Source organism: Colletotrichum chrysophilum (genome assembly GCF_026319265.1).
Source record: "Colletotrichum chrysophilum strain AFK26 chromosome Unknown scaffold_32, whole genome shotgun sequence".
NCBI classification, from domain to species: Eukaryota; Fungi; Ascomycota; class Sordariomycetes; order Glomerellales; family Glomerellaceae; genus Colletotrichum; species Colletotrichum chrysophilum.
Genome location: NW_026517319.1, coordinates 15,900 through 137,795, shown reverse-complemented (window position 1 = coordinate 137,795; position 121,896 = coordinate 15,900). Strand labels below are relative to the sequence as shown.

The following is a 121,896-nucleotide window of genomic DNA, read 5'->3' as shown; positions in this document are numbered from 1 at the left end:
ATGGGTTGTCCATTGTGAATTACATCATCACATCCAAGATACTTGAAAGCGCATCTCTCGAGATATCTGCGAGCTGTGGCTTCTCCGCCGAACACGGAAGAAATCCCTGGTGCCAGCGCCGCAGGGCCTGCAGTATCTTGTGAAAGATTATAAGCTTTGTTGTCGGATATAGACAAGATCTGATGCAGCACTTTGAGGCCGTCGTCGATAGTTGCGATGGAGCGTTTGTCTTCTGTAGTTCCCGGTGCGGGGGGTTGCAAGTCTGAAGCTATCATCTCAATATCATGGCGGATTGAGGCTGCGTTGGCGGGTTGTTCTACCAGAAGAAAAGTAGCAAGAACAATGGCGGCTGAAATAACGTGATACGCCTGGATTCGCAACTTATCTGATCGTCGGAAACGTGCCTCGTCGGGGGAGCGAAGGGCCTTGTACAGCGTCAATGTCGACGACCCCGCCGCGACACAGCGTTGGAACATTTCGCCGGCCTTGAGCTGAAGGAATGGTCGGTACATCCGTACTCTCTGAACTGCTATGCAACTGTCTAGTAGATGGTGACCCCACAGAACAAAGCCAAAGTTTGGTGGAAGTGCCGGAGCCTTGCTTTCCACACTCCGTGCTGGGTCTTTGAAATACCACGGAAACTGGTCGGTGATAGCCGTAAGCTCAGCATCGATGCTTGACACAAAATCATGAGAACCGAGGTTTGCACCGTTGTCCAACCACAGCTTGTTGAAGACCTTGAAGATTCGACCGCGAAAGTGGTGCATGCTCATCTCGGTCGGCTCGTTCAGAGGCTTGACTTGAGCACAGACAGAGTTGATGTCGACATCGTTACAGTTGGAAGGGAATGGGACATTGGAGAGATGCGATTGCAGCAAAGGAGGTCTTCCTAGACAGAGTGATTGGAACCTGCGTCATGTTAGAGAACCGTTTTCCGCACCTCAGCAAGCAACAATGAACGTACGTATCTGCCCCAGCCAGATCCCACCAAACTCTGTGCCGTAATTCCCTCTCAAGGCAATCCGAGATGGATGGTGGACTTTCCCGGTCAAGACCAAGAGCTTGCCCTTGGCGGATAGCTTGTGCTAGGTGCCTATTGGTGAAGATCTTATTAGTTCTATCGACGCATGAGGTACCCAGACGAAGTTTCGCTGAGACTTACGTATTGAGAGCCTCGATGTCCTTAGTTCCGTACCAGTACAGCTGGGTAACAATGAAAACCTGGAGCTGTATCAAGGTCGGCTTGGACTCATACCCGCCCGATTGCAAAGATTGGCGGGAAGCAGAGTACCATCGATGTGACAGGGCGGCAAGGTCTGAGACCTCAAATCCTGCTGCTTCAGCCATTGGGGCCGGTATATAGAGCGAACTGAGCGAAAACATGATGAACAATAGTGAAAGCCATATTAGGTCGACGTCCTCAACACTTTTTGACCATAACATGGAGTATTGGGCTCGAAACGATGGGGCATGGATAGCATGATAGATCCAGTTAATGTTCTCAAAGAAGTAAGTGACCAGTAAATCGGCTTGGGTCTGAGCAGGAAGCAAGCTTAGCAGATACCGTTTCCAGAACAATTGAGGCTCGTCAAACAGGGTTGGTGTCTTGGATGAGAATGGATTTTGTAAGGCCAAAGACGCTACTGAAAGGTTGGCCTCTTTGACATGAGGAGGTGCGGTATTCGGCGAGTATTGATGTGATGGAGGGGACCCTCTTGCATATTGCATCGGCCTCAGTCGCGTTTCAATGATCGACTGAAGGTCCGAGTCTAAGGTCGTTGGTGCCGTTCGAACTTGATCACTTGACACATTCGTCTGGGAGTTCGTGAAACCATAATCATCCTCCGAGGTGTTGGTGATCGCTGCGACACTCAAAGGCGTTGACGGAAGTGTGCTCGCGGGCAGTACCATGTTGGTGATACTTGATTGTGTTATAAGGGCCGACGTAGCTTTCTTCCCAGACATCTGAGGAAGCGAGGGGGCTAGGCCACGCTTGATCACGCTTTCAGGTGCCGGGTGCAGACGGCATTGATCCTGTCGGTTATATTGACGGCATGTGTGACACGGTATGGTCCTATCGCATTCTTGTTCAGTCAGTCTCAGTGAGAAGCTCTTCGTCGCTCGGTATCGCGCAAGGTTGCCCCAGGAAAGCGTGGAGGGGTTTTCTCTTACTGAGCTTATGTAGTCGACACGGAAGGCAACTCAGAATCCTGCGGTTTCTAGTTTTTTTTGGCTTCGATTTGGGCTCCTGTTCTTGACTTAACCGACCCAAGCCGGCTTCCGAAAGGGGCAGCCCCGGTCTTAATGGTTGAGGCATGTTGCTTCAACTATGAGCGTGCGTACGGTGGCTTAACGAGATATGCTCATCTGCTATCGTTAGCACAACGAGGGGTGTAGAGCATGTCGTAAGTCACTGATATGTTGCACCTGAGAGATCTGTAGCGCTCCTATTGCCGTACGCCGAGCACCGGAAGCCCGACGCTCAGTACCGGTTGATGATTCACGGCGCCGATGTGGATGCTACTTTCGGCGCTTCTACCGTTGAGCCTACTGTCAATCGTGCGGTCAGAGGGCAAGTCGAGGGTACCCACACAGGGACAGTGCGTAGTCGAATCGAATGATGCAGTCGGAGATACCAAGCCGGCTGAATGCGTCGACCGGGGGTCTGCAGGACTTGAACGAGGCAAGGTGTTCGTCAGGTCTTGCCGGCCACGGGGATATGTGTGATGAAGATTGTTAGTACCTAAAAATGGCAAAGTAGCTGCCTGAATCAGGATGAAATGACAAGCATACGAGCGAGACGGACGGGCGCACCACGGAGGTTCCGCGGCGCGAAGCGCTAGCTGACGCCACCGAGTCCGTCATTCTTTGAGATCTTCTTTGAGCTCAAAGTGGGACTCTTTGTCGGCGAAGCGCGAATATTATTCAGTTTTTTTCGTGACCAGAAGGCTAGAAGAAAGTATTTGATGTGTGCCGGAATTCGTCTACTGCCAAGATGATGACTGAAGCTTGAAAGTTGGCTTTGATGCTGACTGTAGCCGTGCTGAAAAGTCACCCTTTCTTCATGGCTTTGACGGAGTTTTGTGCATCTAGCTCGCCTAGAGACGTATAGTATGGTCCGCATCGCACGCTGGGTCTGCATTTTCTGGCATTTGGAAGTTTTCCAATGGTTTGCGATTATTCTGCTTGGAATGTTTGGCAAATTGAAGTTCTCACGTCAACAGATACTAGCCCCAGAGACTTCAAATAAACACTTAATTACTGGCGATACAAAACCCTCCAATTGATAAGACAGATATGTGTATGGTGGTTTGTCGATGCTTGCGTGTGTTAGAGAGCAAGTATGTATTCGCAGACGACATGGACTCTACGCTTCCAGCCCCCTATCACTTTAGCTTTTAGCAAAATGACTAGACCACCCAGCAATTACCGAGATATGTTCCATAAGGGCGAGTAAATCAAAATTTCGGTGTCAAGTCCACTTGTGATACCGACCCCGGAATTGGCGGAGCGTAGCAAGTCGGCGCCGACGTTGTTGCAGTTTCGCGGCGGTGTTATCCCCTGTTTCAGAATTTCGTGGCGATGCCGACATGGTGGCCATCGGCTGCGAGAGGTAACTTCCAAGAAACAAGGTAGTCTATATTTTCAAGCCGGTCGAAGACATCATACGCGTCCTAAGGATGGCGGAGTGCCGGAACTGTGCCGAACCGGTCGCCAATTGAACAATCACCGCCATTTGTTCACTTTCTCGACTTTGGTGAGCCGATATCTACACACGACTTAATGGACGGAATCTTCTTGATTGTTTCCATGAGATCATGGCCAACGAGCTTATGACGCGAATAGACCGTACTATTGGGCTACTCAATTGATACGCAAAGAAACCATTTGAGTTGGCCAGATACCGGTAGAAATGTTGTGAAACAGGTCAAATCATTTAAGTAATTGTACAGAGCGCTCTTAGGATCACACATATTCTGCTAGACATCCATTAAGTCGATAAAAACATCCCAATCCAGAGCTCTTCACTTCCGTCACTTGTCGACGAAAGTCAACTCGGAAGCTAATAATGCTGCAGCCTACGGAACAAACTAATCTAGAATCATGCTTCTGTTCGCACGATACTTTCGAGATAGCTGGTTCCATCTCATCTGATGTCTAAGTTATTCCGAGGGACAAGCAACCACTTCGGTCGGCCTTCAGATTACGCCGATGGCCTCCATGAAGTGATCACATGCGCATCACCAACTGTGCAGCCAGCTACGACAACTTGGATTCATATCTTACGCTCTTACAATGAAATTTCCTTCGAAGATGAGTTAAACACACTGTTTGAAACAAATATTGCCGGAAAGGCTGAACTTCGAACTGTACACGGCAAAACCAATCCCGTCAGTCCGAAAAAGTAACAACGACTAGGCAATTATCAGCGAATTTTGGAGCACTCTAGTTGTATTCCTACACCTATCCTAAATGGCTCGTTGCCTAGTCTTCATATCTATGATTGATACTCTATCTTTGCCTCGTGATAGTTCTCGACGAAACGCTTTTTGTGGTGAACCCGGACGAGAAGTGGCCACCCTTCCGCTAGGAATGTCGTCTTACGCGCTTTGCTAAACAGTGAATAAGGAGAAGGGAAATTGCGACAGAGGCAAGCCGCGAGAATAGAGACGGAAAATAGTGCGTGGAAACCGCATAAACATCATAATCTTAGTGGTTCCGCAAGCACTGATACGCTGAAATCTGGTGAAGAGTTCGCGGGATGTGGGGGTTCGCGTTCATGAAGTTGGAAAACAAGTTGAGTTATGAGATCTGAGAGCGACAGTTGCCGACTAGGCTCTTGCGTTGGTCTTGAAAGAATGAAAGGGCGGACTTCAGCCAGGGCAAACTGTCCGCTTTTGCGCCTTTGCGCTTTGGCGTTTCTCGGCCCGCTAGCCTGCTAAGCAGACTAGACTTGCGATGCTCCTTCCACGCATGCGATAGATTGAACCGAACTACTGGGTTTTCAAGGGTCGAGCCTGTTATTATTTTACTGTCGTGAGACTTCCCCCAGTTAAATTGTCCACTAACGACATGATTTAGGGTTTGGGGAGCATCAGATGAACGAGCCTGACAAGCACTGTTTATCATGCAAGACACCTTGTGAGTTGCCGGAGTAACCCAGCTCGGAAAACTTGCTTTGACCATTTTCTGTACTGCAAGGTCGGCACGCCGCCGGCGCAGAGGTTTGGACCAGAGAAATGGCTGAAACCTGCTGCTATGTAAGACGCTTAGCGAGAAATCCATCAGCGAGTTTAAAGTTAAGCTGAACCCCTCTTATCCACACGACTCCATGCATTTAGGAGTATTTCATTCTTATCAGGTGGAAACAATGGAGCGCCAAGACTGTCTCCTCCCTATTTGTCTCTCGGTGCTGGTCATCTGTCATATAGGGTCATTCAAGCTATTCTGGGTTGGAGTTCGAAGACTTACGTAGGTGCCATCAAAGCGTTTAGCCAAATAGAAGCCAGTGAAGCTTCAAACAGTGACGTATGTTTTGCTCACTGTTTCTGAGCATGAGATCCCCAAGCGCTGACCGGGACGGGTCGATTACTGAGCTGCGTATGAATTAGCTCACCTTTGATACAGAGGCTGTCTCTGGAAGATTATGTGCGAAAATAATGGCGTCGGAACGACCTCGTTCCCGAACGGCCAAGCCCGTCCAAGAGGAATAGCCTCGACCAAAATGATGACAACTGTAGACGTCGTAGAATTATTCCAATGCTACGGTAGGCGGTTCTCGTCTACCAGAATGCAACCCTCTCTCTCAAGCCCTGCCATTTTTGAGAGAGAGGGTTGCATGCAGGAAGGAGATCTTCCCGGGAAGTGGCCCCCGAACGAGCACAGCGGGGTGAGCGATATTGGGTGCCACAAGTCCCGAAGGTAGTGTTGGTCCAAATTCGTAGCTGTCATGCTGCCGACGGTCCATCGGCTTGTCTACACTGCGCTACACGACTGTGTCTATTTACTGCGTACTTGTTCGTAACACTTGAGCGTCTTCTCATATGTCTTTCCACTATTGGTGTTCTGTGGGACCGAGGTTTCCGAAAAGAATCATGTAAATACCGTGTGAGAGGAAAGCGCCTTTTCAGCTAACTTCAAGATGGAGATGGTTCGACATAGCCTCCTGCAATGCCGTTTGAAAAGACAAGCAGAGCGCTGGCCTCCGCACCGGGAGCCGCGCGCTACGGCTTCGTGATCGACACCGGAAATCCAATTTGTCAAAAACGCATCGAGTTGCGATGAGATTTGCTCAACGCTCGTGGTTTGTTTTGAACGTGTTGCCTGCCGGCGCGCTCTTTTGACACCATTGCAGTTCCATCAAAGAAGTCAAACCCCAATTCCATGTTCTTCGTGTACCTTATCCAATGTACAGAACCCAGCGAACCAGACAAATGTCGAAGTTTCCAGCCTGTCCGTAGCATGGTGCCAAACAAGCAGGTTGTCAGAGGGGCCGAGGACCAACTGCAGCCGCACCGGCCGGCAGGGTGCCGACTTGGGGAGAAAATCGTGGAGGAGCAGGATGCAGGAAGCAACCGGGATTAAGTGGGGGGTTCCTTGTCAATGAGTCGCGGACCCGGGGTACTTGGGATGCCGCACTCTTTTTCAGGGACGTTTTTCGGCGATGGGACGAAATCTGGCTATCGGCGATGATCCTCGATCGCCATGTGTCACTGCAGATGAGGGTGCACGATGATTCCGTACTATGCAGTAACACTCTACATGTCTTGGCCACGGGAACTCAAAAGACTATTCGCGGCAACTTGGAGCTCAGCTGGACAGTTTGTCAGCATCTTAGCGGGTGAGTTATCGCGGGGCGAAGCTCTTCCTCTTGGCTAACGCGCCGTTTCAACCAGCATGAACCTAAATGATTCAATATCCTTGCCTTTCGGCAAATCGTTCCCAGTCGACTGCAGGCGCAATCTCCGGGCGACCATTCCCAGAAACCGGCTTACAATCCACTTGGCTTGTCAACCACGTGTGGCAGTTACAGTTGTCTTCGCTGACCGAGCCATCGCTAACACAGCATTGCGCCACCCCAAGACCTTCTGAACTGCCAATACCAAGCTTCGGCTGATGTTCGTAAGGGACTTTCACCCGTCCGATTGCAGGTTCCTCCTTGCCTTCCTTGCGGGTCTCCGTGCTACCCAATATGTCGTTCTTACCCGTTCTGTTGGCATCGTCGCACTATGTCACGTAATTCTCTCAGTACCAATATGTCGGCGTCCCAGGCCTACAGCGCGCTGTTGTCTCGCTTGTCGTGCTTCCCACCCCCTGACTCTGGTGGAGAAGAAAGCTGACAGTCGGCAAGTAGGAGCGGCAGCATCAACAAGACAGGCAGGTAGGTCGGCTGCAAGCGCGCATGTAGTTTATTATCAGATGGTCCAGTCCCATCTTCAGGGGCAGGACCAGATCGTATACATATCGGGTCGTCCCGAGTCGATACACATCTGCAACTCTTTGCGTCTCTACTCACTCGTTGTCGTACCCCTGTACATACGCACAAACATTCATTCTTTTTTGTCTTTTAAGAGTTGAATCGGCAGAAAACAGTCACCATGGCATTCGTCGTGAAGATGGCTGTAGCTGTGGCAGCAATGCCGCTCTACGGAGCGCTTGCTCGTCCGTCCTCTCCTTGTATTAAGCGCGCAAACGAGTCCAACCTGCTGCCGAGTTATGATTATATCGTCGTTGGAGCCGGTGCGAGTGGTTTGACGGTTGCCAACCGACTTTCCGAGGATTCGAGTACGTCATTCTGGAAAATGTGGCTGAATTGCACCAACTGACTCGAAACAGATGTGTCCGTTCTGATCATCGAGGCCGGCGAACTGTTAGTTGAACATAATTCGTATCTTAACAGCGATACTGACAGTCAGCCTACAGTGACGCGGGAGAAGATTTTGTGAAGATTCCGGGTCTGGCAGGAGGCGCTATTGGAACGAAGTATGACTGGAACACGACTTACATCGCCAACGATGCGCTCGGAGGCCGTACCGTTTCTATTCCCCAAGGAAGGGTTGTTGGAGGCTCAACGAAACTCAACCGAATGGTCTTCGACAGAGGTTCCAAATCCGACTATGACCGCTGGGAGGCGCTTGGAAACACTGGCTGGAACTGGGACTCTCTTCTGCCGTATTTCAAGAAGGTGTGCCAACTTAACCGACAACGCGATTGACCGGAGGGGATGGCTAACTTGGCTAGAATGAAATCTTCACCCCTCCCAAGGCAGACATTGTCTCCGAATGGGGTGTCGAGGTTGACGACTCTGCTCACGGCAAGGACGGTTTGATGCAAGTCACGTACTCTCCATTCTTCTGGCCCACTACCAGTACGTTATTGCTGAGAGAAACTGTTTGCGGTTATTTTGGAAGCTTACAATATTACAGAGTACATGATTGATGCCGTTAAGGAGCTCGGCATCACTGTTGCCAAGGATCAAGCCAATGGAAGCCCCATCGGTGGTTACTTCTGCCCTCACAACCAGGACCCCACGACAAACACTCGTTCTTCCGCCAGAGAGGCTTACTACGACAACTTCACCACCAGAAAGAACCTGCACCTTCTTACCGGACAACAGGTTACCAAGGTTTTGACTACTGGTTCTGGCGACTCAGTCACTGCGACCGGCGTGGAGGTATGACTCCTGTCTTGCCTGACGGGGCTCTCTGAGACTAACGGATTCGCAGTTCGCCGCCAGCAAGGGTGCCAATGTCCAGACTGCCACCGCTAGCAAGGAGGTCATTCTTGCTGCTGGTTCCTTCCACACCCCTCAAATCCTCCAGGTTTCTGGTATCGGTGACTCTGCCCTCCACCAGAGCATTGGTGTTTCCACTGTTGTCGATCTCCCTGCTGTCGGCCAGAACTTGCATGATCATGTTCTTCTGACTGTAGTTAACACCAGTAGGACTTCCCTTCCAATCGTGCGTGCGTACAAAGAGCCGGCGAAGCTAACATGATGATTTAGTCAACACGACTCTGCCCGTGAGCAGCCTCCTGACGAGCAATGAGACCTTCGCCGCCGCCGCCCGAGCCGAGTACGACAGCCAGCACACTGGTCCCTTCGCATCCCCCACCGGCGACTTTTTGGCTTTCCTCCCTCTGTCCACCTACTCCCAGGCTGGCCAGTCTCTGAACACCCAGGCCACCTCTCAGGACGGCACGACCTTCCTTCCTACTGGTACTCCGGCCGAGGTTGTGAAGGGTTACCAGGCCCAGCAGAAGGTGCTCAATGAGCGTCTTCTGGCCACTGACTCCGCCCTTCTTGAGGTTATCTGGTCCGACGGTGCCATGGTGCTTGGTCTTCAGCACCCTTACTCTCGTGGCAGTGTGAAGGCCTCCTCCAGCAGCACATTCGACGCCCCCGTCGCCGACGCCGGCTTCCTCCGCAACCCTCTGGACGTCTCCCTTTTGACCGAGGGCGTTAAGTTCACTCGTACCCTCACTGCCACCTCCGCCATCAAGCAGCTGTCTCCCGTCGAGGTCGTTCCCGGTGTCAACGTTACCAGCGATGAGGCCATTGGCGACTTCATTCGTCAGCAGGCTTCAACTCTGTACCACCCTGTCGGCACCTGCAAGATGGGCGCCAAGGAGGAGGGCGGTGTCGTGGATGGAAACCTGAAGGTCTACGGCGTCAAGGGTCTGCGTGTTGTCGATGCCTCTATCATGCCTTTGGTTCCTGCCACCCACATCATGACAACTGTTTACGCTGTCGCTGAGAGAGTAAGTTGCGCTCCAGTGTTCTCTAGTATTGAATCCCACTAACAGTGACTCCTTTGCAGGCTGCCGATATCATCCGTGGCAAGACTTCTGCCTGAGTATCTTCGATGAGACTCGACGAAGCTACGTGATGGAGCGCGTTCGTGCACCAATTCTTTTCTGGTCATACTTCAGGGATAGAAAGTACATATCAATTCGCCCTCACCTCGGCAACAAATGCATTGTATTGAAAGCGTCGACAGCTGGTAGTAAAGATTTTCGGTGACTGAACATCCGTGTGGTACCCGATATGAACCATTTGATTCTGGTGAAAATATGCCGTAGTAGTTCTCTTCACGCACCCTGTTGATCATCGGCGATGGCTTCGTGAACACGATCTCACCATGATAACTCAAGACACCAACTGGTATGGAGTTTCTCAGAATGGTAATATGCATGCTTCAAATATGTGCGCTGCATGAACTTGGGCACATTGTCTCGAGCGAAAGCCTCCCTTTGACGCAAAGAGAATAACAAGATTCAAGACACTTTTCCCAATGGCAAAGTACCTCGAGCCTAACGCCGTACTCGGGCGCAGTGCATGTTCTCCAATCAGGAATTTTTCACTTATATTTCCAGTGGTGCTTGTGTCTCGCTTGATATATAGAAGGCTGGGTAGACACCGTTGCCTGCGTGGCTCACTGCGCGCCTCTCACTTGGGGGCTGTCCGAGGCACCAGCTGAAATGCAAGACATCAGACACCCGTCTTCCCCTCCGTTTAAGCTTGGGTATCCTGGATTCCATGCAAAGGCGGCAAGGTTCATCTTCCCCGCACCGGACTAACATCCGCACATCTCCAAGAAGAATGACGTCCAAGACAATTGATCCCAGGGCTGCTCGGACATGTAAGATCAGACCATTGTGCAATTAAATCCCCGACCAGGAATTTGTTCTTCATGAACGTGAGAAGTTGTAGAGGTGGTCGACTTGGAGAGAGGATCTCATTACATTGACAGATTTTAATAGAAAGCCGCCAGGGGCGCGCATCGCTCAACGTCTTCTTGCGCAAGCCATTTTGGTCACGAGCACAGAGCAGCCTTCCTCGGACCACCGTATTGAAAATTCACCACCTCAAACTTTGAGATACTCCGCATCGCGGGTGCACATTTTGCCATCATGCTCAAAGTTCTGTTTTCTTTCGCGGTTCTAGCGTTGTGCGCCGTTGCCAGGACCGAGCATGACCTTCCGCAGCTGAAGCTTCCGTGGGGTACTTGGGAAGCTGCCCGATTTCCAGGAGACGAGGATGTGAGCAAAGAAAAACATTATATGTGTTTGACCTGTGATATCTAATCAGTTCATACAGATATACGTGTTTAGAAACGTGCGCTTTGGCGCAAAGCCAGAACGCTTCGGCGCTCCATCATTCCCCGACTGGGAAGACGACAGCATTCAAGACAGCAGAGGCGGCCGGAGTTGCATCCAGATCAACCCGAACGGACTCAAAAATCCACCTGGTGGGAGAAATCTGATTTACGAAGAACCCGACACCAGCATCATCGAGGATGAAGACTGCCTCTTCCTTGATATCTACGTACCAGTCAAAGCTTTTGACAAGGATTCCACGCGCCTCCCCGTCGTCGTTTGGCTCTATGGTGGTGCGTACGCCTTCGGCAGCAAGGATCAATTCAGTCCTCTTTACACAGGCCAGTCTCTTCTTGAGGCGTCAAGATATGGTACCATTTTCATCACTGGCAACTATCGTCTAGGTGCATTCGGATGGCTCGCAGGCTCCTACATGGAGGACAGCGGGCTGCCGAATGCCGCTCTTTATGACCAGGCCCTCCTTTTTGAGTGGGTTCAGGAATACATTGATCAAGTTCAAGGCGACCGATACAGCGTCAGCGCCTGGGGCGAGTCGGCCGGGGCTGGTTCTATCATGCATCATTTGATCCGGGAAGACGGCGAGAAAGACCCCAACTTCAACACGTTCCTAGTCCAGAGCCCCGCATTTGAGTGGCAATGGGATAACTCCAAAGACGGGGCGCTCGATAAGGCCTACCGGATGTTCTCTGAACTGGCTGGCTGCGGAGACAAGTACGACATTGACTGCTTGCGCAACGCCAGATCGGCCAAATTGATTGAAGCAAATCAGCAGTTCTTTGGCAAGGTCAAGCAGACTGGCATGGCACCTGTCGGGCCTTCTGTTGATGGCAAATGGATAAGGACTCTACCGACAATCGCGTTTTCTCGAGGTATGTCTCTGTGATCATACTCCATCACTTTTTGTAGGAGAGAAGACTCTAATTTGACAAAATAGGTAACTATTGGGATAACATCTGGTCCACTGTCGTCTCTCACTGCGCCAACGAGGCCCAGTCATTCATACCCGCAGGCATGGACTCACAGGCAAAGTTCAACTCTTACCTGGCCATGATGTTCCCCGGGGAGAAACTTTCGCACATTAGAGATCAGATACGTCAACAGTACAAATGCTCGGCTTTTCATCATGACAACTACACCACATGTTTGAAGGAGGTGATTCAGGATTCTACTTTCACCTGCAACACCCGAGACCTTTACGATGCCTACTCCGACAGGTCATATATGATGGAGTATGCATACCCTTTCAGAGTTCTGGCTTACCATGCCAGCGACTTGATCCCTCTCTTCTCAAACAACGTCCAGCAAGTTGTGGGCCTCCTCTCCAAGTTTTTGAGGAGCAGATTGCTGGCCAAGATCTACGCCAAAGTACTTGAGGGCCTGGTAGCGACGCGGTACAAGGCATATCTCGCATCCTTTGCTATGAATGGAGACCCGAATAACCTACCAAGAACTACGCGACTATACTGGCCTGTGGCGGATGGTAACCACGATAGGCTGCGAAGTGTCCTCCAAGTCCGCGCCCCGGGGTTTCTCCACTCGGCGTTCCGTCTGACATCCGATGACCAGAATTCGAGGAATAGATGCGAGTTCTGGAACGATATCGCTCAGCAAATCGTAGGACTGAAAGACGGCAAGGTTACTGTTGAGAACGAAGAGCAGCTGGTGATTCATAAGCTCCCTTCAATATTTGAGGAGCTCTGAGGATGATGTCCACCGAGTCGCCCTTCATGGATTTTGCATGATGATAAGCTTTGCTGAGTGGGAAGGTAGACATCAATTTGACTTATTTTGCTGTTCGTCACTCGCCTGGAGAATTTCTCCAGGTTTCTCTGTGGTTATCAGAGGTCGTTCTCATAGCAGCTAAACCTTCCCTGTGGGAACACCGATACCGACAACTCTAAGTACGTTTCTAACATCAGCTACCTCAAGAGTTGTAGCTCAATGCATTATGTGAGAGTCCGTTGTTGGCAACTTCCTTTACATCATGTCATGCTTATACAGAGAATGTTGCTTCGGGGCCAACAGGACTTTTCAGCCGCTTCGCACCTTTTGCCAATCGAATTTATATTCGTTACTCGTCACCGCGAATACTGCCTCTGTGCACGAGAGATGAACCATGACCACCAATATATCCGACAGCAATTCCAATAGAAAGAAAAATCATTGCCGCAAAAACTTGTAATAAATAGTGGCTTTTATGCCGGTTTTTTGGATCTGAAGCCCTGGGGTCAGCAAAGAATTTGAAACACGGTATCATGATCCGGGTACATACTGCTCATCGTAATGACGACTCCCTTTCTCTTAAGTGCTCTGACGATACAATCATACAATTTCTGGTCTGTATCGAGGCTGACACCTATTCCGTCCTGGGGCAGAATATGCATGTATGTCAAACTTCGAGTTCTCGCCCGCGGGTGTGGAAGTCCCAAGTTGATGGTTGCCAGTTCCAATGGTGTAATACCGAAACCACATTGCCGGTTCACATCTGCCCCGGCCTCAATCAACATCTCTAGTGCCCTAAGCTCCCCTAAGTCGACGGCATATATAACAGCACTGATACCAAGGCAATCTTCGCATTCGAGAGCAAGGCCGGCATCTAATAGCTGTTTAAGGTAAGGTTTCCTATTCTTCGTTGCATCTACCACCTCCGAGCCGCACCTTTGGCCGTGGTCTGTTTTGGCGGGTTGTCCATCCCTCCGACCATACCCATACTCTAGGAGGGGCGCGATTACAGGAGGAAGATGTGCTTCCCATCCCATTGCGGCGTACAAAGCGTTGTGACTCTCGTGATTCGGCTGTCTCAGTAGCCACGGCAGTACCCAAAGTTCTGGGTCTGGGGAAGATCTCTGGATGCCGGGAATAGGCTTTCGTTGAGTGATGAAAGCCCAGCGCTCGAGCAAATCCTCCAAAACCGAGGCACAAAGATTGGTGCTCTTAGATACCCATTCCACCTGCTCCAAGCTAGCTCCTGCCTGAGCAAGAGCCATAACCACTTCCAGGTTTCCTTTTCTGGCCGCATGACGAATGTATGTTTTGCCATCCGACATCTCCGTTTCGTTGACGTCAATGCCACATTTGAGGAAGGGCTCAATCATGTCTACGGTACCAAAAGAGCACATTGTTCTCAGAAAAGTGACTCTGTCAAGGCTGGACGCACTCTTTACCCATGATGCTTGCTTTTGAGGATCCAGCTCGGGCAGATGTTCGATGCGGGGACGGATACTAGATGAGATCCCGATAGGTGTTCGTATCCCTTGAAACTCAGCTTCGAGCTTGCTCTTAAAGGAAGGGATTGATCGTGCTAAAGACGCCACGAGCCACAGGTCTGTCGGGCGAAGATTCTGAAGCATGTCGAGGTCGATGAACTTATACAGAACCTCATCGAAGTAATCGAATCCTTGAGGCATCTGGAACATCAGAAGACATGATGACTGTCCAACTTTGTCGCAAATGGAGAGATCGGCACCATTCTCTATGAGAATACTTGCCATCGGCTGCATCCTCTCATAAGATTTGCTGCTTTCTAGCATGAATTGACAACACTGCATGAGTGGAGTTCTAAGTATACGTTAGTGAGCCATTCCTATCGTAATGCGCCCGGTGATTCGTCTTCTTCGTAAGCGTCATACTTTCCACTTTGATTCAGAAAGTCCACGTCAAATGCTTTAGTTGAGCCTAGAATGATTCGGCAAAGCCCAAGCATGTCAATGCCCATGCCGTGTCTGACAACAATCTCCTGGTTGCTTGTCAATATCGCCGTTTTCTTTCATCTCTTCTGAATACTTACATGAAGAAGGGAATTTCCTGAGGGAGCAAGAATATCGGTTGGGTGGGCTCGCCCTTCCGTAAACATCTCAAGAATGGCCGAAAGATTCCCAGCATTTAGGTGTCGGCGAAGATCTGGGTCCTGGTTGTAACCATACGTTTTCGGTACGAATTTGAACTCGCCGGAGCAGGATTTCTGAAAGTATAACCGGGAGACTGACTTGGTCCAAAAGCCGCACGGGTAAAGAAACACATCGAGGCACCAACTCTTCTGTTCACGTAAGGCCTTCCCTCTCCGGGATGTGGTGGTTGATGTCATACGACGAGCGGAAATAATTCCGATTGGTATGCGAATCGAATAAATGCAGCATGTCAGTTCGTGGGCTAACAATTCAACTTTGCCCAGAAGACTGTGGTTGTAGTCCCAGCCTTGGACGCGACCTGGCTCCGAGTTGACGACACTAGCGTCCCACTTTGGCTCTGCGAGAATCGATCCGCGATGACTGATGGTGGATTTAACGACGCTTCTTGCTTGCCACTCTTCGGGCTCTATGCATGGTAAATGATCGATTCCTTTGGCTACAATACCCCGGAGCCCGATGTCCAGATCTTCGTCTTGTACAAGGAAAACACTGCCAATGGGAGAGGCTTGCGGCAATCGATGTTTTTGAGATTTCAGCTCAGACAACAACTCTCTCTGACGTTTCCTAAAAATAAAAAGGTTAGTTTTTGGTCATCGAATACTAGCAGAAACCTATATTAAGTTGACGAACTCTTGTACAACGCTGAGCATGAACGTGAAGAAAGATTGATGATCAAAAAGTCTCTTTTCGAAATTCTCTATATCCTGGTTGGAAAAGACCTTTTTAAATCGTGCCCGTATCGATTTGGAAGTCTTTGTGGGCTTGTTGAATTCTTTTTCGAGTTTTTGCAGCGCCTGCAGCAGGCTCTCTAAATCAGCTTTCACAGCGGCAGTTTGGTCTTCCCAGGGGACTCCAGTATCTGGCTTCTTGCTGATGAGCTCTTTTTCTGGTGCACCCAAGGCCTGTATCTCATCCAGCACATGCTTCAGGCGATGCATGGCCCCGGAAATGCGCCTGATCTCATCTGACGCTTCCGATAATTGTGTTTGCAGACGATGTAGGGCGCTGAAACTTTTCAGCAGAAGCTCCCCGAAGCTGCCAACACTTGCGACAAACGCGAAAACCTCCATCTCGTCGATGCGTTGTTTAGATAGCTGATGACGAGTGTTTCTGTGATACTGTTACTTGTTGTTGTTGTTGTTGTGTGTCGAATGCTGAGCGTTCTTGTAGGTTGCGCGCCAAGTGCCCGTGATGCTCTTTGGCTAGAAATGGGAGGATAGTGACACCGTTTGGTTGCGATTGGTTGCGGGACAGAAATATTTAGAAAGTATTTGCTTTTGGCCCTCGGGTGACGGGTCAGAAAGATCGGAACGTAGAGCCTTCTTCGCATGCCAAGACAATATAAGCATCCAACATGTCATTTTTGGGGAGAGACCCAGTTGCCCCCAATATCTAATAGGCCACCGCCATCTCGACGTGCCGCATTGTTTCCTCATTTGAATCTTGGGCGCATGGACAACTCATAACGTGTGACAAGAACGAACGAATAAAAACGCTCCATCTCTTATGTGCCTCAACTTCGCATGCCATGCGGGCGCCTCACGCCTGATTTGAAGAGTGTTTCGGTGTGAATTATGGGCGGCACCTCATCTAATAGGCCTCCCTTTTGCAGGCGGCCTCCGCCAAATTGATGATGGCCGGGGGTGCCCGTTCCAGATGCCCCTCATCCAGTTTTGATTTGCTGTGGAAGCTGTACCCGAAAGCCCGAGAGCCCGAGAAACGAAGCCTTGGCTACTACAAATGATGGTCGGATCCTGTCTCTCCTACAGAGTTTTCACGACTGTGAAGCCTTGTCTAGCACCGCTTTTTCCAACTCAGTAAAATGGAAACGCCTTCAATTTTAGCAAGATGGTGTTGGCCAATGTCCCTCTTGTTCAGTATTGCCATCATCAATGGATTAGTTTTGCTTTCCCGGCGCTTTTCTACGAAGCCTCGAGGGCCAATCTCTCTGAACTCCCCTGACTTCCAAGGGGTGCCTGAAAAGAACGTTTCAACAGAGATACCAGCCTACATCTGCTCTTCGGATAATGACAAGATTCGTCGAGACCAATGGGTTGGCCGACTTGCAGAATACGCCTTTCGAGAACGACATCGGGGTCGCTACAACGTGCTAGTGATCCATGACAGTCTCGAGTACTACTTCAACAGTAATTCGATAGAAGAGGACAAGATTATTCACTACTCGGACCCCCGCAATGGCGCACTCCCTTACCGTCTCCTCGTATTTCATGATGGAGAAGTGGTAAACTTTGGGGACGGTGGCTACATCAATTGGACATTTTGGGGAGACTTTACTCGACACGGTGTTTCTTCAGTCACATTTCATCCGAAGAAGAAGGACGTCGAGTCTTAAGACGACCATGGTTTTGTAAGGCCGATGCGGCCGGGGGTAATGTCAGCTCTTCTTCACGAGTGAGAGAGTAAATACGCATATATTCAGAGGAAATCAGTGGTACATCACAAGATTTGTTCAATTTGCCAACAATCAATCAAATTAACAGCCGCTAATTCACTTGGTTGAAATATTCGCTGTTGAAAAGGAATATCTTAGAAAATCCAATACAGCACCAGCTTTCATTTAAGCTCCTCACAAACCATGGTCATGGGCCTATGATCAAAAGATATACCAATGAAGAAGAGAAAACCCCAGCCATCGGGAACACATGCCTTGGACGTCTAGTTCTGGGCGCTAAAGTTGCCGGAAGCTAGGTTGCGGCTACCTAGGTTGCGGCAACCTGTAAAGCATGGTGGTTCGTCTGTCGCTTGAGCCTGAACTTGCTTTGAGTTCTGTCAGTTCTCGACTCTTCAGGAGCCAGGCATAACCAGCACATCCAAACGGTAGACATAGTATCCAGAGCATCAAAGATGAATTTCACAGCCTAATGCAGGCCGAAAAAGGTGCTAGGCTTCTGAACTAACCTACTAGCTCGCTTAAATGTGTCACGCTATCTTCATAATCCACTTGAGCTTCGGTGGTCCCCAACCATCAAACAAGCTGGGTTCAGTCGCCCGGCTAGCTCAATCGGTAGAGCGTGAGACTCTTAATCTCAAGGTTGTGGGTTCGACCCCCACGTCGGGCTCAATTCCCGTCAGCGATTGGCATCCAGTTTCATTTTTTGTGTTTTGTTAATTTTGGGAAGTTTCCTTTCCTCATGATTGGGAGGTTTCAGAGACGTCACGGTGCCACGCCCTGTTTGTGTGAGAAACTTTCGACCTACCCCGGGCGGGTGGCCGACAAGCGAGAGCGTTAGTGGTGGGGCCGTGGCGGCCCCATACAATCGTTAACGATTCCGGGGCTACGGTAGCTCCTAGTCGCTCCAGGACTAGGGAAATCATTGATGCCGGCATTGCGGCGTCGTATTTACGCACCTTGCTTCTCTGGCATCACGATGGCAGCAGTGTGAGAGTAAACCTCATAGTGCCTAGAAATAGATGCCTCCAGGCCTCGCTATGGAGATTGTTCTTATAACTAACTCACTTGTATCCCGCTGAACCCCAGAACGCCGTGCTATGCAAGCTTGAAAGAAGGTGTACCGCCAAAAGTATACTTTAGAAGAGGTTTGTGTGTTCGTGTTACCAGTCCACCGCCCAGCCATTCTTTTCCAAGAACATCTCACACGCCTGCCTGAGTCCAAGATTGGGCCTCAGCTCGGATGGCAAAAGAGGTTCCCTAGTCAGAGGGTCGCTGGGGTGCCTCCTGAGGTGTTCCATGATCGAAGCCCTTTCGTAAGACTTTCCAGTCTTGGTCTATAGAAACCAGTCAGCGATGGTTGAGGATCCATGATGGCAATCAAACTTACGATGACGGGGTCGACCATGATGCCGAAGCTAATATCGTCAATCGCCCAATCCGGAACCTCGCCTCTCTGTTCCTCCACCGGTCGGCTCTTCTCAAACGTCTCTCTCAAAAGCTGAATCTTCTTGTCCCACTCCGCCTCAATCTCCTTCTTCTCGCTGTCGTCCATGGCGTCATCAATGGCTTGCTTGCGCTCCCTTTCCATCATCTCGACGATCTCGTTCTCCATCTGATGTGCTTCGCGGAGGCGGTGCCTCTCCTTCCAATCCCACCGCTCCTTCTTCGAGCGGAGGACTTGTGCTGTGATCGCCGCAAGAGACTTATCTCCAGTCTGGACGCACAGTTGATGGGCACGTAGGGCATTTGTAAGGGCCGATTCGTAGTCCTTCAGCGCAAGCTGGGCCTGGGACAGATAATAATGGGCTTTCAGGTTATCAGGGGCAAGGCCCAGGCAGGACTCGCAATCGGAGACGACCGAGTCCCATATTTCGAGCTTTAGACGGGCCATGGCGCGGTTCGTGTAAAGGGCTGGATTCTTAGGGTCGGCGATGATTCTGTTCGATGTCCTTGTCAGCAACTTGTCTCTACGTACTAAGCTCGCCTGGCATGCTGGACAGGGTCAAGTTGGAGAAGATGAGTGCTTACGCCTTAGAATACAATGCCTCTGCCCCGGCATAATCGCCTGACTGGAAGTGGCGGTTACCCTCCTCCTTAAGCTGGATTGATCTCGACATCGTGAATCCTATCCTGTCGGCAGTGAGGCCTACGCACTGGCGTGGGAAATTGATACGATGGGTGGATTTGTCTAGGTTCGTGTCGATTGGTAGTCGTGAATCAAGACTTTGAACTGGAAGGACGGAATGCAGTGCGAAGATGACTGGCCAAGTGCAGTATTAAGTGGCCGTCGGCAGGTGTCGTCGGGAAGACCAGTGCATGGAACGAGCAAGAACGGAAAGAAGGACTGCTGCTGCCAGAGAAACCCGGAGATTATTCGACTCCAGCGCAGAGCATGTAGGTGTGTGTTTCGATCGGTCGGCGGGGTGGATCGGGATGTCGAGATCGGGAAGTTGTATGAGGTACGGGAACTAAAGTAACGCCCAGCAGGAGGAATTGGGCATGCCGACCGATGCTCCGACTCAGCCTCGTGGAGTCAGAACCTATATGAGGTGTGGTGTGGTATTTGCTGCTGCAACCACCGAAGCTGGTAACTACTGATGCTGCTGCTGCTGCTGGATGGCAACCGGGTGCTTGCTACCTACGAGGTCGACACCTTCAGGCGGGACCCCGCCAACAGCTGCGTCCTTCCGCGTGGTCGGATTGGATTCTAGGGGTCTTTGCTCCTCCCCCGACCCCACTTTCGCCCGGGAAGCGCGGGTGAATGCTGCGTTCTGGAATCTTCCGCTTAGAAACACATGAGTGGCTTGCGCGCTCGGTAGAATGATGTCCGATCACGTGCTGTGGCTGAGGTCGGCCGACTCGCCGACTGTGGGTCAACGACGGCGCCGGCGGAGTGGGTTCCGGTCCGGTGCCTGCGCCGGCTCGCGGTTCCAGTCAAGGGTTCAACCTGAAGGTCGTGGTGCCCAAATTCAATTGACTCAATGCATCGTGCATCACTTGACACAAAGTTTGGGTTCCATAATCAAGAGAACCCCTTCGGTCTCGAGCCGCGTGAAAACTCAACTTCAGCATCCATCAGGGTCGGAACCAGCAAAGTATTTAAAGCAGCAATCTCTGTTAGAATTTCAGATCGGCACACATAGCAAACCCCACAAACACATCAAGCACTTCAAGATTCGAAAACCATGTTGAAGACAATACTCATTGCTGCTCTCGCAGTTTTTGCAAGAGCTGAGCTAGTAATCGACCCTAGCTCGATTGCAGCATCCCACCAAAGCTTAGCCAGTTGCATGGACTCGCTTCCTTCAACAAACAAAACAGTTCTCAACATTTTCAAGGGCCGATGTCTGTCTGCTCGTGTCAACGACGACAACGTGCTAGAAGCATGTTGCGTAAGTCGAGAGGGGTGGGAAAGGGCGGCATTGCCTCTGGCAAAGTGCACAGCTTTTGTTGGCGAAATCGGAGAGCAGAAGCTTATGTGGGGAAGCAGCTCTTCAGAACCGTAAGTCGCGTCTAGGCTCTTGCCGGTTGAGTTGCAGAGTGATACTGATAGCGTGACTCTAGGAGCCTGTCTGAGCACTTCCAGATAGGGCATTGCACATGCGACCTCCTCCAACTCCAAGAACGAGAACTGGCACCAGAGGCAGTCAAGTGCAAATGCTTCAGCTATCAACCTAAGAACAGCAGACTTTTGTTGGGTTATGGAGATATCGACAAGTCCTCTGATAATTACATGACGCATTTTTCGGGTCCCCTGCCTTGGGTTACCGCAGACGGGTCTATGGACTGTGCAATGTCAAAGGCCTATATCCACAAATTCTTCAAATACTCCCGTGAGGAAAACTAAAGAGATATCGAAAGTTCGCCATGTCAGAGCTAGGCTAGGTGGCATGTGGCATGGAACATCTCAATGCGGTATCGGTGTTTAGTAATTAGCGAGGGGCGGATTTGGAAGAAGATTTCTACGAAATTTCCACTTTTTAGCTCACAGTCATACTGCGAGATCCTACTTGCACATGCAATTCTATGATTCCATTTGAGAGAACTTATTAGAGATCTAGCCTTCGAGCTCAGTCCAAGTCACGTAGACGAAATGACGAGTAATCATGTCCTGAGGGTTGGGTCTTGTCTCTGCAATTCATCTTAACCCGTCCAATGGTGAGGTTTGGCAGCGAGGTTGATCATACCTTCGCCAATGAATCGCGGTCTTCAGGCGGTTTTCAATTAGTTGTCTCGTTGTCTCTGTGTGAGAAACTTGAATAAACCGCGTCGTTCCATACCGAGGCAGAACGTGACAGTAGCTCAGGCTAAGTCGGAATGCAAATTCCATTTTCTTCTGAGTTGTTTCATATCGTATTTTTAGCCAGGTAGTCATGGATATGCCCTTGCAGGCTGGGGCTACCTTAATACACTACGACCGGGCACCGGATATGACACCGCAGCGGGGCTATCAAACCTAGTCTACTTTATCCGAGCCGGCCTATGGGACGTGGCAAGAAACCAAGTAAATCGCTGCCTGCGCTAGTTGCTCGCAATCAGCGGGGTGAAGTTCGTCTCTCATTCCTCTGCCCGAGATATTCGTTTCCCATGCCGAGAATAGCCAAGCCTGCTACCTGGACGCAATGCAACCCGGAGCCGCTGAGTCTAGCCAACATCCATCCGTCGCGGCCGGCTGCGTGTGGATGTGACGCGGAGCTTTTTAGATTGTCTTATGGGGTACAATCACTGAAGAAATTGGGACTTTTCCACGTACAAAGCGTGCAGCAAGATCGAACTTTCAACCAGTCGCCTTGTGATGTTGCCTCGGCTCCGTTGTAAGGATTCAGTTCCTGGCTTGGGGAATTGCTAACGGTGGATGCTTGAGCTTGGCAATATGTAAATAGCAAACGAGCTGTTGTACAGCATACACGTCTTACAACCATTCTAAGAAGAAAAGTGGCCTTGAGTGGCCTAACAGCCACATAAATTTGCCTATAAAGCCTTTCGTCGCTCTACACCTTTCGTCTGGTTCTCCTTCAAACCAGCAAGTCATATTCTAGTCCCTTACTTCAACTTCAAGTTCTCCTTCAACATCGACCATACTCCAAAATGGTCAACTTCATGCGCGCCGCCGGCCTTCTGGCAATCACCCCTCTTATTGCAGCAGCCCCAACTGTTACGGATGCTGGTATTGACGTAAGAGCCGTCGATGTGGCAGTGCCCTTCTCTTTTGAGAAGTGGGCTGAGGATATCATTGCCAACCCCAACGGAAACCACCCCTCGCCGGAGGAGGCTATCGCCCTCGCGTTCAACCAGACTTCAACCGGTTAGGAGAACTGATCCCGGCCGTAGAAGCATGTGAAAGAGGCTGACATACTCGAATCTGTAGATGGTCTCGAGAAGCGTCAGGCTGATGTTAGTTGCACCTTCGACAAGCCTGGCGGCGCTGCTTCGGTCAGTACCACTGTCCCCACCTCCCTGTCGTGAAGTCTTCACGACGACCCTCGGGGAGTATGTGTGGGCTCACTAATATCTCGAATTCAGGTCGCTGATGCGGTTTGGTGCATTGATTTCATCGCTGCCCGCGCCAATGTCGCATGCAATGCTGTCGTCAGCGGTACCTCCTTTTGCAGCCGCGGCCAAGCTCGGATCACCGGTGTGCCCATCGGTGGAAACCCCCCCAGGGATACATCCAGCCCTTGTGGCAACGTTGCCCGCTCTGCTGGGCAGATCATGGATGCCTGCACCCGCAACGGCCTCGTATATGGACAGAACAATGCTTGGGGCAACGGCAACATGAGAGTTCACATCCGCGCTGCTTTCTAAGTTAGCAGTGGTCTGTAGCGGGGGTCAGAATAGTTTTACGGAGGCATAGAGCTTGACAAGCGTTGAGTGAGAACTAGAGACCTAGAAGGAGAGAATCCGGACGTAAAATATGAAGAGTGGCAAAAGTTCGTGGTCCATTTTGCTTTGACTTCCCAAAGCGTCGAAGACACCTCGAGAAAACATATTGGGTAAACAGGGCATCAGAAGTCACGTCATAACCATGGTCTCCGTTGAAACTACCAATGTTCTATGGGCTGGCCACGATATCAACGTAACAATGTGTTATTAAACTAACTCAATGAGATGCAAGCTTTTAAGCGGTGGGCCTCTGAGGCTTCTGGGTAAAGCGTAACAATGATGAGCAAACAAAAAGGAAATCGGAACATGAACCCCCGTTCACGGGCTGTCTAGTAAGTTGTCACCTCCACGCTGGATCCATAGCTCCAGCACCTCCATCTCTCCTTCGCAGACGCAATTGTAGGCCTCTTGAGCCCTGCACCTGCCATGTCGGCACCTTCAAGCTTCCATTCCATAGGCCAGGTAAAAGCCTGGTTGGCCTCCCTCTTCTCATCTGCAGCACTCAGTGTAGTCCACTGTTCAACCGCAGGTGTGTTCAGCTTGCCGTACCCCTTGACGAGGCGGCCATACACCTCCTTCGTATTCCTCAAACCGTCGCCACGAGAAGCCCAGTTGCACTTGCGCATGCCGTCGAGATGGATGTCAGCAGCGTTTCGGAGACGCTCGTCCTTGTCGGCACCGCTGGTGGCAAGTAGATGCTCTTCGAGATCGCACACGACGTCCTGATGGACGTGGGCGGCGTCGCGAAGACGGTCGCCACGGCGGAGAAGCTGTGTAAGGCGGTTGGCAAAGTCCAGAGCTTGGATGTCCAGACCGCCACGGGATTGGCGGACGTTGTAGTAGAGAGTGTCGCAGAGGTTGATTGCCTGGTCAATATGTCCCGCAGAGATGTGAGCGTTGACGAGGAGAGAGCCAATGTTGAGGACCATATCGGCTCGCCACATGCGTTGCACCTCCCTGGACTGCCAGAGAATGGTAAGAAGGTTCTGTGAAATGGTTGTTAGCTCAATCTGGTTCACAGTTGTCATACAGTAACGTACCTCGAGCTCGATGTAGTTCTTCTGTTCGCCAAGGAGGTAAACCAGACTCTTGACATCTCTGGGCTCAAGGCCAGCGAAGTCGAACCTGCGCTCCTTCATGGCGGTGAACACCATCTGCATCACATGTCTGCTTGTAGCAATAGAGGATTCCTTAGCGTTGTCATTGGCAGACTTCCAGGTGCTCACGCCAATGCCAGCAAGAAGCTCAGCCAAGCGGAAGCCCCAAACAAAGTTATTGCCCATGTGGTAAAAGCGTTGAGAGTTGGCAAAGCTGAAACCGACCTTGGCCACTTCGTGGGCTCTGTTGATGTCTTTCTCCTTCTCCATGAACCTCTTGGTAACCGTGTAAGCGGCCCTGCATGAGACGAGGCCGAAGTCGATGGAGTCTCTGTCGGCAGCAATGCCCTCGCCGATCTCGCTGAGCAGGCCGACGTAGAAGTCGGAGCCAGCTTGGTTAGTTGCGGCGGGTCCGAGATACTTGGAGTACTTGGATGTGAACAGCGAGAAGAGCTTCTTGTCGAGGACAGCCACGAAGCCGGAGCGGCCACGAGACTCCCAGACAAAACGAAGACGAGCAGCGTGTTCGATGACGACCTCAATGTTGTTGGTCTCTGTGAACTTGGACATGACAGTCATGTACTGCTCGTACAAGATCGTCTCCAAGAGCACGTCCGCCATGATCTCAGAGAAGCTGTACGACACCTTGGAGTCGACGTTCAAGGCCTGCTCAAAAGAGATGAGGAAGACTAAGGACACCTTAGAGACCTTGCGATTGACCTTGATGCTAACATCCTTCTCTCCACCCTCGAAGCCGGGGAAGAGGAGAACGTAGCGCAGCTGGCGAAGGAGATCGTGACCGTGTCGCACCATGCCGCAGGCGATGTAGATCTGGGCCAAGGAGGAGGCGGCGGTGTGCAGGGTCGTGGAGATGGTGACGGTCGTGATGATCTCCATGACGGACGCCTGTAGCATCTGCACGATGGCCATGTGGGACTCCTTAGTGCCGAGCTTCTTGTACAGAAGGGTGATCTCCCGGAGTTTGGCGAGAGTAGTTTCGTGCCACCAGCCGAACTCGATTCTGAGCTGCTCGTAGATCTCGACGTTGACAGAAATGGCGCGCTCGACGGTGGTCGTAGTTGAAACTTGGCCTGTGGTAATGACGGTGACGTAGAGGTGGGACAGACGCTTCTTCATCGTGCGAACTGTCGTCTCGGTGACCACGTTCGTGGTCTTCGTCCTGGTAATGACTTCCTCATAGACCCTAACCGACTCCTGGTAGTGCTCCGAGGAACCCTCGCACACCTCTGCAAGTGCGATCATGGCCTTGATAACGATGCCGGCGGAAGCACCAAAGACCTTGGTCACTGTCTCGCGGTACTCGATGGTAAGCTTGTACCGGACAGAGAACTCGACCTTGGCGTGGTGCTCCAGGACGTAGCGGTAGCGCTCGTAGATGACCTCGACCATCTCCTCGGTGAACTGGATCTCCTTGTTGTGGTGAACGAAAGTCTTCCAGAGAACAGTACAAATCTTCTGAAGCTCGCTGTAGCGCTTCTCAAGGTGGTAGTGGTTGAGAACGATGATGGCGGCATCAAGGCCAGCAGCATGACAGCAGCCGTCGTGGGTGTAGATAGTGACAATCTCGTTGTAGCAGTCGTAGGCCTCCTTGCGACCGAGCTTGAGGTAGACAGCAGCCAGCTTGTAGAGGGTCTGAACTGTCAACTGGTGGTCGCGCTTGAGGTTCTTGCGGTAGTTCTGAAGAAGCTTGTTGTAGATATCGATGACCTTCTCATGGCGGTGGTACTCCTCGTAGAACTCGACCAGAGCGACGCCGGCCTCGAGTACGCAGTGGTCTTCGACGCGAAGGGAGTGGAAACAGGCGTGGAAGATGCGGAGGTAGATCTCCTCGGCCTTGTCGAACTGCCTCTGCTTGTGGTAGCAGCGAGCGAGACCCCTTGCGACGGAGACGCGCTCCTGCACGAACTCGCCTTCGATGGTCAATTTGGTGGTAGCAGTCAGAACACCACCCCAGGTAACCTCCAGAGACTTGCGAATGATGACCTCTGCCTCAGCCCAGTTCTCCTGCCTGAGGTAGAGGTTAACGAGGGCCATGCAGGAACTGAAGAATCCCTTATTGACCTTGCCACCCTTGCAGCGGTTGTAGGTCGTCTCCCAGACCTCCCTGGTGACGGTTTCGACCACAGTGGTGGTCGTTTTGGTCTCGACGGTGGTCTCAATAATCTCCTCGACAACCTCGGTGATGATTGTAGCGGTCGAGAGTGCCTCCTTGTGTTCAATGGTCTTCTTAGACTTGAAGTAGCCCCAGACCCTGCTGAGCATCGACATGGAGATATTGATGATGCCAAACGACTTGGCGATGACGGCCAGCTCCTTGAAGCGGATGACCATGACCTCAGACTCGAAGTTGTGGTGCTCGTACTCAGCCCAGAGGCACACCAAAATGTTGCAAGCCTCCTCGGTTCGCTTGATGCGCTGAAGGAAATGGATGTATTCGATGGCGATGTTGAGTTTCTGGAGGTGGAGCTCGGCGCTGCCCTTGAGGCGGCAAGCCTCCAAGATGGAGCGCCAAAGGCTGACGTACAACCTCTCCGTCATGAGATACTGCTTGTTGAACTCGTAGGTACGAGCGAGGCTGAACATAATCTCGATGCGACGGACGTCTGTGTATGAAAGCTCCTCGGCAGCGTCAAAGAGAAGCGTGGTGTGGCGGGAGATGGTTCTGGGGTCATGGCCTTCTCTTCCTTGGAGGACAATACTCATGGAACCAGCTAGCTCAGACTCCTCCTTGGAACCCTTACCAAAACGGGCGGTGACGATGAGATGGAGTTCTCGGTATATTTCCAACGACCTCTCCTCCTCCTTGACGTCGACGTAAAGCTTGGCCAGCAACTTGGTCCACCTGATAACCTCGTCACTGTGCTTACCGCTCTTGCCTCGGTGCATCTCAATCATGTACTTGATCATCTCCTCACGGTAGGTGACGGTCGTGGTTCGCGTGGTGATCGTGATCTTCTCAGTGCAGGTAAGGAACAAGTTGGTGCAGGAGATGACGATAGGGCTGAACTTGTACAGCACGACCTGGCCAATGCTTGAAGCCTTGTAAAAGTACTCGGCAGCGGAGGTCTGGTCGGTGGTGCGTCTTCGAAGGCTTCCCAGAACGATAAGGTTCTGGAGATACGAGCGGTGCCTCTCGCCGAAGCACGTAGACCGGATGCGAAGAGTGAGATCGTGCATCTCGATAGTGTCCTTGAGCGAGAATTGCGTCTGCCAGTGGGACCACTCGAGCAGGGAGAAGAAGGTGGTCTCGGGGAAGACCTCCTTGAACTCAGTAGTAAGGGTGAGTTTGCCCTTTTGTCCAACCAAAGATGATGAGCGGAAGTGGTAGACCCAGTGCTGCATCATATACGGCACGATGTGATGCGAGTGAAAGCAATCGTCTATGAGGTCTTGAGGAAGCCCCTCCAGAGACGGCTCGTAGGTGTAGGTGAACTTCGTCTTAGCGAAGAGCATCAGAGCCAACGTCAGGTGGCGGTGAGCATCCTCAATACTCATGAGGGTGTTGCCACAGAGGCTGTGGACGTACTTCCTCACGACGGAATGCTTGAAGCGCAGGGTTCCCCGGTGCACATTGACGAGGCCCTGGGTGTTGTTGATGGGGGCCCAAATGTCGGCAGAAGGAGAGACGGTACGCTTCGACAAGGAAACGCCCATGAGATTGGTCATCTCGCCAGTGGTGAGGGGGCGCTGAGCGGCGAGCATGAAGATGAAGAGGTTGTAGGTCTTGCTCTCGCCGTACTCTTCCTTGATGTTGACCTTCTTCATGAGCTCTCCAATAACAGCCTTCACGTCAGAATTGCAACGGGAGATTGTGTCTCTGAATGAGCCGATATTTAGGCCTGTAGACAGGAGCTGGATGGAAAGGTAGGCGAAGAGGAAGGAGCCCTTGGCTTGATCGGCAAGCTGATTGACAAGGTTGCGCTTGGAGTTGTCATTCTCTTCAGCGAAGGCGCGAATGCGTCCGAGCCTGTTGGCGAGGAAGAGTTCGATATCGTCGCGCACGTGGTCAGGCGTTATGACCAGATGCTTGCTGCCACTGCCGCCAAGGTGGGAAATCGGGCGGGAGAAGGTGACGGCCTGAATGTTGGGGTGCTTCTTGAGAGCGGAGTGAAGGCGCTTGTGCAGGTCACTAGCCTTCTGAGTCCCGCCCGTGATCTCATCGAGGCCGTCAATGACCAAGACCAGGTGCGCCTTCTTGTTGATGGCAGCAAGACTCAGCTCAAGACACTCCCAAAGATCGGTCTCGAGCTTGTGGCTGTGCTCTCCCGGCGGGGTGCTGCCGAAGATAACTCCCAGCTTCTCAAAGAGTGCAACGTCACCGACGTTAGACTCCAAGAGTTGAGAAAGCAAACTCTTTAGAAGAGCAAGAGGCGAAGACTCCTCGGGAATATCGCTCGCTGGTCACAATGTTAGCACGGAACGTCTAGAATGCGACTAGATAACTTACAAAAGGTATAAGAGATGGTCTCGAAGTGAGTTCCGTGGATGGGCCTCTCGAGCCTTTGCCTCACCCAAGCAGCAAGCATACTTTTGCCGCATCCCTCATTTCCAGTGATGGTAAAGATATCATCCTGGCTGCCGAGGAACTCGTGCAGGTCGTGCTGAATCCACGTACACGTGCCGTCGACGCGGAGCTTGCGGTCGGCAACACGGCCGTAGACAAAAGACTTGACAGACTCCTTGGACGGCAACAGATGCTGTCGCATGGTGGCGATATCAAGCGATTGCTGCTTCTCACGGAGCTTGTAGGCCCACATGTGGTTGAAGAGGTGCTCCTTCAAAGACCAAATCTCAGAAACCTGAGCACCAAACTCGGCATCGAAATCAATCGTCACCGAGCCGCTGAAGATGCGGTTGATACGCTGTCTGTAGAAGATGGCGATGCTTCCAACGAGGTGAACGAGGCTGGAGAAGACACGGTCAAGGTCAGACCTGATAGCCTCACTAGCCGAGAACATGTCATGCAGCCTGATGACATGAGAAAGCAGCAGACCAAGCTCATAGAGGGCGTTGAACGTAGGCTCCAGAGCCTCGGCTTGATCACAGCCAAGCTGTATAATAGGTTAATAACCAATAACCATAAGTGATGGGCAAACGACATCTTACCTCGAGAAGCAAGTAGCAGCTTGCTAAAGCAGTATCCCGGGCGCGGTAAGAGTCGGGAATGACCTTCTTGAGGTTCTCTGCGAAGCCATCCAGCTGGATAGCAAAGAACTCGGCCTCCTTCAAAACCCGGTCCCACTGGCTGCCCTTGGCAGGCATGTGGATCAAACGCTCGTTGCCGATGTACTCCAGGTACCCTTCGAGGCCCATCCTCTCAAAGTGATCGTGGCTGACATCCTCGATCTCTCGGACGATCTTACCTTTGATAGTCTTGACAACCTCAGAGACACTCAGCATCTTCCACGAGAATGAAGATGAAGATGTAAGCTGGGATGAAGACTGGGTCCTGGTTGACGACTGGGTCTGGATCTGAGAAGAAGAGGTCGTCCGCGTTTGAAACGAGGTGTGCCTTGTGACGGCCTCATTGCCAGACTCAGAGGCAGAGTCGCTGCTCGAGGCGCCGTTCATCCTTCTGGACTCCTCCCTGATGATGTGCTTGTTGACCGATGACTGACTGCTGGTGGTTGCCATGATGGATGGTCGTGACTCTGAGATAGGAGTGCCGGTGGGTGTGATGTCGTCGATAGATCTTTCTGAACTGAAGGATTGCTCGGAAGAAACAGACTTCTTCCGTCGGCCTATGAAGATCGAAATATCAGTTGCGGCTCATAAAAAGGTATGGGAAGGAAGAATAAAGTTTTGGCTGGGCGTACTCAATGGGTTTCTGCGGAATCCAAGCATTGTCGTGGAGCTTGACTGCTGATTCCTTCATCATAAACTCGGGGAATACAAGCTGGCTTTTAAACAACGACGACCCGGGTCGGATAGCTGCCCTGCCTCGGCACCTCGGATGGCCTGTTCAGGTATCTTCGGCCTCCCATGAACCAGCACGCAGGACGCCGACGACCATGAGACGCCATTGATCGTGATCACACTATTCCCTGAGACATCAAAACGACTTGCTCTTCAGCTTGACCCCGGCGAGTGGGTGTTAGCGTCCGGTTGCGCGCTTTCCCGATGATTGCTCGCGTCTGAGAATGGCATTGCGAGCATGGGAAAGCTCACAGGGGCCCGGTCAGAGCTCGTTCTCCGGGCCAATCCCAGCGTGTTGTCGTCGATATCACTGGAAAAGAGGGGTTCGGAATGCTAAGTTTTGCCTGGGAAGAAAGAATGGAGGGTTTGATATTCTGGATCATGTCTTGATCAATCACCAGCCCTGAAGACCCAACTAGCCATACGAAGGTGTTCAGAATGCCCATCCTCCAAGAGTATGTTCACGAACAGCGTGAAGAGCCACGAAATTTGTATCCAAAACCAATCGAAGAGAGCTGTGGCTGAATATTGAATAACATCGAACGACAAGCTCACATTTTACCCCGCAAATTGGACGAAGGCCGATGAAAACAGCCGAACCCGTTCGAAAGCATCGCCTCAGTCATCGCCAACATCGTACAACACGCATGGATTATGAGCGGGCACGGCGGGATATCCGTTCCCCGCTTCCAAGGGAAGCCGCTTGAGCCGCCGTACCGTGGGCTTGGTAGATCGCAGGTGGAGTACGCGTACATCAAGGGAATGGACGTTTAGAAGCCAGTCCAGAGGAGGAAGTATTATTCAGTGATGGCCGGCTCAAAGAGGCAATGGGGCGCCCACGAACGGGCTGAACCGGCCTAACCGGGGCACCGGCGCTAGACTATCTCGGGTCCGGGGTTGTTGATCGACCGCCCGGGTGAAACCCGAGCATACGAAAGTGTTGATGAATCAGCTCCTGCAAGGGATAGGCGACTACTGAAAAGTGGCTTGAGCTTGGCAACTACCCCGTGAGGACGCGCGACGAACGCAAACATGATGGAAACAGCAGCGCGTGCCGATCATACCTCCCGAGAGGATGGGACACTCATGTTTGCTAGCCTCTTAGCTTGTAGCCAAGCCACGAGACTGGCGTTGTTGTCTTATCTCAATTCTCAAAATCGCAGGTCAGATCTCAAATGAAATGCTTGCTTTTCATTCTTCCATAGCTTGGCCGATCACATCCGCTTTTGTACACGATGGAACCCAACGAAGGACGCCTCGGAGCCGAAATGAAATCAGCCATGCACACGCCAACCGAACCGAGCTGAGTCGTCACATTTCCAGTGTGAATACCATACATTCCAGGTGGCATTTCTTCTGCCAGCCACTAAACATGGAGGTTTTAGATGCTCCGGCCCGTGTCACGTCCAACCTCCTCCTGGAAGCCCATGCCATTGCGGATGCGTGCTTCAACTTCGACGACTCGCTTGGGAAGCATGAAACCCAAACCGAAGAAGACGAAGAAGGCCCATTTCCATCGGAAGGGATTAAAGGTGACGCTGAAGGCGAACCACCATAGAAGCTCGAGGTAGGTGAAGAAGTCGAAAGCGCCAGTGGGCGAAAAGTATTTCAGGAGCTTTGTCATCTCGATCCACGACTTCATCCAGAATGGATGCGGTCTCGTCAACGGGTCGATCAGGAACATGAGGAGAATTCTCGTGTAGATACCGATATGCCAGTTGCCTACGGTTCCGATAGCGGCAACATAGGTGCTGCAGAGTGAGTCAGTTACATGTGAGTTTGCATGTGTCAAGCCAAGACTTACCAGTTGATCGCAGAGATGGACGGATGGTTGGGTGGGAACGTCTGGATGTACCAGTTGGGAGGGCTGTACGGCTCGGTGAAACAGTCCTCGGGTAGGAAGTCGAGCGAGGGACGCTTATAACCAGTAGCCATGACAATGATATCCGCGGGAACCACCTCTCTCCTTCCTGGGCCATCCTTGGGAACACCTTGAGCACGTCGGTTGACGATGACACCATCAGCGGTAAAGCCCTCGATATCGCAACGAATCCACTCAGCATGGCCCGAGCGAATGGTTTCCATGACGTGGCTGTTGACCATCGGCGTGTCCATGTAGATGCCTTTGTTGTAAGGAGCGATATCTTGCAAGTCGCGATAGAACAACTTGCGGAGCAGGGTCTCGGGGATCCATGAGAATCTCGTCTCTTGGCCAAGAATGTTCATTGCCAGCAACATGTTCACGATTGGATTGCGAGGAATGATCCATTTGTCGCTGCGAGACAGGATCGAGGTCTTTTCGGCTTCTTCGTCTACGGCAAACTCCAATGCCTCAACAGCGCTGGCACCACCACCAATGACGACCATCTTCTTGCCCTTGGCGTTCTTTCTATAAAGTCATTAGTCCTGCAGCGCACCAGAGAGTACCTAGGGGTTGGAGATTCATACCCGGTGAGTTGACTGGAGTGGTACACATGACCCTTGAAGTTCTCCATTCCGGGGATATGGGGCATTTTGGGCTTGCCGCATGTGCCAACAGCAGCGATAACGCCCTCGAAGTGACCATTTGCGGTGTTGTTGACAACCCAGCGACCCTTTTCGTCCTGGTAGACTTTGTCCACGGGGGTGTTGAACTTGGTGCGAGTCTCCAGTCCATATTTCTCCCAAACCTGCTTAACTTGGCTGAGGATTTGCTGTCTGTCGGGGTAGCCGCGCTCCCATTTCACGGAGGGATGGAAGCGGAACATCATGGAGTGAATCTGTAAGCTGGAAGAATTGTTGACTTTCTGTATCTGACGTTAGTGCTACTCCAAATTGGGTTGCCAGGGGTTGTCGTACACTCCAGATACCTCCCAAATTCTCGCGACCGCCCGCCTCGAATATGACGACGTCGAATCCATGACCGATACAATGCGCTGCAGACGTGACACCGGTGATACCAGCTCCAATGACCGCCACCTTGGGACGGCTCAGGCGGGTGCTCGGCTCGGGAGGAGTGGGCGAAAAGATCTTATCCGCGAACCATTGGAACACCTGGAAGAGGAAAAGGAAGGGATGGAAGAGGGGATTCTCTACGCGAGATTCGGACGGCATCGTGGCAGACAGGCCTCAAGCCCAGACGTGTTCGGTGGTTGTTTGAGTAGCAGAGCAGTCGATGTTTTGTCCAGCGGAGTGTAGGAGGACAAGACAAAGCAACGAAAGGGGGTATGAAACTCTATAAAACCAATTGAGGAAAAAAAAGGCTAAGGGAGCTCAACAGAACGAGGCGAACGTGGCAGACGGCAAGCCTAGGAAGCTCCAGGAGCTCTGGGCAGCTCACTGGCATGTGAGCTTCCCTTAACGTTGAGGTCAGGTCCGCCTCAAACCCCCCGCGGCTGGCAGACTGAGACGGCCGGCGAACAGGCCCACTGGTTATGAACGATTGACGTCACCAAGAACGCTAGGGGAGTCAATTGAAACGCCACAGGGAAGCATGTGAAATACGGGGTTAGCCCGGCCCAGCCCACTGTTCTGTGCCTGTCTTGACCTGACGCCAGGGAACTGCTGGGGGGCATGGGCCGCCGTTTGATCCAGCCCGCCTTCAAAAACCCCATTGGAAAAGTCTTTCGAAGGTGGCTGTCATCACTTGGGAAGACATGCGAAATCAAGGCCGAATGGTCGACTGTGGCAGGGCTATGCATAGTCCGAGGACCAAGACACTGCCGAGGCCACCTGCTGTTGGCTGCTACGCTGAAATGGTTGGGTGATCTAAACCAGGTTGGATCGCGAATTCGGAAGATTATCGCTGGCTGGCCGATCGGATTAGCTGCCGGTATGGTACTTCCCAGTCACTGAGCATGGCACCAGACGAATTTCCATGGGCACACAACCAGGCCACACATTGTCACAAACACAATTGCAACTCTAAAACGTCGACTGAACTGGTCTAACCCAGTCCAAGAACCTCGGCAAAAACTCCTTTCTTTTTGATGCTGAATACCTTTCGACGCACTGTTGGGGTATCTCCGTCCGTCTATCGCTTGCCTCTGTCGCGTCTGCCCGCCTCCAGGGTCTTGACACGCTTCTGGAAACGCTCTCCCATCTCGGCTCTTTGGCCGCTGCCCCTCGGCCCGTCTGTCGTCTCTCTCCCGCGCTTCCGGCTCTTGTCGAGGAGATCGCGGGTACCGCCGCTCTTCTTGCGTGCAGTGAGTCTGTTGATGCGGTCCACGCCCTCTCCCAAGTCTCTCCATTCCTCTCCGCCAAATTGCATGCGACCACTGCGGCCGGTTCTCGCGTTCTCCTTAGCCTGCTCCTTCTTGCTCTTGGGAGCGAGACGGACAAAGTTGGTTTCTTCGTACTCGCGGCGTTCGTCCTCGTCCTTGCGCTCCGCCGCCGTCTTCATCCTGCGACCTCCAGACACAATGGTTGTACCAATACTTGGCTCTGCGAGGGGAGCGGTGGACATTTCGGTCTCGATAAACTCGTCCATGACAGCAGACTTGTGGGGGCGACGGTCGGTCTTCTCGCGGCGCTCCGAAGGCATGACTGTAGGGGCGATCCTTGGCGGACGGTAGACTCCATCCTTTTTGGCGGCTGCGACAGCGGCAGAGGCCGCGGCGGGACGGACGAAGGCGTCTGGTCGCGCTTGCATGGCGGAAGCCTTGAGGTCTTCCTCATCGTCGGACTCCTCCTCGCTGCCTGATTCGTCGTCGGACGCAGATTCGGAGTTGTCGCCGTTGCCTCCCTCCGCTGCCTCGGCGGCTTTGGCGTTTCTCTCGGCATCGTCCGCAGCGCGCAGGATCTTTTCAATCTGGTAGCGCAACTTGTCTTCGAGAGGGCGAACACCCTTCTCCAGGTAAAGTCTCAGTTCCACCAACTTCTTGACGACTGCCTGCGTAGTGTCGTCGGCGTTCCCATCGTCGCTAGATTGCTTCTTAGCGTTGCGAAGCTTGAGCAAGATCAGGAAAACCAGATTTTGGAGGTAGGAAAGAAGAAGCTCGTTCTTGACGTCGAGGAGCGAGATGCCATTCTGAGGTGGCGCAATTGAATTCTTGGGTGCTGCGTCCAGCGAAGTCGCCAATGACTGTGTCAAAGAGTCCAGCAGAGCTGGCAGACTGCTTGGTGCAGCCATTTTGACCTGGCGAGAGTGGCTGCGACTGGTGAAGATTTTTGAAGCAGCAGCGTGAACAGGAACGCGACCAAGGAATTTTTTTTTTTGCAACCGCAAAACCGATCTGCAGGTGCGGGACCCGGACCTGCGGGCGTGTGGATCCCCGACTGTCGGACCCCACCACCAGTGTTTCCTTCCCCTGTGCCACGGGCGGGACGCCGGGGAGATAATGTTCCGATAGGGAGCTCGGACAAAGGTGACTAAGCCGCATTTGGGACAGTTGTTCGAGACGGGAGGCAGGCGACAGCAAGCAGCTGGAGCTCCTGTGGACGAAGCTCCCAAACCTGACACAACAAAAAAGCAATTGGCCATCTGTCCACCTTGGGAGCTCTGTGCTTCTACACCCACGATCGCAGGCTCTTCCGTCTTTTCTTTCGAGTCATTTTTTTCAACGCATCTCGCCTGGAGCTGAACAAACCCGGACGATCCACCGGCTGTAAGCCGCTTCGCGTACATATATCCAAGGGTACGTAATCGCGATCTATGGAGCTATTCCCATCGGTTTCATGTTTCACGCTACTGTTCTCTTGAACAGCGCAAACGCATCGCAATTCGCCGAGGCTGACGGCGAATATTGAACAGAGCTCTAGTATCTCCCCATAATGCAATTGCGAGATATGGTGCCTTCATCGGCGCTAGTCGCCTCGCTGCTGGCGATCCCGCAGCTGGCGTCCGCATTCTACCTGCCAGGTGTTGCGCCCACGTCCTACAAGAAGGGCGACGTCGTTCCCCTGTATGTCAACAGCATCAAGCCTGTCGCCGCTCCCTCCGACTCGCGACTACATTCGATCGTATCCTACGACTATTACCATCCCGGATTCAAGTTCTGCGAGCCGTCCCCCGCGCCCGAATATGTGTCCGAAAGTCTCGGCAGTATCCTTTTCGGAGACCGCATTATGACCTCGCCCTTCGAGCTGCGCATGAAAAACGACGAGGTTTGCAAGCCGCTCTGCATCCAGAAATATCCTCCGGCTGCTGTTGGCTTTGTTCGGCGCCGTATCGAGCAGGGCTACAGCTTGAACTGGCTCGTGGACGGCTTGCCCGCGGGACAGGAGATCTACGACGACTTCACGAACACAACGTTCTACAACCCCGGCTTTCTGATGGGAGGCGCCGACGAGCAGGGAAACATCATCTTCAACAACCACTATGACATCAACATCGAGTACCACCCGGTCAACGGCGACGAGACCCAACTCCGTGTTGTCGGCGTTGTGGTGGAGCCCAGCTCCCGTGCTTACCCTGGTCTGCTGGACTGCAACAACCAGATGGAGCCTATTATCTTCAACGAGGACAGCGGCGAGAAGGAGGTCAAGTTCTCTTACTCGGTCTACTGGAAGGAGTCCAAGACAGCCTGGGCAACTCGCTGGGACAAGTACTTGCATGTCTTTGACCCCAAGATCCACTGGTTCTGGCTCATTGACACTGCTATCATCGTGATTATCCTGATCCTCACAGTCATGTCCATCTTGGTCAGGGCCTTGAAGAAGGATATTGCTCGATACAATCGTCTGGATCAGATCAACCTGGACGATCTGTCGGGTACCTCGGTCATCGAGGATGGCGTGCAGGAAGACTCCGGGTGGAAGTTAGTCCACGGGGACGTATTCCGCAACCCATCCCACCCTCTCCTCCTTTCCGTTCTGCTCGGAAATGGTGTGCAGTTGTTCGTCATGGCCGGCTTCACGATCTGCTTCGCTCTTCTCGGTTTCCTGTCGCCGTCTAACCGTGGCTCGCTCGGTACTATTATTCTCCTCCTCTACACCATTCTGGGTTTCGTCGGCGGCTATGTCTCCTCGAGGACTTACAAGTCGATGCAGGGTGAGAAGTGGAAGATGAACATTGCGCTCACCCCGATCTTGGTCCCCAGCATCGTCTTTGGCGCGTTCTTCTTCCTTGATCTGTTCTTGTGGGCCAAGCAGTCTTCAGGTGCTGTTCCTTTCACCACTATGCTCGTCATTATCGCCATCTGGTTCGTCCTGTCGGTCCCTCTGTCTTTTGCTGGATCGTGGATGGGATTCCGTGCTTCCGTCCTTGAGCCCCCCGTCCGAACCAACCAGATCCCCCGCCAGGTCCCGCCCGTCACGACCTACCTGAGGCCGATCCCCAGCATGCTGATCGTCGGTCTACTGCCGTTCGGTGCCATCTTCGTTGAGCTGTACTTCATCATGAGTTCGGTCTGGTTCAGCCGGATTTATTACATGTTTGGCTTCCTCTTCCTCTCCTACGGCCTTATGATCGTCACCACTGCCGCAGTCACGATCCTCATGGTCTACTTCCTTCTGTGCGCCGAGAATTACAACTGGCAATGGCGCTCTTTCCTCGCTGCCGGTATGAGCGGTGGCTACATCTTTGCCAACTGCCTGTTGTACCTCATCACTAAGCTGAACCTGAGTAACCTGGCCGGAACTGTGCTATACATCGGATACAGCGCCCTCATTTCCTTCCTCTTCTTCATTCTGACCGGTAAGAGTACCCACCACACAAGCACACCCGTCCGGACACGACGCTAACTTCGCACAGGCTCGATTGGTTACTTTGCTAGCTGGTGGTTCGTCAGGAAGATTTATGCCTCCATCAAGATCGATTAAGTGGCATGGTGTGGAGGCGTTGGCATGTGACGAACGAATCATGTTGCTGTATGATTACTTTATTTGTACGAATACTTGCTAAGCGTTGCATTGGTGTTGATGAGCAGCGCATATGCAGCGCTTTTGATCATGGGATTTCAAAATGCTCTCTTCCATTTAGATGTTTTAGACGGATGAAAGGTAGACGAAAAATGGATGCCACCATGTCCCGAAACGCCTGCTGTGATGCTTTTACTACTCCCGGGAGGTTGTACACTGTAAGGTCCAAACTGAAGACTATTCGTCATCATCATCGTCGTCCATGATGCTCGTGAACTGGAACTGCTTGTTCTTTCCAGCGGATGAGGCACCAGCGCCGACGGCCATGCTGTCGCGTCTGTAAGCCTCCTGCTGCTCGCGGCGGATCCTCTCCATCTTCTCCTGGTACTCGCGGTTCTTCCTCTCCAGCTCGGCCTTCTCCTGCTCCTCGCGCGCCTTGCGCTCCTCCTCTTCCTTGCGCTTCGCCTCGGCGATCTGCGCTGGATCGTAGCCACGCGGTTCAATGCCTTGGTCCTGCAGTTCTTGGAACACCGCCATCGCACCGCTGCGGATCTGGAACTCGTTCGGCCACGGGATGAAGCTCGCGTTGAAGTGCGGGTCGAGGTGGTTGCGAAGACCATCGGGGAGAGATGTCGCGCCACTCGTCGTGGTTTGCTGCGTCGCAGCCAGGTCCCCTGAGCTGGTGCCACCGTTGATAGCACCTGACGGGTCGGGTGTCTGGGTCTGGCTGGGTGTTGGAGCAGCGCTGACGGGCTGGCTTTGCATACCGTTTGCGCCGGGGGTCGTGGCTGCGGTCATGCTCGTGTTGGGTTCTGGGGCGGGCGTGCTGCCTTCCGTCGGTACGCCGTTTGTGATGGCTGCCGGGGGCATGGTGGTCTTGCTGATGCGGCGGGCGTAGTTGAGGAGCTCATCGTACTTGACGGGGTACTTTGGTCCGTTGGTGTACATCGTGATTTGGGTGGTGGTGATGTCCTTGCGGGTCGTTGCGAGACTCTGGAGTGTCTCCCGGATCTGGGAGTCAAGGGACGAAGTTGTCGCACGAAGCTGCTGCAGCCGCAGGTGGTTGTTCTGGTGAACTTGTACTGATTTTGAGGGTTAGCAGTGAGTTGTGAATAGCTTCATTCGAGAAGACTGTACCCTCATCGAGGCCTCTCGCGAGATCGTTGTCAGCTTCATGAAGGTCCAGTGCCTGTTTGGCATTCGGATGATATTTCGAAACCGACTCGATCAGACTGGCAAGAGCCTTCTCAACGCGCTCGAAGCGCGCATCGATGACTTTGTCCATGTTGGCGTGCCGAGCTCCTCGATCGCCGACGTCGGTTGAGCTGTGCTTGTGGAGGAAAGGATCGTTGCATTCGAGAAGCGCAAGGCTGAGCCGATTCAGGGCGAGCTGAGTGGGTCCTGCCGAAAACCAGCGCCGATTGGCTCCAGCTCCCTCAGCCAGTAGCCTGAGGCGCAATGGAAATCCGGCTTTTCCCGCTAAGAATCTCGCGCAACATCATCACTCTTTCACGATTCCCTTTTGCATCTGCAATTGAATATCCCAATTCGTCTGCACGACGCACACAGTCAAGATGGTCACTCCTGTAAGTCCGATGTCCGCCCAGAGGCTTTTCTCTTCGCTCAGAGCCTTTTTGAGCCACTGCGCAACCTACCATTTGCTGATCACTGCTTTCTCTGCAGCCCCGTGTTGGTACTCTGTACCCTACCTACCGCAGCAAGTTCGGCCCCAAGTACGTTCCTCGATAGCCCTACGATTCCGAAGCACGTCACTCCTTCGATTCTCGGCCCGTCAGCGTCATGAACGAGCGATGCAATGCCTCCAGAACCTACGACATGAAATCAGAGCAGTGGACTGACTGGTTGGATTTAGGTACAACACGGTCCCCAACGTCGCTGGCTGGACTGTTAGCCAGGTTATCAAGCTGTGAGTGTTCCCCGAACATCTGCGCCCTTCGCGGAAGCCCCCATAGCGCCCTCAAGAAACCTCAACACCCTCTTCCGTTCGGCCGGACACCCGAGATCAAGGCCGAAGGCAGGAGCAGGACACGGGTTCCGGTTCTAGGGAGCAACACGCCGCTGGAAGACCACGTATTTGGAGAGCCAAGTGCTGACTTGCTATTTCAGTGGTGTCCGTGCTGGTGGCTTCGGTGCCGCTGCTGGTATTGCTGCTCTGTTCTACACCTCTGGCATTCCCAGAATACAGAAGGACATCCTCCAAGTAAGCCAAGCCAACTGCGTAGAACAACTGCAGAAGGAGAGATGACTGACACCCGCACAGAAGATCCCCATCCTCGGCAACCAGTTTGTCAAGGAGGTCCACCCTGCCGACAACGTAAGTTCCCTCCAAATGTTAGAGCATACGTGAACAGCTTGCTGACTTTTGGCCCAGCCTTTCTAAACAACTTCCTGTCACAACTATGTTTTCCTGGATAGACAAAGGGAAAGCATTGTGAGCTGGAGTTATGAGACCATGGAGAGTTCTCCCTCTGAGGAGTGTATAAAAGATGCAATAGACTCTTAAACTTTACTTTGTTTGACTTTGGACCAACTGCTCGGTTACATGGGATTTGAACCTTGACCAACTATTCAATCTCAATACTGTGATAATATCCAGGTGTTTTGCTGCAAACATGTCACTGATCTTACCTGTGTGGCTGATTTACCAACTTCAATATGCACCGTGCACATACAGTGCGAAGACGCGTAACCTCCCCCATTTGAGCGTTTGGCGAACTGTTCACTTTCATCTCACTTCCACAGTCAGGAGGCCCAACTTTGGTAGCAGACCAGCTTTCGTATTGAGTCAGAAACGCCTCAGGTTTATTTTTCTCTTGACTTCAGATTCTCTTCCGCTTCCTTTGCTCACCTGGGTTCTCATGCGGCCTTCATAATTATTTTCATCAACCAGCCTGTCCTTTCCGCACCAACGGCACCTCAGGGTGTCTTACAACCATCATGAAGGCCATCGAAGCCTACGTCGATGGGCTCAACCTCCTCTCAATCATTGTGCTCTACACTCTTCTGTGGTTGATTACTCCGAGACTCCGTAACCCGACACCATCGGGTCCCAAGACCAACAAGCTTTACGATGGCTTGATGCGCGTCTCCTACAGCATCATCTTCATTGTTGGATGGGCTTGGTGCAGCAATGTCATGTCGCATGTGGAGGAGCCGTACCTGGTCGGTCAGAAATGTTCAATTTGATGTGGCTGCACTCGTTGACACTGCCTAGGATGAAGTCTTTCATATTCCACAGGCTCAAAAATTCTGCCAGGGAAGGTGGACGGAATGGGACGACAAGATCACGACTCCTCCCGGCTTGTAAGTTGCCCTTCTTGGCCAGCATCTATGCCCAGCACCCGTCGCTCACATTCTCAGGTACGTCCTTTCGAAGTACTATCTCGCCATGATGCTGCGTCCCGAGTGCTCCGTCTTGGACCTGCGAGGCGTCAACATCATCGCCATCATCGGCCTCGGCATCCTGGCCACGCACTGCCGTCACCTCATTGAGACCCGTCGTAACGACGCCAAGTCTCCAGCGCCGCCCGTCGTGCTGTCCTTCTACTCGATCCACACAGGCTGGAACATCGCCTTGTTCCCCGTCCTGTTCTTCTTCTCCGGCCTCTACTACACCGACGTCGTCTCGACCTTGTCCGTCCTGGTTGCCTATTACCACCATCTGCGCCGCGTCCGCGAGGAGAGAAGCTCGTTCCTCAGTGACCTGACTACGATCATTCTCGGAGTAGTGACCCTGACGATGAGACAGACGAACGTGTTCTGGGTAGTCGTGTACATGGGCGGTCTCGAAGCTGTATCGGCGGTCAAATCCCTCCGTCCCGCCCCTGCTAAGAAGCCTGAGTTCGGAACTCTGTTGGATTGTGCCAAGTACCACGGATGGAGGTACTCCCTAGGAGACATTCACGATCCTCCCCTGAATACTGCCTGGCCAGATGGTACGTCTCCTACATTTCAATACCATGTCCTTCGCTAACCAGTCAGATCTCGTTGTCTCCGCGCTCAGTATCGGCGTCGCCGCCATCTTCAACCCCTTCCGCGTGTTGAAGAAAGTCTGGCCGCACATCACCATCATGGGTCTCTTTGCTGGGTTCGTGGCGTGGAACGGCGGTGTCGTACTCGGTATGCCACATCGCTTCCCATTGGCTTGTTGATCTAACAACTTGCAGGTGACAAATCCAACCATGTCGCAACGATCCACCTCGCCCAGATGCTCTACATCTGGCCAATGTTTGCCTTCTTCTCCTTCCCGCTGTTCCTCCCCTCGGTCATCTCTGTCCTTCGCTTTGGCCATGGTCTTTCCACCTCCGTCTTTGGCACGGTTGCCACCAAGGAGACATCAAAGGCATCGACCAAGAATCCCAAGGCGGGAACTGACAAGGACGAGCCGACGCAGAAGCCACCGCAAGTCTCTGCCGCATACGCTCTCCTGCAGACCATCGTCGGGAACAAGCTCTACCAACTCGCCCTCACGCTCTTCCTCGTCGCCCTCACCTTGCTCGTCGTCAAATTCAACACAATCATCCATCCCTTTACTCTGGCAGACAACAGACACTACATGTTCTACGTCTTCCGCTATACGATCCGAAGGCCCGGCCTCTTCCGCTACTACCTCATCGTCCCTTACACCGTCGCCCGCTGGCTGTGCTGGGACGCCCTCAGCGGCTGCGGACAGGGCGGCTTCCTCTCAGACCACACGCAGGACTGCTCAGGACAGTATACCCACCTCCGCCCCGGTCCATTCGAGAACAGCCCCTTCAGCGCCGGGAGCTCGCAGCCCCGTCCGGAGAAGCCGCCTTCCACCGATGCTCTCGAAAGCGAAGTCGTGGGCGAGAAGCAGGGCGGAGACGCCAAGTACCACCCCTACGCCCTCATCAAGCTCGACGAGCCGACCTCAAACAGCACGGAGCCCACGTCGTCGTCGACGGCGATCCTGCTGCTATTAGCGACCACTCTGTCCTTGGTCACGGCGCCCCTCGTCGAGCCGCGGTACTTCATCCTCCCCTGGGTCTTCTGGCGGCTCCTCACCCCGGCGTGGAAGGTCCACGAGCACGCGGTCACCCACCCTGTCCTCACAAAGCTCGAGGGTCTTCCGATCGTCGGTGCGCCAGTTCGGTTCAGCAAGAAATTCGATGTCAGGCTGGTATTGGAGACGTCGTGGTTCATCTTGGTCAACTTGGTGACCATGTACATCTTCATCGCCAAGCCATACAAGTGGAGAGACGAGAATGGGCGGGTTCTCGATGGCGGCCGGATGCAGCGTTTCATGTGGTAGAGCACCGCCGCCTTACCTTTCCCGTGGCACATGTACAAAGAACGCGTAAATAAAGAGACGAGTGGTGAGGTGAAAATTGTATTGTAATCTGTTCAGTGGTCTTGCCCAACTTGATGCTTTTCTCTTTTTGCGTAGCAATGTTTGCACTTTCATGTGTGCTCTAACCCTACGACGTAGGATTTGTTCGTCGTCGAAAACAACAAGAAATCATTAGCCCATCCGTAAACGCCGTCCCGAGGTCCCGAAATCCTCGGGGTGTTCAATGTCCCGAACTTTGTCGGTTTTGTTCGTTTAATGATGCCCTTGTCCCATGTCCGCCTATGTACCTAATGTCATGCCCACTTCGTCGTGTCCCTGTCATTCTCTTGATGTATTTTCGTCATCGTCATCATCCTCTTGTCGGTTCTATAAGCTCAGTCGATCGAGACTCAAGCCATCGTTGCTGCGCACCCTCCGTACGACGCCGAGCTTGAAGAACTTTTCCTCGCCGCCCGCTGTCCGCCCGCCGATGTACCACTTGTCGGCACCCAGAACGTCACGGAACCCCTCGCTGCTGCTGTCACTTCCTCGTCGTCGGTTCGGGTGGCTTCCGGGAATCGGGATGCCGCCGCGGGGCGAGTGTAGCGGATACTGGTTCACGACACCTGATGTTGAACGCGTCGTGGAGTTGGCGGCTGCGTTGGCGTTGGCGCTACTTGATGATGCGGCATTTGAGGATATCGCACGCGGTGCCGAGGCGGCGGACTGTGTTGCGTAGGATGCTGAGGATGACGTCTGCGTGGAGTGCTTGTTCGGTTGCTGCGCGGACAGAGCGGTGGATTGGCGGAAGGAGGAGAAGAAGGTAGAGAGGAAGAAGGGGCGTTGGGAGGGCATCGTGGCTATAGTTGACTGTTCGCCCAGCCAAATGTCGATGATGGAGGAGGTGAGATGCGTGGTTGCTTAGCCCGGCTCCCCGTGCGTGCGTTGGTGCGCCGCGAGAAAAATCGGTCGAGGGGGGGATTGAGGGGATGGCACAAGGACGTTATTGTATTTTGACGTAAGTGTCTGGACGGGGAGGTTTACGGTTCCAAACGATAAAATCAAAAACTCGATCGGGGGACCCCTATTCTTTCTTTCCCTTCTTGTTTTTGGCTCTGGAGCGTGTAGTGGTCGTCCGGGTTGCTGGGGGTTATGCTTTCATCCGTGCCCGTGCCGGGTTGGTCCTGGAGTAGAAAGTCCAAGCTTGCGCTCCAAGACGGTTTCGCACGGGAAAAGAAATGAGCAGCCGCGGGGAAGCCGTTATTTGCGTGTTCAGTCGTCTGTCGAAGGGGTCGTGTTCTCCGAAGAATGTCAGTCCGGGGATGGCTGGCTGTCGTCGGTGATGTATGGCGGAGGTAGAAGTGGAAGAGGGAGCGAGTCGGTCGGTACTCGATCCCGTGGGCGGGATTTCGATCGCGGAGGAGTGTGGAAGCGAGTGATCGGCGGCAGAGAGTTGGCAGGCCGCAGATAGAGCGTAGGGCTTTTTTGGGGGGGAGCGTGTGCGTGGGAGAGCGCAGCAGTTGTGCGGCGTGGTGTTTGGTGAGGTCGTGTCGTTCCGGCGTGAAGATCCGGGGAGGTGTGTGTGGTTATCGGATGCAAGTTGGGTGAATAAATCCTGACGTCGACTCACTTGTGGCCCGCCAAACTGGATGATGGAGGGGGAGGCCCGGCTGGATGAGGAATGGCGATGGAAGGGCTGGCAAGGGGGTGGGAGGGCTTCCAAGTTCCAGCGGTCAGCGACAGGAGTCTCTCAGTGGTCGGTCGCGCAGGAGACACCGGAGTCTGGCTGTACTCTGCATGCCCAGCGCACTCTTTGCTCCACGGCTTCCACGCAGCGCAGCTGTTGGCACGCAGTTGTTGGCGCCTCCCCCTTCCCTTTCCCCCTCCATTCGGCCAATCCCGGAAGCGGACGAGACTGGCCAGTGCACCGTCTGGGGGCTCCGCAGTGAGTAATGACCAGGTCGCGATAGGTCAGGGCGGAGATTGGGGGAGGGGCGGTGGATATCCAGGTCACGTTGCCTGGTTTTGTGGGCACGTACCTCGCTAGCCCCGACGGAAAGGGCGCCCCTCGGTCGGTCTTTCCTTCGTCCTGGCCTGGCGTGACATTCACAAGCACCAATACCTCCCTCAGCTGCTTATCTTATCCGTCTTATCCTTATCCGAGGTCCATCGATCGATGCAGATGCACCCCAATGATGCCCAGCGCCCAGTGACAGAATGGAAGCCAGTGACATGATAACGATGCACACCAAGACACAACCACCTGTGGGCTGCACTGCAACTGCAACCGCAACAAGAAACGTCTCCTCGTGCGTCTTCCCCAGATTCTTGGAATTTGCCTTTCTGCGGCTTGTGTCAGTCACTCATATCGGTCCAACCTTCCGTCTTGTCTAAAAGTCAGTCAAGTGTCTAGGCGTCTGCCTTCTTGACTTCGACTTTCTTTCATCTCCCGCATCTGCGCCATCCCACACCACCTTCATCCACCACGAACATGCCTGGTCCCTGCCATCAACCATGATCTGATAATTCTCAGTCCTCTTGAATCATCTCGTATTCTATTGGCCACCCCGAGTAAGGCCCAGCAGCGCAGCGCAGATCTGGAACCGAAACGCCAGGAAGATGCGGCGGCACAGCTGTGCAACAAACCGTAGGATTGCAGCTGGCCTAGATATGCAGCCACCTACGATAGTCAACCTCGTTTAACACGGTTGGTTGGTCGGGTGCCTTCTAGGTCCCGTTGGTTCGCATTGTCAACTCGACTGACAGCTCGCCCCTGTTTGCTCCGTCCACAAGCCATCCGCCCAGCCTCTGGCGCTACCCGAGATGCGAGGTCATCACTGATCAAGGCTCGGCGGCACACCCAACATCATCCTTCTGCCGCGGCCCTTTGCGGCATTCGTGAACACAACCTGTGCATCGCGGCTCCGCTTCGCATTCCAACAAGACGCTGCCTACTTACACCCACATCCTTGAACTAAACCGACGTCAGAACGACTTGCATCCCTCTGATACAGTCCTTCATTTAGTCCACATTGTGTTTGAAAGGATACCTTGCCCTACTACCTCGGCCTTCATTGGTCTCCTCGTCCGAAGTCACCCCTTATGTGAGAGCCTTAACCTCCTTAGCCCGCAGCTCCTCCCGCTTCCTCCGCAAGCTCGCAGGCGTTCCTCGGGCATTCCTTCTCCACACTCAGGTACCACCAGATCGTTCCAACGTTGCGATTTGTCCCGATGACATTAAAGGATTGCCCGCGAACCACCATCGTATGACTTACTTCCACCCAAGGCTTTCGACAGAACCCTCATGTTGTCAGGTCCCGTTTAAACACCTTCCTTCAAGGCCGAGCAGCAGTCGGCCAACCGGGTCTCCTCCATTACAGACTTTGCGTCTGTATCGCCCGGTCCCTCCCCCTCGATCCCATCTCGACCTTGGGTGGTTTGGAAACTTGCGGGGTTTTGCGGGGTTGGCTTGCGTCTGGAGCAAGCCACCATGCCGTCCGAGACTCCAGCACCCAGCGCCGAAAGACTCTCCGTTTGCCCGCCTCTTGGCGTTTCGCTTTGCCGTCTGAGATTACCGGCTGTCCGCGTCGAGTGAGGACTGCTGCCCGGCAAGTGCTTTTCGACGGCACAGGTCACTGACTGACGCCGACATGCTATTTCTGGCTTCAGATGATTTGCTCGAAGCCGCGCAAATCAATTGAGGGTCATCTTCGTCGGCTACATTCGGCAGGTATGAATTTCATTTACAACGTTCAACTCACTCGTTTCGTGGTCTCTCAAACGACGACATAAATGAAGGGAGTTGCTTAAACATAGTACCAAGACATTTCACAATATGATTGGTGAGGGACCGATAACTATGCTTAAGGCAAGTCTATGTTTGTAGAAGACAATTCGACAGTCTTCTTGAGTGTTCATGGACTGATTCAATTTGCATTTCTACGAAGGGTCTCGAGTAGGTAATCTCAATCCGTGTCGACTCTTAGCGTAGATGTCAAGCTGAAGAACGAGCTATCGCCTGGGTGCCAGTCCTTGATGGTCATGAATGATCTCATCAAGTTCAAGCTTTTATCCGGCCAGGCAGGCAATCTCGACCTACGGCGAAGCACACCATTTCAGATCTTCCTCTACGGTGAAGGGGCAGGCAGCAGTGCGTCTTGACACCTTCTTGAATCAGAATAGGTCAAGCTACTGGGTTGGTGGTCAGCAAGCATCTAGAGAGCTCAACCCAATCCTACACGGCTCAGTAAGACACCACGTACATATGAAATTTCGGTGAAGTGCCACATTGCCAGACGTCACTTCTGACTTCAGCTGATGAGAGCCTTGTGAGCCGTCCTGTGATGTCAACGAAACTAGCGCTTTACGTAGGGCAGGATATCTGCTGAGACACCATCATCAATCGCCACGAGCCTCATTAACCTCACGGCTCTCATTGTCTGACTCTCAGCCTCACCTTCCTGCACACAATTTCTCGGGGGCTCTATAAGGAATGTCTCGCTACATCGGCTCTTAACAGCTGAAGATTTTGTTTTCAAAGTTTCCCCCCAGCCCTACCTAGACGCTTGTTGTTTTCATCACCAGCAAATCTCATCTCAGTGCGACGCAAGACGCCATGGGAACTCAGCCTCAATCAAGATTGGCCATTGCCGTCATTCTTTTGTCGTTCCAAGCGCTCCTGGGTGTATCTCAGTATCTCCTGAGTATTCAATATCACCGGAATCAGAGATTTCTCCTTGGGCCTGCTTTCCTCCAGTCGCTGGGATTTCCGATATTCGTTGCCGTCTTGGGGATTGTCCTCATAGCTGTCATGTTTAACGGCGAAGATCCTGAGAAATGCGATCCTGAGAAATGCATGGCCAAGGCTAACAAGACGTGCATTGACGATGACATCGGCGGACTTGGCATTCGTCTTGCTGCCTGGGCACAACTTGGAGTCTTACTCTTCCTGGCACTGATTGGAACCTTCCACACCAAAACGACGGGAATCAAGGAGGTTGCCGCTAGCCTCACCATTACACATCTCTCACTGGTCATCGCGCTTCTCGTCAACCTAGAGGGCCTCGAGGCGACTGATGCCATCCTTGGCTCCATGATACTTGACTCCCAGAATAGCGCACTTTCCATTCCATTAGTAACAAAGACAACCTTAGCAGCCCGGTGGCAGGTGTGGACTATTGTGCCCTGCCAAGCATTTGGGTTGGCAGTCATTGGCTTTTTGGTTCACAGATTCCACCAGAAGCAGTTCAATGTCTGTTGCCAGTCAGAGTGTGTATTAGTTGTATGGTGGGGCCGACTTAGAAGAACAAAAGAAGAAGGCACTTCAGGCTGGGAGCAGGCGGCTTTCTGGATATACTACGCCTGTAGAGTTTTGAGCGTCGCCCAGAGTGCTTACCAAGCTCTCGTGGACACTTATGCGTTCCATGACGCGGAAAACAACGACGACCCGGTGGCAAGCAAAACTTTTCATCCACTATCTAATAGTTATTCACGTCATACGAGGTTCTTTCGCAAACTTTTAAGAATACACGGGCATACATGGAAGTTTGTCGATTACCCGACGACTTTATCGCTTACGTTTCTCGTGAAAGGAGTTTTTGCAGTGGCATCCATGGCTGCAGCGGAGGCTGCGTTGAAGAAAGGCAGTCTTGGTACGCAGAGCAATGAATTCAAGACCGGTCAAATCATCGCCATGGTGGTTGCCGTCACCGGTATCATAGTAGGAGTTTGGAGGTTCGTCCGTCTGTTGCCGAGGTCTGACCAAACCGGTAGACGGCATGAAGGGGCGTGGAGATGTTGGCCCCTCCCTACGTAATTCGTAATACTATTACATTTCAGGGCGTTTTTCGGAAGATCCATTCATAATATACAAGTTGCAACGTTGAATCTTCCGTGATCTTTAGGAGCTGCTGCATGCTGGGCCGTATAGTGAAATTTCTCATACAGTCAACAAGAAGCGGCAAACGAGCTATATCACCACGGTGTGAAGTGCTGTACATAATAATACATTAACTCATGTAAGCTGGCCGAGAGCAATGATGTTGTATATTGAGTGGTCGTGATGACACAGGCTAGTTAGCAAATTGAAGTTTTGAGCATCGAGATGATGCATTCGAGGTTCCGCTCTCGGATAATGAAACGATGTGAATGATAGCCCTTGCAGGCCTGTACAACTCATTTTTCAAACTTGCCAAAAGCTGGTGAGATCATGAGAGAGCAAGGGCTTTCGGGGAGTAGCAAGAGTATCAGCTGCTAAGACTCACCTCCAGCGTCTTACCCAAGTTAACAGCCCATGTTCCCCCTACTTACGCCCTCTCAAGTTCGGCGTTTAATATTTCCAGCTATTCTCCCAACCAATTTGTGCGCAACAGACATAGATAGTCATTTCAACCAGGCTTGCACAACAACACTATTCAAGACTTTCGCCTAACTTATTAGTTCAACTTACAAAAGACGCCATTTTGGGCCGGTGTAAGCTTTGTGCAGGCAGGCTCTTGTAATTCCGAAGTGAGACTGTTACGAGGTCCGTTGAGTTGATACCGTGGAAAGGACCAAGGGGCCTTGAACGGCGGATCAGGGAGGTCATAGACTCCAGTCACCGTCTGTTTCTGAAACTTTTGCCCATTAAGTTGCCCATTAACAGACCAGACAACCCACCCGGGCGGCTAGCCTCTCCAAAGAAAATTATTATTTCTCAAAAGGTGGCTATAGTGTAAATCTCCGTAAGACTGCACAAGGGCCAGTTCCTAATGGTGTTGGCAGAGAATCTTGGTATCTCGGTGGACAATTCCAACTAGCTATGGAGCTACCCATATTACGGTCCAGAAATGTTGTCGTTTTCCAGAAGACAAAGAAAAAAAGAACATTCAATGTTATGTCTTGTTATCACCTCTCTTCGTCGCCTCTATTTTCGCCGCCGTCGTATATCATTACTATCCGTCTAGATACTTAATAAAAGTCTAATAAAAACGCCAAACTAGCTAGAAAAGAGCCTCTCAGCAAACATTCGCCACCCTTGATTGGTGTTTTGGGATTGCCACAATCTGTCAGAGGTGTCGAGAGATCAGGTCTACTTCCCCTGTGGCGATCCGTTCGTATCCTTCTAGATGGAACCTCACCAGTGGTCGGCCGGTCGATTCGTAGCGTTTCACAAGTACACTTTTATATTCTAGTACAACTGGTATGCCATTAGACTGCGAGTGGAAAGATTGAGGACTCCTGAGTGCACCTTGGCAAAGATTCGAAACGAACCCAAATGGGGGCCCACATGCTCTCCAAACTCGCCCGGGGCTCACAAGGGTACATGGAGTAATGGTTTTTGATTTCAAAGCACACAGCTACGTGTTTCTAGCACGCAGGGTACATAGGTGACATTCCTCACTAAGGTTCTCCTCAAGATCACCTTGCGAAGCCACCTTTCGGGGTCGAGTTATACCCTTCATTCAAAGCAAGAATCTGGAGATGCCGTCATCGGAGCGGTCTTGAGGGCGGAATTATCGTAATCACGAAGCCCGTCGTGGTTATGCAATGAGGGAAACAACCTACTTCATCATGCGAGAATCGGTCGTCAAAGGGCAAAGATCAAAACCTTGATTGGAGAAGTGATACCGCGGAGAAAACCTTTCACAAGCCCCGGGGGGGGGGGGGGGGGGGGGGGGGGAGATTGCAGTCACGAGAGGGTCATGATGCGGTTATAGCTTAAATGTAACGCATATTTGGGCTGCGTACCAACACTGATCGCTCCGACTTCGCGGAGCCAAATGCCGGTCCTGGATGTCAGGTACCGAAAGGGGCATGCCATATCCCCATACATAATGTACTGACAATCCTCTTTGCATCAAGATCCGCCGCTGCAGATCTCTTGGTCGCTCATGATTTCTTTCATAATATCTGGTCTGCCTTGAAATCGGATGGAGAATCTTGGAATGAACCGTTAGGTAAGGAACTCAGTCACATAGTCTGGACATCAGATGATATCATTATCATCGACGGTTTGCAACATCATAATATGGACGGGTCTTGCAACCCTTCCCCAACCTTTGAAATTCGTCAAGGCATTGCATCGGACAGATAATACCAAACAATCCACATGACTTGTAACAACGCCATACACCCAGAGGCACCATGCGGCCCTCTAGCCGGCGGGAGACTCGGGACGTCCGGAGACAGGGGAAGGCACTAGATGGTGAATCTGAGGGAGCGATGTGAACAATATGCGTAGGGCGGACCATAAAATAGACTAATCGTCCGAAAATCCCGAGTCCGAACCAGTGGAACCATGTCCCCATACATTTTTAAGACGGAGGCTATGAGCAGCGAAACTCGAACTTCTTGGCCAAAACTCCCTCGAGCGACTCGAGTACGTCGTCATTGAACCCCTGACAAGCTAGACCCTTGTTCATCGCCGTGCCAAACAGCCCCCAAAGTCCGAACTCCTGGGTCGCAACGGCCTTTTTTAACTTTTTACTCTCCGTCTCCTGCGAACCCCCTCAAGACACCACACCATCTTTTTTCTCTTGGGGGTGTCAGCTTTGTTGCACTGCGCCGCCCGCCTTTAGACTTTAGTCCCTAAAACATCAGACTGCGATCATGCCAAACACGACAACGAGTCAGAAATGGGAGCAGAAATCGTCGCAAGTGTACGGACAGATGCAGTCTGAAGTTTTGAACTCTATCTTCAGATGGCATGGGATAAGGCACGACACTATCGGAGGCTTCCGTCGGGTTGACATATATCTTGGCCGCAAGGCCGCGATGATAATCATGGCTTGAACAGTTCATCACTTCCACTCTGACAACACGGTCTCAACTCTCTTTTTCGCTTCTTCCTTGCACATTCCTTTCTATTGCGCAGTGCCGGCCACTTGCTCTTTCTGCATCCGTTCGTTTCAAGGCCAAGAGTCTTTAATCAATCTACATTCTCTAGAATTTCCCGAGACCTATAAAGAAACAAAATGAAGCCCACTTTCATTACCCTCGTTGGCCTGTTGGCCTCATCTGTTGCTGCTGGACCAGTTCCCGCCGAATTTGGCTCTGGCTTGTCGGTCAGAGGTAACGGTGGAAATGGAAACACTGGCAAGCAGTCTGGGGCCAAAGGTGGCAACAAAGGCGGCAACCAGGCCGGCGGTGCCAACAACAGCACGGCTAACGCTGGCGGTGCTACTGGTGGTGCTACTGGCGGCGCCGCGAAGGCGGGCAACACTACAGCGCTCGTCTTGCCTGATGGTCGTATCAAGCAAGATGCCACGCCTGAAAACTTCAACGTACTGGAGAGCGTTTTCAAGAGTGCCGTCGTCAAAGGAGATGGTAAGAGATGCAAATGAAATTTCAGAGCTGGGAGCTCATACGTGCAATAGGCCTTGTTTTCAGCGACGTCATCACTTTCCCTCAAGTAGAACCGTCTTTGGTAAGCCCTCGGATCTGGAGTCGCCCGGGAATCGTACTCACACTTTCTAGTTTGACAAGTCAACCAACACCAAGGCCTTTGCCATTAACATCGACGACAAATCCGTCTTCATCCCGAAGGGCGGCGAGGCACAGTCCAACATCCGCCGCGCCGATCTCCTGCCCAGTATCCGTTCGCAGTTGAACGATGTGGCTGTTACCGGTGTCCGCACTATGCATTTCTCTATCCAGCGCGATGCGACCAAGCCTCTCAACGTGACTCACGACTATCAAGTAATGAACTTGGAGTCCAAGGACTTTAGCTTCCACCAGTTTGATGTCCGCACCGGAGCTGAGAACGGTAACGATATCGCCATCTTCGGCAACTCCAAGGCCACTGCCAAACCTCAGAAGATCTTCTCTACACCTTTCGGCGAGGGAAAGTTTGAGAACTTTGCTATCAAGATGGATTTCACTGCCAAGTATGTTTCATTTAAGTTTACTGCGGTATGGGCATGAGGGCTAACTCATTTGTATCAGCACCATGCAAGTCTTCCACAGCACCGGCACCGACCCCCTCAAGCAGGTTACGGAGCCTGTTCAGAACGGTTAGTAGCTTTGTGTTAGAGAGGATTGGCACCAAGCTGACTTCAATAGACATGGCCGGCCTCGGAGAGTACCACTTTTCTCTGCAGAAGAACCCTGTTGGAACGGCTGCTCAGCCGACCGGTATCAAGGAAGCAATCATTTTTGGTGGTATCTTCATGGAAGACTCTACCAATGGCCAGGTCACTCTTCAGTAGATGCAGCTAGTGTAAGATTCTGTGATGGAACATCGACCAAGGCACATGTGGCAAGCTTCTATTTCGGAATTGGTTGTATGAGATACTCACTGGTGGTACTGCTAAGACATAATACAGCCATTTCTGGAATTATGTCCTCGGCACTGAACACGCAGTTGCAATTAAGTAAGGTACAGTGTGTTACTCAGACAGCCCACTTGTCATCATCATCATCATTCTTCTCCCAGGAGTCCCAGTCCCAGTCGTTGTCCAAGTCCCAGTCGTTGTCCAAGTCGCAGTCGTTGTCCAAGTCTCAGTCGTTGTCATTTGACTCCTTTCCACCTCCACATTGGAGCTTGCCTTCGTCATCGACCCAGAAACTGTCTTCACCGAAGGTCGCCGTGCCAAGAATTATTTTGGACTCTGCGTCCTTTCCGTCGTCGCCCTTGCAGTGACACTTCAGGAAAGGCGTGAGCGAGGTCATGCCCCTCCCATCATCCCCAACCACACATTTGGAGCACTTATCCTTGACTGTGCTTCCACCGTTTTTTCCGGCTTCAACCTCCTTGAAAAATGTGTCATAGCTGATACACTGGTCAAGGTTGACCCACGTTGGCTCCGTGAACTCTCCCTTTTTGTTCTTGCAGCACGCCTCAAAAAAGTGGTCGCCATTGTAAGGGCCGTATTTGCCCTTGTACGTGCGAGCCTTGACACAACGGCCGTCCAGGATATCGAGACGTGTTCCGGAGCGATTGGGAAATTCGTCGAGTCTTTCGAGGCATCTTTTTGGGTCTTTAGAGGGAGGCAGGTAACCGGATGGTGGGTCACCGGCAAGAGCAACGGCGGCGACAGCCAGAAGAACGAAAGCTTGTGTGCGCATTTTGGTTGCTGGTTGTTGTTTGCTTGATGAGAGTAGTGTCTGGTGAGGGTGGGCAGATTTTAATTATAGTAGAGCTTTTCGAATGAAGAGCTGGTTTGTCTGAATTGTTTTTGCTGAGTGGCTTGCCGACAATGTTGTGTTGCTAAGCCAGATGAGACAAGAACGAAAGAAAAGTCTGGGAACGCGGAAGATTTTCAGTCTAATATATCCTGTTGTGAGGCTTCGGAGATACGAAGGTACAAACAAGACTATCCCATCGAGTGCGAGTTGACGCCAAATCCGCCAAGGTGCGGAGAACGCTAATCAACAAGCAGGACATCACGCTAATACTTTTTTCTAGCCACTTAGAAATTCTGATATCAAGGAAATTGGAGAAAAAAGCGGGCATGTATTTTTGGCGTTAACTCGCACTCGATGGGATACCAAAGAAAAAGAGGTTATGAGCGAATCTATGGGCGATGGCAATGCCAACCAAGTTGAAGTGCAGTTAACCTCTTTGCCTTTGACTGGGCGATAGGCCCGCTTGACCTACCGTTTTGGTTGTTGGCATCAAACCGGAAAGTTGCTACTAACAAGGAACAGATTTCAGACATTGTCGAAGATAAGCAATATGCAATGTGATGGAACCCATTGTTATTACCAATATTCTGATCACTGATCAAGACCATGTTAGAGGAAGTTTTCGAAGACGAAATCTCACAATCTCGTGTGCATGTCAGGCATTAAAGCTGCCGGGCGTTCAGCTGTTCCAAAAAAAATACTCGAAGTCTATGTGGATGGGCTAGAAAGGTCGCCAAGAACTAGGAGAGCGGCAAAGTCTAATTCGAGTTGCCTAATATCCTTGAAATACAAAGAGCCAATTATAACTCCGCGAGCTCTTTTCGATCTTAACAAGATCCAGCACTATGTCAAGCCCAGTTGTGCCATCAAGGGCGTAGGAAGCCTCGGAGACCAACCTTGCGAAGGCATAGGGAAACTGCCCAATTCAATCTTGAACATCGTTGTTCATCGCGGCTTCAAAAGCGTCCCCCGGCAGCCATAAAAGAAATCCCTTTCTAGGGGACCGGGGTTGCTTGTTTACCCTTTCCTGGTTTGCAAGGTGATTGTATATCAGACACTCCTATAATGCCATACTACATTAGTAATTGTCCTCACGAGTCCAGAACCTGCGATATCAAAAACACGATCCACAACTACTTAATGATTACCTCCCATCTGGCAGAACCGAGCTCATGGAGATCCAGACGTACGTTCTCCTTGTAGCATCCCTTGTAACTGCAACTCGACTGGATGCCAACATCGTGATGTCTAAGGGCTTTGATGCATAACGTCTGGTCTGCTATCAGGGTCAAGTTCATGATTTGAGCGGGGAAAACAACACAATACCCCGGCACCTAACCGAGTCCTCTTCAGACTTCGCCTTAATGCACGCCCTAGATGGCAAACTTGCACGGCAAAGCCAGATCGCCCTTGGCAGCACGCCCTACCATGCTCCCTGAGGCCCGTAAATGGCCCAAATAAGACGCCAATTGATACCAACAACGGCTAAGACTCATGTTTTCATTCAAAGGTGTGTCCGGTATGCTGCCTGAGCAAACGCTCCATTTGATGGTGTCTGGGGGCAGAATGCAGCAGCCTAAAACTAAAGCTTATAGTGAACCAAGTTGAAACATTGAAAACTCACACAATCTTCTCTGATATTGAAGTAAGGTAGATGGAAGTCACTTGGCAACTGTCAGACGCATTCGTCCTTGACCAATTCTCCTTCCGGTGGCTCGATCCACATGGCCGGACCCGACTCCGCCGACCCCGAGCGAAAGCCGGAACGCTAAAGCGGCACCCCGTTCCAGGTGTGCGGGGCCTTGAGAGTCCATCGTGTTTGCGAAAACGAGAATGCTCCTCCCGATACTCCCCGGGCTTCACGCTACGTCTTCAGAGCGATTACGATAGAGATAATACTATTTTCGACTGCAAATTGCAGCCAATCTTTTTTCAACCTTCGCTGCGACTAATGCCAAGCAACGATACATCATTTCTTCCCAAATGCTGCGCTCTTACGCCGAAGGGTCATCTTGCGTTAAAAACCTGCTCTGCCCACTATTCCGCACCGTTCCGCTTTGTTCCGCTGTCTAACCACCAGGGTTATGAGTCGTGGCTGCACAGAAATGGGTAGCTAATCGCCGAATCGCCTAGTGGACTGATTGCTTACCAAGGCGAAAATGCCATTCTGCGTCATTGTCTTTTTGTAATCGAGTTCCACGCCTTTCCCGCGTACCCCGAATGCCGACTAGCTTGATGCATGTTGCAAATACCTCGCGGATGAATTGGCTCTATATATAAGTGCCTCGCATCTTTTTTCAGTTGACTGCTTGAGCGCACTCCCGAGTATACAACTTACATTTACCAGAGCGATTCATTCTTCATCGGTCATTGGCGTAATTGCAATCCACGCAAAACATTTCGGGCAAGAGACTTGACTTCGGACCCACCCACTTGGTTCAAGCACTATCACCGACACCATCACGATGTCTACCGCCAACATTTCGGAGAGCAAGCTGTTCCAGCCTCTCAAGCTGGGAAACTCACAGCTCAACCACCGCATAGCCATGGCTCCTCTGACTCGCTACCGCAACGATAAGAACCATGTAGCGATGCCATTCGTCCCTAGATACTACGGCGAGCGTGCCTCAACTCCGGGAACTTTGATCATCTCCGAGGCTACTGGTGTGTCGATGCAGGATACCGGAGTCCCAGCAGGCCCGGCTTTCGTGACGGATGAGCAGGTCGAGGCCTGGAGAAAAGTCATTGCCGCGGTTCACGAGCAAAAGTCAGTGTGGTTCCAACAAATCTGGGGCCAAGGTCGAGCAGCAGACCCCGAATACCAGAAGGCACGCGGTTTCAAGTACAGGTCGTCCAGCGCAGTCCCCATGGAGCCGGGCGCTGCTGTTCCTGAGGCGATGACGGAGGAAGAGATTTTGGAATTCATCCAAGACTTTGTCGCAACTGCCAAGAGAGTGATTGCGGCTGGAGGTGACGGAATCGAGATTCACTCGGCTCACGGCTACTTGTTGGATCAGTTCCTTTCGGATTCGGTCAACCAGCGTACCGACAAGTGGGGTGGATCTATCGAGAACCGATCTCGCCTCACTCTCGAGGTAACGAAGGCTGTCGTTGAGGCGATTGGCGCTGAGAAGGTGGGCATTCGTCTCTCCCCCTACGCCTCTTTCCAGGGCGCAGAGTCATCGAATGTCCACGAACAATACGGCTACCTCGTCGGCGAGCTAAAGAAGATGAATGTCCCCTTTGCCTACTTGTCTCTGGTTGAGGCTCGTGGCGACCCGGCAAAACTACTGGTGCCCAGCCAGGATCCTTCCATCGAGCAACAGACCCTCGACTTCATTCTGGATATTTGGGATAACTTGTCTCCCGTGATTGTCGCTGGAGGCTACACACCTGAGACAGCGGCGAAGGCCCTGGAGACACACTACGCGAAATGGGACGTCATCGTTGCTTTTGGTAGAAGCTTCTTGGCCAACCCTGACTTCGTCTACCGCGCGCAGCATGGTATTTCTCTCAACAACTACCACCGGCAGTCCTTCTACATCAAGGGCTCAGAAATTGGATACAACGATTACCCATTCTCGTCGGAGTGGATTGACGCCCGGAGGGAATGGGCCATTAAGAACCTCGAATCGAACTACAAATAGACATTGCATTGGGAAAGCGTTCATTGGGGACGGGTAAAATTGAAACTCACAAATATTTGGTATTATATTAGACAAGCGGGAATGAAAACTTACGACTTATCAATGCTAGAAAATAGAAGAAGACTAGTATATATCAATGACATGCCTCACGAGTTTTGTTCGGAATGACAACAGTCTGATTATTTATCTCCTGCTTGGTCAGTACTTTAACACCAAGTTCCACGAAATCATTTCCAACAGCAATTATTTGATTCAAGGTGCTTGCCGTACATTAACTTTTGGCTATTCCAGATACTCGCTGTGCATGCTACGTAACTACACACGGTGTTACAATTAGATAGAATGAAATCGCAATTAAATAGACCTTTCAGGGCCAAGATTCAACCTCGTAGAACATGGGAACACCACAGCCACGACGAAGATCATAGACTTGATCCCGATGCTCAATAATGCTTCCCTACATGGGTTTTGCTATTCGGGCGGATACTTCCAATTTACCGGGCGGACTACTACTTGAAGCTCTTGCCTGAGTTGTAGCTATACGACTATTGTTATGATTATTTTCGTCGTTATTATCCTCGTCTTCATCGTCTCCGTCTTCATCATTATCGTCTTCGTCGTCGTCGTTATTATCGCTGTTCCTCATTCTGTCTTCAAATTTTGTCGTTACCGTTATTCTGTTATTCCACCCGCCCCGATACTGCATATGTGGAAAGTAGTATTAGTAGAGAATAAAGCTATACTAGCTGACCAACATGGGCCTTCGCAGTGACATTTGCTACATTATGAATATCTTTCAGAGATTGCAATGTTCAACCACAGACTGGTAGAAACTCGATCATTGAGGAACGATCTTGCAAGTCTCTTCGAACTCATCTAGGGCATTCCAAAGAGCAGCCTGAAAGATAGGAGCATGAAACAACTGGCCTGGATATGTCTCTTAGCTTGCAAATCGCAGCATCAGCAGACCCATGGCAATGGCGGCATGTAATACTGTAGCGCAAGACCGAAGCATAAGCAACAAGTGATAAAATAAACCCGATGGACGCTTTCCTAAATTATGCCGCTGGATGAGGTGCCGATTAGTCTAGAACTCGACCAGAACGTTATCAACAGCCACAGTGAGGCAAAGTGGCGTAGGCGAATCTTGACATTTCCGGCCTCGAACGTTGCTGCTACGGCCGGCGGCGCGCACCCGCATGTCTCTTATCAGGGTGAACCATGTTGTGTGCTTAACGCTCTACATAGGTGCTTTCCACATGTACCTCCGTACACGTTCGATACACATTGTTGGAGACCGACACTCTGTACTCTCTGTACTCTCGTGCTCCTTAAGCCATAATCTGCCGATGGTGAAGGAATTATTGTCAAAGGCACGCGGCTGGTGGAAGTTGGTGTGGTTGTCCTTTGGCCGCAGAGGCTGAACTTGCGCCGGCGGCCACGGCTTATCACGCGTGCTAGCTAGCAGCATCGCCGGGGGTCGACCACCCAAAAGGCCGGAAATCAGGTAACCTTGCCCGGCTCCCGTGGGCGGGCGGCAGCATGATTGCTCGGCTGATGCTCCCTTGGAATGGGGGTTCAAGTGGTCGAGTGCCTGGGTATGGGAAGAAATTGGGGATGTCTGGAGATAAGTGGAACGTACTGATGGTGTCGATCCGACGGGGGGAGATCCCCAGCCACGCGAAGGTAGTGGGACCCAGGGGTCTCCCTTTGGGCACCCCCTTATCTTGGTGTGGCATCTATCAACAGATCATCTTATCAGAGGACATGAGACAAGACGAAGAAGTACCGGTGTGGCTGCAGCGCCAAAGTTTGGGCGGCAGAAGGTTCCTAGAAGCGCTTGATTGATGGTTGGAAATTGGTTGCCAATCGCATCCGAACGACTGGTGCTTGCGGCAAGATACATCGTGCAGATTTGACAGATGGAATTTCAAATTCGATATCCTTACCAGAGCACGCAATACTTTTTTGACGTCAAAAACCCAGCTTCATTGAGGGTCCCTTCTCCAGACTGACGACACGCTGACCGTGCTCCTGTAACCTACTGCTCCTCTGTCTCCAGTCGCTAGCGAAGAGAACTTCATGTGCTGGCGAGGGTGAACAAAGACAGCGACAATAGGGCCGAGAACCGATGCGCGGCCCCAAGTTCGTGAAAAATCTTCCGCATCGTTAGCTGATTTCTGTTCCATCAAGTCCCGAGATGCACGAGGCGACCCAAATCTAGCCGTTTGTCACTCCCGTCAGTTGGTTGACTCGATGAGATCGAGTAATGATTTTTCCCAGCATGCGGGGTTTTGGAGCCAACGATAAGCTACCCCTGCCAGACAGGCTAACTTATCATACATAGCCGCACCGTCCCATGCCGAGCAGGCATCATGGTGCATCTGTGCTGAGCGGGAGCCGTTCTTCGTCGCTGTGCTACGAGCGCCACCTCCCCCAGTCTCCAACGCCCCTGATAAGACCTCTCCTCGGGCTGGCCAATGGCAGCTGTCCAATCCTTCCAAGGAGACATAATTTTCGGATTTCTGGTACAGGCCTCTGGGCTCTTACTCGATCAGATTTGACGTCGTTGTCGAGCTCAGCGCTCTCCAATTTGCTGCAATCACGGCGTGACCGGCAGCACCCTTGCCCGAATGCGGTTCGTAGCTTTCTTGCCTGCGTCTGTTGGTATCCCATGCCATGACTTTTCCCCAATGGTCGTCTCCCCAGCGGGACAGGAATGCAATCCGAGCGAAAAAGAGCTTGTCAATGTGGGGGGCGTCGCTGCGATTTCCGGGGCCATCAGTCGATGTCCCCGGCCAAAGTTACGACAGACTCGTCTGCGTTCTGGGCCAAGACCGTTATCAAACTCCCCAGTCCAACAGCAACACCGGGCCTGCGGACACAGAATAAATATCAGGCGACATCCTCGCGTGTTTTGTTTCTTGTGTCTGGATGAGATCCAGCCTGGGCCTTTTCTTCAACCCTCTGCCTTGGAATCGCCACTTTTAGGGTGCAGCACGTTGCAGATCACAACCTTTGAGACCCTGAGACCCGACTTTTCGCTTACCACCTTGACGTGCATAGCGTCATCGCATCGTGTGACGAACCGCATCCCGGTCTTTGAAAGGTTGTCTTCCGGCCTTTGTGGTCATTCTTGAATCTTTGAGAGAACCGTACGCATTTTCGACTTCTTTCGACCTCTACGCGCCCGTCAAATTCCCGAGATCGACACGATGGATATCGATACTGCGACCACGAGCGCGCGGCCTGAAAAGGTCCATGGCTCCAAGTTCAGATATTGGGCTGATAAGCTGGCCGTTGAGTCGGAGCCCGGCTTGACCAAGGCGCAGCTGATGGTATGGCATACCTACCACCTCGAGAAACCGCTTCGCGTGCCGAACTGAGACTAACGGATGCGTCCATTTAGCTGACGAACCACGATCTCAAACCGTGAGTAGTCGGCGACAGCGGCAAAACCGCTTATCAATCCCCTGGACATCTTGCTGACAGGTGGACAGTGTCGAACCCGAAAGACGGCAATGGGGTCCGTGGAACTTTGTGGCATTCTGGGTCGCTGACTCCTTCAACGTCAACACGTGGATGATTTCGTCTTCCATGGTTGTAGGTGGTCTTTCGTGGTGGCAGTCCTGGCTATGCGTTTGGCTGGGGTATGCAATTGCTGGTGCCTTCATTTGCTTGACTGGTCGCATCGGTGCTGTCTACCACATCGGTTTCCCCGTTGTCAACAGATCATCTTTCGGCATCTGGGGCAGTTTGTGGCCAGTTTTCAACAGAGCTGCGATGGGTGAGTTGGTCGAATCGTGAGCGCGGGGCCTTCTTACTAACCACCCTCCTTCTAGCCTGCATCTGGTACGGTGTTCAAGCTTACATCGGAGGCAATTGTGTTTACCTTATGATCCGATCAATTTGGAAATCTTGGGTGAGTGGGAGTCAAAACAGAGACTTCTTCGCAGCACGCCAGCTAATTGTCTCTAGGATCGCGAAACGATTAACCCTGGAGGCTTCCCATCAGACTCCGGTACTTCGACCGCGGAATACGTCTCCTTCTTCATCTTCTGGTTCTGTTCTTTGCCAGCCATTTGGTTCCCTGTTCACAAGATTCGCCATCTTTTCACCGTCAAGTCTTACGTGGCTCCCTGCGCCGGCATTGCGTTCTTGATCTGGGCCGTTGTGCGCGCCGGTGGCGTTGGCCCCATCATCCGCCAGCCTGCAAAACTCCAAGGCAGTGACCTTGCCTGGGAGTTTGTCAAGGGCGTCATGTCCTCTATCGCCAACTTCGCGACGCTCATCGTTAACGATCCCGATTTCTCCCGTTTCGCTAGAAAGCCCCGCGACGCCTTGTGGTCTCAGCTTATCACGATTCCCACTGGATTTGCCTTCACTTCCTTCATCGGCATCATCGTCTCGTCCTCATCGACCGTCATCTACAACTTGGACGAACCCATCTGGAACCCGCTGTCTCTCCTCGAGAGATTCATCGACGACGGTGGCTCTGGTCAGAGATTCGGAGTCTTCGTCATCGCGAGTTCCTTCGCTTTGGCTCAACTCGGTACGAACATTGCGGCGAACTCGGTCTCTGCAGGAACCGATATGACGGCCCTTTTGCCCCGCTACCTCAGCATCCGCCGCGGTGGATACATCTGTGCTGCTGTCGGTCTGGCCATGTGCCCTTACACCCTGCTCACCGACTCGAACAAGTTTACAACGTACCTCTCGGCATACAGCGTTTTCCTCAGCTCCATTGCCGGCGTCATGTGCTCCGATTACTACTTTGTCAGAAAGGGTTACCTCGAGATCAAGGAGCTCTACGATGCTCGCAAGGCTGGGCCTTACTTCTACACCTGGGGTATCAACTGGCGCGCTTATGCCGCCTACATTGGCGGAATTCTCATCAACGTTGTTGGTTTTGCTGGAGAGATTGGGCGCGATGTTCCTGTTGGTGCCAAATACATCTACAACATCAACTTCTTCGCTGGCTTCATCGTTTCAAGCGGCATGTACTGGGGTCTGTGTAAGATTTTCCCGGTTCCCGCGACCAGCGACAGGTGGATGGAGGTTGGCGAGGAGATTGATGACATCAGGGTAGCGTACGACAGCAACAGCCAAGACTTTGATGAGGAGGCTGTAACTGGTACTTCAAAGGGCCTTCATAGCCCGAAGCTTTGAAGTTGATGGAGGGGTCATATGTCTGAGGAGTTGACGATTTGGATTTTGTTGGATGATACCACTATTGCGAGCGAAAAGGTGTGACTGTTGTCTATGGAACTAGAAGAGCCTTTGCAGTTGAATTGAAGCATCAAGGCCGATATACTGCTTCTCAATGCCAAGCTATGTTTTGAGTGATAATTACCTTAAAAGACCAATCGCACAACCCATCGTAGGCTCTTGCGGACTGCATAGGATGGTACATGGTATCAGCTTATGAGGTAGCCAGACACTCAGGTCGGTAATAGTGAACGCCTCAGCAACCACCGTGTCCAGGGCTTTACACACTGTTGCAGTAACTCTAGCCCACGAATGAGGAGCAACACTGGTCTGCATCTGTGGGGCCATCAGCAGCTAACCAACTTCAACTCACCGCCAGCGGAGCGTCCAGAAGCAATGAAGTTGATCAATGTGCATACTCTTGAGATTGAAACATTCAATGCAGGAGAGCAAGTTCCAAGATACGCCATTCTATCTCATACATGGGGCAGTGACGAGATCAGCTTCCAAGAATGGATCACAAATTTCGGCAACCCCTCTCCTGAGTATCTGGAGAAGGATGGGTACCTGAAGATCATCAATGCTTGCTCGAAGACGCGGGATGACAAGCTACGTTACCTCTGGGTAGACACCATCTGTATCGACAAATCGAGCAGCGCCGAGCTCTCCGAGGCGATCAACTCCATGTTTGCGTGGTACGAGCGGGCTACCGTCTGTATTGTCTACATGGCTGATGTTGAGTGGGAGGATGAGCTCATCCATAAGATTCACACCAACCAATACTCAAGCTTTGGCTCAAGTCGATGGTTTACACGGGGGTGGACCTTGCAGGAGTTGTTAGCTCCCCGGAAAGTCTTCTTCTTCACCAAGGAATGGACAGAGATCGGCACCAAATCTGAACTAATGTTCAAAATCTCAAAGATCACCGGTATCGACGTTAGTTACCTCGCCGATACTAGGAGAATCTGGTCGGCAAGCATTGCCGCACGTATGAGCTGGGCATCCAATCGACACACAACACGACCTGAAGACATGGCTTATTGCCTGCTCGGCATCTTCGACATCAATATGCCGCTCTTGTACGGAGAGGGTTCGCGGGCTTTTCTACGCCTGCAAGAGGAAATCATCAAGTCCGCCGATGACCACACCATTTTCTGCTGGACTTGGGATGCAGACAAGACCCCTGATCAATGGCAGAGCGTTTTGGCTCCTTCTCCATCAGTCTTTTCAAATTCAGGCTCTTTCGTGGCCACGCACAGAAACTTCGAGAGCGCGCCATATCAAGTCACTAATGTCGGATTACGGATCAAGCTTCCCGTGGTAGCTGCAGTCAACTGTCTCTGCGCCATGCTGTCCGTCATTAGCACGGATGATGCGGACCCGGAGCACAAACGAATGATGTGCCTGCCTCTAATGGAAGAAGGCCACATTTACCGAAGATGCCCGTTCCCTGGTTGCCCATTTCCCGTACACCGATCTATCGTATGCGAGACTAAGGAAATGTACCTTCTGTACAAGATCTCGAGGAATACAGAGGATCTCATGCCATGGCCGTATCGCCATCTGTTTGAGTATGGCTTTCACATCAACATCCTCGATGAATCATTTTCCACAGACATAAACCGGCAAATGATTACCTCAGTCGACTGCTTGGTTCCTCAGCATAAGCAGACCCCCACATCGCATATATCAAGGCCAGTGTACAGCACAGTTGGCTTTCGGTCAGCCCTGACACATGCTTTTGGAGGCTTGATACTGAGAATCAACTATCGCAATGAGAGGTTTCTCGTCTTTCTCTCAGTGAGTCAAAGCGAGGGGAACTTGAAATGGAACTGTGAGGTTCTTGATCCCAAGTTCGCGGACCACGACGTTGATGATTGGCTCCTTGAATTCGAGGTGCATAGCAACAGCACAGAGAACATGCCCGACTGTAGCTTCCATTCAGCGCTTTCACCGAGTGGCACCGTACAGATACTCATAGCACTGGATGGAGACATCGTAAGCGAGGATGGTCGACGTATTCGAGTTATTTACCTTGTACTTTCGAGTAAAGATAACATGAGCCCACGTATGCAGGATACGTGGGGCACTTTGCAGCGCAGTTTAGGTGATGTTAAGGGACGACGGATGTTTTCATAGAGATATAAAAGGCGGATTGCATATCCCATCGAGTGCGAGTGGACTGCAGTACAAAGGCGTACGGGATAATATCCAATCAACTCATATATAGAGGGATCGACACTTTTTTTTAGCGAATAACGAATTTCGTGGTTGATCAGAATTGGAGAAAAACTAGAGGCCTATGTACTGCAGTCCACTCGCACTCGATGGGATACTCCAATCGCGATTGATTTACTAAACTCAACATAAATCTGGATGAATGATAACATAACGGACGTAAGGATGATGAGTATTGAAACCCACGAGGTTGCATCAACTGGGTTCTTTGACTATATGGTTGAACCCGTCCTGAGACTCTCAATCGTTATTTCGAAACAAACCTGCAGTGGTCAAACCATTGATGGATCAGACATAAATATCAATGTCCTAACTGTAAGTGCAATCATGCAATGACGCTGCCATGTCCTCCATCATACCACGCATACTATCCGTATGGCTTTCCAGTATGGAAACAACTCTGGCACCATTGCCTTCTGCGCGAGCAACAATTTCAGCTTCATTGTGGACTGACGGCGGCGCAAAGATGGTCTTTCCAACGGTGATCATACCCATCTGATCCAGAGGCTCCACGGGATACGCGTTGGTAAGCAGCTGATCGGGTACCGAAAGTCTACCCAAAGCTTCTCGGAGAAATGGGGCCAAGTTGCCGCGAATACACGCTTGATGCAACTTCATTTCATCCTTCCCCTTTGCGAAGTAATCAGCGTACAGCTGGCGGAGACGCTGACACTGTTTCGGCGTCTTGCAGTTCATAAATCCGTAGTCGACAGCAACGGCGGAGACCGGCCCAGTTCGCTCCCATTGGGCATACCTCTTAAGCTGCCAGACACTTTCATAACTTTGCCCGACGACTTTCATTAGGCCTCTGAAGTTGCGAAGTCCAGAAATTTCGTTAGACAGGCCATGCTTTTCGAACAAGAATGGGATAGTGGAGTGCGTTACGGCGCTCCAGAACTCATCGAGACATGTCTCGTGGAGAAGCTTCCGGTAGGCGCGCCGCATGTGCAACAAGCTCTGCCAGTTGGGAGCCGTACAGAATCCAAGGTCAATCCAATTGTCCTCGTCCACGTTAGGAATCAGACCAAGCTTCATCTGTGTCCAAAACACAAAGGCTTGGCGCTTCGCGAGAGGACGAATATCCGTCATGATGGTGTCGCAGAGTTGGGGAGGACACCACTGGCTCGCCACGTCACAGAAGATATTCCCAAAAATCAGGACATTGCGAGTTGGTACTGAAGCCCTGGAGACCTTTGAGCCAAGCGGCATCGTCAGCCAGGCCCGTCTTATTGCAGCTCGATATCAGGAGCTCCTGTAAGTCGTCGTCCTCGCATGCCTTTCGAAGCTGTTCGTCTGCGGTGCCGCTGTGGACGATGTGGCAGTAGACACGAAAGAGTCGCGCTCGATCGGCTCCTTTAGCGAAGAACTTGAACCCGAAGGTGTGAGAGATTTCCTCGTCCATTGGGAAGAAGCGCTTGCGGCATGCGACCACTAGACGTGCTGCGGCATCTGTTGTAGGAAGATTGGCCGCATCGTCTATTTTAGGGTTGAATTAGAGATCAATTGTTACCGGCGATTGGTTCACATGCTTACTTGATGTCTTCGTCCTCAACTTCGATTCCAGAGAAGCGGGAAAAGAAGTCGGCCTCTCTGGGGTCCACATCTTCATACCGGAACAGCGATTTATCTACCGTCTCTGGTATGAACTGACAGTACGCAGCTAACGTGTTGATTCCAGTTGCCATTATGGACTGCGTATGACTCGCCCCTCAGCTACTGAGTATCTTGTTGATGTAAGGAAGTCTTGCCGGGAGGATACATGAACCAGACTAGCAGAAGTATAGTTGGCGAGGTGAGTCGGGGTAGATCATGGTGGTGAGCGGGGCTTTATAGGTACTTTCCAAGAACCGTAAGCAAGTATCAAGAACTATGGGACGAATTTGGTGTCTGGCTGTGACTGCATTCGAAATGTTTAGAAGCAAATGGCACAACAATAACACACATGGATTATGGACGCTAACTCTTGTACATGAAACACTGAAAAAGAAAGGAAAAAAAGAAAATGTATCGTAATTGCTGAAGCAATTACATGTCGGCTGTAGCCCTCACGCATGCCCTCCTTCCTCTTCCTCTTTCCATCTGGCTCTGCGCCTTTAACTTTCCCGCGTCACTTCAAATAATGGCTCAAGGTTATTCTTAGCACCTACTATCGCGCGCTTGAGGGGTCTAATCGCTGATAATAATTTCGGAAAGCAGAGATCTGCGCACCGTGGTAGAATTAGCCATGGGAAAAGCTCTTGGAATGAAGGCTCTTGAAAGGGATAAGCCAAGTTTATCAAGTAAATAATAGTCGAAGGGGAGTGTTCAAGTGTCAAGCCGTGGCGTGGATCGGCTTACCGAGACACACCGATCTCGGTGTGCCCCGCACGGAAATGAATCCCGATTACACTAACAAGCCGAGGCAAATCGCCAATTGCCCCTGCAACACATCATCTCTTTACCCCGGACCGCCCCCAACCTCACCTCCCTCAACAATCTTTACCGGCACTCACCAATTCTCACCATTGTCACTTTCCAAAGTCCTCAATTGATACCGCCAGGCCTCTTAGTCGTGAAATTACAGCTTTTAGACACTTGAAGGGCCCTCCCGAAGCTGTGTACTGCCTCCCTGAAGTCCGCCACAACAACAATAACATCCGTGCATCACCACAATGGCTTCTCTCAAGTCCCCTCCTCCTCCCGTTCCCGACACGGACATCACCTTCCCCCGTCCCCACATTCTCCAGATCACCCTCAACCGGCCCCGCCATCTCAACTCCATCCCCTCACCGCAGCACTACGCCCTCTCCAAGCTCTACGAGTGGTACGACGCCGAGCCGTCCCTCCGATGCGCCGTCCTCACCGGTACTGGCCGTGCCTTCTGCGCCGGCGCCGACCTGAAGGAATGGAACGTCCGCAACACTTCTGGTAAATCGCCCACCCCGTCGTCCGTCAGCACCGGCTCGGGCGGCGCCCTCGCAGCAACAGCCACGGCCTCCCCGGCTCCCGTCGTCACGTCTTCGCACCCCGATGCCAAGCCTGGTGAAAAGCGGCCGTCGTCCGCTGGGTTCGGCGGCCTGAGCAATAGAGGTGGCAAGAAGCCTGTCATCGCGGCCGTCAACGGGCTGTGTCTCGGCGGAGGGATGGAGATGATCATCAACGCGGATCTGGTGTATGCCTCCAACAAAGCCAAGTTCGGGCTCCCGGAGGTCACGATTGGCGTAGTAGCTATCGCGGGCGCGCTGCCTAGGCTTATCAAGGCCGTGGGTAGGCAACGTGCGACGGAGATGGCATTGATTGGCAGGTCAGACTATACGCCTGAGCAGATGCTCTCGTGGGGCTTGGTGAACCAAGTTGTGGAGCCGGACAGGTTGTTGGACACGGCGTTGGCTGCTGCCGAGGCCATCGCCAATAACTCCCCGGACTCGGTGATTGTGTCCCGGGAGGGATTGAAGAGCGGATGGGAGGCGATGGGGCCCGAGGATGCTACGGGACTGGTCGATCGAACCATCTATCGGAAGATGGAGGCTGCAGAAAATATGACGGAGGGAGTCAAGAGCTTCGTTGAGAAAAGGAAGCCAGTGTGGGTTGACAGCAAGTTGTGAGTGGGCAGACGATCATGACCATTTGTATTATTACGGTTATCAGTCTGCACCTTCAATGTAAAACGATTCGCCCTTCACACTACGTTACGGTACGTGACCGTTGGATATCATAAGCTTCCCCCATATACAACCCCTAAACCAGAGCACAAACAGCTCTTCCCCCAACTTTGACGGAGCCAACCAACTACTGGCCAAATTCCTTGTTCTCCACACGAAGCTCTCCAGAGCCAGACTCGGAGTCCTTCTCGACAGCACCGTGCGTCGCATCGCCGGGGGTGCCCATGCTCGCCTTCCAGTGCAGCTGCACCTTTCCGCCGGTGAAGAGACGGTCGATCTGCTCGAGGCTGAGGTTCTGCGTCTCGGGGTAGAAGAACCAGATGAGGGGGATGAAGAAGAAGTTGAAGACGCAGAAGTAGACGTAGGTGCGCCAGCCGATGCTGTTGATGCTGACGGGCGTGATCTCGACGACGAGGAAGGTGAAGATCCAGTTGGAGGCCGTGGCGAGGGCGGCGGCGCGCGTGCGGATGGCCAGCGGGGCGTACTCGGCGGGCAGCAGCCAGGGGATGGCGAGCAGGCCGACGGCGAAGAAGAAGTTGAAGAGGAAGAGCATGACGATGGCGACGATGCCTGCGGGGACGCTGCCGTTGGAGACGGTGCCGGCGAGGATGGCCATGCAGGCGCACTGGCCGGCGGCGGCGAAGAGCATGAGCTTGCGGCGGCCGAGGCGGTCGATGACCCAGATGGGGATGAGGGAGGAGAAGAAGTAGGCGATGCCGTTGAAGCCGGCGAGGAGGAGGGAGAGGTTGTGCGACATGCCGACGGACTCCTGGAAGATGACGGGAGCGTAGTAGGTGATCAGGTTGATGCCGGACAGCTGCTGCATGAACTGACCGCCGATACCCAGCATGGTGCGGTAGAAGAACTTCTGGTCGCCGTTCTTGAACATCATCTTGAAGGATCCGGTGTTGGCGGCCTCGCGCTCCTCGCGGATGGCGGCTTGAATCTCGGCGAGGTTGGCCTGCAGCTTGGGGTCGTTCTCGGTGATGGAGTGGGCGTCCTTCTCGACGGCCCACAGAATGTGGCGGGCTTCGTCGTGGCGGTCGTGGGCGATGAGCCAACGGGGGGACTCGGGCAGGACGAGGACGCCGAGGAAGGTGACGACGGCGAAGAGGATCTGCAGGGCGAGGGGGAAGCGGAACTGCGAGTCGTTTCCGACGTAGCTCATGCCGTAGTCGACCCAGTAACTGAGGGCCACTCCAAAGATGTTGATGGCGAGCTCGATGGCGAGACCCTTGCCTCGGTTATCGGCCTTCATCAACTCGGAGTGCCAAACAGCTAATCAGAGTGAGCATCTCTGTCCACGATGGATGGAGTTTATCATCAACACTTACGGATTGTACTAGTATTCAAACCATTGCCTAGACCCGCTACGATTCTTCCGACGATCAACTGAAAAGAACATCAGTGAGTTGTGAGTTAATCAGATATGCCGGTAATTGCCTCTTACCTGAGGGATTCCAAAAGAGGCGGCCTGCAACGCGGCTCCGATGCTCAGCACGATGCAGCCAAGCATGATGCACTTGCGGCGTCCAAGCCGCTCGCCAAAGATCAGACAAAAAATGGCGCCGAAGAAGCATCCAATCTCGTAGATGGCTACGACGGTGCCCTGCAGCGATGAGCTGCCGCCGCCGCCGTTGGTGGTGTCGATCTCGGGGAACGTCCGGGTGAAGGCGTAGCCGGTGAGGAGACCTGACATTACACCTTGATCGTAACCGAATAACAAGAAACCTAAATCCGTGTGTTAACAAGAAAATTTCCCGGCGACGTCCCGGAGGACCGTCTTACCTGATCCGGCCGTGGCCGTGATGGCCCAGTTGAGAGGGCGACCCGTGAGGATGGTCATGATGGATGGCGGTGTTGATGGTGATGGCGATGGCGATGAGTAAGGAGTGTGGATGTGTGTTGTCGCTCGAAATCCAAAACAACAAAATAAGAGGGTGGGGGGAGGCTCTCGTGTCTCACGCGATGACTTGAATCGCGGACCGATGAGAGAGGGTGAGAGAGATCTGGGGGAGGGTCAAAGCTGACTGGGTCAAAAAAAGAAAGAGACAAGGCCCCTCTCACGATGGGATGGGGATGGCGTGGCTATCTATATGTGCAACTTCCAGTGACCATGGCTATGTGAGCTTTTGGTGTTGAGAGTGTGTGCATGCAAGTAGGTACACGAAAAAGCAAAGACGAAGAAAAACTTCGCTACCAACAACCTCCTTTCGCCTCGTCTAACCACTAGGCGCCGCTACGAAACAACGTCATTTGATTGCAGCCAAAACCTTGGGGAACCTGTGTCAAATGCTGCATCTCTTCAACCCATGGAGCAACCTGTTCCCCTCCCCACAGGGTACCGGAGTGCGGGGACCCCAGCGCGGAGGTAATTAAGGCCAACCAAAGAAGACATGCGAATGGGACCATGGAACTGAAGATGGGGAGGGGGGGCCGCGACGACGTGAACTGCAGCGGCACCCCGATGTCTGTTCTTGGGTTGCTGTGGGCAGTTGGAGGCGCTTCAATGGGCGGGTGGCACGAAACTGACTCGCGACGACCTCTGTGGTTGTGAGAACCCGGCATGCGGGAAAAGACTCGAAGGGTTTTTTTTTTGTCCCTTTTTTTCTTTAGTAAAATCCTTTGTATGTACATCAAGTAGCGTGGTATATGTGTGTGCGCGCGCAATTCAATGCAATACGACCAACAGTTGTGGTCTGCCATTGGGGCCTAACGGCGGCAAGATGGCACCCAAGTCCCTGGCTGGTTTCCCGCGGGTTTTTTTCTTGGGGGAGGAAATTTGCCGAACCCAGCCATGCAATTGAACAATCGACATGGCTCATGGCCAAGGTCCGGAGGTGAATCCGGGGCCAGTGCCGATGGGTGGATGGTGGGAGGGAGCGATGCCGCAACGGAACAGACAGGGATCAGGGTCAAATTCGCCGACTTAGGGCCACTCTGTGGAGGGGGCGTCGAGCTGCCCTTTGCAAAGATGACAGGGCAGTTGAAAGCGCCTGCGCGGCCGGCGGGAGGACTGAGACTCAGACAACTCTGCTTCCACATGCCGTGCCGCTCCGGCTCCCTCCGAATAGCCGTCGGTCAACGGGCCTAGCACCGATCCAACAATGGCCTGTTTGAGCCGTCATGGACGACTGTGATTGCTCACTTTTCCCCATGTTTCCTGCAGAAGAAAAGCTGCGAGGTCATTCGAAGCGCACGAACCAGACTTGCGGCTGAACATGCCCTGCAACCCCAGCAACCAAGCATCCAACTTGTTCAACGAACCCTGACGCCCTGGCTCTGGCTCTGGTTCCCATCTGGCTGGCTCTACTGGTATGGCATGCACATCGATCGGCTGAAGCAGAGGCGAAAATCTCCTAGGAGAAACAGAAACCCCTGCCGCTTCACTCGAGGCATGCCGTTCAGCCCGGAGAACGTTAACCGATGGGCAATTGGGACCAGACGATGCGAGACGGACGAAGAGTCCGACGAACCACCCAGACGACGCCTCAGAGACGCATCAAAATCAGCCACCGAATTTTCCATCGTGAAGTGCGCCTCGGGTTGCCGCCCAAGAACCTCCAATTCCGTCTTAACCCGTCCCTAGCGCACTGTCAGGTCGGGGCCGCGTCAAAAGTTCGCACTTGTTCCCGTCGAACCACCCCCAAAACGGGAACGGCCACAGGGAGATGAGGTCATCCCCCGTCCCTGACCCCGGCCGGTCCCTTGTCGTCCTCCTCCGCAATCCCGCATGAACGCCGCAACGCTGGGCTTCCGCCTGCCGTCAGTGTGAAAAAAGCCGGTAGTGCCTCACCTTATTCCGTACGACTCACGGGGTCAGTCCCTGGCGACGAAAAAAAAGAAGACACATGAAAAACACGGGGTGGGGATGTGTGCCTCGACCCACGTTCTCCACGCCCTCCCTCCCTCCCTTCCTTGGTCGCTCGCTCGCTCGTAGCCCGAGGTGGTCTGGGGCCGCCAATCTTGTTGCCCATGGGGCCGCTTCGTTCTTCCCAGATGGGGGGATCGCGACGTCAGATGTTGAAGCTTTTGGCGGGTACCACAGAAACTTTTTTGCGTGATGCTAATCTCGGAATCCAGCCTCTCGGAGACCGCGTGCTGGAACCATTAGACCGGATCCTGTCCGCTTTGTGTGATGTACTGTACGTAGTATTGGAGCCATCTTGCGCGCGCATGTGTGGATGCGGCTTTTAGGCTTTGGTATCATAGACTTGCTGTTGTTTCGATACTAGAGGAGCCGATACTGAATATCGACGCGTGGCGCTGAGGTCGCGTTGCGCCAACTCTTTCCCGAGCGGCTGCAGCTACTCACACAGGATGTAGTGTCAGAGCAACTTCATCAACCCATCTGACCAAAATGAAAAGAAAACAACATGTGTATCCCTTCCCCCCAATTTTAATCATCCAATTCATGCTTTCGTGTTCACACACAATAAAATAGGAAAAAACAGCCGGAGGCATATACTAACCGTCTCCCAAGTCTCCCCAAAACTCCTTCAGGTCATCTGCCCTCCACTTGGTGCCCCATCCGCTCTCCTTTTCAATCTTCTCCAGGAGCTGTAGTATCGCACGATGCTCCGCGGGGTGGCTCATGCAACGTCCCGCAATCCAAAGGGGCTGGACGCTGTTTGTCCAGGCCCCGTGGTGGTGATTAGTCATTGATATTCCGCATATTTGCCTGGCATGCCAGAGCGCTGACCGAGGTCTCGGGGATAACCGGAGCGATGCTGGCCTGTTCTGTAACATGAGGAGAGACGCCGTGTGGTATAGTTGGTTACCCGATATCGCGGCCGGGTTGCTGTACAGTATCTTGGGAAAGGGCTCCGTGTCGGACGAGGGGATCGACATGATGTGCTGCATCTCGGACGGCCGACGGCTGTGCCAGTCCTCGACGTATCTCCATAGCTTCATCCACCGCACTCGGTATCTCATGTCATTCCTAGGTCCGTCAAAGAATAGTCCACCCGGGTTCGCCTTGGCCAGTGGGGCCAAGAGGTCAAGGACCTGGGCGCAGATATAGACTGCATAGTTCGCCCACATATCATGGCCGGGGTGGGAGAGGAACAACCCGACGTCTGCCTCGAGGTCGATTTGCGACGCCCAGTGGTTGACCGGGATCAGAGTTTTCACCGACGAGATCAGACCGCCGCAGACATCCATTCTGGCAAAGCACCAGAAGAGAGCTTGCTCGACACCGCCTACGAAGCCGTTCATGCCGACGGCCTCCATTAGACTGGCGCAGCCGTCCAAATGTCTTCGCCAAGCTTTTGGCGAACAGCTGGCCATCTCCAACACGCAGAGCACCACGCAGGACGCTATGACGGCTGTTGTCCGAGTTGAGAGTTGTGGTAGTAAAAGGTGTATCGCTTCTTGGTAAAGGGCTAGACTCTGATCCGTCGGCCGGTCCCGGTTCTTCAGCTCCAGTTGCCGGGCAGACAAGGCAAGCATTGAATAGCGCAGGTGGTCATGTGATCGAGCCATGGTCGGTAAGGAGTGTTGGAAGTGCCGCTGGTTGTCAAACTTGTCCAGCCAGGGTGAGATCTCATCCACCCAGTTCTTCCATAGCGCACACTCCTCTTCCAGGGGTAGGAAAGGGGGCTCGTGATCCGAAGATATTTCTCCAGTCGCCTCAGGCGCTTCGGCGGACGAGTTCTCACCAGAGCTGGCGTCGATGGATCTTCGTCTTGAGTTCTGACCAGAGGCTGGCGAACCTGGTCTTGTTGGCCCATTTGACCGTACCTCTTGGATGAGGTGGTTTCTTAGTGTTGAGTGTAGTTCGTGGTATGCGGATCCTGGCAAGAAGATTCCGTCTTCGTAGGAGCCCTCTGGCGTGAACATTTGGTCCATAAACTCGAAGGGCGCGTCTATCAGGGGGTCGAGAGCGAGGGTTGTGATGGGAATGCCGCTGACCGTGGTTGTTGAGTGATGGTCGTGTGGCCCCTGCCCAGCACCACCGCCGCCCTGGCTAAGGTATATCAGGTTTGCGACAGCATTGTCGGTGAGCAGCTGCTGCGATGCAGATGAGGGCGACGCCTGGAAATCCATGCGGTCGCCCGTCTGCGCGTGCCCCTTGTCGCTGGTGTCGTCATCTCGACGTGTTGATGGCGTCAAAAGCGAGCCAAAGCCCGACACAGCAACCGGATCTGTTGGTGCAGAACTAGGCCCTGAGGAAGACAGCGTTCGTTTTGCGGTACTCGAGCCCGCGATGGAAGCCGTATGGCCACCTGCCGTCGATGTCGTATATGATACAGGGCTGTCAAAGGTCTTGGTCTCATCATCCTCGAGGCTCTTGCGACGGTCTCCCTCACCATCACCTCCTGGTGGTGACAGCGGTGAGGGTTCTGGTTCCGGTTCGGAGTCGTAGTCGTGAAAGCCTGGTGGGAGGTGATAGTCCCGAATGACCTCGCTTGTGACATCAAGAATCTCAAAATGCCGCCGTGGGGGTGGTCTCCTAGCTTTTCTCATTGACGGGTGGTCTTGCAGGATCGTCTGGGCGTTCTCGGCACGGAAGGTGACTTTGATGCCCCATTCGCACCTTTCCTTGCGGCGAGAGCAGCCTCCGCACGCCGGCCGCCCCTCGTCGCACTTGCGCTTCTTGCGGCGGCAATTGAGACATCCGGTTCGTGTCCGGGTCCTCTTCTTCTTTGCCGGTGGTTGGTCCGGGTCGGGATCGGTGGGTGGTGGAGGAGGGTGCGGACGTGGCCGGGTCGTCTGGCCCTCCTCGGCCGGCGACGGCGGCCTGTCGACCATGATGGCGACAGGATGGGATTGAAGCTTCCCTGAGGCGGTGCGGTGCGGGCGTTGGTGAGGCGATGAGGGTCTAGACCATGGGTATCGCAATGCGCAAGCGCAATCCTGTTGCGGCAGGAGAGGCAACAGCAGCAGCAGGAGGCGGCTATTGCTGGGGTAGGTCGTCCAATTGGTGAAAGGTTGTGTGAGAAGTTCGTGGAGCAGTTGCGCTTCGACATGCGCTTCCGCGAAGACAGCCAGCCAGGCGGGCGGGCGGTGCGGGTAGAGATGGGATGTCGTGTATGTATAAGGTAAGGTAAGGTAAGATGTGCAAAATGGTTCGATAAGATTGCCACGAATGGAGCTGTTCAGGGACCTGTGAAGAAGAGCAGAGAACAGCTGCAGCTTTGGTTAACTCCCCCCGAGGCCAAGGACGGGAGATGAAACAGAGTTCATTCTAGTTCTGCATAGGAGGTGTTTGCCGATGGTTGAGAGGTGAAAGGACCCTGCAGTTGCAGTTCAGATTGAGGTTTGGTGCCCAATGACGGCGGCTTCGGAGCACATGAGGGCGACTGACATGTTGCTTCTTCTTCTTCGACGACTTCTCCTGGTTGGCTGTGTGGTATAGCGTCATGTATCGTGGCTGAGAGCTATCCCGAGCAGCCGGTCTACTACTCCAATGTCAAAGAGGCAAAGGGGCTGAGCTGTGATGGAGCTACCGTACCTCGCTCACCAATTCGAACAATAACACAGAGACAGACACACGGGGAGGAGAGTTTGCGGGGAGATTCTGGGGGCAGTTGTAAGCGGTGTCGGACGGCCTAGTGACAGCTACCTACTCGAACTGCCTGCCCGCCGCCCCCCAGAATTGGCTGAAGAGATTGGCCCGGGGATAAACAGGGGTAGCCCCTGTCGTCGCAGCTCTTGGGACAAACTCTGAGCGTTGGGCTGCTGGCTGCGAATGCGATGCGCTGCTTTCAGTGGTCTGAACCGTTGAACCCCTCGTCTCGGGGGACGCTCCTGAGCAAAGTCCAGCAACAAAAGCCCTGGGATCCCCGGCTGAACCCCCGCCATTCTGCTGTCCGCAGTGACACTCCCCCACACCCGGAGAGGAGCAGCAGCCCAGCAGCCCAGCAGTCCCCCCTTCAAGCTTTTCCCACTGCCGTTCCGGATGGCAATGAGCGTCACGCTGTCGCTTTTTTTTTAAGCATGATTGAGTGTGTGCGTGGCCCGCGGACTTTCGGTCCAAAGCTGAGAACTGACATGTCCGCCCATTGATCTTTCTAAGGGACCCGTCGGAGCTTTCCCCGACCAATTGACATGGAATCACGATAGCATCGTCATCCGTGATCCCCTTCAAAAGCAAAGACCGAAATTCTGAACAACGACCACGAGGACAGACAGAAAGCAGGCTGAGAATGGGATCTTCCCCCAGCTCGAACCGAAGAAATGAAACCAATCAAAGGCAGTCCACAACGAGGCCGCGCTGCTCTGCGACACCGGTTCGCTCATGACTCGGAACTCGGCCTGCTGATGCCGTGGCCAACGCTCGAAATTCCAAAATAAGGCATCGTGTAACTTTTTTCGGGCTCAATTACTATCCAGGGTTATCCGTGTCTATGCAATCCATGTGCCAAATATGCCCCCCCTAAACGCCGCTCGCACCTTTGTCCCGAACCAGTCCTCCTCTTCTTTCTTCATTAGAGCTCGTTGGGTGTGATGCGACAAAAAAATTCCTCAAGACAGCTTCATGAGTAAGTGCTTAGTGGTGGTGGACGGGGTTCAGGTCCCGGAACTCGCCCCGCAGGCTGTCCACGCCATTGGCTCTGACCTCCTCGACGAGCTTGGCGACCTCGGGGGCGATGACGTTCTCGTCGAAACCGAAGTACCTGTACGCGTCGGGGCCCGGGAGAGAGTGTCCGAAAGAGCTCATCGAGTAGCCGGCATCGGCGTAGCGCTCCCATCCGTTAACAGCGTACGCCTCGATAACCACACGCGGCGCCTTGGAGCGGTACTGGAGCACCTCGCGCTTGTACTCAATCGACTGCTTGTCGAAGATGCGCTGGCACGGGAAGCTGACGATGCGCGCCTTGATGTTGTGCTTCTCCGCGAGCAGCTTGGCCGTCTTGACGGCAAAAACCATCTCGGCGCCGACGCCGATGAGCGTGACGTCGGCATCCTGCTCCTCCTTGAAGACGTAGGCGCCCTTGAGCACCTTGTCGCGGGAAGTGAATTGGGGGTATTGCTCGAGATTCTGGCGCGAGAGGGAGATGATCGTCGGTGACTCCTTGGCCTCCATCGCCGCGATGAAGGCACCGGCCGTCTCCTCGCTGTCGCAGGGACGGATGTACAGAAGGTTCGGCATCGCACGGTAGAGGGCGGGCAGGGCAATAGGCTGGTGGGTGGGGCCGTCCTCGCCGGTTCCGATCGAGTCGTGGGTCGCGATGTGAATCTGCTGGAGGCGCTGGAGAGCACCCATACGCACACCGGGGGCGGCGTACTGATTCGTTAGTATGGACTTGTAAGTGGGTTGAGATCAGGTGTCACTCACGATGTAGAACATGAAGAAGCTGGAGGTGACGGGGAGGATAGCACCCTTGTTAAAAGCAGCCAACCCGTTGGCGATAGAAGCCATGGCATGCTCACGAATGCCGTAGTGGATGTAGCGGCCGGTGTAGTCGCCGTTGATGCCGCAAGTCGTCTTCAAGTCCGGGTTCTGGAAGTCGACCTTGCCCTTCCAGATCATGTTGACGGAAGGAGACAGGTCAGCGGTACCGACCATCAGGTTGTTGACTCCGGCAGCAATGGGGTTGCATACGAGACCAGCCGACTTTCTCGAGGGAGTGGGAGTCGTAGGGAAGTCCTCCTTGGCGGGGATAAACTTGCGCCAGTCCGCAGTCCACTCCCCAGCGACACGCTTCTTGAACTCGGCAGCAAGCTCAGGGTGCTCGCGGGTGTAAGCCTCAACCAGCTGGTTCCACTCGGCCTCGATCTGCTCACCGCGGGGGATAGCCTCGCGGAAGTAGTTGTAAACCTGGTCAGACACGACAAAGTGCTGCTCGGGATCCATGCCGAAGTTCTTCTTGATGTTGGCAACGTCAGCAGGGCCGTAGGCGGCACCGTGGGCCTTGGCGTTGCCGGCGACAGCACTGCCAATACCGATGACGGTGTGGATGTTGATGAAAGTAGGCTTGTCGCTGCTGTTGCGAGCAGAATCCATGGCACGAACGATGGCCTCGACGTCCCAGTTGCCGTCCTCAATCTCAATGACGTTCCAGCCACAGGCACGCATCTTCGTGTTCACATCCTCAGTGTTGCAGAGGTCGACGCTGCCATCGCAAGTAATCTGGTTGTTATCGTACATGACGACCAGGTTGTTGAGCTTCCAGTGGCCGGCAAGCTGAATGGCCTCCATAGCCACACCCTCCTGCAAGCAGGCATCTCCAATCATACACCATGTCATGTTGTTGACGACGGGGAAGTTGGGACGGTTGTAAGTGGCGGCCAGGTGCTTGCTGGCAGCGGCCAGACCAACGGCGTTGGCGATACCCTGGCCCAGCGGGCCGGTCGTCACCTCGATACCCTCGTGCTCGATCTCAGGGTGGCCGGGGCAGAAAGAGTCGGTGCGGCTAGAGTGGTAGGACTTGAGCTGGTCCATAGTCATGTGCTTGTAGCCGGTCAAGTGCAGGAAGCTGTATTGGAACAGACATGTGTGGCCGTTGGACAGAACGAAACGGTCTCTGTTGAAGTAGTTGGGGTTCTTGGGAGAGTACTTCATAATGTACTTCCAGAGAGAGGTTCCGATGGCAGCCATGCCCATGGCACCACCGGGGTGGCCGCCCTTGAACTGCTCACACAAGTCGGCGATGAGACAGCGGAATGTGCGGAGAACGAAGTCGACCTCCTTCTTGTCGGCCTCGGTGAGCTGGAACTGGCTGTTTGAGCCGTTGATTGACTTTGCGGCCACAACGCCATGGGGGACGGGCTCGGCGGGGACTGCACTGGGCGCCATTGTGAATTGTGTATGAGAGACGTCAGGGGTATCACGAGGTGAGGGTATCTCGGTCTCGGTGTGAGAGTGTGGGGTAGCGTCGGGAGTCGCACTCGTTTTCTTGGTTGACGTTGACCTCGTTCACAGTGTCCAACGAAGAGAAAGAGAAGCAGCCGTCAAAAGCAAATGGTATCAAGCAAGTCGTGTCTCTTTCGAGAGTTAATTAAGTGAGGAGAAACAGAAGGGCCAGCGAGTAGACGGCAGAGGCGGGCATCGGGCCATTTTGTTAGATATATTCGTGGCCATGCTGGTCTGGTCTTGTCTGGCTTGGGTTGGTTCTGCCCCCTCTGTGTGCTTGAGATGACCATTTTGGGATGGAAGTGGGATGTGAAGCCAATGCGAAGCAGTACGGCATTCGGAAGGAGCGCTTAACGTTTCCCAAAACAGGCAGGGGAAGGGAGCAACCGGCGACTGTCACTTGACTGCCGGAAAATTTAGTCGGGAAAAGTACGGCAGATTTCAATCACGATTCTCATTGGTCAGAAAGTTCGCAGCACTGGCGTCGGGCGATGCAGCTGCTGTGTGTAATCTAGGACGAGGTAAAGGCAAGCGCTGGTGCATGCACAAGCACTTTTAAAAAAAAAAAAAAATTGAGATCAGAGAAGGTTCAGATCATAAGCGCTTTTTTTTTTTTTTTTTTCAAATTCTGATCGATGATGCAAAACAGCGGACCAGAAGCGCAGAGCGATGACTCGGAAAAGTCCCGAAGAGCAGCGGGCGTATCAGTGTCTTTGATGGATGAGCATTGGGCAGAAAATTGCGGGTGACTAAGCGAGAAAAGCTGCGTGTGGTCCGTGCTTCACCGCGGGGGAGATTGGAAGCGCTTCGTTTTGCCGTCTTGTCGCTGGCGTCGGGCACGAGCCACCATCTGGTCTCCTTACGTAAGACTTCTCTGGCCACTCACCGTCTCAACATTCTTCCCCGCCAAACCACCCGCGTGAACGCGCAGTTTTTGAAGCTGTTAGTGTGCGGAGTCTCCACACCCATCAGACACTAACAATTTTCATCGCGGGCAGCTTTCCATTTGATCCATTCCTTTCTTTGTCTGCTTGTTGTGTCGTTGGTGGATGGTATGGTTGGATGCCACGCTGGCGCATTGTCGACTCCAGCTGTCCTCTAATAGGATCTCTTCCGTCCAGTATCAGACAGACCCTCTTCGCTTCCGCCTGCTCTTTCTCCCAACTCCAGTCTCCAGCATCTCTCCCGTGGGAAACAACCGGGTCCTTGACCCAATAAACGTTGCAAATCTCGTCGAAACTATTTTTGCTGCCGTCCCCTTGCCCCGTCATCGCCGAAAGTCTATTCCTGATTCCATCGTGACCTGAACCCAACCCACAGACAAGAGTCCAGACTTACACTTTTCTGCTCTTTGTGTCTCTCAAGTGGCCCTCAGTTCCCCTCATCCGACCGGCTGCCGTCTCCCGTCCCCCCGCCTTCACACCGGAGACGTCCCGCCAAGAGCGCTTGTACCTGCCCCCCTCCTCCACGTCCCCGTTCATCTCCAGCGGTGCCGCGGAGTCAATGCCGCGCAAACATCGAAGCTGCAGCACCATGTTGGCCCCGGCGCGTCGGGATGCTTCACCGTCGCCTCGATGAACGCCCGGCAATCCATCCTCCAAGATGTCTTCACACAACTCCAAGCGAAACTCGTCGTCGTCTTCCCGTCCTCCCCGGCCGCTCTTGTGTCACTCATATAGCCAACCCGTGACCGCAATGTTTCTGTTTCGACCTCGTCCACCTAGCTCACTCCCACTCTCACTACCTGTGCCTTGCTCATCTTCATTCATACCTTGAACAACTGCGACCTTTAGACATTCGACAGCCTTGTTGTAATATCATCCTTTCTATACACACTGTTTACTAAGATACCCAACCTTCAACCTTCACAATGCCTCCCGTAGCTGTCAGCGATATGGATCTCCCCGCGGAGCCCGTCCACCCCAAGCCCGAGGCCAAGGACCCTCTCGCTTCCTCCGTCGCTACTCCTCAACTCTTCTCCCTCGCCAACAAGACCATTGTCATCACCGGCGGCGGCCGTGGCCTCGGAATCACCTTCGCCCTCGCCGTTCTCGAGGCCGGAGGTCACGCCGCCTGCCTCGATATCCTCCCCGAGCCCGCCGCCGTCGAGTGGGCTCACCTCGCCAAGCTGGCCAAGGCCAACAACCTCTCCGTCACATACCACAAGTGCGACATCACCGACGAGCCCGCTACCGAGAAGATCTTCAACCAGATCGCCGACGAGGCCGACCAGCGTGGCGCTCCCTTCTGGGGCGCCATCGCATGCGCCGGGATCCAGCAGAAGATCCCTGCCCTCGAGTACCCCGTCGCCGACTTTGAGCGCATACAAAAAGTCAACGTCGTCGGTGTCTTTGTGACCGCTAAGCAGGCCGCCCGCGTGCTCGTCGGCCGCAAGAGCAAGGGCAGCATCCTGCTCATCTCCAGCATGTCTGGAGAGATCGCCAACCGCGTAAGTTTGTCAGTCTGTCTGAAAAGTGTGGACCCCGGCTGACATTCTCTGTAGGGATTGACTTGCAGCGCGTACAACACCAGCAAGGCCGCTGTCCAGCAAATGTGCAGATCCGTCGCCCAGGAATGGGGTCAGTACGGCATCCGCGTGAACACCCTCTCCCCCGGTGTAAGTTGGCCTCCATCTCATGCCACTCTCACTCGTCCATGTCTAACTCATCTGTCAACAGTATATCCGCACCGCCATGACCGACCAGCTCCTGCAGGCCGAGCCCGACGTCGAGACGACCTGGATGCGCGGTGCTCTGCTCCAGCGCCTCGGCACCCCCGAGGACTTCAAGGCTCCGGCCGTCTTCCTCCTGTCCGAGGGTAGCTCCTTCATGACCGGAGCCGACCTTCGCGTCGACGGCGGCCACTGTGCCTCAGCATAAACGACGTATTCTCATGTGAATGCGACCAAGAACAAGACCCCATGCATGATCGATGAGATCTTCGATGAGATTGGCTCCGTAATATGGCACACAGCCCCCCCTCGGGAGCAACAACTCACTCGATGCCACCCACTCCTGGGTGTTCACCGCCGACGAGAGTCGCGTGGTGCAGACATGTAGAATCAGTATGATTAGAGCGAGCATTAATAGCGGTTTCTATTTCGTAGAAGAGAATGCAATCACCCAAAGCAGGGCCCTTCCTGCAGTAGACACAATCCTTTTTTTTTTAACCCACTGATTGATGTGAGTACGTGTGAGCCAAGGTCAGGGAGTTGAGAGTGTGGCGCCATTCTCACTGAGGTTGAGCCTCTCGATATCTCATATTATCAACATATTGTTCTGTGATGTCACGTTCAACTATAATCTCAGTCTTATGCTCGCGCATGAGTTCAATAGTCAGGTGTGAAGGCAACTACAGTCACCTAGCGTTCATTCGCGACACGTTGGAGGCGGCAGAATCTAAGCACTCTACCCTGGCAGAGAGACTTCGCGAGAGGGTTGATCCCTTTTTGAGGGAATTCCCGAACGTCTGAAAAGGGACGCCTCGGAACTTACTTAGCCACCCAGCAGCTTGCAGAGTTTGGCTGATCACTTGCACTTCGAGTTGTTTGAGCCACTGAGAATGCAGCGCATCCCGTCAGATGAAACGAAACCTTGAAAAGAGGCACCGCCCGGGCCAGTCGGATGAATGACGCGAGGTCTGGATGAAGATGTCGTCTAGACGGAGAACCTGCTCAGCTCTCCCTTTCTTCTATCTTTCCAATTCAAATCACCACTGGTCAAATTCAGTGAAAAAGAATCAGCTCAGTCGCTTCTACTGCGTTACCGAATGAGTGTAGCAGGCAGGTGTCATTCTCGATAAAGTTTCAAGAAACCTTTCCTTGCAAGTGCTCATACCATTCTGGTCTCAGCATGGGCAAGGGAAACAACGATTTCAAATCGACGCAGTTTTAGTCTCCGTCCCATTAAACGTCGATCAACAATCCTACGACCTCTCAAAGCGCGCCTTTGTCACCGCCTCTTTCTGGTACTGACCTTTCAGCACTTGACGACGTGACTTTTTCCCGGAAGAAAAATGAGATTTTTTTTATGTTTACTTGCAGCGGCGGCCGTCGCCTTGGCTGCAAGCCCGGGCAGCCCGACGGAACCCCAACGCCATCTCCGTAACCCGGTCCCCGACACCACGCGAGATAATGGCGGCAGCCCGCGTCCAGGTCAGAGCCGCCAGAGCAAATACAACGTGTGCTGCAAATTCAATGCCGAAAAGACTAAATGCGTAAGTCGACTCACGGGCACCGGCTTGAGATGTAGATCAGGCCTTTGCTAACGAAAGCTTCCGCAGGTTTGCATAGCCCGCGATAAGTTTGTAAGTGTCATCTTTGACGAAGCTTGAATATCAACCATTAATTCTTCTACAGGACTGCGAGAGGGGAACCTGCTTAACGTCAGGCTCGGGTTGGACACTGGAGCCGGAGGGAGATCTTTGATTATACTTCACCAGAGATCATATCTCAAGTCATTGAGACCTTTGAACCGAGAATGCGGGTGCATTCCAAGGCAAATGGAACTCGGCAGCGGTCAATCATCAGCGTATCAAGGCTACATTTTGTGTATGCAAGCAAAAATAGGTCCTTGGGAAGCCTAGTTTCAGTAATTGAATTCACCAAGCCATCAACGAAGAGCTTCCATGCAAGAACAAACCCATGGTGATAATGATGCTCAAGTGTACCTATTGTGAGGTCGGCATAGAATCGGAGTCTATCGGCACCGAGCCCGACAGTTGGCAGGGAGAGACATACTCCGACTTTTCCGTGGGCTTGAGCATGCTGGACGCATGTGGTGGCTATTACAACTCCGAAGTCCGTGAGGCTTATATCCACTTCATTGTGAACTACTGCAACCACTGACATCTGATGATCGCATAGCGCCTCACTAGCCCCGAACATAAGCGCTGAACTCCGAAGGATGAGAGGACCGTTGCATACTCTCGGGCCCGATTGAACCTTGCGCCGCCGCTAAATTGGAAATGAAAGGCTCAAGGACTATGATGTCGTCGTTGCTAGATCAAATTAGGCTACTATGCGACGATCTGGCTGTGGCTGTGCGGTATTCAGCCTAGGGCTGAGAACATCAGCCTGCCGCGTAATGGCTTTGGCAATGATCACTGGAGAGTTTCGATCCTTCAGAATGAGTCGGAATTAACCGCACGACTGCACGGAGATGCAAGATGCCGTCAACAACGGCGCTTGAGGATATCAAGACTGTATATATGATGCCAAGCTTAGCTCTTGGCATGAAGAACTCATCAGCACTTACTCACTTAACCTCAATCAACATTTCAGATCGAACACTTACAAGATGAGAATTACCACACTTACCTCTATTTTTGCGGCCTCGCAGCTATTAGCTGGTGGTGAAGCATGCCCTTTCCACTTGAACGACGACGAGCACTCCTCACCATCCATCAACAATGTCAGGCGGTCCATGCCGACGAATAGCACCAAAACTGCTATTCAAGACATTCAGGTTTTTAACGGGAGAAAATTCGGAAAGCCCCAAACTGTTTGTCTCGATTATGGGCACATCATTGGCTTCGGCCGTTGCGCCGGGGCGAAGACGATTGTAAACGGAACCGGCAAGTTCCTCATTCCTGGCTTAATCGACAACCACGTCCATTTGACCGACGTCCGCTCCCTCGAAGACTACACTTCGTACGGGTGTACAACCGCCATGCACATGAACTGCGCAAACTTCACGCAGTGTGCTACCCTAGCGCGTCAGTCGGGTCTCGCGTCGTTCCTCTACGCCAGCATGGCTGCTGTTGGCAACGGCAGTCTGCACTCAAAACAACAAGCCGGACGCGCCAACAATACGTTAATTTATCCAAGTACGGACGTTGTGGAATGGACGAAATGGCAATTCAATAACGGCAGCCACTTTTTGAAAATCACCGCCGAAGTCGACGGGCCGTCTCTGGAGCAGCAGACTCAGATGGTTGAAACCGCTCATGACGAATACCGGAGACAGACCATGACGCATGCATCTCAGATCACGGCATACCAGCAAGCTGCAGACTCAAAGACCAACGGCATTCAGCACGTTCCCGACGACGGTGTTCTGGGACAAGATGTGATCAAGCAGATTCTAAGCCAACATCAATACGTTACGCCTACATTGAACATCTTCGAATATGGCTACCGAGATGCTGTCCTGTCGAAGTTCTTAAACATTCAACCAGGAAGCAACCGTACACTCGACAACGCTCACACGAATGCCCGCCTCCTTCATGAAGCTGGGGTGCCTATTCTCGCTGGCACCGACGCCGTCGGCATATTGAAGCAGGGCAACGCCACAGCCTCAGTTCCCTTCGGCCTGACCCTTCATTTTGAGCTTGAGAACCTTGTCAAATACCTGGGCATGTCCCCCGCCGAAGCTATCAACTCTGCTACTCGCAAAGCCGCCAAGTGGCACCGTGTCCCTGATAGGGGCTCCATCGAGATTGGAAAGAGGGCTGACTTGGTGATGCTCAATTCCAACCCTTTGGTTGACATCAGCAAAACTCAAGATATTGCTCGGATCTGGGTACTTGGCTATGAGTCTCCAGTTTACGCGAAAAATGGTACCGCTAAGAATCCAGGAGCTTAATGTGGAAAAGATATTGAGCAGTTCGAGGGGATTGCTTGTTCAGCTTAGATAGCGGGGTGCTTATAGTACGAGCTAGACTGAAGACCTGTATATATACATAGAGTGAGTTTGGTGTTTGCATGGTTACATACCTAGGTTCGATGGCTACGTGTTCGGGCTACTCATGTATAAATTTTTGATATAGAAGGGACATATGTATATTTGATTTTGAACCCTTGGCTTATGCAAGCAAACGAGAGTTGTAAATGGTTTTATAGGTATTCTCGAAGATAACAATCACCATATCTTCAACAGCGATTTACCTCTGCCGCCCAGGAATGATGCAAACTTTGAGGGTGTGACTTTTTGATCAGCCCACTCATCTGTTGGCCCAAAATCGACAACGCCGTTTGAGCGACGTTCCAAGAAAGTCTGTCGTTCATTGAATGTCCCGTTTACGCAGCCGATCCTTTCAAATGAAGGGATAACGGAACGTCTTGATAGACATCGAACCAGAAGTAATCCGAAAACTTCTCCTTTGTCTATGTATCCCACCAGAACGAACAAATCCCTTTACTTCGAGAGCGCCTCCGAAATGTTATCATAACTTGAGGTTTCTTCCGTGCATGCATCCACATTTGTTGAGTTACCACAGTGGACATCGGCAGCTACAACCGTGTTCGGGTGCAGGTTTACCCCGGCAGGCCACCGAATCTCATACTGGTAACTACTCAATCTTCGGAAACCTTTCACTTTGAGAAGAAATCCCCACAGTGTAATCGAGGCTGGCAACCTGGGGCCCGAGGCAAAGACGGACTTGGGGTTCGCGGTATACTGAGTTCTCAGAACTCTCATCAATGGGAGAGTATTTGGTTCGGGGTCTCGTGTGTTGTACCACGCCAGGCTGTACCTCTGCAGAGGATAATGTGCTTCCCCAGTTACCGATGCCCAGGACCAGGTCGGCATATTGTCCCTTGACATACGACAACTTGCACGTTCACCGGTCGTGTGCCACAACAAATCAGCGGCGAGGCTTTTGCGCCAGACTCCAGCCATATACTGATCTCCAGGTGTCGATTTTGCTGCTCGAGCAGCCAACCCAGCCAAGGCAGGCAGCCTGTCATTTGGTCTTGTCAAATGCAGCCTCGTGAACTCTTCTACAATATCTCTGCGCCAAGCTGCCTCGATGTTATAAGCGGATTGAGGGCCCTTTTTATCGACAGGCGCGAGATCAAGAGCCTTGGATCCTTTCAGAAGACTGCGCGCAAGAATAGTCCTCGGTTCATTCGTTGCCGAGCACTCACAGCTGCAAATAGAGCGGCACTCCCAGGCCATCTCTGACGGAGCAAAGTGGAGAGTCCGAGGAGAAAGAAGCCTCTCTTGGAATGCCCATGCTCTTGTCGAAAGCTTGCTGCGCATTGTGCGAAAGTTGGGATCCCACACCTGTGGGCTGTCGGCAGGCAAATTATTAAGAACAGAAGCTGACGAATTCCTCTTCCATGGATAGCCCGGAAAAAAGTCATGATACGGGAGTTGGTATGCCAAGGGTCCTCTCTGACGGACATGAACAATGTGCGTTCGCTCTTCTCTCAGAGGATTTGTGGTAAACGTCTTGCACTGGATGGCGATAGTCTCCCGTCTCTTATTTTGCGGGTGGAGAAAGCCAGCCAAGCTATCCTGTGCACCATCGGCACTGATCGTAAAATGGGCCTGGGAATAAATGTAGTTCATCCGAGTGGCATGCTTTCCCCAATCGGTCTCACAATCTTGAATGATGCAGAGTGAGTCGATCCAAAGATATTTGTAGCCCAGTCTTCTTGTGACATCCATGGCATCGGCAAACATCTGGGGAATTGGCTGCGGAAATGCGACCCGAAACTTGTCAAAGCAAGAGAGAGTGGTTATCAATGGTGATACGCCGCCCCAGCAGTGACTCAAGGCAACGTAACGCCCTCTTTCTCCCGGACTTGGCAAGTATAAGTAGGCGTCTGCACACGAGGACCCCACATCTATAACTCGGGGAGGCAACGGAGGCATCCCGATTGAAGAAGGACACTTGACATGTTTACCGGTCCCCGAGGTGCATTCATGTAGCCACAATTTGGCAAGCTCAAGCATCGAAGACGTGTGGGATTCAGGTATGTCGTACGCCCTTCCGACACCGGGCCATGGAAAGTTATTGCCATCTTACGCAAGTCAGAACTCATGACGTTTAAGTTGAATTCATATAGCTCAGATGACTTTCGACTTATGAATGACTTACAAGCAGTATCAAGTGGCAAGTAGAACTGAAGGGCGAGGCCTCCAGACTCAAGCCCTGAAGACCCCTCAGATCTGTAGCGTACGCCGGCAAATAATGGCCCTCGATCAATTTGCACCAAGTAAACGTAAATGCTGTCAGCATCTGAGAGGTCACTGGGCTGCAGAAATGCAGCGATCCCATCCCACAACACCTTGTAGCGATATCCAAATTCCTCGTCGGCAATATTTTCCCGCAACTTTGACAAGACCAAACATTCCTCCGGGTAAACGCAGCGCTCGTCATGCTTTTCGCCGGTCTCGGAGTCTTCGCCAAATGCGAACCTTTCCAGTTCACCATTTCTGATTACCCGAACGAACTGTAAAGGGGCCATTATGGGCAAAAGGCCGGCGTAAACTCCGCTAGTATGTGTAAACTTGTGATGCTGAGAAAAAGAGCGAATTTTGAACTCGACAAGGAAAAGAGTAAACGGCTACCCTCGCCCTTGATTGGTTGTGTGATTGATCGTATCCTCTTTGCTTATCGAATGTCACGATAACCGAATTATCTTCTGCTTACTTCCGAACAACATTAGGTAATGTCTTCCAGCCTAGGTTGCTGTTCCAAGAACATCAGATCTCGAAGTGGAAACGAGAAGGCCACTGAAAGGCTCCAATTACGTAGTTTTCTATCATAGTGATGGCCTTCAATGAAGTGACCTTACAACTGTTTGACATCTGGGTAATTTGGCAAAGTAAACAGGCGTTGAAATCGCTGTTTCTGCTAGAGAAATTTGACCAAGAAAAAGAAAGAAAAACACTATGGAAGTCGCGCGCATCCCTGGGCTTTACGTGACCCATTGACGGCCAGCGGACAACAAAAACGCCAAAGTTCACTGTGTCAAGAGCTGAGATTTTCAGGCGACCTGGGAAACAGAACGTCAGATTATAAAAACGTCGTCGCCCCGGGAATAATTCACGTAAGGCCTCTTGGCATTGTTTGCCAAGACACCAAGCGGCCAAGGTGAGTGAAGCTTTGCGGCGTCGGCAACACGGAGAGATCTCCTTTCTTGGCCATGCATCCACCGCCATCCTCCACATCACGACGCGGGGGACTACCAGGTGGAAAAAGAAATGGATCACTGGGGGAAATGGGCTTCGTGCGGGGGATCAAGACTAGCGGCGCAGGTCGAACGCATCCGATTGTCGGCTAGTTTTCTCCGGCGACAGCGGTTGAGAAATCCCATCAATCACTTCCTCGCGTGGAAGAGACGGTGCAGTCGACCCTGGAGCCGATATGCAGGCCACCTGCACAATCTCCGAATCCACCTCAGCCAACAAGCCTCCCTCTCCGTCTTCCCCAACTTCTCACAACACCGCAATGGGGTTGCGGTTGGTCCCCCAAAGCGTGGCCGGGCTGTGGCCCGGTGCAGCGGTCTGCTGATTACGCGGATGGACTGATGCAGGCGATGAACGGCAGGAGAAACAAGGGCATGATAGGTGGAATGGAACGCTGTGGTTTCTCCCCTCGTGCAGCATACGCTTGGTTATTTCCAGATGGCTGGGTGAAGCGAGACTAGCTTCATATCGGCCCCTGCTATCTTACCCCGACTTTGGGGAAATAAACAGCACGTTTGGGGTCGTGGTGGTGTTGGTCATGATGATCTTTTGAAAATGCGGGAAAAGAAATTGAGGAGAGCTGTGCCAACGTCGCTTGGCGATGCAGGTCCAATGCCAAGCAGTTCGAGTATATGAAGAGACTCGGCCTCACAAGAGTTGCAATGGATGGCTGATCACCTCTCCCGAGCAGCCCTTTCCCTTGGCATCTCACTTGGCAACCCTCCTCGACGTGTGTGTTTCCTCCTCCTCGTCCAATCCCACACGCAGCCATGAGAGTCTCATCCCTCCTCGCCACCTTGGCCGCTGCTGGCACTGCGCTCTCGAGCGCAATTGAACTTCCGGCCGGCGTTCCTCGTAACATCCAGGAGTTTCGCGAGAAGCACCCTTACGAGAAGCGCGGAAAGGACTGCCACCGCAAGACCTACACCATCCGCGCCTCCAAGAACGACCTGGACGACATCTCTGATGAGTTTGTCGAGGGTCTGAAGAAGGCCAACAACGGCGGCACGCTCTACCTCCCCGCCAACCAGACTTTCATCATCGGCAAGCCGCTCGACCTGACTTGGCTGAACGATGTGCACGTTCACTGGGAGGGTGAGATCAAGTTCACCAACGACACTCCCTACTGGCAGGAGAATGCCTTCACCCACCCTTTCCAGAACTCCATCATGTTCTGGAAGTGGGGTGGCAACAAGGTGAAGCTGTACGGAGAGGGTGTTCTCAACGGCAATGGCCAACGGTGGTGGAACGAGTTCGCGGGTCTTGAGTAAGTCTCCTGCGTTATACTCCGAAGGCGTTCGAGGTTGCTGACAGTTCGAAGGATTCTTGACCCTGACAACACTTACCTGCGTCCTATCCTGTTCTACGCCGAGAACGCGACTGGCCTGTCTATGGAGGGCCTCCACCTCAAGGACTCGCCTTGCTGGACCACCTTTGTCGTGACTTGTAAGCACAAAGCGCCGTACAGAATCTTGTGTGTACACAGCTGACATCCTCCCCAGCCAAGGATATCTCCTTCAAGGACGTCATTGTCACCGCCGAGTCCAACAACGCCACTGCCCTTCCCAAGAACACCGATTTCTTCGACTCCCTCAATGTCGAGGACGTCCGCGTGGAGCGCACCTGGGTTAACATCGGCGACGACTGCTTCTCGCCCAAGTCTAACGCCAGCAACATCCACGTTGACACCATGTACTGCAACGGTACTCACGGCCAATCCATGGGCTCCCTGGGCCAGTACGCCGGCGAGAAGAGCTTCGTCAAGGACGTCGTCATCGAGAACGTCTGGATGCTCAACGGCCAGCACGGCGCTCGCCTCAAGACCTGGGCCGGCCCTAACGTCGGCTACGGTTTCATCGACAACGTCACCTTCCGCAACTTCTGGCAGGCCAACAACGAGTACACGGCCTTCATTGACTCGTGCTACTTCAACATCAATGCCTCAGTCTGCGAGCAGTACCCTTCGCAGATGAACATCTCCAACATCTTGTTTGAGAACTTCTCGGGATATAGCAGCGGCAAGTATGGCCGTGCCGTTGCTAAATTGACCTGCTCAACCAACCCCAACGCTGTTTGTGATAACATCCAGTTCAAGAACTTCAACATCACCACACCCTGTGGCGGCGAGCCTGTCATTCTATGCGACGGTATCAAGGGCGGCATTGGCATGCCTTGCATCCCGTCCAACAGCACTGAGGCCAAGGAAGCCCTGGCGGCCAAGTGCACAACGGCGTTGGCTGAGGCTACGCCGTGGGTTGTCAGACCCTATGACGCTTAGAGATGATGTTTCCATAGAAGGCACAGACGGTTCACGGGTTATGATGAAAAGAGGCGGCGGATTTACTTCAAGTCGTTGATAGCGACATAGATTCATGTACAAACTTTAACCAGCAAATACAATTTTGATATCCACGGTCCGAATTGCGCCAGTCCCAGCCCCAAAATGACACAATTACAACTTTGAGTCTCTACAAGAAAGCAGCTGCACCAACAAAGCCGGCGGCAGCGACAGCAGCAGCAACCATGCCGGTCTCACGAGGACCGGCGTTCTTGGTACCAGTGCCTCCAGAACCACCAGCCGTGCCCGTCGCCTTTGAGCCACCGGAGCCGGCGCTGGTAGCTGTGCAGACGGGAATCTCGGTGGTGAGGTCCGTGAGAGTGGAGCACTGAGAAAGGGCAGAGGCGATGGAGGCCGAGTTGGCGTCGACCCAGCTGAGGACTGCAGAGGTGTAGCTTGCGTAGTCGGAGCTGAGATCGGAGGGGACAGTGACGCTGCAAGGGTCCGTCTGGGTCGAGGCTGTCATCTCGTAGGAAACAAGCTTGGGGGGAGGCGTAGGCGCGTTGGAGTAGACGGTAGCCAGGGCGTTGAGACAGGGGTCGGCCGAAGCGTCGGTCTGGCGCGGGAGGATATCCCGGCGAACACGGTCCGGACGGACGTCCATGACGGCGACAGCCGAGCCGGCGAGGGCGGCGACGAAGGTGATCTTGGCGAGCATCTTGACTGAAGAAAGGTGGTTTGTAGGAAACGAAACTGATTTAATGAGCGTTGACAGTAGAAGTTTGAGAGATGCAATGTTTGTCGGGCTGAGTTGATGACGATTAGAAACCAGCCATAACGGAAGACCGGCAACGCTCAAGTTAAATAGATTCTATCCACGATGAGTGCCCCTGATCCTCAACGTTGGAGCCTAATTTCACACAGCAAAAATCAGGACAACTCCGACGCGCCGGATAGCCGCCATGGAGGACGTGCACTTCCTAGTGGCAGTCTAGTTCTGACACGATGGCGTTGTGAATATGACAGGAACGTCAAGAGATCATAGCCTTGGTGTGGTGATGGAATTAGCATGGCCACCGGCGTGCACACGGATGTCAGGCAACCGTCGACCATTCCCTTGGGGATGCCAAACCTTTCAGCTAGAGCAGATCTTTTCCATGTTTCATCGTGCCATTCTGCCTGGCTTTACCATGAAGAGCAATCTGAGTGAAGTAGCAATGAGCTTAAAGGGTTTAGAGTCGTTTCGACGAGGCATTCAGGGGAGGTGGCTTAGCTAGTTATCAGGCTAGACGGCATCAGGGCTAGGGGTGAACCAGATCGGCTGCCCAGAGCCGAGCGATTATGGGAAAATGACGATGTGTGTCAAGGTCCTGATTCATGCCAGAAAGAGAAGTATAGAAGTTGAGCTGTGGGGAAGATACTGCGTAGCAACGGGATCGCAAGGGACGTTGCTCGTCCTCATATGCCTGGCTGGCTTTTGATGCGATGAGCATGGGATTCAGAATAGACAACCTAGGTACATCTGACCTTAGGTAGTGTATGTATGTGTCGCGTTGCTTCTAATAACAGACAAATTTCAACCAATACGCCTTCGCTGACCTCTTTGACAGTTCCTCATGTCTTCCTCGGCTGATAGAAGTTCAAGCCGTGACAGAGTCAGCCCAGCAGCTGATGTCTTCAAAAATTTGGGGGTGATGTTTTTCAGCCACCGCATTAAACCAATGGTTCAGCCCTGCGCTAAAATTCTTGGCAAATTTAAGCATTCAGATATGCCCAACGGTCGGCGACTGTGTGGCGTCAGCTGAGACTCCTCGAATTCCCTTTCTCAGAGGCTTTCCCGAAACGGCAATCAGCTGGGCGAACGAGTGTAAAGTAGCCTGCGCCTTACAAGGCATCAAGATGAAGTTCTTTATCTACAATCAGGCAAGAATCTTATTGCGTTTATTGAGGGTAAATAAGCAGAAAAGGGTCTATCTGTGCGTGAAATACACCAAACCCACTTGCAGGATCTCTGAGTGAGGACTATACCTCACTGTTGCAGTCCAACGATGCCAACCTTGAGAAACTCTGGGTTGTTATCGATGTTTCTCTTGATATCTCCCGTTCTCAATTCATCAATATCCCAGGCAGCCCAGACGAAGCGACCATGCAGGAACCGAGCTTCGTCTGAAGCCGCCCACACAGCAAAGTGACCACCCAGCTTCTCTACACGAGGAAGTCAGTCAGTCGGATTCCTTCGTCGCAAAAATGCCCATGAGAACCACTCACCATCATCAAATGGATAGATGTCTCTGGGAACATAAGACTTGAAGATGTCCGTGTAAACAACACCCGGGTGGAAGTTGATGATTTGCATCTTCTCAACAGGCGTATCATTGGCGATTCTCTGCAGGAGCATGGTGCCCGCGTTTTTGGTCGTGCTGTACGCGGGCCAAAGAGCCGCCTTGGGGAAGTTATGGGTAGCTTCAGTTGAGACGCTGACGAGGAACTATCATGGTTATTGATGTCAGCCATACTATTCAAGCCAACCCGACCGGGAGTCGCATGAAACACACCTTTTGACGATTCTCGCCTGCCTTCTGTTTGTAGAATTTCTCGGTAAAGTCGAGGTGGGATCGCACATTGACAAGGTACTGGCTCCAGACCTCATCGCGACCCAGCTCCAGGATGGGGCTACCAGCCGAAACAATTGCAGCATTGAGGATCAGCACATCAACAAAGATGCCATGGTTCTCGAAGCTCTTCCAAAGCGCATCCGTCTCGCCAAGATCGCCTATATCAGATTGGCGGCCCTCGATCTTTACAGAAGGATACTCTTTGCGAAGCTGCGATGCGGCTTCGTCGAGGACGTTCTGGCGCCGGCCGAGGATGATGATGTGTTTGGCACCGGCTTGGGCGAACCCCTGCGCAATGGAGAAGCCAATTCCAGCGGAGCCACCGGTGATAACGACCGTCCTACCGGCTTGAGACAGCTCTGGGCGAGCAGGGTCGATAGTCGGATAGGTTGTCTTGTGGGTGGTCTTGGTGAAGGTGCTGCCGTCTTGACCGGCGGTTTTGGCAAAGAGGGTATCCATGGCTGTCGAATCTTGTTAAAAGGCGTTGGCTGCGATTGCGTAGTCGAATTGATCGAGTTTGAGCGCGCTGATACTGTTGCGGGAACCCTCACTTGAAGCCAACTGAAGATTCCCTTCTCTTATACCAACGACTGTAGCCATCATCCATCTACACGATCACGATCACGTCTTGCGTCGCGAGAATTCGCTCGCCAACAAGTGAGCTCCGTTTTGTCATCATCGGAAGCACTCATCAAAAATTGGTTGGTTGTTCCTCTGGAAAAAGAGCTTTGTAAGAACATGCGGCCGCTTTCCCGCCAAGCCCCGCAAGAAACCCGACGGAACTTCCGCAAGATTCCCGCAAACTTGCCGCCGGAAACCCGCAAAACCCGCACGAATCGGCCGCGCCCACCGCCAATGCTCCGGCTTACGTCTTCGGAGCTGACAAACGTCAGGCCTCTGCTGCAACAGCCACATTTGTCCTCCATCCCGCTTCTCAATCATCAGTAACGTTATTTCGTGTTAACGACGACCCCGCTAGAGTAAACAATCGTGCAAGAGCACTTCCCGTCGGATAACAGTCGGGGCTCTGCTTTCATCCGCGCCGCCCGAGATCCTTCTCTATTGCATCGCGCGATGGCGCGCATTTCCAAGCAAAAAGCATGCATAGCCTGCACTGAATCCAAGCGCCGCTGCGATAAGGGGCTCCCATCGTGTACACGGTGCGACGATCGGGATGTCGACTGTCACTATCCTGTCACCAAGCGCCGACGGCCCCGGCCCCACGAAGCCGTCGGACTCTCAGAAGCAGCCGTTTCATCTGCGGCGGCGGTAGCATCACCAGACCTCTTCTCTCTTGACTCCGGTCCTCTATCCATCGGACTGGGAAGCAACCCGTGGATCGACTTTGGAAACCTCCCTTCCGACGTGAACACCGCGCAACCCGCCGCCGCACCTGTCAACCCACAAGCATCCGCCCCTCTGCCGCAACAGGCCCCCAACACCACAACCTCAGACACAGACAGAGATCCGGTCGTACGAGACATCGCCCGGAGCAAATGGTTCCTCGCCCCTTCGACATGGCGCATCGACCACTTACCAACGCTCCCACGAAACATCTACCCGACCTCGGTCCTGACAAACTTCACCCGCGGCCTCCAGACTTGGGTCCACCGCTGGGTCCTGCACGGCCACAACCCCTTCATTCATCGTAGCATGTACGCAGAAGGCAACTACTTCCCCTCATGTCTCCAAGACGCCTTCACCTCCGCGTCCATGTACCACCACAAGACACCCCAAAACGAAGCTTTCGTCTACCGAATCCTCGACGAGAGGGTAACAGCCATGATGGCATCCCAGCCCGTCACGGACGAGACATCCCTCTCCGTCCCGCTTCTAGAAACACGAGACCACCTCGCAAGAGTCCAGGCCCTCTTCGTCTACACCGTCCTCCGCCTCTTCGACGGCTCCATAAGCCAACGCGCCGCCGCCGAGGTCCACCTCCCGACCCTGTCCCTCTGGTGCAGACAGCTCTGGGACTCGGCCTCCCTCGACGCCAACGCCCTCTCGGAGAACCTTGTCCCCGTCTCGAAATACTGCAACGACATGTCCGCCCAACGAAACAACCCCCGGGACGAGGACGACACCTACGACTCGGACCTCTCAACCTACAACCTCTGGGTCCTCTCGGAATCCGTCCGCCGCACGTGGCTCATCGTGACGTGCACCGTCGGTGTCTACGCCACCCTCAAAGGAAGCTGGTCAGAGTGCCCCGGCGGAGCTCTCTTCACCGCCCGCGCAGGCCTCTGGGACGCCCCGTCCGCCCCGCGATGGGCGTCTCTCTGCAGAGAGCTGGCCGCGGGGAACAAAGACGCGTACGAGCGTTTGACGCGGGAAGAGACTCAGACTGGTGGTGTTGGCGGGACATGCTGCGATGGGACCTTCTTCGTTCCGTCGTTCCATTCCGAGGGCTTGTTTCGCAACGCTGCTGCCGCCGACGTGGACGAGTTTGCGAGGCACCTGTTCACCATCATCTGGGGTCTTGACCGAGTTGAGAGTTGGGCTTTGAAGACGGCGTCGGCGGGGGAGGTTTGTCTTACTTACTAGAGTATGCCACATGTACAATCAATGACACGGCGTTGGGCGGTTGGCCTTGTAAGGTGTCTCACATCTTCAGAATCAAGAACAAGTAACAATCAACGTATATACATGTACAACTTTTTCATGCCAACAGTGTGACAGGAGATGGCATGGTGCATAAAACAGCTTCCATTTATTTGCAAGGCATGATCATTACCGTCAACGCCCGTCGAGGCAGGACCAGACACTTCGACATCTAGGCCTTTTGCGTTCCCCTTACCTTACTATAATCAAATTTCATTCGAGACAACCGAGCACAGATTTTCCTACTCGTCGTCCTCTTCAGCCTCCTCTTCTTCTTCCGCTTCCTCCTCGGCCTCCTCAGCCTCCTCCTCGGGTTCTGCGGGTGACTCAGTGCCGTTGACCGCCTTGACCTCAGTCACCTCGGTGGCAATGCCGCCCTCCTTCTCGAGCCTCAACCACTCATCCCACTCAGGGAAAAGCTCCTCGTCCTCTACGGGTGCGCCAATCATCTTAGACACGCGACCCTTCTTGCCCTTGTCGAGGCTCTCCTTCCACTCCTTGACAACCTCTGCCGTCAAACTGGGCTTGTATGTTTGCGAGAACAGGACAGCCTCGGCTAAGCGGCCGGTCTTGGTGAGGATCTCCACACAGCCAGCGACATCACCAAGCAGCCATTGACAACTGAAGGCGACGTTGTGAGCACCAGCCTCCTGGGCCTGCTCGGCCAGTTTTGAAAGACCACTGCGGTCGGAAGTAGAGGAGTAGAGCAGGAGGAGGGATCCAAGATCCTTGGCATGAGTAAAGCACTCTTGTGCGACGGCGACCTGCCATCCTGCAAGAGCGGCATCACCGACTGTCTTCCACTTGTGCTCGACGTCAGCTTCCCTGGCGAGCTCAAGAGCGGTGTCAAGCTGGCCCAGACCAAGGGCAAGCTCGAACTTGTGCTCGGGGTCGGTCGCGACCTCCAGTGCCAGCTCCTTGTGGCCCTGGCCCTCCAAGAAGCGCGCAATCTTGTTAAGCTGATCCGCGGGAATTGTTGGCAGAAGCTCCTGTGCCGTCTCCATATCGTCACGGAGGACCAGAGTCTGGTACTCGAGGACGGGCAGGGACAGGGCAAATGAGGTAACGGCAACATCCTTGTCGGCAAGGTAGATCCTTGAGTCGCGCTGAATGTAGCCCAGGATGTACATGGACTGGTCAAAGTGAGAGACGGTGTAGGTCTGATCACCAACGAGGTAGTTCAAACGGTTGGTGCTGTTGGTGTAGAGGAAGCAGTCGCCAACCCACTCTCCGGTGCGGACGCTGTTACCATGTCAGTTAGGATCATTGCCAGTTGAGCGAGCGTCCTACCTCTCGTTGATATCGGTAATGACCTCAAAGGCGGCCTCGACGCCATCCTCATCGGCTTCGCCAGACTGAACGCCCTCGACGTAGGCCTCACGTGAAAAGCGGAGGACGTAGAAGGTGTCTTCGCATGCGAGAGCAACAAGCTCACCACTGTCGGACCAGTACACCTGTGCCTATTAGCATTCGTCCGCAACACGTAAACCATATCCAACATACCTCTCTCGGCTCAACCTCGATTCTTCTCACAAGGCCGCCGGTTTGCCAGTCGAAGAACGAGATACCACCCTGGCCCTTAACACCGAGCAGAACACCGCCGGTGAGGCCGTCGGCCTGGAAGCCAACATCGAGGCCGCCCGACTTCTCAACAAAGTTCTTGTAAACCTTGACGCTCGTCGCCGACTCGCGGATGGCGAAGTCGTTGGTGTTCTCCTTGGCCGCCCAGACGAAGTCCAATGCAGAACCGAAAGCCTTGTTGCGCCATGCCAGGGCTGTGTAGATGATGTACTCGCCGTCACCGCAGACAGCAACAAATCGTCCGTTGGGGTTGTGGAGGAGAGTCGAGGGGTACACTTCGCAAGTGCCCATTTCCTTGACGGGGAGGGAGATGGGCTCGTTGTCCTTGATAGAGGCATCTAGGCTTGTTAGCGACTATTGCAAAGACCAAGAATGGCCATAACCTACCTCCACCCTTGATGATGGCCGAAACGACCTCGTTGTGGCGGGCCCAGATGAGCTTTCCTGAAGCGTCCATGGAGACGGCAGGCTCCTCGCGACCAAGCTTGACGACGACCGCGCCATCATCGAAACCAACAGCGACGCCCTGCTTGCCCTTCTGGTAGGAGACACACCATGCGCGCTCCAGGCCGTAGTTCAGAGATTGCTCGAAACGGTAGGTGTTGGCGTGCCATATCCTAATGGTGCCGTCCTCGGATCCGGAAATGATAACTGGCAATTCGGGGTGGTAGCACGCGAAAGAGACGTTATTCGTGTGGCCCTCGAGGGTGGCGATCAGAGACTTGGTGGTGTAGTCCCAGACCTTGACGGTACGGTCGTCGGACGTTGTCAGGAGGTAGGGCTTGTCGGAGTGAGGGTAGTAGTCGACGTGGTTGACGCCCTTGGCCTCGTGGGCCTCGAGGGTGAAGTTGGGGGTCGCGGAGCCGAGGCTCCAGATCTTGACGGTGCGGTCCAGGGAGGCGGACGCGAAGGTGTTGGTGTCCTTGGGGTTGATGGCCAGGCCCATGACATAGTGGCCGTGGCCCTCGAAAACCTGCACGCACTTCCAGCCCTTCTCCCAGTCCCAAAGCTTGATCGTCATGTCATCGGAGGCGGTCAGGACGAAGGGTTGTGTCGGGTGGACGGCGATGGCTCTGATGTAGTCGGGGTGAGCCTCGAAGGAGGTAATCTTCTCTGAGGTGTTGTAGTTGTATACGCGGATCTGGAAGTCATCGGATCCGCAGACGATCCAGTTCTTTCTTGCGACGAATCGGCCAGCTCGCACAGGGACGTCGGTGAGCTCGAAGGTCTTGACGATCTGCTGGGTCTCGTAGGACCAGATGTAGACATGGCCGCTGTAAAGTGTCGTGAGAATCCATGGCTCCTGGGGGTGGAAGTCAATGCCTTTCACCCGCTCGCTGCGGGCGAACAATTGACGCTGGAGGCCGAGGTCAGTTTTGGAGCTATTCAGGAGATGACAGACTGGCGACAGCTGTGGAGCTATCGCGAACGCTGCCAAGGAGCTGCCATTCCCATGCGACAGAGAAAGCTCTGGGGATTAGATTGAGATGAGACGTACCTTGACGTCGACCTTCATCGTGAACACCTATACAGATACCAGCAAGGGAGGAAGGGAAAGGTGATGCTGTCCTCGAAAGGCGAAGTGGGGTGGGATATGCGGCGCTGATGACGACTCTCACGATGGGCTCATGTGTCGCGTTTCGTGGAAATCGAGTAACCAGTTGGTGTATTAGAGTAGGCTGCTGGAAGCCGGTCGCGGAGGTGGATTGGGAAGCCGCAGGAAGGTGTGTCGTGGGAATTGATGGCTTCCAGAGCTATGGCAGTCGCAATTTTGGCCAGGTCGGTATTTCGAGCTTCAACAGATGTGTCCCTACCGCGAGTTCAGGAGCTGATTGGTGCCTGACTACATGTGGCTTTTGCCTAAGGCAATCACAATCAAGCCACGCACTCCCTCGCTCTGTTCCGCACCAAGAGAGACAGCCCCAGCCACAGCATCTTTGGACGAGCGAGCATCAGCCACACTACCCCCACAGGGTTCAATGTCCGTGCCACTGCCACCACCTGTCCCTGGGCACTTACTTAGTACAGCTGCTCTTTTTCTGTCTTGGGGCGCGGAGTCCGTTTGTGTAATCTCACGATAACTTCACTCAAACACTACCAGTACCATGCATTGGCACACATTTCTACACCGCGAAACATTTGGCTAGGAACATAATGCACTGGTATGATCCACTACAATGAATTACCATCCAGGGAGGCTTAAAAACCTGATGGGTTATTGTCACAAATACAGATAATATTTCGAGATTTTGAAACTCAATTTAGTATTGAACATGCCGAGACCTAATGACTCGGCCTCCAACCTGATGGGTTGTAGTGACTAACAAAGCACATGCAGGGATCTGTATCCCTATATCCCAAAACGCCGCGCCTTTCCCATGATATGCTAAACTCCAAAAGATTCCCGATGCCGTTAATCATAAAGTTGCTTAAAGGTGAGGACCTTGTAGTCACTCCTCACTGTCGGCCTGGACCCTGCGGACAACCTCGACAAGCATGGGGTGAATCTTCTCGCCGGCCTGGATGCCGCAAATCTTGGTGACAACATCCTCAGGACCATTCTCAGACATGATCTGAGCAAGCTCCTTGCTCTCATCGTCTCCCTCGACCTCCTGGAAGCGGAAAGCCATCTCCGCAGCGCGGAGGAGGGCGGAGCAGTCCTGTCCCTTCTCGGCGAGCTCAGCAGCAGGGCCGACAAAACGCTCCTTGCGGCTAAGCTTGCGGAGCGGGGCACGGCCGACACGCTCGACAGCATCTTCGAGATGAGGGTTGCCGATGCGGCGAATGATCTTGGCAGCGTATTCGCGCTGGGCCTTCTCGTCAATGCCGTGCTTGCTGATGATCAGGTTGCTAGTCTCCTCAAGAGCCTTGCGTACCTCGGCCATAATGGCCTTGTCCTGGAGGGCGTCGTAGACAGTACGCTTGCTACGGTTGTAACCGTGGTAAGCAGCAGTAGCATGACCGGTGTTGACGGTGTAGAGCTTGCGCTCGATGAAGGGGGCGAGCTCATCGACCCAGTTGATGCCCTCAATGCTGGGAGTCTGCGCGAAGGGAGTGCGCTCAACAACCCACTCGTAGAACTTCTCAAGGGTAACGTCCAAGCCGGCGTCAGGGTCCTGAGCAGGGACGATACGGTCAATGGCAGAGTTGGCGAAGCGAGCACGCTCGTCGTAGTCCTCAAGGCGGTGGGGTGCGGTGTTTCTGGGGTCCTTGATGTGCTGGGCAAGGGTGTCGGTAGCACCAATGGCGTTTTCGCAAGCAATGACGGCAATGGGAGCCAGGTTGCTGGGTCGCTTGTCAATACCCTTAGCGATGACAGGGGCGATGAACTTCAGGATGTTCGGGCCGACAGAGCAGGTGACAACGTCGGCGGTGGCAATCTCCTCGACCAAATCAGCCTCATGTGATTTTGAATTGATGGCGCGGTAGTTTGTGATGACGTTCTCGTTAGTGCCCTCGGCGCCAACCTCAATCACACGATATGAGGGGGTCTCGTTGAGCTTGTTAATGAGAGCATCGGCGACATCGGCAAAGACCACCTCGTAGCCGGAGTTGTGGAGGAAGCAAGCGACGAATCCACGGCCGATGTTGCCGGCGCCGAAGTGGACGGCCTTCTTGGTTTGTGTTGTTGACGACATGTTGGATATGTGTATAATGTGGTGTTGGGGAAGTAAAGATGTTGGTACAGATAATCCGACTTAGGAGTCTTGTATAGGTGTGTAGAGTTTGTGGTGTTTGGATGAGATCGATGTGAGATCGAATGAAGTTGGATAATGGTCTGATGGGATGCTCAAGACAGAGCAGGAGACTCGGGGGAATCAGGTAAACTTATATTTCGGGAGACTTCGCCTTCACAGAAGGACGCCCACGATGTAATCAAGTGCGAGTGCCTATAAGAAGGCGGCATGGGATGGCCTTGACGTGTGAAAGGCTCATTTACAGTGGGGGCATCGGCTCAAAATGGAAAGCATGAGGGGAGTGGATGCAAAGGAGGGGTGGACCCATGCGATACGTCGCAGTGACAGTACGTATCCATGACCACTACGTAAACGTCAGTGTACGAATACGTACCGGGCAGAAGGAGGGATCAGGGGACGTGAGACTGAAGGGGAGAGAGGGGACCACCCCGGCTCCTTGGCTCCTGACTCCCTGACTCCCTGACTCCTGAGGCAGACACCTCCCTCACTGCTGCGTATCAAGGACAGACCAAGGACGGGATGGCCCAGGGCAATGACATAACGCCGCAGCGCCCCCAGCCATGCCATCATCCCCATTATTTCCTGCCTTTGGCGCGAATAGACAGCGCGCCTCTTCCCCTTCATCCCGTCACCCTGCCCGCCAGTCTCCGCTTCATTGAAACGGACCGGCGTCGAATTAGCTCTCGACTGCGGCCCTTCGCTGAGCAGTAGGGCCAACGAGCATGCAGCATTTCGTCAAAGAGCCTTGCCGTGTCCTCTGAACAGGTCTGTACCGGTACTTTCACCAGTACAGCTCGCCATCTCCACTGAGGGGAGGGGGGTGTCAGCCGGGAAACACACACAATGAAGAGGGGTGCAGCTCCTCCGTTGGTTCGGGATGGGATGGATGTGGATGAATGGGGATGTGGATAAGGCACAAGGGAACCGACGACGTGCTGCCTTTCGTAGGCGCCCCTTCGTACTCTCGTTGGACCAGATTTAGTGGTTGCATTTTGAGTACTGGCAAACGGCTGGAAAGGATATCACAAGCTTTCCGTGTTGATGCCGCAACACGTCTGCTTCTGACGTTCGGTCCTTGCCTCTCTTTTCCTCGCGCCCATTAGTCTGGATGGTGGGATCTCTTCCATCTTCATGCCCGTCAGAAAGTAATGGCTCCACCGGCGCAGAGAGAGAGTAACAGCAATGGCAACCTAGAGAGGCGAGGCAAGCTGAAAAGGGTCACCCGTGAAGAATCACAAGCATGGCATGTGGTGAGCGCTCTAGCAGCTGGTGTGCCTCAAGTGTGTGTGTGAGAGAGTGGTGGTGTGGCACATCGCTTATGACCCCAACAAGGGGCATATGCCAGAACGCCCAAGGCCTTAGCATATCCGCACTATCACTTCAAAATAGACCAGCCGAGACACTGACACTGGCTTATCATCACCGTGATTGAACGCCTGCGTTGCTTGCTTGACCTGCCTGGCCTGTCTGCGGGATGGCTATATCCTTCACTGAAAGGATATACCGTACGCCCGCTCCGAGTACCTCAGCCCCTCTATGTACTGCCCCTCCAGAGGGCCCGTGGTCCGGGTGTTGATGGGTGGGCGGGCGTATGGGTGGATGAAAGCGATGCCGGTTCCGTCCGGTCTGGAACCACGAGGACCCTGAAATGAGTGCAACATGGAACATGTGGTGGCCTGGGCCGCAATGATGACCAGTACCTGATGGCATAGCATGAGTGCCAGCACCACCTCAAGTCTCTCGCGTGGACTTGTCCAAAGCGGGCGGCCAGTGTGTCGAGCAATATCAACGTTGGCTCATGAAGGGGGAATGCCATGGCTGGCGAGTGGCCGAGGTAGAGGTAATTTTTGTGCGTTATCGTGACATCGGATCGGGATGAAAATCAATCGCAATCGTGGATCAGCAGTCTGTTACCGATAGGTCGCACTATTGGGGGTCAGGGACTGGTGCTTCCGTGGCCTGTTCCTGAATCTCCCTGCGCCCGCCTCACGGTGAATGGTCGGACGGAGCGCCGAAGGCGCCGAGATACCATGGTGAAGATTTGAGGCCAAGGCGGCATTGGCAGAGTGTATTTGGAGGACGCAACGTTAAATGACGATCGCGTCCTTTGAACGCTCCTTGCGGTAATTTTCGAAAGGGCCGGCCTGCAACCCGAGCAACAAAATTGGTCCAGAAACAATGCGATGCCACGTCCGTCAATCAAGCGCAAACTTGTCAGAGAATCGCTAAATGCAGTCTGTATACCATTAATCGGAACATGAGCGGGGGTGGCTCGGCTGTCCTGGCCGCCGGGCTGAATGAGCATTGAAGATGGGCTGCGGACAAATCAACATCAACAAGAGCGTGCCATGGATCATGGAGTGATGGGTGTTGCGAATGGTGAAAGGCCCCTCTTCGGTTGATTTTGGCAGACTGCCCCTCATTCTGCTCGGCGTCGCCTTGCTTGCGCCTTGCCCCGCGCCCAGCCCCCCCTGGTCTTCTTCAGTGTCGATCGGTGGTTGCAACTCTGATTTCAGCCATGAAACGGGACGGATTCCCGCGAAGGAGGTTATCTGAGGATTGGGGTGATTACGGCGGCGGTTGTTCGTCGGCTCGCAGGAGCGCTCCGTCAGGGATGGGCGCCACAAACGCTTCGGTTTGATTCGTGGAGGGGACGAGATGGCGCCACTTTGGTGTTTGCTGTCGCGGCGCCCAGGCGAGGAGGCCCCGCAGCTGCTCGCTTTATTGACGCCGACGGTGACGAGACGGGCATGATGCAGCGGAGATTCGGAGAGATGGTGAATAGGCATACCAGGACAGTTGTAGGGCACGTATCCGTAGCGTATCCGTACCGACATGGCTGGACAAGTGGATATGCTGCGGATTCGACCGCAGGTTGTTTGGTGGGTTCAGGTTGTGGGTTGTGGCTCATTGGACTGGTGGTTGACGGGTGTTGAAAAGACGACTTGTGGAATGTCACCGCAGCTGCATTCGACCTGGAAAAACGGGGACGGACGAAGGGGCAAAGTCTGTGAAATTGACGAGCCGACGTGGATGCCGTGGGCGAGGTACATTGTGTGATAGTCTGATAGTGAATGTAGTTCGTTGGTGGAGAGCCTCCGGTTGCTGATTGGGGCACTGTTCGCCGACGAACACCTGCAGGGAGGGTGCAGTTTGCTGCAAGTTCATGACCAAGCAAAGACCACCGACAACAACCAGACAATGAGATTTGGTCCTTGCTGAGCCCGAGATGAGCCTCGATCTGGCGGTATTGCTGCGGCGATGAGTGGTTGGGCTTGCAGGTCAGGGTGCCCCGCGCGGTTGGAAGAGAAGAAATGGCGAAAGGATGATGGGTATTTGCGGCCACTCCCATTCTGCCACAAGATTGTGCATTTGGTGTTGACCCTGGTTTCCGTTGTGTCACCGATACGATGGCGATTGCGTCCCGTCGGCGGGCCTTGAAGCCAGAATTCCAGTTCACGATGCTCCCCATGCTTTTCGGAGGATGAGGTACCTGGCGATGGGCGAGACCTCTCGAAAGTGCTAGAACTTGTACTTCTCCACGTTGCGCAGGGCAGAAGGATACCTCCACCGGACCCAATACTGTGTTCTCGGTGGGGTCCGTGGCCATCGGGTCCAACGTCCGTTTCTCGACCATTCGTCGGGTCGTGGATATGGGTTGTACCTGCCACCCATTTGGTGGAGTGGAGATACAAATCGACGAATAATCGACGTTTTCGAATCGTGAGCAACTTAGCAAGTTCAGTGTGCCCGCGAGACGGTGGCCCGTAATGTCACGCCCACTTGCTGCCTGAGGAACTTTAAGCAGTGGGAAGGAAGGTACGAAGGCAAGGCATTTGGTGCGTGCTTTCCCGACTTCTTCCTGAGACGGCAGGAGGCAGGTGGGACTCGCAGTCTCACGGCGCACCCGAAGCTTCCGTTTGCGGTGCGGTGCGAGGTGTCCACCTTCCAGGCGCAGTTTCCAGTCTCAAGGCCCGAAATTCCCGTCCCCGCCCGCGCCCGCCGACTTTGACTGGGACAAAGACTGCCCGATGAGGAAGGAAATGCCCACCCGCGACTTCCATCGGCGGGACCTGGAAAGTGCCGCTGTCAAACGCATCACCATCGTCTCTCTCCAGTGACACCGGCGAGGCGTCTTGTACGCTTCATCCGAGTCTGACCAGAGCGCACGCCTTATCTCTCCCGTCCACTGCACTTCCAGCCATCGTCTCACCCCAGCATGCAATTGGAACAGTCAGCGCCGTCGTCAAACATGCTTTCCCCCTCAGACGGGAGTAGCCACGGTCAGAACACCACCTTAACCGGCGCCGTGGTGACACGACACCCTCCCTCAACAATCTAACAGCAGGCTGACCGAGTTTCACCACCGTTGATGCTACCCGCAAGGCTTCAAGGCTTCGTTCGTTCGTCCTTGGCACATGGTAAGGCTGCCTTCCCTCCCCCTCGGGCTGACTGTGGCTGCCCTCCTACTGGCCGCCTGCTCGTTTCTCGCAAGGAGGCTCTGGCCTGTCTCTGCATTGCAGATGCCCGCGATTGGCTTTCTTAAGCCTTTTCATCACCACCATCACCACCATCCGCGACACCACCCCAGATCGACCTTCGTTGCCTTGAACTCTTCCCCAGCTTGGGCCTTGAACCTTGTCTACCACGCTTTCTTCCCACCATATTCTGGACCAACCTCAGACGAAATACCTGATTCTTCTGCCTTCCTTTCTTCTCACCACCGCGATGCTCGAGCCTTTCGCTGCGACATGTACGCTGCCTCGATGCCGATGCACGACGGCTGTCACCCTGCAACCTCACTGATGTTCCCTTCGCATCATACCTACAGTGATGGGACGACCAAGTGAGGCACAAACAAACACAACACACGAAGTTTAGGATCCCGCATCGTCGTCATCGCAACCTGTGGCTCGGGCTCTTCTCTCCTCGGGGTCTGGTCCGCCAATCACCAAATCCCCAACCATCCCAAGCAGCGACACCATCAGTAAGAGGTCAGAGAGTTCGGACTCTTGTCAGAGGTTGCGCCGGGCCCTGGCTATTCCCGCCCGCTGGCCGCCGATGACATCGCTCCCGATCGCCATCGGCATGACCACGACAGGTAGTCCCCGCGCCGATCAAGCCTCAGGGTCATCACCTCAACTAGAGCCTCTAGACCGCAGTAGCCTCACCAGCCATCCTGTGCTATATCACGCTTAACCTTGTCCGTCTGAAAACAAGACATGCGTTTTGCACCACGTCCTGCATTGCACTCTGCACTGCACGGCGCCTGTGCTACCAACCCCGGTCCAGTCAAGAGACGTTACTGCAACAATGCAGAGCGAGTCTCGAGCGACGGAATGACGTCGAGATGCTTCCAGAAAGCAGTCTACCGACGCTGAGCTTATGACACGCCGTCTGATGCCCCCTACTAACGTTTGCCGGCCGTCAACCACGACACCCGTGAGCCCCGCGAGAAGCACGATCCCGTGTGTGATGGCCCACGATAGTTGGTCCCGAGATCGTGTTCCTCGAAAAGATAAGGTCTCTCGATCATATTGGCATTGGTAACACTCACCCACAGCCAGATTGGGTAGTTCAAGGTACTGGTCCGATAGTGCTCGACAGTCCACAATTGGGCGCTTCAGGCGCCTTCACCCTGAGCCAATTAACTTGAGCAAACCGGCGCCCAGCGGCAAAGAGGACACATCCCAGCAATCTCACAATCTCACCAAGAAGAGCTTCGTTCATGACCGGCCAATCGAACGCTGTCCCTGACTCCGCCGCACTGCGGTTTCCAGCAGATTACTCCACGAGAAAACGACGTCCGCAGATGTCTCCACGCTTTCTGAATGGCTAGAACTCAAGACGGGGACCCGAGCGGACTCAGCACGATGCAGAGTTCAACACCAAGTCTCTTCACTGGTTTCTTGGCATGCGTCATTTTCATGCACCCGCACCCCAGTCCCATGTCAGGCCCCACGAACCCTTCCCACAAAGACGCCAGCGGAGCATTTTGATTCGCCGATATGGCCTCAACCTCGCTGCACAGGGAAATCCTAGGCACCAAGGGTCTCTTCATTCACCCTCAGCCTCCACTTATGTCGCAGTACTTACGCTACGAAACCCCTGGGTGTGATCTTACTCAAGAGACCCTGGCAGGCCCGTTAGCACTTGGATCACGGTCAGCCAGGTTGAAGTTTGTCAGAAACTGAATGGACCCGTCATTCCTCGACGCAATTCGGCTACGGCAGATGGGGCCTCACGATATGACCAAACAGCCTTCGTCCAGGTAGCACGTCATTGGCAACAAACAGCGCATCAAGCTATCGTGAGTCTGAAAGCTGCGGAGCGGTATGCCCGGTCCCGTCTAAAGCCTGACATCGTTCACCGCAACAACTCACGAACTTGCGTTCCGGTTTCAAAGACCGATTGGTTTCCTCGCGGCTAATCTGCCTCACGGCTGCCACAATCTCCGAGCATTAGGTATCGATGATCACGTCCATGAAAGATATTCAGGAGATACTGCCTCTATCGAATATGTCGGCCATTGTTACGCTTACCCTTCCTCATTCAATCGCGTCTATCCCACATGATAAACGGTGGTCAAAGCATCTGCTTGAGTCGTTGACAACCGCTAGTGGGTAACCCCAGATGTTCCTCAAGATGGTGATGGTGGATTTCATATGAGGACCTGACTAGGAGAAGCCTCGCTGGTCAAGCGACCTCCGAGCTGGGACTGGTGTGGGATACGCGTTTGCCGCGGTCATGGTGGATGCTCCATGTCTGTTGGTTTAGCACATGCATTTTCTTATCATTGCCCATGGCAATTTCACCAGCATCCCCTCCAGATGCTGGATTTTGTCGCTGGCACTGTCAGTTCCGATGCGAGACTCATCTAAGAAGTACCCCGAGGCGGACTTTTGAGGTGCAGATTTCTCCACTGCCATCGACTTGTTGACAGGTTCAGAACGCTGGAGGACTCCTCGCCCGCCTCGCCCGCCTCGCCGAGAGGATATCGGCTGCCTGTTTTGCCACGATTTCATGCGATGCTGCCTTCGAACTTGTATGCTTGAATGGAAATAACACGCGCAGTCGCCGCTTAGGACGGCCCGATAACATAAATGCCTCTTGTTCGGGCAGCGGTACATTATCCGGCAGCGACATTACAAGCTGCAAATCGCTCACTATATTTCGCACACTTGCGTTGGAGGCCTCATTCCCGACACCATTCCCCCGATGGAAGGCTATCCTTCCCGCTGACTGCTTACCACCAGGTTCCCCTTAAATTGCTCCAGAGGCACCCCGTTACTACCCCGTGGGCAGCTGGGAAAAGGTGTGTCAAATGTTGCATTCGTTCGCCCCTTTTGGCAACATACACATACAGTTTCTCCATGGGGTTTCGCATGCACGAGGACGAAAAAGAGAGGTCCATGGACCGTCCGGTGCAGGCCGTGCCGCTATTTCAGGTGGGGCCGATTTTCTCCGACTAACAAAGTGAAGGAAGGTCACGCTCCTGACTTGTTGATCAAGTCGCGGCCAGCACGAGCACACACGCACACACACATGTTGACAAAATGGTCGAACACACAAACTCACTCGGCCATTTGGTCTTGAACACGAAACAGTTCTGTGCCGAACCGAGGTCGACCGTCTCCCAGCTGCTAGCTACTCTGATCGATGATTACACCGTGATGCGAGCCCGGTTTGGCAGCTCAGCTTCTCCATTCTCACCTCAGCTCTAAAACCTACTAAGTAATGGACTTACTTCCCTTGGTGAAGGAAGTACTCCGGCGGCGACATGAAGGATTGGCCGCGCCGATGGCGCCTCTCCTTTTCCTCTGCCACCGACCTCTCGGCGGCAACTTGGCTTTCGTAATCCCGCATAGCGGAGGGCAACACCACCGGCACGAAGGACGGCCGTCTGCGTCGGGTACGCGGCACAATGCTGTCCCTTGGCGATTGATGCGTGCGGCTGGCGGTCGACGGCTACCGCAGGCTCGACGGCGTGCGGCCAGCATGCCGGAGAAATGTTGTCCGGGATTTGACTCCAGAGCGACTATTGGATGGGAATTGCGCATGCAATCCCGAAGGTGATGATGAGCTGGCTGCTTCCACCTGCATCTCAGTTTCTGTGGCTACTGATTGTTTGCGCCCTCGTGTCCGTGGCACTGGTGGTTGTTTGGTGAGCGGGCGTTTTTCGCTGTCGATCACTCAGAGACCCAACGGAAGCGGCTGGATCCAGCCAAATGGCATTGCATTGCGGTAGCGGACGCGACCTTTTCCACCGAGCACCGACTGAGCCAGTAGAGAGGCTACCCAGCTTGAGCCCATTCCGAAGTGCACCGAACGGGCATCTACACAGGCGGCGCCATCGTCAATCAGATCAGAGATACGAGGCACGTTCTTGAGACGTTCGAGTCAAGTATCAATGTTTGGCGAAGCAAACTCCTCTCCACAGCGGCCGGCGCCGGGGCTAGATCCCCAGATCAGCCAATGGATCTGTGAACCAAGTGGATTTTTGATGGACTGTATCCGTGAAGAACTTATCTGCAATGCGAATTCGCGGAGACGGTTGAGGGATGCTCCATTTGTGTGCACCGGTGTCAAGTGGGCGAAAACGCGGCTTCGTGGAGAACAGATCACAGAGCGGTGTCTTTGTCGTTGCTGACAATCAACGGCCACCGCTGCTTCGCTTCAAAAAACCCAAGTGCCTGAACTCCACCTCCGCATCCAAAAATCGGGACTTCGAGAGACCCTTTTTCCAAAGAGATAGAGAAAGCCCAGGCAGGGTAGGCAGGCTCACTTTTTTGTGGAGGTAGGCGTGTTTCGAGGCTCCATGCCGTCCGTGTAGACAAGACGGTGTCGATCGACTCGCGGCAGACCCAGTTTCCTGCAAAGGGAGACCCATGAGACCCAGAGGGGAGTGAGAGCATCGATTCCCACGCTTTGGTGGGTTGGCCCGTTGGATGAAGTTCTGGACCCCGAAAAGGCCGTTGAGATCATCGTCGGTGGTGTGTGCATCATGAATATGTCACCTTCTTGAACGGCCGGTGCCCCTGGCGATCGATCCGTGGGGAATCAGATGAACGAACAGTGGTGGTCCTTCGTCGGGTGACTGGTCTTGATGGGCTTTGCATGCCGGCAAAGGTGGCTTTCTAAGCTTTCGGGGTTTTCGGCCTTTCGGGGGTCGATTTGATATCGATCTCGTGAGATAACGGGCCGTTGATACGTGTGACGATTTTTGGGGTGATTTATTGTTGACAGTATTCTGGGTCTCTATGACGGTCAATTTGCCTTTGACGTTTCGCGCTTACCAATGATCACGATCCAGCCTGACGATCGCCTACTTCTTCTGACGAAGTTTGTTCAGCCGGGCAAATGGTATAGAAAATTGTGCGTACTTGCTGACATTTAATTGTCCGTTGCCAACGCAATCGATCTCACCCTGCGGGAGATTGCATCACGGAGGTAGATAGCTTCTGGCGTCGTTGACGTGGCCCTGGCTTGATCCTGAGAGGGCAGCGATTGGAATTTGTCTTCAATACAACTCTCCATACATCCTCGCTGTAGATGCGACTGGTTTCTATCTTTATGTCCTCTCGACTTGCTCGCGATGTGCGTAACATCTGCTAACGAGAGGAGAGATACAAGCTTGCGCAAATCCGTCTCTTAAGCGTGAGCAGACGCAGCAGGGTGGGTCGCAAAGTCTGTGAATTCAGGACTTCATTACTACAGGACCATGGCCGGCCATCATGTCGGTCTTATCTTTGTAATGCTGAGATCTGCACAGCCCGATCACACTTGCCCATCGTCTGTTTCTTGAGCTGGGCACCTGAGAATGAACGATGTGTTCTCATATGTCGGTCGGAACCCAGGACAACAAAGCCCTGCTCCAATGGGCGAAAGACATGTAGCTCGCAGAGTCGTTGATTTGTTGACACGGGTGGGTTTGAGGTCATCGTATATCTCTTATAGGAGATACCGTGGTTGTCACAATCCTGTGCGAAATCCTTACTATCCCTTAACACACCTACCTCCTCATATGTCAACATTAAGCATTAGGGATGAAGACATATGATACTACATCCAGGTTTAAATCCTACTAGCCATTGATGTTTGGGGGACTGTCAAGGACGTACGACGCTGTCTGTGAGGCTCCGAACTCAATAGTCGTCCTACTACTATAGCGAGTCTACCGGCAGCCCACATAAGTTGTTATCTACAGAGTGCTTCACAGAGGTAGGCACAACTGTTGCAGATGGAGTTTCTTAGTGGAAGGATACATGAACACCTTTTTGTTGACTGGTAAACTTCTTGGAGAAATCATATGATCTCTTTAGCGCTCCAATACTTCCCATCCATGGATCCGCCCTAATGTCGACAATCCTATATTGCCCTTGCTTTATGTGGCTTTCACATCAGTCAAAACCTAATCAAGACTTGCAACTCTGACCGGCCATCAATAGTCTCAGACAGGTACTCTAGTGATGCAAACTTGCTTGCACCCTTTCAATCAGGCGCCTGAGCTGTCTCATCGCACCAAGGGCAGCTATAGCAATTCTTCCCGACGGACTTACATCGAGTTGAGAAGACGAAGTGCGGTCCAGGTTCATCCACGGCGCCCCAACCCGCCGCGAAATGGCCAAGGAAACCACGACGAACTGTGGGCACGGCCAGTTTCGGTCGGATTTGGAGGTGTTCAAGATGCCGAAGACGGGTCGAATGCCTTTCAACACACCTCTTGCCCTCTTAGTTCATCCAATTGTCCCGGGGAAAAGGTAAACATACGTGCAATGACAAATTTGCATCGAAAAGGCTAGCATCGCTCCCAAGCCAACGCAAGAGTGTCCCTAAAGGGCCGCATAGATACCCAACCTATTTTCGATTTCCTTTGGATACAAGTATCTCATGAGCTTCAAATCCAAGGCGTTCACCTCCGAAGCACAAGAATATGAACAGCATTTGGTTGGGCCTCTGGCTTCTTCGCTTTTGGTATTATGATACCAGCCAAACACCATATCGGTTGGTTACTGGGCGAGAACATATTAGAAGTCCCAACCCTTGCGTCAACTGTGCCACTGCAGCTTGATTAGCAGACTGCATTTCACATGTGTGAATATAACATGGGATGGTCCCTGATGATTTATCACACTGGAATGCTGCTCCTTAACAAAGCCTTTCACCAGAGAGCCCTCCATATAAGCACAATCACTGACAATAGCAGATATGGAACTGATCTTCATTTGGCTTTTATTGATATGTGAATCTTTCTTCACACCCTCTTTCCAATTTTAATTAGGTAAGGAAAAGTAACAGCGCCGCGCATTAGTCATTACAGGTTAGAGTACTTCTTGAAGGCGCCAATCAGGCCACCAGTGGAGGCGTCGTGGCCGTCGCCGTTGCCAGGCTCGTCGAGCTCCCTTTGAAATAGTTAGCACTTGATCCACAAGAGAGGTAGCTTTTGTAAAAGACATACTTGAGAATCTTCTTGGCCAGGACCTTGCCCAACTCGACACCCCACTGGTCGAAGGCGTTGATGTCCCAGACAGCGGCCTCAGTGAAGGTGAGGTGCTCGTAGTAGACAATCAGGGCACCCAGCTCGGCAGGGCCAATGTGGCCGCCGACAAGGATGCTGGTGGTAGGGCGGTTGCCCAGGAAGATCTTGTGGGGGACAAGCTCCTCAGGGGCACCCTCGGCGCGGACCTGGTCGGCGGTCTTGCCGACCATCAGGGCCTCAGCCTGGGCGAAGTAGTTGGAGGCCAACATCTTCTGGTGGACGTTGTCGCCGATGGGGTTGTGGCTCTTGGCGGCCAGGATGAAGTCGGCGGGGATCAGCTTGGTGCCCTGGTGGACGAGCTGGAAGAAGGAGTGCTGGGCGTTCGTGCAGGGCTCGCCGAAGAGGATAGGACCTGTGATGGCCGAGCTGTCAGTCTATTTCGAGCTTCTTCAGAGGTCGGCGGATCAGCGGGCCTGCTTACCGGTGGTGTACTTTGCGGGAGAGCCATCCGAGGTGATGGTCTTTCCGTTGGACTCCATGGACAGCTGCTGCAGGTAGGCGGGGAAGCGGTGCAGGTACTGGTCGAAGCTGTGGCACTTGATTAGCTTAACGCCCCTCCCGTTTGTCTTGCGGTTACACTTACGGAGCAACCAGGTGAGTCTGGGCCTGGAAGAAGTCAGAGTACCAGACGCTGAGAAGACCACCAAGGACGGGGATGTTCTCCTTCAGGGGGGTCTCGCGGAAGTGCTTGTCCATGGCGTGGGCACCAGCCAGGAACTTGTGGAAGTTGTCGTAGCCGACGTAGATGGCAACGCTGAGGCCGATGGCACTCCAGACGGAGTAGCGACCGCCGACCCAGCTCTCGAAGCCGAACATGTTCTTGGCGTCAATGCCGAACTTGGTGACCTCCTCCTCGTTGGTAGACAGAGCAACGAAGTGCTTGGCGATCTCGCCCTTGCCGTCGGTCTTCTCGAGGAACCAGGACTTGGCGGTGTTGGCGTTGGTGGTGGTTTCGGCGGTGGTGAAGGTCTTGGAGGCGATCAGGAACAGAGTGGTCTCGGGATCCGAGTTGGCGAGGGCCTCGGCCATGTGGGTGCCGTCAATGTTGGAGACGAAGTGGAGGGTCATGTCCCTGGCGCCGTAGTGCTTGAGAGCCTCGGTGACCATGACGGGGCCGCTTGACGGGGGAGTTAGCGGGCGGCTCGGAGGTGGTGAGGGGTAGGACCGGAGCCGGGAGGTAGGGGGTAGGGGTCGGGGTCGGGGTAGGGGGACTCACAGGTCGGAACCTCCGATACCGACGTTAATGATGGTGGTGAGCTTCTTGCCGGTGAAGCCCTTCCACTCGCCGCTGCGGACCTGCTCGGAGAACTCCTTCATGTGGTTGAGGACGGAGTTGACACCGCCGTCGTTGTTCATGACGTCGACACCGTCGACCTTCATGTCCCAGCCGCCGACGTTGCGGAGGGCAGCGTGGTAGACGGCGCGCTTCTCGGTGAAGTTGATCTTCTCGCCGGCGAACATGGCATCGCGCTTCTTCTCAAGGCCGGCCTGCTCGGCCAGCTTGACGAGGAGGTCGAGGGTCTCATCGGTCAGGAAGTTCTTGGAGAAGTCGAAGAGGATGTCGGTGCCGGAGGCGTCGTTCTTGAAGGTACGGCTGAACTTGGCGAAGCGGTCGGTGTCGTTGGCGAAGGCCTCCTTCAGGACGAAGTTCTTGCCGACGTTGTCGCGGTGAGCCTGGAGCTCGGCCCACGCGGGAAGGCTAGAAGCTTGAGGCATTTTGGGCAGAGGTCGACGATGGTTGGACGGAGGAGGATCGTGGGGTGGTGGTCTTGGGGGGAGCAGGAGACGTTAGCTGGACGTCTCGGAGGTGAGGGCGAGGTCGGGTAGGATATAATATGTATAAGGTAGGATAGAGGATGGATTGGTGGGACAGTTCAGTTGACCCAGAAACAATGTAGAAGGAGAAGGAAAGAAAACAATGCAGCGTGGTGTCGTGGACTGACTGAGTGATGGTGGGTATCAGGTGTGGGAGCAGTGGTTGAGGTCCCAAGGCAAGGTGGGAGGCACCTCACCCTTCCATTACCTAGCACAGTGGAAGTGGGATGGGTGCGGCAAGGTGAGCGGTTCCAGCCAATGACAGGGCCCCGTGGGTGGTGGCATGTCTGGCGTGGAGGGGTAATTGCGTAGAAAAACAGAGCTGGAACGCGGGGCACGGCACGCTGAAGGGAAGCACTGACCTGGGAGCCGGGGGGTCGTGGAATGACGCCCGCTGTAGCACTGGACGCCCAAAGCTTCGACTCAGTCAGTACCTCAGCTTTTGACGCTGGTGCTCAGTAATGGCGCTGCAGAAGATGCTGACGGCGACGGGGTATAATGCCAATTGAATGATGAAAAGCGACGCAACGTGAAATTGAAGAATGGCAAGGTGGGCGGGAAGCAGGCCAGCTTTAGAAGGGCCTCGCTGGATGGCTGGCTAGGCAAGGTACCTCAAGGTAGCTGGAGCATATCCGACGAGAGACGATGGAGCTCTTGCTTTCTCAACCTGTTTCTCCGTCATTCTCGTCTCCCGCCGTCGCCGGGTCAGCTCCGCCGAGCAGTAGGGGAAAAAAAAAAAAAAGCTTTACCTAACGAACCTCGCACCTCGCGACCAGAAAGGCCCGCCGTGGCACCGAGTGTACCAATTCACCTCACTGAATTGGCATCACCGCAACAATCCAAGCCGGTCACGATGACATCTGCCTCCTTCTCTCCTCCGCGGCCCCGCTCCGTCGTCCTCACCTCCAGTCTCCAGTCCTCGTGGCAGTAGTGATTTCTCCCGCCCACTCCAAAAAAGTCCCAAATCGCCGTAAAGGTGCCACTTTGTGACTTTACAACCCCCCGTCTTCTCCGTCTCGCATGGATGCGCTTGTCACACGCACTCTGTTTCTCGCCTGCTTCACTCAATGCTAATCGCCTATCGCCATGTCCCCTCCTCCGTCAGCCGTACCAATTGACGTCCCCAGCCGCCTCTGCTATATCCGACGAAGCGGGCCTGCCCGTCGGATCGGTGCTGAATTGCTGATGAAGCTTTTCCGACCATGATCCATCCCCCCAACCCCGACCCCCACGGCCCACGCATCGCGAGGACATCTCGAATTTTTCAGAAACCGCCCCTCTCTCCGCGCCGCCATCGTGACTTTCTGTCGTCGGTACAATGCTCTACCGGCCATCAGGAAATTCAAATCCCTCATTCGCAAACTTTCTTTAGCCTTCTTCTCGCATGTTGAGGAAGTTTCATAGCCCACCCTATAAGAGGGTCCACAGTAGATAAATCTAGTAAGAGCACTTCAGCTAGTGCTTCGTCTAGTAAGAAGATCGTAGTATATACTTAGAAGCTTAGAATAACTACTTACGCTAAACCTAATTATAGCTACCTATTATAGCTTTTAGTATTATATTAATAATAGCTTTATTATTAGTAAGGTTAATAGCCTTACCTATATAACTTATAGAGATAGCTTTATAAGGTTAGCTATATAAAAGCTTATCTTAGCTATATATTTAAGATATTACTACTTACGCTAAGCTATAAGCTTATTCTTTATCCTATATATAAACTACTTAGATTCTTATAACTTATAAATAAATTACTTAGATTTTTATAACTTTATAATATATTCTATCCTATTTAATCTATAGAGCTTTATACTATAAAGCTTTACTTAAAGTATACTTTAAAATATTATAATTAATACTAACTATAGGGTTAGCTCTATTATAATTAATAAGATAACAATTTTTAATATATAAAGCTTTATAAATAAGATAACTATAGCTATATCCTACTTTATAGTCTTAAAAGCTAATATTATAGCTATAGATTACGCCTATCTAATTTAGTAAATCTTACTAAAAGAGGTAGTTATATTTACTACTAATCTTAGCTATTATACTTACTTTAATAATATCTTTAGTAGGGTAGTATAGCTAGTAAATTAACTAAGCTTAACTATAATATTGAAGATATTACTAATAACTATAGAACTATAAGGATATTAGCTTAGTTAATAGAAATCTTAGACTAAGTATAAGCTATAAAGAAGATAGCTAAGTCTAATAATAGAAAGTGTATATAAGAGTTAGAAAAAAGGTTAAAAAGTTAAAGAAAGTCTATAGTAATTAAACTAAGTCTAAGTTATAAAGTTATTATTAAAGTAACGTTAAAAGTAATAAGATTATAATAGCGCACGTAACTGCGCACGTGGGGGGGAATAGGACTGAAGCTAGAATCGTGTGACTAGTAGGCTGTTAGCTGAAGGGGCAAGTTGGAGGTCGTTGCAGTATAGGTTCTAAGTAAAAATCACAGTAAGTGGCCAGAGGCCGGCCTTCTTCTCGCATACATAAACAGACCCAGTAGACAGGCACTTCTCTCGGTCTCACTCTCAACCCCCCGAGCGGATTCCTTGCCGAGCATCGTGAATCCGACACCGGATCAAAATGGAGGCATACACCGAATGTTAAGACGCGGTGGAACACCTGAGCTTACTAAATCCCGCCTCAACCCGCCCCGGCAGATCCGACGTCCGACGTCAGACACACGTCCCGGCCCGAATCCGCCTCAATGCCATCCCACACACCCGCATTCCCTCCCACCGGAACCTGCTGCTCGACGTCACGGCTTCACAACATCATAGTTAGTCACAATACGTGGTTGAAGCACCACCACCAACGCCGCTGCCGCTGCCGCTGCCGCCGCCGCCACTCCACATTACACACCACATCTGCCGTGAACGATGCTGAGCGATTCTGTGTCTGTCTGCTCAATGATATGTGCCTATCTACATTCCGTTTTCCCCTAGGCTTCATCATGCCCGTTCCAGAACGCCGTACAAAGACGAAGACGCAAGCTGTTGCGTGCGCGAGTCGAGTCGTCGTGTCGAATCGCTTTGCCGTAAGCTGAGGTAACCCGTAAACTGAATCACCAAGTCCACACCACTTCAATGCTTTCTAGTCGACCCTTTCTTTCCTTCCCTGCCTGCCTGCCTGCCTGCTTGCGAAAACCAAAAGAAGACAAGGCGCTTATCGGTCCTGGATGCTGCCCACAAATGACGGGTCCTTGACACTGCCACCCGCATCGCCCAGTCCTGCAATCGGTCGGTTGTAGCTGAAGCCCTGGAACTGGTTCTGCATCGTCTGCGAGAGCATCGGTCCCTCAACGTACGAGTCCTGCGGCGCTTCTGATGTGAATTCGGGATCAAAGTTGGCCGTGTCGAGGGCGTCCACCTGGAAAAAAAAAGTCCACGTTAGTCATGCTTGCCACTGCTGATGCCAGTCACGGTGAGGCCACTTACCACGTTGGGCTTGAACGCCGGCTCATACTTGCGCTGCAGAAGCTTTCGCCAGTCGATGGCGTGGAAGAAGGGGTGCGCCTTGATCTCGGCCGAGCCGTTGGCACCGAGACGCTCCTTAGGGTCACGGTTGAGCAGCTTGGTCAGAAGGTCCTTGGCGGCCGGCGGTACCACGTCGTGGCCGGGGAAGTGGAGGGGTTCCGAGAGAATCTTGCGGTACATCTCATTCGTGTTCTCGTCGTAGAAGGGCGGTAGTCCCGTAAGCATCTCGTACAAGAGGACTCCGAGCGTCCACCAATCCACCGTCTTGTTGTAGCCCTGTCCCATAAGCAGCTCGGGCGCCAGGTACTCGGGAGTACCACAGAAGGTATTGGTGCGGTCCTCGTCCTTCATGTCCAACTTGCAGAGACCGAAATCGCACAGGGCGATGTGGCCTTGGTAGTCGAGCAGAATGTTCTCGGGCTTCAGATCACGGTAGATGACGTTGAAGCCGTGGAGACACTCAAGAGCGCACAGAAGCTCGGCCGTGTAGAACCGCGAGCGGTTGACGTCGAACCTTTGCTCCTTTTGCAGGTGGTGGAACAGCTCACCTCCGTTGACAAAGGCCAAGACGAAGTAGAGCTTCTCGGGAGACTGGAAGGTGAACTTGAGGGGAACGATGAAGGGGTTGTTAATCTGCGCCAGCACTGATCGCTCGGCCAGGGTATGGGCGACTTCAGAACGCGAGATGATGTGTGCCTTGCGGATCGTCTTGAGGGCGTAGATACGGTTTGTGTCCTTCTTGCGCACTTGCATGACCTTGCCGAAACTGCCCTTGCCTACCACCTTGAGCAGCTCAAAGTCCTCAATCTTGAGCTTGCCTGCGCGGTTCTCCACGTACTCGACACCAATCTTGAGCTTTCCGGTGCCGTATTGCACATCTACCCACTCAACGCCGGTGTGGCCAAGAGCACGCTCGCGGGTGGCAAAGTCGGCGGCGGCCTTCTCGCGGTCCTTCTTGCTCGCCTTGGGGTCCTCGGCAAAGGTGTGCTTCTCCTCGAAGCGGGGGTTGATGCGAACGACACCGAGGAAGATATCCTGACTACGACCGGCTCCGGGGGGTGCCATCGGGTTGCGCATGTACAGATGAATGACGAGCTCGGTCACACGGGACACATCGAACTTGTACTGGGTGTTTCCTCCAGCCCACAGGGGGCTCTCCGGCGTGCCCTCGACAGAGTTGACGAAGACCTGCATTTTATCGAAATCCAGCAGGGCATAAGGCATGTACTTGCCAGAAATTCTGCCATGGTTGGTGGGGATGCCGTTGAAGCCACCGCCAGATGTTTGTGGGCGGCCGGAGCCGTTGATGAAGGAGCCGGCGACTCGCTGGGAGGAAGACGGGCGGACGGAGCCAGCGACGCTGAGGGCACCGCCGGAGGATACGGAGCCTTGGTGTGAAGAAGCGAAGGCTTGTCTGTGTTGTTCGGGGAGAGAGAAACCCTGGCCCTCGTGCAGGGTGACGACGAGAATACCGGGCTTCGGAGGGTTGACGACGGGTGCTTGCGCCATTGCCTCGGAGGCAGCTGCAGCGGTCAGTATGGAGCAGACTGCGCCTTTGGGCGACGCTGAAAGGGGCTTGTCACAATGGACGAGTGGGCGTACCGATGGTTCCTTCATTCGAGGGGGGAGCGGCGGCGCCAGGCTGGGCCTTTTCGCTGTTGTCGGTGATGGTAGATGTGGAAGGGGAGCGGGAGAAGGTGTTGGCCAAAGGGCCCAGATGGGTCTCCTTGAGCTTCTTCGTGAGCTTCCACGACATTTTGGAGGAGGAATGGCCGTATGCGCGGCGAGCGAATCGGCGATGGTCGGGGAGTCGAGAGGATCAAGGAGGGCGGGCGGATGGCGATTTTTTTTTTCTCTTTCGTTTTTTTTGTTCCCTCTCTCTCCAGGCGAAACGGGTGAATGATGGGTTTGGCGTAGGATAGGACAGATGAGGTGAGGTGAGGTGAGGTAGATAATGCAAGAGAAGGAGTTGCTAGGGTCTTGATTTGTTGGTGGAGGTTCGAGGTTGCGTATGGAGACGCTCGTTCGCTCGTTCGGTGCAAGAACCCCGCAAAAGACGCCCCCTCTCCTTGGGTCTTGGGCTGAGTTGGTAGACGGACTGGGGGGGACGTGTGTGGTGAGACAGACTGGTGCCGGCCTGTTTTCTGCTTGGCTATCGATAAAAGCACGGCAATGTACGGGTTACACAGGCCACGGCAGCAAAAAGCACTGGGCAGTCTGTCGGAGGAGACAGAGAGATAGAGAACGAAAGAGAGGGGGGATATTGGA

At 53.1% G+C, this 121,896-nt stretch overlaps 32 protein-coding genes and 1 non-coding gene across 33 annotated transcripts; 16 read left to right on the top strand and 17 right to left on the bottom strand.

Annotated features, from left to right (window-relative positions):
- Positions 1-7,598: 7,598 nt before the first annotated feature.
- COL26b_004994 (uncharacterized protein) lies at positions 7,599-9,854 on the top strand (the record flags this gene model as incomplete). The annotated part of the gene is made up of 8 exons (XM_053177851.1): positions 7,599-7,785; positions 7,837-7,870; positions 7,924-8,185; positions 8,242-8,368; positions 8,427-8,674; positions 8,727-8,940; positions 9,005-9,759; positions 9,819-9,854. 8 exons carry the CDS (start codon positions 7,599-7,601, stop codon positions 9,852-9,854), a joined length of 1,863 nt encoding a protein of 620 aa, XP_053038160.1.
- A 1,057-nt stretch (positions 9,855-10,911) lies between these two features.
- COL26b_004993 (uncharacterized protein) lies at positions 10,912-12,819 on the top strand (the record flags this gene model as incomplete). Its single annotated transcript, XM_053177850.1, has 3 exons — positions 10,912-11,040; positions 11,099-11,987; positions 12,053-12,819. 3 exons carry the CDS (start codon positions 10,912-10,914, stop codon positions 12,817-12,819), a joined length of 1,785 nt encoding a protein of 594 aa, XP_053038159.1.
- Positions 12,820-18,033: 5,214 nt separating this feature from the next.
- Positions 18,034-18,106, top strand: COL26b_004992. The gene has a single exon. It is a non-coding gene; the product is annotated as a tRNA-Lys (tRNA).
- A 493-nt stretch (positions 18,107-18,599) lies between these two features.
- Positions 18,600-19,556, bottom strand: COL26b_004991 (uncharacterized protein; the record flags this gene model as incomplete). Its single annotated transcript, XM_053177849.1, has 3 exons — positions 18,600-18,773; positions 18,827-19,376; positions 19,468-19,556. The coding sequence occupies 3 exons, from the start codon at positions 19,554-19,556 to the stop codon at positions 18,600-18,602; spliced, it is 813 nt and encodes a 270-aa protein (XP_053038158.1).
- Positions 19,557-22,527: 2,971 nt separating this feature from the next.
- On the top strand, positions 22,528-23,244 carry COL26b_004990 (uncharacterized protein; the record flags this gene model as incomplete). Its single annotated transcript, XM_053177848.1, has 3 exons — positions 22,528-22,744; positions 22,808-22,872; positions 22,963-23,244. The coding sequence occupies 3 exons, from the start codon at positions 22,528-22,530 to the stop codon at positions 23,242-23,244; spliced, it is 564 nt and encodes a 187-aa protein (XP_053038157.1).
- A 407-nt stretch (positions 23,245-23,651) lies between these two features.
- On the bottom strand, positions 23,652-30,074 carry COL26b_004989 (uncharacterized protein; the record flags this gene model as incomplete). Its single annotated transcript, XM_053177847.1, has 4 exons — positions 23,652-24,308; positions 24,363-28,837; positions 28,888-29,491; positions 29,547-30,074. The coding sequence occupies 4 exons, from the start codon at positions 30,072-30,074 to the stop codon at positions 23,652-23,654; spliced, it is 6,264 nt and encodes a 2,087-aa protein (XP_053038156.1).
- Positions 30,075-31,737: 1,663 nt separating this feature from the next.
- On the bottom strand, positions 31,738-33,449 carry COL26b_004988 (uncharacterized protein; the record flags this gene model as incomplete). Its single annotated transcript, XM_053177846.1, has 4 exons — positions 31,738-32,107; positions 32,161-32,745; positions 32,805-33,115; positions 33,195-33,449. 4 exons carry the CDS (start codon positions 33,447-33,449, stop codon positions 31,738-31,740), a joined length of 1,521 nt encoding a protein of 506 aa, XP_053038155.1.
- A 919-nt stretch (positions 33,450-34,368) lies between these two features.
- On the bottom strand, positions 34,369-35,466 carry COL26b_004987 (uncharacterized protein; the record flags this gene model as incomplete). Its single annotated transcript, XM_053177845.1, has 1 exon — positions 34,369-35,466. The coding sequence occupies one exon, from the start codon at positions 35,464-35,466 to the stop codon at positions 34,369-34,371; it is 1,098 nt and encodes a 365-aa protein (XP_053038154.1).
- Positions 35,467-36,107: 641 nt separating this feature from the next.
- Positions 36,108-38,096, top strand: COL26b_004986 (uncharacterized protein; the record flags this gene model as incomplete). The annotated part of the gene is made up of 2 exons (XM_053177844.1): positions 36,108-37,971; positions 38,029-38,096. The coding sequence occupies 2 exons, from the start codon at positions 36,108-36,110 to the stop codon at positions 38,094-38,096; spliced, it is 1,932 nt and encodes a 643-aa protein (XP_053038153.1).
- Positions 38,097-38,372: 276 nt separating this feature from the next.
- Positions 38,373-39,420, bottom strand: COL26b_004985 (uncharacterized protein; the record flags this gene model as incomplete). Its single annotated transcript, XM_053177843.1, has 2 exons — positions 38,373-39,217; positions 39,273-39,420. The coding sequence occupies 2 exons, from the start codon at positions 39,418-39,420 to the stop codon at positions 38,373-38,375; spliced, it is 993 nt and encodes a 330-aa protein (XP_053038152.1).
- Positions 39,421-39,709: 289 nt separating this feature from the next.
- On the top strand, positions 39,710-40,536 carry COL26b_004984 (uncharacterized protein; the record flags this gene model as incomplete). The annotated part of the gene is made up of 5 exons (XM_053177842.1): positions 39,710-39,721; positions 39,819-39,868; positions 40,263-40,356; positions 40,417-40,470; positions 40,528-40,536. The coding sequence occupies 5 exons, from the start codon at positions 39,710-39,712 to the stop codon at positions 40,534-40,536; spliced, it is 219 nt and encodes a 72-aa protein (XP_053038151.1).
- A 557-nt stretch (positions 40,537-41,093) lies between these two features.
- Positions 41,094-43,428, top strand: COL26b_004983 (uncharacterized protein; the record flags this gene model as incomplete). The annotated part of the gene is made up of 5 exons (XM_053177841.1): positions 41,094-41,318; positions 41,371-41,459; positions 41,517-42,091; positions 42,138-42,275; positions 42,323-43,428. 5 exons carry the CDS (start codon positions 41,094-41,096, stop codon positions 43,426-43,428), a joined length of 2,133 nt encoding a protein of 710 aa, XP_053038150.1.
- Positions 43,429-43,833: 405 nt separating this feature from the next.
- COL26b_004982 (uncharacterized protein) lies at positions 43,834-44,301 on the bottom strand (the record flags this gene model as incomplete). The annotated part of the gene is made up of 1 exon (XM_053177840.1): positions 43,834-44,301. One exon carries the CDS (start codon positions 44,299-44,301, stop codon positions 43,834-43,836), a length of 468 nt encoding a protein of 155 aa, XP_053038149.1.
- An 8,099-nt stretch (positions 44,302-52,400) lies between these two features.
- On the top strand, positions 52,401-53,633 carry COL26b_004981 (uncharacterized protein; the record flags this gene model as incomplete). Its single annotated transcript, XM_053177839.1, has 5 exons — positions 52,401-52,752; positions 52,803-52,852; positions 52,903-53,312; positions 53,371-53,438; positions 53,488-53,633. 5 exons carry the CDS (start codon positions 52,401-52,403, stop codon positions 53,631-53,633), a joined length of 1,026 nt encoding a protein of 341 aa, XP_053038148.1.
- Positions 53,634-53,925: 292 nt separating this feature from the next.
- COL26b_004980 (uncharacterized protein) lies at positions 53,926-54,492 on the bottom strand (the record flags this gene model as incomplete). Its single annotated transcript, XM_053177838.1, has 1 exon — positions 53,926-54,492. The coding sequence occupies one exon, from the start codon at positions 54,490-54,492 to the stop codon at positions 53,926-53,928; it is 567 nt and encodes a 188-aa protein (XP_053038147.1).
- A 2,525-nt stretch (positions 54,493-57,017) lies between these two features.
- Positions 57,018-58,199, top strand: COL26b_004979 (uncharacterized protein; the record flags this gene model as incomplete). Its single annotated transcript, XM_053177837.1, has 1 exon — positions 57,018-58,199. One exon carries the CDS (start codon positions 57,018-57,020, stop codon positions 58,197-58,199), a length of 1,182 nt encoding a protein of 393 aa, XP_053038146.1.
- A 3,215-nt stretch (positions 58,200-61,414) lies between these two features.
- COL26b_004978 (uncharacterized protein) lies at positions 61,415-63,368 on the top strand (the record flags this gene model as incomplete). The annotated part of the gene is made up of 5 exons (XM_053177836.1): positions 61,415-61,537; positions 61,609-61,631; positions 61,700-61,986; positions 62,042-62,121; positions 62,178-63,368. 5 exons carry the CDS (start codon positions 61,415-61,417, stop codon positions 63,366-63,368), a joined length of 1,704 nt encoding a protein of 567 aa, XP_053038145.1.
- Positions 63,369-63,803: 435 nt separating this feature from the next.
- COL26b_004977 (uncharacterized protein) lies at positions 63,804-64,435 on the top strand (the record flags this gene model as incomplete). Its single annotated transcript, XM_053177835.1, has 2 exons — positions 63,804-64,343; positions 64,367-64,435. The coding sequence occupies 2 exons, from the start codon at positions 63,804-63,806 to the stop codon at positions 64,433-64,435; spliced, it is 609 nt and encodes a 202-aa protein (XP_053038144.1).
- Positions 64,436-65,917: 1,482 nt separating this feature from the next.
- Positions 65,918-66,734, bottom strand: COL26b_004976 (uncharacterized protein; the record flags this gene model as incomplete). Its single annotated transcript, XM_053177834.1, has 2 exons — positions 65,918-65,958; positions 66,014-66,734. The coding sequence occupies 2 exons, from the start codon at positions 66,732-66,734 to the stop codon at positions 65,918-65,920; spliced, it is 762 nt and encodes a 253-aa protein (XP_053038143.1).
- A 1,562-nt stretch (positions 66,735-68,296) lies between these two features.
- On the top strand, positions 68,297-69,229 carry COL26b_004975 (uncharacterized protein; the record flags this gene model as incomplete). The annotated part of the gene is made up of 1 exon (XM_053177833.1): positions 68,297-69,229. One exon carries the CDS (start codon positions 68,297-68,299, stop codon positions 69,227-69,229), a length of 933 nt encoding a protein of 310 aa, XP_053038142.1.
- A 184-nt stretch (positions 69,230-69,413) lies between these two features.
- On the bottom strand, positions 69,414-71,132 carry COL26b_004974 (uncharacterized protein; the record flags this gene model as incomplete). The annotated part of the gene is made up of 4 exons (XM_053177832.1): positions 69,414-70,564; positions 70,642-70,678; positions 70,737-71,017; positions 71,075-71,132. The coding sequence occupies 4 exons, from the start codon at positions 71,130-71,132 to the stop codon at positions 69,414-69,416; spliced, it is 1,527 nt and encodes a 508-aa protein (XP_053038141.1).
- A 2,621-nt stretch (positions 71,133-73,753) lies between these two features.
- Positions 73,754-76,039, bottom strand: COL26b_004973 (uncharacterized protein; the record flags this gene model as incomplete). Its single annotated transcript, XM_053177831.1, has 1 exon — positions 73,754-76,039. The coding sequence occupies one exon, from the start codon at positions 76,037-76,039 to the stop codon at positions 73,754-73,756; it is 2,286 nt and encodes a 761-aa protein (XP_053038140.1).
- A 1,741-nt stretch (positions 76,040-77,780) lies between these two features.
- Positions 77,781-80,030, bottom strand: COL26b_004972 (uncharacterized protein; the record flags this gene model as incomplete). The annotated part of the gene is made up of 2 exons (XM_053177830.1): positions 77,781-78,518; positions 78,570-80,030. 2 exons carry the CDS (start codon positions 80,028-80,030, stop codon positions 77,781-77,783), a joined length of 2,199 nt encoding a protein of 732 aa, XP_053038139.1.
- A 1,927-nt stretch (positions 80,031-81,957) lies between these two features.
- On the top strand, positions 81,958-82,966 carry COL26b_004971 (uncharacterized protein; the record flags this gene model as incomplete). The annotated part of the gene is made up of 3 exons (XM_053177829.1): positions 81,958-82,536; positions 82,591-82,704; positions 82,766-82,966. The coding sequence occupies 3 exons, from the start codon at positions 81,958-81,960 to the stop codon at positions 82,964-82,966; spliced, it is 894 nt and encodes a 297-aa protein (XP_053038138.1).
- Positions 82,967-85,756: 2,790 nt separating this feature from the next.
- Positions 85,757-86,671, top strand: COL26b_004970 (uncharacterized protein; the record flags this gene model as incomplete). Its single annotated transcript, XM_053177828.1, has 1 exon — positions 85,757-86,671. The coding sequence occupies one exon, from the start codon at positions 85,757-85,759 to the stop codon at positions 86,669-86,671; it is 915 nt and encodes a 304-aa protein (XP_053038137.1).
- A 4,106-nt stretch (positions 86,672-90,777) lies between these two features.
- Positions 90,778-92,285, top strand: COL26b_004969 (uncharacterized protein; the record flags this gene model as incomplete). The annotated part of the gene is made up of 3 exons (XM_053177827.1): positions 90,778-91,274; positions 91,329-91,453; positions 91,510-92,285. 3 exons carry the CDS (start codon positions 90,778-90,780, stop codon positions 92,283-92,285), a joined length of 1,398 nt encoding a protein of 465 aa, XP_053038136.1.
- A 190-nt stretch (positions 92,286-92,475) lies between these two features.
- Positions 92,476-93,003, bottom strand: COL26b_004968 (uncharacterized protein; the record flags this gene model as incomplete). Its single annotated transcript, XM_053177826.1, has 1 exon — positions 92,476-93,003. One exon carries the CDS (start codon positions 93,001-93,003, stop codon positions 92,476-92,478), a length of 528 nt encoding a protein of 175 aa, XP_053038135.1.
- A 1,311-nt stretch (positions 93,004-94,314) lies between these two features.
- Positions 94,315-95,359, bottom strand: COL26b_004967 (uncharacterized protein; the record flags this gene model as incomplete). Its single annotated transcript, XM_053177825.1, has 3 exons — positions 94,315-94,490; positions 94,554-94,773; positions 94,841-95,359. 3 exons carry the CDS (start codon positions 95,357-95,359, stop codon positions 94,315-94,317), a joined length of 915 nt encoding a protein of 304 aa, XP_053038134.1.
- A 615-nt stretch (positions 95,360-95,974) lies between these two features.
- COL26b_004966 (uncharacterized protein) lies at positions 95,975-97,444 on the top strand (the record flags this gene model as incomplete). The annotated part of the gene is made up of 1 exon (XM_053177824.1): positions 95,975-97,444. One exon carries the CDS (start codon positions 95,975-95,977, stop codon positions 97,442-97,444), a length of 1,470 nt encoding a protein of 489 aa, XP_053038133.1.
- A 299-nt stretch (positions 97,445-97,743) lies between these two features.
- Positions 97,744-100,598, bottom strand: COL26b_004965 (uncharacterized protein; the record flags this gene model as incomplete). Its single annotated transcript, XM_053177823.1, has 5 exons — positions 97,744-98,743; positions 98,792-98,955; positions 99,005-99,420; positions 99,470-100,439; positions 100,581-100,598. 5 exons carry the CDS (start codon positions 100,596-100,598, stop codon positions 97,744-97,746), a joined length of 2,568 nt encoding a protein of 855 aa, XP_053038132.1.
- A 934-nt stretch (positions 100,599-101,532) lies between these two features.
- On the bottom strand, positions 101,533-102,720 carry COL26b_004964 (uncharacterized protein; the record flags this gene model as incomplete). Its single annotated transcript, XM_053177822.1, has 1 exon — positions 101,533-102,720. One exon carries the CDS (start codon positions 102,718-102,720, stop codon positions 101,533-101,535), a length of 1,188 nt encoding a protein of 395 aa, XP_053038131.1.
- Positions 102,721-114,094: 11,374 nt separating this feature from the next.
- PGI1 (glucose-6-phosphate isomerase) lies at positions 114,095-116,035 on the bottom strand (the record flags this gene model as incomplete). The annotated part of the gene is made up of 5 exons (XM_053177821.1): positions 114,095-114,182; positions 114,239-114,671; positions 114,741-114,847; positions 114,903-115,436; positions 115,536-116,035. The coding sequence occupies 5 exons, from the start codon at positions 116,033-116,035 to the stop codon at positions 114,095-114,097; spliced, it is 1,662 nt and encodes a 553-aa protein (XP_053038130.1).
- Positions 116,036-119,317: 3,282 nt separating this feature from the next.
- Positions 119,318-121,384, bottom strand: COL26b_004962 (uncharacterized protein; the record flags this gene model as incomplete). Its single annotated transcript, XM_053177820.1, has 3 exons — positions 119,318-119,521; positions 119,590-121,151; positions 121,231-121,384. The coding sequence occupies 3 exons, from the start codon at positions 121,382-121,384 to the stop codon at positions 119,318-119,320; spliced, it is 1,920 nt and encodes a 639-aa protein (XP_053038129.1).
- Between the last annotated feature and the right edge of the window lie 512 nt (positions 121,385-121,896).